The following is a 141,318-nucleotide window of genomic DNA, read 5'->3' on the forward strand; positions in this document are numbered from 1 at the left end:
ACAACAAGTATTTCACATTCTTTATGAGCACAATCAGCACTAAATGCCTGCTATCAGCGCCCTTGTTCCTCAGTCTGTGATATTCACCAACAGACTCAGATATGGATTTGATGAGCTGGTTGTTGGAACAGCATCCGTTTTTAATGCACCAATGTTTTTCACTTCCATTGGCCTTCATGTTTTATTTTCTCGCTAAATGGGGATTTTTGCCCTTGACATACAGGTATGTAATGATAAATCGATTACTCTTATTTTAAGATATTTCAAAAGCAATGGGTCAACTAATTTATTAGTGTATTTCAGGGGACTGAAATCCACAAGATCCTTAACTGATTCATGTTTATTCAGTGTCCCTTGTGTGAAATAGTTACTCCAAATGGAACAGAACATTTTAACAGGGGATACAAAACTCTTTGAAAGTATTTATACGAAATATGAAGAAAAAAAGTTTAATCAAATGTATTTATATATACTTCATATTTATTTCATAATCCTTATTATCCATCTGTAAAAACATTTTTACTATATTTGTCAAATAAATAGCATGCCAAATATTAATCCATTGACACCACAGCAAAATGTCTTCCATCCAACCAAATATATCCAGATCATGAATTTCTATGTGCAGGTACCTGTTTGTTTCTGTTGGAGGATGTGTCCTGGCCGTTGTCACAATGGGTGTCTACAGCACAATCCTGTTCACCTCCACCGTTGCCTTCCTTCTGCTGGTGTGCTCTGTGGAGGCCGGCTGTATCCACACCTGGGTGTTTGGCATCCAGATGTTGTGGCAAACCTTCTGGCACCTGCTCATACAGTACAGGGAATACTACCTGCATGAGCCTGTCTGCATCAGGTACTAGTACTAACCCCTAAGGCAGTTTGTCGGTGTGTAAGCCGACACCTTTCCAGTGTCATCTGTGTTTTTCCTTTTGTCAAAAAACGGAAAGAATCAAAAACCAAAACCACAAGTACAATTACAAACCTGCTGATAAGTATCGCAGGTCAAAAACACACGAGTGACCCACATTGTTCCAACAGATGATATTTTACTCTCTTTCAATGAACATGGGCGTTGTACTTTATTTCCATATCACACATCATCCCACTGCTGTAAATACTCACTAATGCATCAAAGAAAATGCACTACTTACTCATGTTTGTGTAACGTTTGCTAAAGACTACAGTGGCCAGGTTGGAAACATTTTGATCATAACATATTGTCCAACATGTCAGACCTGTATTCCTGCTTTGACTGATCTATGTATAATGATGGCAGATTAAAACAGCCTACTGCAAATCCTCAGGCGGATCGAATGGGCTTTGGAGCAAACTGTGTAGGTAAAAGTCTTCAGTGAGATTAGTTGACAATAACAAAGAACAAAATACCACAAGTCTTACCCTCTGAAATGCATAGCTGGAAAAACATCACTCGGAAGAGAAAACAAATGCTCGACTGGAAAGCAGTATTTGGATTTTGACAAAACAATCCAACCCTAAAACAATTAAGCAGTAGGTGACCTGGATCTTTTGACCACCTCACACTGTCCTCATTGGCAGAGTGGGTGTGAATCAATTGTCATAGAACTGTACTGTTTCAAGCTTTCTTCTGGGAATGTCCATCCATGTTGACTTTCTGTCAGAAGTTTCCAAATCCGAAGAATCAACTTCTGACATGATCAGAGCAGAGATTAGTTGAACTTTGAATCTTATTTATTTGATGCTGTTAATCTCTTTGCTCTGGGTAAACAAAAAAAACATAAAATGCATACAGAAAAGACATTAAGGACTACGTTATCTCAACAACCATCTTTTGCACTTCCAGGTTGTTCTTGGCGGTTTCCTCTTTGATGCTGCTCACACAGAGGGTCACCTCAGTGTCCATGGACCTCCAGGAGAAGAGAGTTGCGCTTACGTTTAATTCTTCATCCAAAAGCAAGACTTGTGTGATGCTTCTGCCTCTCGTCAGCTACGTTCTCAACTTCACCACGCTGCTCGGAGGCCCGCTGTGCTCATACAGCCGGTTCCTGTCCCTAATGGAGGGAATCCACCTCAACCCTCCACCTAATCCACTCTGGGTTGTCTCCCTAAAGATGGTGCAGGTCTTAATTCTGGAGTGTGTAAGGCATTGTCTAGTCAGTTTCCTCAAACACAACACCTATGATCCCTCCAAATCTAATCTTCTCTATGGCATCCTGTGGGTTTGGGTTCTGGCCTTGGTTTTGAGGATCCAGTATTATTCTCACTGGAGGGTCAGTGAATGCCTTAATAACGCAGCCGGCTTTGGCTTTTGGGGAAGTTCACCAGGAGATTCCGATTCAGACTGGAGCAGGCTATCCGATGGCGATTTCTGGACCATCGAGGGGTCGAGTCGGATTTCAGAATTCGCCCGTCGATGGAACGCAACAACAGCCTCGTGGCTGCGTCGGCTGGTTTACACAAGGTGCAATCGTTTCCCGTTGCTCATGACATTTAGTTTTTCGCTGTGGTGGCACGGTTTGCATTTAGGTCACTTTGTGGGAATGTTGACCTGGGCCGCGACAGTGAAAGTAGATTATCATATACACAGGCACCTTCACTGGATGCTTTCACCAACATGGAGGAAGATCTACAAAGTTTTAAGGTGGATAAACACGCAAATGATTGTTGCTTTTATTGTCATAGCAGTAGAATTAAGAGATATGTCCGGTTTGAGACTTTTGTCTGCAACGTACATATTTCTGTGTCCATTGTTTAATATAATCCTGCCCTTTATCCTGATAAAACTCACCCCAGTTTACTAAGGTAGACTTGTGAACACACTTCCTTACTGTAGTCTAACCCTTTGTATTTGTGATATACATGTTCCACTCCACTACAATAAGACAGGCTTGTTCTGTTATCAATATAGATTTTAACCATGTGGATGCAATTGTCTAATTTTATTGTATTTTTTGTATTTGCTTTCTTTGTCGTGGTTGTTGGTTGGAGAGCCAAATACTGTGTTGTTGAAATTGAAAAATATATATATTGTGTAACAGTTGCATTATTTACGGCATAGCAATTAATAGTTGTATGCAAATTCTTAGGGAAAGATGAAATTTGAAACAATTTTATTCAATAATCCAGCCGAAACTTCTAAATAAACTGGACCTCTGGGGTAAGGGAAACAACATTTATAGGTTGGTTAAGGGTTGTTCCCTGCAACAATAAACTGATTGCTTTTGAAATTTAAAACCAAGTTTTTTTATATTGGCTTTGAAAACTAGAAAAAAACAGCACTGAACTCTGCATGTCTGTGCATCCTTAGGTTTCTTTCCTCACATTTTGTTGGTGTGTGAAGACAGCATGTATATAACCTATGATTACTCTCACCAAGCCCTCATAAAATAATTGGCAACGGTTTGCTGCAAACAAGCTCTGACACAGCGAGTGTCACTGGCTGCCTCCAATTAAAAGAGATGCAGGCGAATGAACTGAAGTAAACCAGTGAGTCAAAAACTATCATTATCCTTCATTTGTTTATTCTAAAAGACCAGGAAATACTTTGTCAGGTGGCCTTTGGCTTCTCTCTGCCCCCTAGTGGTAACAATTGATCATTGAATCTTAGAGTTGTTGTTCTTAGCAACATTAACATTTCCCCAATTTTTGCATGTGTATTATGACTCAATGTTGCTCATTTTGTGCGTGTATGTGGGGGAAATATATTGGTATGTAGGTATTTTCTTTAGCAATTCAATCTAAACGATCCCCAGCTAAAAGTCAATTTCAAAATCAACAAATATAAATTAAGTTTTCCGAGCAAATACATTTATTCCAATAACTTAATGGAGTGGGTTAAAAATCAGATACCTGCATCATTGTGGTGCTGTACGTTGCTGTCCTGTACATGTAATAAAATGTTTGCTCTCATCTAACTGCTTCCTCATTTTGCAGCAAAGTCTCTCTTCGTTCTTTCCACAAATTGCCGGCAACAATGCCCAAAAATAACAACAGTCCAAGGTTTCTGTTGGAGACAAATTTCTTCCAGCAGTCCCCTGGATTATTAATGTCCAACGTGTAAATCTAAAAAAGAGAGGAGAATATACAATGTTTGGTCGGGATAATAACAACTAATATAACTGTACTCTAATAATGAACCCTTTGACAGTGAGCATTCAGGCTACGCTGTACATCACCATGTTCCTCACCTGATGCGTTAGGTGAATGCCCACTGTGGACAGCACAGCGTAGTAAGGGAGGGTCTGTTCAGCATTCACCCCGGCTGCTACCAGTCCTGACATCATGGCCACCGTGAAGGCACTCAGCCAAGGTTTAGTTTGCTCCTGGAACCTCAGCGCAGTAGATTTGAGACCCAGCTTGGCGTCGTCCACCTTATCCTAATCATCATAGAAAGAACAGAGGACTCAATCAATATCAGCCTTCTTTAAAATGTGGGGCATTTTAAGTGTATGCTCTCTTCTATGAGGGCAACAATAGAAGTTTAACATTTTAAATTAAATAGATGAACTACAGCTCCTCTGGAAAAAAATAAGAAGACCAGTCTGGATTTTTCTTAAATCTTGATCACGTCATTACTTAATGGAAATGCTCTAAATGACAATATGTTTATTGGGAATTTGGTATAAATAGTGTCAGTAGTTTAAAGAATAAAACCAAAATGTTAATTTAACTCAAACAAATACCTATAAATAGTCAAATGAGAGACACTGACCATCTGGAGTGGTCTCTTAAGTTTTTTTAGAGCTGTATGTCTTTAGTAAATTTGAGCTATAAAGTTAAGACAATTTCAAGTCAATCTGTGGAGCTCCCTATTTCACCTGATGAGCATATATCGTGTCATATATCAGCGTCCACATCACTCCAGAGAGATACAGCGGGAGGCACACGGACCAATCACAGTAGCCCTTGACAGCGGACCAGCCGAGCAGCGCTCCCCAGTTGAAAGTGAGGCCTGTGCAGAAGGAATAGACGCAACATGAGACCAATTTAGGCTGCTTTGCTGATGGAAAGATGTTCTGTATTTACTGTGAATGTACAAAACCACAGGCTGTTCGTATGAAGCACGTACCCAACACAAGCTGTGGCCAGTAAGTGATCCTCTTCATCAGTGGGTAGGTGAAGACGAGAGATAATGAAGCAGCACCCAAAGCTATGCTGAGAAGAATACAGAGGGTCCGAAGTAGAAATTATTACAGATTAAATGATAAGAATTTGGCTTTTTATTGAACACATAAGAGATATTTATATGATTTATTTTTTTTTAAGTTAATCAGCAAGATGTTTTAGTGCTTCAAATCAAATCATATCAGTTATTTAAATAGCCAATTATCACACATATTCAGTGTTGAAGGGCTGCTGCAGCTTGTGCAACCCCACCAGATGTCACTGTGCTGCTGATCCTAAAGCCCATTTAATCAATTTTCAGCAAAGAAAAAAAAAATATTAAATCACTTATTAAACCCAAAAAATATGTATTTAAATAAATGACAGTATAATCAATGAAGCCCAAAGAACGACACAATGATGAGTTATTTGTTCCATCTTCTCTGTTGTTGTCTTTAAAGTAATCATGAGGATCACTTGTTACCTGTAGTAGTTGAGACACAAGAGAACACCAAGTGCCAGAGAGAGCTGCCCTCCGAGGAAGACCAGAGCCTGCATCTGAGAGATCTCTCCTGAAGCAATGGGTCTAGTGGACGTCCTGGATACCTACACCAAAACATCATCGCTTTCATTTAGACAGTGCAGAAACCATATAAGAAATGTGAACTTCTTGCTGTAATATAGGTCATAAGAAGAGTGATACTGACTGTATGACTTGTGTGTTCTAGAGGCACAGCAACATAACTTTAACAGCATCTTATATGGTATTATAGCTTTGTAAACACTCTACTTAATGTTATAAACATGTATGGTAAATGGTAAATGGACTTGACTTATATAGCGCCTTCTAGCCGATTTTCTCAGCCCCAAAGCGCTTTACATATCTTACCACATTCACCCATTCATACACACACTCATACACCGATGGCAGTAGCTGCCATGCAAGGCGCTCTCTGAACCATCGGGAGCAATTTGGGGTTCAGTGTCTTGCTCAGGGACACTTCGACATGTGGCGGGGAGACGGGGGATCGAACCTCCGACCCTGCACTCCAGAGGCGATCTCCCTACCCACTTCGCCACTGCCGCCCTGACGTATGGTCATTAGCGATTTCTATCAAATATTAAATTAGCAGAAAAATTAATTTGCTTAGGAAATATCCAGTTGGTATTGCGTGAATGTTCATGCATTAGTTTCACATACTTTTTTGTCAAAGTCTTTATCCCACATGTCATTGATGGTGCAGCCCGCTCCTCTCATCAGCAGAGCCCCCGTACCAAACAGGGTGAGGATGCCCAGGTGAGGGAGGCAGCCGGGGTCGGAAGCTAAAGCAATGCTCCATGTGCATGGGAGGTACAGCAGCCATGTTCCTGCATTACACAAACATAAACACACAGCACAACTCAAGTGAAGAAAACAAGAGATAAGCATCTAAGCAAAGCTATGAAGAAAATAAAACATTTACTATCAGAAACGTCCAACACAGACAGTATTAGGTCGATGTGTGAGTGTGTGTGAAGCCGCTTATTTTTTTGGAAAGGAGGATGTGAGCTCCCCCTGCCTTTCCAAAGACATCTAGGATTAAAACCAATGCCTGAACTTTCCATTTCTTTCACAACCACACACCACTACATAGTGCACTCTTTGAGCTCAAGCTTTTAAAAAATCCATAGGTGCGGCACAGTTCCAATTAGACCTTGAATTGGATATTTATGTGTAAATGTACATTAGAATGTTATGTGTGGTCCAAACTTTTCTGTTTAACGTTAAGATACAGACTTACAGAGGTAGATCTAGTTACATTTAGGTAAGTGTTTGTTTATAAACAAATAATGGCAAATAATTATTTTATATCTGAAACATTATCCCTATAAATATTTTTTTTAAACATACAGAGAAAGATGTGATCACCATTACAAATGAATATACAAACCAATAGGTTTGTCCAGCCTCATCAGTCGGAGATACGGCTGGACAGGCGCTGGTGCTGAATTGACAATCGTAGCAGCCGATAAACTGAACGATCTTCTCCCACAGTGCTGCGATTCATTTAGTCTGAGCGAGGGGCGGATGGCACCCTGGCTGTTAAACACTCTCCTCAACACACTGGAATCTGAGTGGACACCATCTCTACTCCTCTGTCGGTCCGTATGTAGAAGGCAGTTTGACAGAGGGTAAAGACAGGGGGAATAAGTCCCATGGTGAATCCTCTTCAGGACATTCAGAGAGACGTGGTTAAACAGCTTAGCAGGGAGCATGGTCTCTGTGTCTCTGAGCTCACACTGACATGATGTTGTTTTGTGCTCAGGAAACGTCACCCCTGCACACAAGAGGCAGGCACGTGCGCACACACACACACACACACACACACACACACACACACACACACACACACACACACACACACACACACACACACACACACACACACACACACACACACACACACACACACACACACACACGTTTGTCAGTAGCTTTTCACAGAGGAGGACTGGTTTGCTGCAACATACACTTCCCTTTGTGCTGCATTGAATCAGCTGCACAAACATTGTGAGAGATGGAGCTGCCTCCTCTCTATCTGTTCGTGTAGCTGCAGCATTGAGTATTAAAACATTCTGATTAGCTGTTGCTGGTAAACGTGAGTTAGCTTATACGTAGATAGTCATTCTGAAAATGGCACGCACTCATATTTTAGTCATTCAGTAAAAGCTGAATGGACAGTAATGTTAGCCACTCTATCTTAAATTAGCCTAGCTGTTTTATAAAGATAGTATTAACGTATTGTTATGAAGCGAAAACAGTGAGGTGTAGCGGTGAAACTTACACTGTAGGTTACACGGCAGAGGAAATATCACATTCAAAGCAGACTTATCACTTCATAGGTCACTACTGGTGGGTCTTTTCCATGGAACTATTTTCCTGTTATGGTGCGTCCGATATATCGCTCCGGAAGAAAGAGTGTCACTACGCGGAACCAATGACAGCACTGATAGACAGCAGTGATAACTGTGGGGGAGAAAAGTTATTTAGAAAAGCATGTTGAAAACAGAATCCACCTGCAGTACAACCAACTTCTTAAGGAAATTATAATATTAAACGACATTAAGATAGAAAGACTCAAATATTGTAAAGTTTCAGCTATCTTATTAAAGGACTGCATTGGGGGCTATGTTAGGCTATATCAGCTTCAAAACACCATATGAATGCATTCCTACCAATAGGCCCACACTTTCTGTCAAAACTTTAAGTTTATTTTGCATCACTGTGCAATTGCCATAAACAAGTTAACCAAATGTAACAATAAAAACAAATAGGCCTATAACTACACATGCGTCCAACCAATGCAATGTCCAAATCCACTGTTGTTATTTGTGATATTATTATTTGGCAATACACTATAATAATACAGTTTGCCCATTAGATCAAGGAAGATGAGTTATCTTAAAAAATCGGCTGACACTAAATTAAATGATCTCCATTTCTATTTTTTGTGTTATTAAAAGTAGTTCATTTTAATGAATAGTCTGAACAGATAAAGTTTTTGAACTGCAAAATATATTATATTTATAATGTATATTTATATTTTTCTTGAATTTTCTTGGAAGTTGTCTGGGCTGTAAAAGTTTCCCCAAGAAAAATGTGCACATAGGGAGGCTGAAAAACGAGAATAACTGCGAATAGCTCCCTGATAGCTCTGCATGGTAACAAACATGACGCAAAGTAATAGGATTTAAAAATATTTTAAAGTAGGGATGATTATTTATTTACTTATTTTTTGATAGAATTGAGTAAAAGAAAATTACAAAACCAGTCAAATGGTTGAATTTGGGTCGAATTTGCCCCTGATTTCGCAATTAAAGCACGCCTGTTTTGTTTGTTTTCCAAATGCTGATTAGCCACTAATCTTTATTAAAATATGACATGCCTCAATAATGAAATAATAAAATTAAGCATGATATTGATACAATGAAATAATTTTCTGTGTTAATTACAATTCACAATAAGCATTCATTTTAAGTTAAATTCTTTTAGATAGTTACTGTATTGTTTATCAATATGGGATGCCATATGCCTTAGTTTTAACTTTCTCTATTCTACTGGCAAATTATTTAACGAAAAATATATAACTCATTTTCTTATTGTTAGGCCTACAATATTACAAAAATAAATGTTTAAAAAAAAGCTTTGGTAATTTCTAATGTTTGAATTTTAAGGAACAAGTAGCCAACGGTGAATGTAATTTTTTTTTATTACGTCAGTCTTTTTTTCTAGTGAATTAGGTTCAATCTAATTTAGTCTTTTATGATTATTTTAATGCACATAGTGAGCTCTTCCAACCTTTATTATTTTGAAGGTTCACTCACTGGAAGTCGCGGTGTCGCTGAGATCCTTTCATGTTGTTGTTGAAGCGGAAGCAGAAGCCAGAGAGAGAGACGTACTCGCGGGAAAAATGGCGGAAATGTGTGCTCTCTTTAGGTTATCAACAACATCGTTTCATAACATCTCCCCGTGAGTTTCACCCTCTGCCCCACTGCATGGGTGAGTTACTTTATCATGTGTGTGCATTGAGTGTTTTATTACGGTGTATTTGTGACATCGTGTCTTTGTTTGCGTTGTTGAGAGAGTTCGTGGCAATCAGATGGACTGAATTCGCTTTACGCCTCTTTCCTGTTGAATGTACCTGAGACTGAGTGATAGTTAAATCCAGGGCCACACGTTCTTTCTACTGCCATTACGGCTCTCCTGTTCAGTTGCTTTTGCCCCCTTACTTACTTAAGAAGAGGAGTTTATCTGTTGTCAATGTTTTATTTATTAAATCCCCTTTGAAGTCCTAAGTAGTGCACTTAAATTTAACAACAGTAATGCAGTAGTAGCTACTTTTGTAACTTGAGCAATGCCATAATGTTATGCTTTCAATCCTTTAGGTGTTGCACAGTTGGGTCTGCGTGAAACTCTGGTTTTAGAGAGGAATGCAAGATGCAAAAAGGTATTTATGACTGTCAATTATCTGTGCAATGACGATACGGTTGTTTCAATGTAGTGCATCTAGTTGAGTATTCAATATAATCTCTTATTTACTCTCCTCAGAGTCAATGCACTTTTCCACTTCTGGTACCGTGATACAAGATCAAGCTGTTTCTCCAGAATCCTCGATCAAGCCTCTGGAGTGTAGTCACTGTACGCTTGCCTTCAAATCCAAGGTTTGCCTTTTTGAACACCTCAACAAGGAGCACGGCTTTGCTGTAGATGCTGCTCTCAGAGGAGCCGGTTTGAAATGTGCTGAGACTAACAAAGCCGACGCTGACAACAGTAGCAACGGTTTAGGAGGTAGCTTCGAATGCCAGCAATGTAATTTTAAGGCTTGTAGTCTGGATTATTTAAACCAACATGTGAAAATATGCCAGAAGAATCTTTGCCATTCTGAAATCCCAGAGACTAAAAAAGCTGTCATTACGAAGCAGCACAAGGAGGCTGCAGCAGCGAAAGACATTCCCACAGTCCCCTCAGTTATGTCTACCTCAAAAACTAAATGCCCACTAAACTCCTCAAAGGATTTGAAAACATACAAGAGGCCATTGGAAACCATCACCAAGTACTTTAAGCCTTCATCTGCATCAAAAGGAAAACCCCCGGTGCAGTTAGCGGAAAGCCCGTTGCCTTTTGATAGCACCAAGGAAACCCTCATTCTACGAGAATCCCCTTCAAGCTCCAGCCCAAACAGTAGCGGTGTGTTTAAAGTCACTGCTAATTCCACCATTGATTTGTCGAATTATTCTATCCATCCTCACCGGTCTTTGTTAGTTGACCACCTTCAAATTCTGGACCTGAGATCACCAAACAATTCAACAACTGCTGATGATATTGACACGAGGACCAATAATGAAATGCTAAGTGGTCCTCTTGCTAAAAAAGCAAAGCCCGACAAAGCCAACACAAGTAAACCACAATCATTGAGCAGCCGAGAGTTGTCCTTTGAATTCAGCGAAGATGACGAAGAAAAAAATGTTGACCTCGTTAACGGAGACACGGAAAGCTCAAACATTTTTATTTGCAAGCATTGTGACCACAGTAATGAAAGCTTCAAGAAATTGGCTTCCCATTATCAGAATAGTCACCCTTATGTAAGATATAACATTGTCTACATTAAGGATCCAAGTGATCAGAGTGCTACCTTTCGTTGCCTGGATTGTCCAGTGGAGTTTCCAAGTGTAGCTGACCTCAAGAGTCACTACTCTGAAAAGCATCCAGAGGCCCCAGATGTATTCACGATGCCAGCACGAGAACTAAATTTGGTTTTCAAATGTTTTGAATGTCCATTTACGATCGGTACATCGAAGATCTTGGAAAGCCATTACGAAGAAAAGCACCCAGAACATAAAGTGGAAAGCCACTTGATGTATTGCAGGTATTCTGCGTCCACACACCAAGAGGAGCCATTGCAGTTGAATACATGTGAAAAAGAGCCCAATCCAGAAGAACCAGGAGGGATTTCTCCTGAGAGTGCCTGTTCACTATGCGAGGAAGTCAAAAATCCAACCAACCCTCCAACTGGCGAAGGAGCAGACGTGGCGTTATATTATTGTAGGAACTGTGAGTTTAGTCATAAGTCAGTTGTTGTTTTGCATGTACACTACCAAAAAAGCCACCCAGGTGAAGCGGTCACAATAGACAAGATCAAACTGTCGTGCTCTCGTGTCATGTCTCACACACCGTGGACCAATGAGTCTCCAAACCTTCTGACCATGACGGAAAAACCTACACCCCAAATGAACGCCTTAGATTATTCTACAAGGGGCGACGCTGAGCAGTCACCGAAAAAGAAGATTATTCTGACTTTGAGAAAACCTAAGGCCACACAAGAAGCTTCTGAGACTAACTCTGAGTCTGAGAAAGTGGAATCTGCAGAGGACCTAAGTACAGGAAAGAGGACACCTACCAAAAGTAATGGGGAAATGTCTCTTGAAACGCACAGTTTATCCAACAATTCACCAGATAAATTGTATAACTGCCAGTACTGCAGCTACTCGAGTAACAACCTCAGGGGTGTTGTTGCTCATCAAAACAATAAACATGTTGTGCCTGGATTCACAAGTTTTCAAGATGTCATACAATATAATGAGATGCAGAAAAACAAACTTCCAAATGAAGCTAAAGACTCAGCATGTACTACAGCTCCTAATTCCAAAACTAGTATACAGGTTGAGGTATCTAGTGAAAAGGAACTTCAACATGAAGTCGATAACGAATCTGATGCATCACAGATGGGTGTTAATGCTTTTGCACGTGGAGAAAACCTATTCTTCTGCCAAACTTGCAACTATGGAAATCCAACTGTAAAAGGAGTATACACCCATCAAAGCAAATCTCACTCAAAGGTTGGATACACCAAGGAACGTATTATTGACTATACAGCTTTGCTTCGTGATAAAATCAAAAAATTTACAACTCAAGCAAAGGAGCTGTCCTTTTGTACTAATCTACCTCTTCCTCTGATAAATAAGGGAGACGAATATTTGTTTTTCTGCCACTTTTGCAACTACAGACAGAGAACTGCAGAGAAGGTAGTGCAGCATTCTATCAGAAGACATCGTAGATTTACGGTTAACACCCAGCAAGTCTGTCAGTATACTGCTATGGTTCTCAAAGACAAACAAAAATCGCACCCAAAAACAACTGCAAACCAAAAAGTCAGTCATGCATCCGTTTGGGAAAAGGTCAAGAAAAAGAAGAAAACAACAAAGAAGCTCTGCAAAGTTTCAGCGTCACCCCCAATGAGAGACTCACAAACACAGAGGACCCTTCAGTGCCATAGATGCGAATACAACACTCAATATGTGTATCTTTTGAGGAGACATTTTTGGAAAAGCCACAAGTCAAATCGCTGTACCGCTGAGGTTTTAAAAATGTGTTACCAACAAGGATTTGTACAGGCAGGTTATCACTGTGACTTGTGTGTTTTTTCTCACAAAGAAGCATCAGTAGTCCATGAACATTTCCAGAAAAAACATCCCGGACGTAATCCAAGCCTTGAGTACGTGACTAATCGGTTACATGTGTCCCCTGACACATCCTCACCAAAAAAAACTAAGAAACTTAAAATAAAACACACCGATGACAGTGATGACAACTTACCATCCCAAAGATCTGGACAAAATGAAAACAAGACTTATTCGTGCAGGGCATGTTCATTTAAAGGTAGTTCATTTTCCAGTCTTGCCTGTCACTACCGCGCGGTTCATCCTTGGTCTGTGAAAGAAGACGGCTCAGTCCTGGATGTCATCGACACCACAAGGCTCAGTGCAAACAGGGACGTGGAAGAGAACCATGAAACACCTGGGTTATTCGACACCTACCAAGTGCCTCTTGAGGTGGACAGCTCACCAGATTCATCTGATGAGGCAGCAGTGTCTTCTGTATCGTTCAACTGCTCTTACTGCCCTGCAAGGTTCGATACCCAACACGGTGTCAACATTCACATTGGAATGAAACACCATAATGATGAAAATGTGGATGCAAAGGAGCAAGAACAAGTGAAACTCAAAACACGCATGCATGTCTTTAAGTGTCCACATTGTACCTACGTGAATACCAAATTTCAAGGAGTCCTCACTCACTGCCAGAAGAGGCATCCTGCCCTCTCCCCCAGGGCAGACAGTCTTCACATTGATACGTCCCATTTACACAACTCGGAGGACTGTGTGAAAAACAATGGTCCTGGTTTGAGATTTGGTGGATACATGTGTGAAACATGCCCCAGAATCTTTATAACGCAGGAGAAGCTGAACCAGCACTGTGAGATGCAACATAATGAAACGGTGCCAAACACGCTCAAAACAGCCCCTAAAACATCAGCTAAGAGTAAAAAAAACCTATCCAACACCGTCTGCAATCAGGGTTCTATATCAAAAGTTTCCTTTCTAAGTAGGAACATGTATTCATTGGTAAGGTGCCAGCAATGCGCATATAGTTGCACCACAAAAAATGCCCTTGATCGACACATGCGTGTTCGTCACAAGAATGAATCTGTTCGAAAGGTTCGGGGTCCTTCATACAATTGTGCCCTGTGTCCCAGTTCCTATATTTTGAAAAAAGCTCTTGGAAACCATTATATTAAGAAACACGGACAGGAAAGTTTCTCAGAATACTATGCTCCACTATACAAGACTGTCCACAGGATGCCAGCGCAAGGATCTGATGGGAACAAAATATTAGTTTACAAGTGTCCCAATTGTCCCTATGTGAATTCTTCCCCCCATGGCGTTCTCACTCACTGCCAAATGAGCCATCCATCCTTTGTAGCCCGGGCAAATGACCTTCAAACAGATGAAATACTTAAAAGCAACATGGTTGGCTGTACGGTGGGAAAAGGATTTAATGAGAGAGGGTACACGTGTAGAAAATGTCCGCAAATGTATATATCGATGAAGAAACTGAAAATCCATTGCGAGAGGGACCATGGTAAGGTGAAGGCAGCAGCTCCGGAACATTCTTCTAAAATTGAAAGTGAAAAACAACCCGCTTACATCTCGGATATGTCAGTTTTAGAGGCTTTCTCTTTACAGAACAAAACATCAGCATTGACCACCAAAAGAATGCTCCCCGGACACCAGTTGGGCACGCCTGAGATATGTCAATCAAACTCACTATTGGAACAGACCCAGGATTTACCCTACAAGTGCAAAATGTGCGCCTATTCGGGATCGTGTCGAAAATACCTGCATGCGCACTACAGAAAGCTTCACAAACTTGGTGTATTGGCCACATTCAATGTGCTAGGGTCATATAACAAACGCAAAAGTTCTTGGGCCCAGCAGCCTGAAACTGAAACTGAGAACGATGGGCCTGTCAAATGTAAGATTTGCCAAAACTGGTTTCACTCATCTCAGCAGCTCCTTGCCCACTATAGTACGTTCCATTCGTTAGATCGCATATTGGACTTCACTGTCTTGTCAAAAGCATCAAAGAGGAGCACGGGGCTTTACAAATGTGCCCTGTGCCAGAAACAGATGAATGGAATTAAAAAGCTGTGTGCTCATCTGGATCGCCACAGAGAGATGGCGCAAATCATGGCAAAGGTGGCAAAAACGAAGGCTTCGGCTGTCGTTACAACAACGCCAGAGGCCAAAGACATCCAAGTAAGTTTACTCCTTCTAATATTGTCATTTAGACACTTGATCCGTTGATATGGTTTAGCTACACTCATTAGTATGAAGTTTAGTGACTGTTGCTTTGTTTATTTTCAGCCCTGTCAACAAGATGAACTGCCCATATTGGAAAATGTGGAGGATCTGGCCAAGCGGAACGTCGTACCAGTGGAGACCTTTACTTTGCCAAGAAGTCCGTCATCACCTTTAAAACCCACTGATGTAGAGCAGACAGAGCTGGGATCAGGAGAAGACAACCGCACTTGCAAACAGTGTAACCGGACTTTCATGTCATCTAAAGGTCTGCGAACGCATGAGCGCAGCCACGCAACAATGGCGGCCATCGAGAAACTGCCTGCCTCTGTATTAAAGCACAAGTAAGAAAAACCATGGATATTCAAAGTCGTATTGAAAGAAAAAACACAAACCAGATAGTCGTTCAGAAGTTAGAGATGTGAAAAGTTAGGTATTTTGCTTAATACTGTCTTTTAAGATACAAGCCTTTCAAAACAGGTCTCTGATTTGTTCATTACACTTGAATATGTCGCACACATTCAAATAGCTTTACAAACCTTATTAATAGCATGACAGTACCCTTAATAGAGCATTATCAATACTCTGTAAAATAAAGTATTGATGGAAATAAAATTACACAAATTAGATTTCCTTTTATATCAAGAACCCTCAAGATGTATCTGGTTATTGATGAGCAAACTGTGATTGTATCTGACATTATCTCTACAGCATTGACAAACACGTCCAGTTCAAACCTGGGACCTTAAGGCCTTACTTGTGTAGTCTGTGCCCCTTTCGGTCGACTGTCATGGGCTTGTGGAGGAGCCATTTTCTGAAAAAACATGAAGGTGAGTAACCGCTATCCAACGTACTATTATCTCATATTGAATACATTGGCAATGGTATAATGTTATTATAATGTTATTATGATGTGTCATATATTCTCGCTTTCACCTCCTATATATTTGTAGCGAATGTATTGAATTATCAACACATTTCTAGGTTGTCTTGATCAGAATGTGGCACATTCAAGGACATCTCGTACATGATGTTAATATGCACGCCGGGTCAAAATGAACCCACATTAATTAAACCTTTTTAGAGAGTGCTGATTCAACTATGTTCTCCAAAAGGAGCCCCCAGTGGAATCAACACCTCTCATAAAATGATTGAATAGTGTCCTTAATACAGTTAAGAGTTATTACACGGCTTCTGTGTTAAACTTTCTACAGCTCATTGATATTATTTCTGCTAGCTGGTTTGATCAAGATACCACCAACATCCAGCTAAGTATTGTTAAATATTGGCTGTCACTGGGCAGTGGGCACTTTGTTTAGTACCACTGTGAAAGTTTCCCTATACTGTAAAAAGTACCACATTTAAAGAACTAAGGGAGTGGTAAAAACGGTTAACTATACATTTTGGAATTTACCAGATAGTGACGCCTGTCCTTTAAAAAAAAATTGGCTTAGCAACTTTTACTACACAGTTTACACAGCACTTATATTGCAAGTTTCTGCATTTCATTCCATGTACGTACGTCTGCTGAATGCCCAGATGTCCTTATGGATCCTGCTGAGACTGACATCCAAGATGAGGAGAGCGCTCAGAGGGCCGATAAGGAAGATGCATCAGAGGAACTGAACAATTTTCCAGAACTTGATGAAGAACCTGAAATTGCTGAAAGCAAGTCATTCCTATAATGTTTTACTGTCAAAATGTATGTTAAATACACCCGTTCAGTGTCTTTACAGAGACTGTACTTTATTGTTCTTTAACAGGATCGATGTACTTGGAGCCCCCAGATGTGCAGCGGCAGCTGAACCACTATACCTTGATGGCACAGGGTGGTGCTTCTTCTAAAGCAAATGTGCAAGACACTAACGCATCCGAGAAGACTCTGCTTCACTGTGAGTTCTGCAATTTCAACAGTGGCCACATACGAAGTATAAGACGCCACTACCTAAATCGCTACGGAAAACGGATCCTCACGTGTAAGGAGTGCAACTTTTTCACTGGAACAAGGTAAGAAACCATCAAGACTATTTTGACTTTAATTGTGAAATTAGATTTTGGAGACGGAACATTTCCAAAAAGTGTTCCTTTGATGGGTTGAATATCTCAAATGATCTTAAATACTATCAAATATGTAAGACTCTATAGCTGTTTACAGAACATTGCATTTTGTAAATGACTGCCCTTTTATTAGGAAAACCATGGACATGCACATCAAGATGGGTCACTCTACCTGCCAATCAGAACCTACTCATCAGAAAGACCTCCGCTGCCCTTTCTGCCTGTACCAGACCAAGAACAAGAATAACATGATTGATCACATCGACTTGCATCGTGGTAAGTTAAACACTCGACAGCAGTCACTGATACAACTTGTCTGTCATGTTATATTAAAGGTCCAGTGTGTAAGAGGAATTTGAGTTTTTCAGAACAGACTAGTTAGAAATGGAATTAAATAAGTATTTTTTTAATGAGTGTATAAATTGTACAATTGCTTGTAAATAAAAGTTTTTATTACCTTAGAATGAGCGTTTTATATCTACATAGGAGTGGGTCACCCTCCATGGAGGCCGCGATATTGCACCGTCATGTTTCTACAGGAGCACAGAACGGATAAACTTAACGGCCTTACGCGTTGTTTTATATATAGTGGGTGTCTGCCGAGAATTTCAGCTCTTAGAAGAGGACGAATAAATGCTTTAGAATGAATAACTACATACATCTTCACTTCATCATGGAAAGACTTAAAGCTGTGGTGGATGATGCCATTTTTTGTAACTAGCTTCCTTTCCTTGAAGGCCACCGTAGTTCTAATACATTCTCCAAACTGGAGAGGTAGACAACTTTGACCTCTAGATGACAGCTAAATCCAAGTTTATTACAAACTGCACCTCTCAGGCTTTTTGTCTCTTTTTTTTTCAGAGGAACGTGTGGTTCCAATAGAGGTGCGTCGTCCAAAGCTGTCCCGTTATCTTCAAGACATTATCTTCCGCTGTCACAAATGCACTTTCACCAGCGGCAGTGCCGAAAACCTGCGTTTGCACCTGATTAGGCACAATGACATCAAACCCTACAAATGTCGACTGTGCTACTTCGACTGCCCTTGGCTGAGTGACCTGGAGGCACACCTGAGTGATAAGCATCAGGTGAGGATTTGTTACCCAACCCCTCTATGCTTCACAGGAATTCCCTTTTGAGCGAAAGAATGGCAAATGATTCACTTTGAATGTGCTTCTTTGTTTCACATTTTTGAGTATTTATACATACAGAGAGTTGTTAGGATGTGACTCAGCAGCTCTGTTTTCCACCTAAGAGTTCCTGGAACAATTGAGACTCAAGAACTAAACTAGAGACTGAAAAGTGTCCTTCTACAGATTTCTGTCATTAGCATGGAGATAATTGAAATCGGCCAAATAACAAATTCAAAAAATGACGGACAAATTTGGGACGCAATTTTCACACGTTGTCCACTCCTTTGCTGTCACTGGCCCAGTTTAAATATCCCACGCCATGCACTCAAGTGTTGGCCCTTTCTACACACTGAGGGGAAAACCTGCAAAGCACACAGTTGTGATGTTAAAACAACAAGGACTGTGGAATTGAGCATCATTAAAAAATAAACATGGAACCATTCAGTGAGATGACATGGCATTAGTCCAGATACGTTGTCTTGTTTCAACACAACTGTTTCACTTGAACTGCATACAGTCGGGTAGGTCTCTGTCCAGTTAATGTCATTTCCCACAGACGTCCCACTTTAGACTGGGGCCCTATTACTTTACTATAACCAGGCACTTGCAATGATTATTACAGTCTATTACGGCTGCTAACGAGATAACTTTGTTTTTAATTCCAATGAGCCACACAAGAAGTATCCGCCTCTTATACTAATATTGACATTAGTCACCCCAGTTGCTTGTTCACTGTCAGTGAGGCCTGTTAAGACCTGTTCCCTCTTGTTGAGACACCAGAAATCGTTCCTGGGCCCCCTAAGAACGTTTCCTGCAATAGCATTTTCTTCTCTCTTTTGTGCAGGTCTTGAGGAATCATGAGCTGGTGGGTCAGGTCAGCCTTGATCAACTAGAGGAGAGGGTTGATAGGATGGCGGGAGAGGAGGAGGAACCTTTGTGTAACCACAACAATGACAACGAGGAAGTAAACGAACGAGGGTCTGTCAACGACTGCCATGAAGTTCCACATGAGACACAAGCTAAGAACCAAGGGGATAATAGCATCATAGAGAGAATCACACTACACATCAAGGAAGCCAATCGGAAGCAGGGGCAGGACGGCAAGAATATAAATGAAGAAATCGCTGCCAAGAGTTCCGAGTCACATCTTCAGTATGAGAATACAAAACCCAACACTACTGTCCAAGAGAAGCAGGATCCAGTCACTGTGACAGAAGATGTAGTAGAACAAACGGTTGAGGAAGGGAACAATGCAGATATTGAAATGGCGGATTGCAATTTCTCCGAGAAACATAGTCATACTAATGAGGACCAGCCAAAGCGCAGAGAGGACGCTGGTATTACACTCGCACTACAAAAAGAAGGGGCAGCAGAGGGCAGCTCAACGACACATGGCAGAATGGCTGAAAAAGCCCAGACCCACACACTACATTTAAAGGCGCTTCAGCAGAGAATGATAAACATCAAGGTTAGGGCAGAAGATGATAAACTACCTTGTGACCCGCTGGTTGAGGACGATGACATTGGCAAAGACAGAACGGTTCAATTGAAAACGATGTTGAGTGAAGAGGCCCACAACCTAAAGAATAAAGTTAACACAGAGGCAACTTCAAAGAAAAATCATGTACAGCAAATTAACATCAAGCCTCTCAACAGTTTTACAGTTGAAAGGCATTTGCTAAGACTCACGCCCAACAGTGCAATACTTAAGTTGAGCCATAATAAAAGCTTTGGTGTCTCCTTTGCAAAATTTAAAGAGGAACAAGCGAAGAGAAAGGGTGAGAAGGCGAGAGTCACTTGTGGGGGAATGCCAGAACGGGAGAAAGAATGTCTCAGAGAAGAAAGGCCTCCTATCGGTTGTCCCAAGGAAAAAGATCAGAATGATCATGTGGAGCCAAAACAGGTCAAAGACGATGAGAACCAACACGCAAAACACAAGGACGCTGACGGGATAAAGGAAACTGATAATCCACATGTGCCCAAAGGTAAGATACTAGAGACCACAATGTATCTAAATACATTATCCTGAACATATCAATTGTTATATTTATGAAAGTAAATATAATGATATAAAACAGAAAAGGCATCACATATTAGCACAAAATGCAAGAGCTGGAACTTAGTATTCTTTCTTATGAGTAATTTCCATTTTTGTTTGACAAATGACTGAATAGATTAGGGTTTAAGGTAATAGTGTTGCCCACCCCCCTCCCCCCCTCATTGTAGTAAATATATCTTGTTCTTCTTGTGCCCTAGCAATCATAGATGGAGCTGCTGAAGTCCTGTGCCCGTCAGCTACAGAGGAGAAACTCTTTACCTGTGAGTTTTGTGGACGAAACCTCACAAACAGTTCGGAACTGGAGCGGCATGTCATGCGACACGGAATATAATGTTTTTCTTTTACGTTGTTCTGGACGGTAGCGAGAGCTCTAACTCATTTTTGAGTTGAGCAATTTTAATGAACCGTCCTCTACACACTCTATCTCTCTCTCTCTCTCTCTCTCTGTACTGTACTGTGTATTTCAAATACATTTTCCATGTTTTGTTGATTTTAAACCGCTTTTAAGGAATGATATTATGGTACCGCTGTTATGCATAGGATTTACTGTGTAATTAAAACTTCTGAACCAGTATGGTGACTGTGTAAAGTGTGACACATTGTCATTAAGATTTTATTTTGATTTTTTTTATCCATTTTGAGACACCAATGGATATCCATGAATAACTGTAATGTGATTACCACCTTCATTTTTTTTTTACCCCAGCAGTTTACTTGAGGGGAGACATTAAACAGAGGTCATTACTATTAAACATGCAAAAATATAGTTACACTGTGAAATACTGCTACATATGATCTGTTCAATGCCAAGACCTGGACCAACCTCAAATTCACAAATGTCTGTGCTGCATTCAGGTGCTGTTGGGTATTTGAACATTAGGTTACTTACTGTATTGCCTTACTTCCTGGTCAGAAGAGTAAAGTATTTCACCAAGTTAAATAATAACAGTATTTAGCTTGATATACTATATGAATAATAAACATAACTTTTTAACTTTTTTGTCATTGTATTACTTGGTCTACTGTTTTATAAATAAACGGAAAGTGATTACCATATGATGTGATTGTTTTTCTCATTTAACTGGATAGACTTCAGTGGACAAACAGCTATCACAAAGCTGTAATTACTATAGTTAAGCCAATAATATTTCACTATACTATTGTTGCTACAAATAGTTAAAGGGGCAGTTTGTCACCTCAGCAGACTATTATTCACTTGGTGATGTAGCGTTACCTAAACAGTCTGTTTACGTTGGTTTACAGTCATTGAACTCTGTCTAATGAAGCTAGTAGCCTACTTTTAATACATTTTCCTACAGCCTTGCTTGATGGTAGCTCAACTTCATTCATATTGCTTAATGGTTCATGTAGTTAAATAACTTTTTTTGTGTAGTTGACTATAGAAAAAATTATATATATTTTTTTAACAATTGCTTCTCTAATTGAACCCCAATTGACGAGCCACAATTAATAGAAGAAGAAAAAACAGATTTGTAAACAACAAAAATCCCCTATTGCCTAACCTTACCCAGTGCTGCACTGAAGGCTTTGTTGGGGGCACAAAACACCAAACACTATTTTTTGCTGGCATGTGACTTTTATATTTTGTTATTACATAGGCTCATGTATCATGTAAGCCTGAATTGTCAATTTGGTAATTGTTTAAAAGGTAGTTTGAACTACTACTAAGTAGCTTAGTTAACCAAACTAGATTTCTCCCTTGGGTAGCTTTGCTCTTCAACTTCTTCCAATGAGAAGGAATTGGTGGTTTGTAAAGATATGCATTCAAATTAGCATCCCCGGTTGTTTTAAATCCAGGAAAATATAACCAAACAGCCTGCTAAATAAAGACTTGAGGGATCACACAGATATGCCTAATTAAACTGAATCACGGGGCTAAGGTCACACACGGGACAAATAAATCCTCATAAACTTAGACAATTTGTTTATGACATAGGCCTACATAGATTGAAAAGGCGGAAATACGAGCTTACGAGAAGCACCTGAAGGCAGCATTTCTTTCCCGTCTGTGTGCGTGGGTTGGTTACGACACATGCTTGTCATCCAAATGTAAGAGGACACCGCTTCCTGGTGTGGACTTATAATAATAATGGGCTGATGAGAGGGAGAGGAGGTAGATCTGCTCGAGTCTTCTCACCTGCAACCAGCTGCTCTGATTCACCAGTCTGCGGAAACAGTGTGTAAGTATAACAACTATGAAAATGTTTCTGTTCTCATTGGTTTGATAGGATACAGGAGTTATGTCTGGGAAGAGGTGATGCTGACCAACTCTTGGATCGATATCGCGCTCTGCTGTACTCCCCGTAGTGAAATGTGTTTTATTATTAGAGCGAGGCAAACAATTCTAATTCTAGGGCCTATATAAAAACTAATTCTAGTTAAAAATCGTTTGCATGTGTGTCAGTGTGAGTGAGTTCACTTCACCCAGACTGGGATCAACTTTTGAGCTTAGTTTTCTACAGTTGTTTCCTCCTTCCTTGAGTTGCACCTTATCTTTCGTCATGACTTACTGGAAGAAAAAGGCAGGTTGTGGTTGATTTCAAGTGCAACAAAACTGCCATAGGCTACTTGTAAATTTTTCAAACACATTGATTTGTTTGCATTGTGTAGTGGATGCCTTCTGTCACTTTCCCATAGGATACTCTACACTTTACTTTTGTAATGGTAAATTCATTAAGTTCCCTGGAAAATAAAATGTTTCTATTTGGTAGTAGGCTAGTAATTAAAGAAAAAAAAAGTGGAGGCAGTGTTTACTTGACACACCTAAAGTGAAGTTTGTGTAAACACATATTTAATTTCTATTACTTTACTTTATACTTACTTATTAAATTACTTACTGAAACTAATTCCAAATAACATATTAGTTTTGAGGAATGTTTCATGGAAACAATTAGGTGTTGGTATAATGGTGGCACTTTCCCAAGGTTTACTCTGTTCCCAGTCCTTGACATTCTAGTCTTTTTGGCACTTTTAATCTACTTAGTTTTGTAAACTTTACTTTAGTTCTGCTCTTCTAACATGTAGTGTTTTGGTTTTTACTCACAAACAGGAACAGAAGAGACGCCTCGTCCAGTTGAAGGAATGTCAGCCTTAAACAAATCCCCAGAGGATGGCGAGTCCTCCTACTCATCCAAGGTCATAAACATTGTCTTTTTCATCCTGCTGCTGGACCTGCTGGGATTTACTCTGATTCTACCTCTGCTGCCGTCCATCTTAGACCACTATGCACAAACAGGGGTCAGTAACATTTACAGGGTTCTTCTTGTGACAGAAGTAGAATGACTTAAAATGCACTTTTTGCTATAATTATTATCAAAACAGATACATTATGTTATAATCGTTGAGTTGTCATTTAAAAAATAAAACTTTTGTAGAATAAAAATAACTCAGGATCCTTTATATAGCAGAATAATGATCACTTCTGACTATATTTTCATCCGTTTCCAATCAACAGACTGCTTTGGGTAAAAATGAGTCCCAGACATAAAAGGTCCCACTTGTCAAAACAGTTGTACATCAGTTTCACCAGTGGAACTATGTACTGTGTAAACTTGTGTTTTGAAGAGCAGAAACCGATTCAACCGCAGTAGAATGCAGATTTTGAATGAGATGAATTGGACGGACGATGTGCAGAATTTGAACACAGGGGGCTCTTTGTGTAAAGAATCAGCTTCATCAAAACCTCATAAGTGATTAGATTAGCTGTGTGTGTCTGCATGCTGACTCATGCTGAATGTACCTCTCTACTTGTGTTTGTATCGTCCCAGTGTGTGATGTATTTTCTTCTATTGGACAGGATGCAGTGTATCAGTCCCTGCAGAGTGTGGTGGACTGGTTCAGGGACTCTTTGGGGATTCCTATGGAAAAGAAATACAACAGCGTCCTGTTTGGAGGTATATCTGATGGATTGATTAGGAGCTCTTCTTGTAGTGACATTAATGAACAATTAGACGTTTTATTAATAATCGGATAAACTGCTTAAATTTGCATACTTTTTGATTTGCCACTTTTTTATTTAAAAAAAATTATACTTAAACATTATATTCATATTTACCATTCATCTGCTTCCAAATTACAGTTCATCATAAAGAGAAATTATAATGCAGTTTTTAAAATAGAAAAATCTACAACAAATTAATTTACGAATAAAAGACAAGAAGAAACATGAAATAAGATGAATAAATATTACATTTTCCTTTCAGGTCTGATCGGGTCACTGTTTTCTCTGCTGCAGTTCCTGGCCTCGCCTCTAACCGGAGCTCTGTCAGACCGCTACGGCAGACGACCCATGCTCATTCTCACCACAGTGAGCAACATTCCTTTGACTTATTTTCTTATTTTTCATGACCTATGAATTGGTAGCCATGTAAAAAAGAGCAAAAATATTTACTAATATCATTAATTCTGATTCAGTTGCCACACTTTATACTCCAAACCATGCAGCCTTGTCATCAGCGTCGATTTTAATTGGTTGTTCTCATTTTCCAGTTAGGCCTGATGTCCTCCTACGCGGTGTGGGCAGTTTCCCGGAGCTTCAGCATGTTCCTTTTGTTTCGAGTAATTGGGGGCATTTGTAAGGGCAACGTCAGCCTCTGCACTGCCATTGTGGCCGACTTGCCGTGCCCTAAAGCACGGAACAGAGGAATGGTGAGGGCACAGAGATAGTCTATGGCTGTGACGGCAAACATTTGGTTCAAATATGAAACTTAAAGGTGGAGTTAGCTATTCTGTAGAATGCTTGTTGTCAAAATCAGTGAACATCTCCTCACAATGTGCTAGCTGTCCGTACTGTGTGTGCTGAAAAAAAACAAATACAGTGTTGTTAATACACAGCTTAGGCTCTGTAAACGGGCATGTTGCCAGCTATAGTGGTCCCCTTTGTTTACATACCAATTACAGAGCCTAGGCTGTTTTTAGTGTACACACCGCATGAACAAGTAACGGATTGTGAGCAGATATTCAGTGATTTTGACAAAAAGTTATTTGATAAACAAGAACTCTCCATAATGACTGACTCCACCTTTATTACACCACAATGTGACTTGATGCATTCTCCTTGTAGAGGCTGAGCTGTTGCTGAATACTTTGGTTTCCTCCTCACCAGGCTATGATCGGCATTGCCTTCTCCCTGGGCTTCACAGTGGGGCCTCTTATGGGCGCGTACTTCGCCTTAAGCTCCAAAGCAACAGGTGCCGTCTTCTACCAAACTCCAGCCCTGCTCGCCTTGGCCTTCAGTGCTGCTGATGTGCTCTTCATTTGGCTCATGCTGCCAGAGACGCTAACAGAGAATGTCAAGGTTGGCTTGAGTATTTGCACATTCGTAGACTCGTACTTCTAATTTGTAGATGTGATAACAAGGGCATTTAACTTTCTAGTCAAAAGTGACATTTTCGGGGCGCCTTTAGCTCAGTTGGTAAGGCGTCCCCTCCATGGGCCTCGGCCAGCAGCGGACCCGGGTTCAATTCCAGCCCGCGGTCGTTCTCTGCATGTCACTCCCCTCTCTGCCCCATTTCAACTCTGTCTCTACACTATCAATAAAGCATAAAAATGCCAAAAAATATCTTTTAAAAAAAAAGAAAAAAAAAAGTGACATTTTCATATATTCTAGATCCAATTCACAAAGACAAAACAATTTAAGACATTTTTATTTTATTTTGATGATTACGGCTTACAGCTCATGAAAAAGTCAAAATATTTGAATATAAAATAAAAACAATACAAGAAAGGAACTTTCTAATATTTTCTTAGTTCAACAACAGTTTGTTTTCCTTAATGGTTGATTTTTGTTGTGGGTTTCCCATCCTAAGGCTTCTTCTTCAGGGTTTGGAGACTCCCGGGACCTTCTGAGTCCATTATCTTTATTCCATTTTAATGCTGTTACCAGAGCAAAAGAACCCCCTTCCAGAGAAAGTGAGTAGTGCACACACTTTATCACTATTTTACGCCCATTTGACCCATTTCTTAAGCATGGTTGACCTTCGGCACAAGGATAAACAGTAAGGTGGAAATGTCCTTCCAGGAATGCAGAAGCTTCAAGCATTGGGCCTGGTTTATTTCTGCTACCTCTTCCTGTTCTCCGGTCTGGAGTTCACGCTGAGTTTTCTGACTCACCAACGCTTTGGATTTACAAGGTAAGAAGCCAAAGATAAAGCCATGCACTGATATCAGTTACAGTAAACAACTTTGTGTTTTGTTTTGTTTTATGTTTTTTTACAAGCCCTTCTCTCCCACCAGTATGCAGCAGGGGAAAATGTTCTTCTTCATTGGTGTCATCATGGCGTTGATCCAGGGGGGTTACGCTCGTAGAATCAAACCCGGGCAACACATCAAGGCTGTTCGTATGGTAGGAAAGAGAACAGTACCTTCTGTTAACATTAAAAACAGCTGTACAATGGAATGCTTCTTATGCTGCTGAAAATACATGATGCACCACTGCAGACTTGACTTCTTTTAATGAATTGTTTTTCTCTTTTTCAGGCAATCATAACATTAATCCCAGCATTTATTCTCATTGGGCTGTCGTGGAATGTAACCATGCTTTACGCCGGCTTGGCGTTGTATGCATTTGGTGAGCTGTTTTCACACTGAGTATCACGTTAAGATAAGTTAACACCTTTATTGTGCAGGAATGTGCAAAATTAGCATGTGAGGAGAGTCAAAACATGAGATTAAGGATGTAAAATGTGTTTTACGATGGGAGATCATGGTGTAGTGGTTAGAGCCCCCGCCCACAGAGGCTCAGTCCTCAGAAGCAGCAGACCACAGGTTCTAATCCGACCCGTGGTCGTTCTCTGCATGTCATTCCCCTCTCTGCCCCATTTCACATCTGTCTCTCTAAATTGTCTAATAAAGCATAGAAATGCCCAAAAAATAATCTTAAGAAAAAAAAGAAAAAAAAAAAGTGTTGTATCCTATGTTTACATGTCATGTCGTTGCTTTTGTTACAGCTGCTGCAGTCGTAGTTCCGTGCCTGTCGACACTCGTATCTGACCACGGTGAGTCTTTTATTAGTTATGATAAACTACACAAACCATTTTGATTCAACTGTGACTGGCACATTGAGACTAGTTATCTGCTTGGGTTATCCCTCCAGGCTCGGCCAGTCAGAAAGGCACAGTGATGGGGATCCTGCGTAGTTTGGGAGCTCTGGCCCGAGCACTGGGACCGGTGGTGTCATGCTCCGGTAAGGACAACAGATGGCAGAAATGACTTGTGTTTATTTCAATTCATGAAGCTTTAACCAACACACACAAGCGCAATTAACTATTTTTAAACAATGTTATACCTTATTTTCTGAACATGAAATCGCATGTAACTTGTACATTTTTTGACTGTGTATAAATAGGTCCATTATTTTAACCGTTGTGTTTCTCTCCACAGTTTACTGGATAGCTGGAGCTCAGACCTGTTTTCTCCTCTCATCAGCCTCTTTCATTATTCCTCTGGTTCTACTGAGACAAGCTGGGAGGCTAAAGGAGGAGTGAGAGGCATAAAGACTTGGGAACGTTTCATAGTTTCAATGTATGTTATGGTGTTTACATTTGCTTGAAAACAAGCACTGACTTTAGTACTTAGTTCTTCGACACCAACAAAATTAAGATGTTTACTTTCTGCGCTCTTTGCCAACGAACAACCTGTGGAACAAAATGTCATAAGAAGACATTGACCAAACAGAGGGAGTTTATTGAAAAAATGAATAATGAGTGAACCTAATGCCTTTTTATACATGCACATGTGGATCTGTGCATATTGTGAATTGCACCAGTTTGTCAGGGTTACAAATACCATTTATGCTTTCGGTACATATAGTATTTGTTGTATATCTTTTTATAACGCAGTATTTTCTCAATCACTCAGATTTTGTATTTAAAAAAAATAGCATTTTATTTGAGCTCACTTTAAAAATGTGGATTTTCTATTTTCCTGTAATTAAAGAAAAATAAACAGTCAACCAAAATCTGTCCATGTAAGTGTATTATTTAACTTGAAGGTTGTATGAAAAGGTTTTTAAGTGAATTTACTTTGGTAAAACTTTGCGGTACTGCAGGAATAATATTAACACAAAGTATTTGTACTGTATATGAGTATAATGTGCTGATATGTTTCTAATATTTAACTTTTTACTTATAATATTTTTTTAGAAATTCATGGTTTCTTCCATGCTTGTTTAAATCATAGTACCACACATTTTTCTTATTGAGAATAAAAAGAAAAGCATTTACATATAGCTTTATATCTGCACCTCTGGTTATGTTGGTATATTTACGCTGAGCGCCGCCAGATGTCGCTGTCAGCGCTGCTCACAATGTAAACACATGCTAACTGCTGCTATGCTATCTACAGGTTGCTTAGCCTGGACAGACAATTACACGCACACACACTGTGTCAGATAGCTATAAATAAAGCCGGAGAGTTTGACAACACTATGGAAGATGCAGTGAACATGCGGGGATGTGACTGGATGTAGTTAAACCTCAAGATGGACAAGGTAGTGAAAGTCATTTACGGATGTTTTTAATTTTGTTTTAGCTAGCTAGCATAAAATCGCTAACGTACGCTGATGCATACTGAACATAAGCTACAACTTTCAAACAAACTTTTACATATGCTTTATTATTATTAGTTCATTTCAACCACAACAATAAGACGTTTTGTAGCACGTTAGGTTTTGATGGCTCACCCAAAAGATAAGACAGTGGCACGTTAGCGTGCTGTTCATTTTGAGCTAAGAGCAAAGTATCACATCATTAACCACCCTATATATAAAAGTTTAAGCCTAAAACATATGGTGAAAAGTCTTCAACGTGTATACAGTGGTCAGATATTAAGTGTTGTTGATTTAGCTAACTCATGGCGTAACTTTAGCGGCAGCCCAGTAACGATCTTGTCAAAGGTCGTGTTGCAGCACATTGTGGATGTAGATGTCAGCCAGTGTTGTAATTTCCCCCCAGGAGAGCAAAATGTCATCTGCTGTCCAGTCTTTTGACCACAATCAAAACTGGAGGCAGAGGAAGGAGCCTCCAGAGCCACACTCAACCTCATCAGCATCACATATTTTTTTACCAAATCCCCATGTGTCCCAACAACAGAGTTTGAGAGGGTAAGAAGGATCAATCAATTCACCATAATGACCTGGGTCACATGTTCAGAAAGTTTAAATGACACAAGTATTCACTTTTTTAGTTGTCCAGCAGGGTCACTACATTTCCTTAAGGTGTCTTCAAAGCATTAAAACTAATCTCCTAAAATTCTTAAAATGCTCAGACATGGGAACGTTTTTTTTTTTTTTCAACAACAACAAATTCACATTATTGATGGCATCTACCAAGTGTCAATCCACTTATTTGTGTGAATTGTTCATGCCTTTGTTAAGGAACCGGTCAGGTGTGAGCCCTAAGCGAAATCCATCAAAAAGGAATGAAGAGGCAGCAGGGAAAGGAGTAGATGTGCCCAGGCGTCATGGCTACAGCAGCAGCCGTCGGGCTAGAGACAGCGGAGATGGTTTCATGCAGAGAGACAGGTCCGTACGTGACCCACAAGCAAAGGTTGGTTTCATTTCATGTACCAGGAAAGAAAATTGCTTAATCAAACTTTCTTCATGAAATGAATAAAGAGTGATTTTAATCCCTCTCCACAGACATCAAAAAGCAACAATGACTGTTATGCTCAAAGCAGAGTTATGGGCAAAAGCTCAGCGGATGCACAGAGAAAAGGTAGTTGTCACACATGACATGACAGTATTAAAACTCCTTGCTGAACGATACCTGGCACCTTCGACTCAACTCAACATAACTTATTATATTTGGGTTAATACTTTTTTGCCACTAATTTGACCATAGGTTTTAGAGGAGCCAGATCTGCCCCAAACTCTGCCGGGAAGTCTAATCCAGCACAAAGCGACCTGGTTCAGTTTGATATGCAGATGACTGATTTCCCAGAGTTAGCTTGTGGCGTGTCTCTGGACAAAGCAGCAGGCCCGCCGCCTGCACAGAAAGAGGGCTGGGGTCCCGTTCCTCAAACACAAGTGCCATCACCATCATCTTCCTGGAGGGTGAGCTCACTGAAACAACAGGTGTTGATATTGTGCAGTTTGCTGTAAATGCTTCACCAATATAGAGTTATACTCATGAATGTTGTGCTGTTGTGATTTTCTATTGAACAGTCTGGCAGGAGAGGAGCCCCAACACAACCTGAGCCCCATCGTATTAGCTCTAATGCTAAGCCAGATTCTTCTGCTGCACCTCCAGGTAGGGCTCAGACCCGGTAGTCATCCTTCTACTGACTATACAGCAGTGTAAATAACAGCTCAGATATTGATCTTCTTATTTATTTGCTTGTTTGTATGTGAACAGCTCAGCCGGTGGTGTTTTCCTGGGCTAACGTTGCCTCTCAGCCTCCAAAGAAACCTCTCCCGAAAGAGGAGACGATCAGCAGCAATCACACAGAGGTGAGACAGATATCTTTGAGTATTTTTTTCTTGCCCGCTTTTGCCAATAATGGTTTGTGATGGTGGGCTATCAAACTAAATGTGTGACTCAATTGTGCATGCAGGAAGCTGTTTTATTCTTTTAGTGAAGTTTCATTCAGTACCATTTGACCTTTTAAGATGCACATTCACTACTGCTTGCTACAGTAACTTAGAAGGTCATAATGTCAAATTGTGAAATTTAGCAAACCATATTGTAATTTGTTAATCCATTCATTCTTTTTCTGGCATTTATCTGGACCCAGGACTTGTTCATTTGTAAACTATATTATTAGGAATTATTGTTCTATAGAGCTGGGGTGCACTGACAGAAATGTGATATAAATGTCAATAGATGTACGTACTAAATAACTTTAAGTCATAGTGTTCGTACTAGTTTTCCCTCACCATTTAAACAGTATGATGTTGAGAAAGGTTTTGAATTATTTATTTGCCTTTTAATATCATTTTCTATCCCTTCAACTTTTCATTTCGTCAGACAAAGGAAATCTCTGCGCAGCAGGAAGACGGAGCGCCAGGGAAGAAGAAAAGGAGGAAAAAGAAAAAGAAGTCTAAAGGTGCTGATGAAGAGGAAGAAGCTGAGTCAGAAGAGCCGGCCATTTATCAGGAGCCTCCAAAGTTTGAGGTGAGTTCAAATGTTTCTTTATTTTCATCCTCATTACATTTACTAAATAAGCGTCAAATACGTTTTGGATTGAAGAGGACTTGTTTTCTTTTTATCTTTTCAGGATGAAGAGGAGTTTCCAGGCTTGACTCTAGCTTTACCTGGACCTGATAGATTCACAACCAGCAGCTATGCAGCTAAACTATGCAAAGAGGTATGTATTTCACCCTGTGGGGTCAGGACAGAGTCATTGAAATTAATCTGACTGTATGTAATTTGTAAAACCTTTTTTTTTCTTCAGGAAAACCAAAGAGAAGGTATTCAGCATCAGTCTGACCAAAATAAAGAAATATCACCTGCAGGAAAAACTCAGCCCACAGAGACGTCTAAAAAAGCACAGGTTCATATATTTCTCTCACATTCAAATTAATGAAATAATCCTGGAGAAAGCGGTATGGATTGAGCCTTGTTTGAGCCTTTGTTCTTGCTCTCTGGATTTTTCTAGAAAACTGAAAAGGCGCCTGGGAAGAAAAGCAAAGTGCCTGTTCAGCTGGACATCGGAAACCTGTTGGCCGCTCTGGAAAAGAAGCAACAATCTCAAAAAGCCAAACAGGACGCCAAGCCAGTCATGATGTCAGGTGGGTTATAGGATTTGCATCTCAGCCTCCTCATTCCTCTCACTCACTTTTATGAAGATTCTTTTAACATAAGTTTTGGCTTATTGCCCTCGGTTAAAAAAAATGGCATGCTTGCAACTATATTTACTGAGCCAGACATGTTGATGCAGGGGTTTCAAAAATATATCGCCAACTCCTTGTTTTTATGTAGTTGGTGGTGGACTACCTGTTGTCCAGAAGCAACAGTTGGTCCAGAAGAAGCTGCCCTGGCTGCAGGATAAAATTGCACACAATCCCCTGGACTCCACTAGCCCTTTGGTGAAGAAAGGCAAGCAGAGAGAGGTGCCCAAAGCCAAGAAACCCACTCCCCTCAAGAAGGTAAATGCACTCACTTACTCTGGGACAAACACTAATGCACTGCATGTTAAAATAAGAATGTTTTTCAGCGGTGAAGCCATGTTGTTTATTTTCTCACTGATTCTTAGGTTATCTTGAAAGAAAGGGAGGAGAGGAAACTGAGACGCTTGCAGGAGGAGAGAGGGCTGCCGCCAGAGAACGAGCTCAAAGCTGCGAATGATGCCACAGAAGAAGAAGAAGAGGAGCAGGGTGACACAAATATCACAGGTCAGAGTGAGCATGTTAAACAATAGAGTTACGTTCAGTCCTACAGTAAATAGTTAGGAACTTCTTCGATCATAGCTGATATTTGAACTGAATTTTGTGCTTCAGAACCCTCAGATGAGGTCAGTAGTCCTACAGAGGAACTTGAAGATCATTCAGAGTTTAACGGCACAAACCAGATGGTGAAAGAAGGTGACGAAGAGCCCGACAAAGACGAGGCAGCAGAGCAACAACCCACCTCCCCTGTGCCCTGCCCGGTTAACCGACCCAAAATCCACAGCAGAAAGTTCAGAGAGTAAGACATTTAATCTCACACAATTTGATTTAAATTTCTCTCCTTTGTTTGCTTAATTGACGTGTGTGTGTATATATTGTTTTTTTGTACACGTCAGCTATTGCAGCCAGATGCTGAGCAAAGACGTGGACGAGTGTGTGACGGCTCTGCTGAAGGAGCTGGTCCGTTTCCAGGACCGTCTGTACCAGAAGGATCCCATGAAGGCCCGCATGAAGAGACGCATCGTGATGGGGCTCAGAGAGGTCCTCAAACACCTCAAACTCAGGAAGGTCAAGTGTGTCGTCATCTCACCCAACTGTGAACGCATCCAGTCCAAAGGTACGGGGTGACGCTGAGAGCCTCACTGTGTATGATGATGATGATGATGATGATAGGATCTTATTTTATGGATTGTAATCATTATGCACATCGTATGAACCCAGTCTTGTCCTTGTTCTGTGGATAAGGTTTCATTCACACCAAATCAGGCGGTGAACAGGTTTTCTCATTATTTTGAATGAGACCCATCTGTTTTCTCCCAACAAAAACAACAACAACACAGCTGGTAGTGGCGAGAAAGTAGAAGACAGCTCAACTTTTGGAGAACAAAAAAAAACTTTGGGGAAAAAATCAACCCTATGTCGTGCTAACACTGCCTAACAGGAAACAGGATTCAGACATGTGCCTGAAAATGTCTCTCTTTGCAGGCGGCCTGGACGAGGCTCTTTACACCATCATCGACACCTGTCGTGAACAGGGCGTGCCGTTCGTGTTTGGCCTCTCCAGGAAAGCTTTGGGCCGCTGCGTCAACAAGGCCGTGCCTGTCAGCCTGGTGGGCATCTTCAACTACGATGGTGCTCAGGTACGCTGTTTGTTCAGACACAGTCATTGTTGAAAGTATATTTGATGTTATCACAATACGCATATAAAACAAAAGCCTTTCTTCCCCACAGGACCTCTATCACAAGATGATCGAGTTGTCCTCTGAGGCCAGGAGAGCCTATGAGGAGATGGTGTTGAGCCTGGAGCACAGCGGCCCGCTGGAGGAGGAGCAGACGGTGAACACAGAGGAAGAGCTGCAGACCAGCAGCCTGAATGAGGAGGCTGAGCCCAGTCCAGACACCACACAGCCAGAGGAACCAGAATACAGTAAGTTACAGTTCTGACCCAATGTTTTTTCTGAAACCTGCACTTATTATGCGAGGTATCAACAATTTTAAAGTGTAATTTCTTGTCCAATTAATTCCACTGTAGGTGTATACGGGGATACAATAACAGACTAACCAACTATTTACAGTTAAATAAAAATCTAATAATTCCACGGCTCACCGGTAAAGCGCTTACCATTAAGGCAATATTCCTTGTCGCAGAGGACCCACGTTCGACTCTAGTCCGGGCCGTTCATTGCATGTCTTTCCCCCTATCTCTCTTTGATTTCATCTGTGTCCTTACAACTACCCAATGAAGGTGAACACACACACAAAAAAATCTTTTAACTCCCTTTGTGTATTTCTTCTTCTAGTAAAAATCTGGAAGAAAATGTTGGAGAAGGATTGCAACCACACCTTTCTGAACTTTGAGGAGCAGCTAAGCTCCATGCACCTGAACAGTGAATGTACTGAAAACGCTGATGAAGACGAGAAGAGTTGACAGTGGCAAAGCCTTCAGTGCCTACAGAAGAAAAAATGAACCCACTGGTGCTGATCACCAGCTTAGAAAGAAACTACGATGGATTTAACCCCGCAGGAAGAGAGTAATGCAAGGAGCCCTGCTGCGGTGTTTCCCAACCTGGGGTTTTTGTCAGGAAATTAATCATGTTGCCAATTTTTGCAATGAATTATGAATTCCTTTATCTTTTTTTGTTGTGAGTTCAAGATAATTGGGCAAGGATTAATTTAAGAGTGTGTGTGTGTTTCTGACTTAAGTCACTTTCAGGTACACGCACTTCAGACTTAAGACTAATTGATTGGGGACGGTTTGTGCAATTGGTGACAAAGATTGTTTCCCTAATTGGTGAAACTCTATATTTTTGGGTCAGTGGTTAAGGTAGGTGAGTGTTAGGTTTAGGTAAGCAATTGTCCATTTTAAGACCCCAAAATTGATCTAAGACTTTGAATTTGAGTCGTAGGAGCGGAAGAGGTTGACCACTGACTTACTTGGACCAAAGCAGTCACTTCAAAAGATCCCCCAATATGAAGCAACAAACATGTTTCCTGTGAACATCATGTGAACGTGTTTGTGGCAGTTTACCCACTGAATGTGTGCAGAATTTCAACCAGTTATAGAGTTCGAGGAAATTTTCAGTGATGTTTAGACACTGTTTTGGAGCCCTGGGGCCATTATGGTGCTTCTTTTTTTTGTTTGTTATCAATTGGGTTTAGTTTAAAAAAAAAAGTGTTTGGTGAGTAGAAAATAAGTTGAGAAAAATGCAGTGCTCAAAGGGCACACAATTTTGAATTCAACAAAATGTCATGATCCTTATTTTTTGGGTTAAATTGTCTTAATCCTCTTGGCCACCATGACACTTCAGTTTAGACTTAAAAGTGCACTATGCTGCTTATTTTACGTAAGAAATTAGCTTCGAAAAAATTTTATATCCTGATTGCAGGATTGATATGTTATTGATATTGATTTCTTTTTCTTTTTCTGAGACTATCAAATTACTACACATTGTAGTACAACCTATGATGAGGAATAAATTGTGGTATTTGATTTTTCTTAATTCAGGAAAAAAAACAGCAGAATAATGTCAAGGAATGTTACCTGCTGTTAATGTGACTCGTTTAAAAAGAGTTAATGAGTTTACAGTTGGACTACATGGCGAGGAAATTATTATTTAAAATAGGAAAAATGCAGGAATCTAAAATGCAGTGTGACAGTCGGACATGGAAAGAAGCAACAATAATGACATCTAAAATAAATGAGATATAAAGACAAAAAGAAAATTCTGTTGAAGTAGATAGATATTGCTAATATAAAAAAAAATCTGCAACATTATGGAAAAAGGCTGATTATAATGTGAATTTATTGTAATTTGAGGTTTTAATGGAGTTGGGTTGATCTAAAGTGGACCTACAGCAAGCTGATGACTTTGTACAATTCTACATGGAGGTGGGAAGTGGGTTGTTAGGAAGCTAAACTAAAATAGGCAGCTTAATGGATGACATTTTCACTTTAAAACAGGAACAGCACAGGTGCGACTAACTGCATAATGTATTTATGCCTGTTCCAGGTGCGGGATAGTGGGACACTTAAAATGAAAAGGAGCCATCTTTACTGTTACTAGTAACACATGTATTTCCTGCTCAGTCAAAATATCTGCTGTGAAAATAAGTACTGTCGTAAGCTTGATATGGATCTTACAGGAAAAGTAAAAAAATGTAGGAAGCTTGCTCATTTGCTTTTCGGTAGAGTTTGATAAAGTCACCACTCTCGAATCTGTGTGTTAAAGTGAGCGTGTCTATGTTCCCACCGCCCGTTGGTCCCACATTTTAAAGTAATCAAACTATATAATAGAGAATCGTATGTCTGTTTGTTTGATTGGGTGTGTTTTATTCCTTGTCTAACCTCTCTGTTCCCTTACCCTAACCACACAGCTGTGATGCCTGAACCTTATCGCCAATTTTAGGAACATAGGGCTGTGGGACCATAGGGATGACCCCGTGTTAAATATAGGGCTTTAGCCAACAGCTGCTTAGCTAAACATTGAGACTGTCCAGAGGTAACAATCAGTCTACCTGCACCTCTAAAGCTTAACGACTGTTAACAGTTAAACAATGAAGCACATAACTCCCCGTAACAATTTTTTTTTACACTAAACATCTTCCCAGGTGATTCTCCCCCTCTCCAGTCTTTGTGCTAAGCTTGTTAGCCACTGGTTGTAACCTTACATTTACAATATCATACGATGTTATGTTTTAATTTTTCAGGTGGTTCAGTCAATTCTGTGGTAGTGAGACCAAACTGTGAAACAACAGCAATTAAGAACTGCATGGTGAAAGGCCTAATGTTGAAGAGATATATTTTTGATTAAGCTCTTTTATAAATCCTTGAATATAAAATCTAATAATGAGAATAGACACATTTCCCAGTAGAAGGGAGATAATAACATACTTTTTTAATAAATAGTAAGATGTTTCAGTTGCAGCATGTTGAATGGGAAATTAAAATCAGTGTAGTTTGGAGCTTATTCACTTCTCAGAGGTAAATATCAATTTAAAATGTAATTTGCATACATAGGAGAAAATAGTGTTTACTTTCAGTGAGTGACGCGTAGTGGACTCCGTATGCTTCCCTAAGTAATCCCAGCATCACAAAAGAGTGAAAGTAAAAGTCCTTACCTCCTGGGATCTTTACGTAAAGAAAAAAAGGATTTTTAATTTGTTACATTTGTCAATAGATGTTGCAGTAAATAATTTCATTTTGATCTGAATAAAATCATCTTTGAACATGTTTGTTATGTCTGAACAATATCTCCAATCTCTTACCAATAAATCACTGGGGACGTGTATGATTTGTGAGCATTTACATTAGAAGTGGTGCAGGGATAGTTTCTACATATCCGCCATCGATGAGTTCTGTACACGATCCCACTTTATAGGGATGTCCTGGCTTCTGAAGGGCACAGTCTGTGTAGTGATTACCCTTTTCTCTACTACAGGAAGTGTCAACTAACTCATTGTGTTTCTGCACAAAGACCACATTGTCCCCGTGCACCTTGTTAACCCTGCTGTAGTCCTCAGATACTTTCTCCTCTTGGTTCTGAACCTCCATGGATTCAGAGGTGTTCAGCGCTTCCTTTTCTTTCTCCAGGATAAGAATATTGTCACCGTTCACCACTTTCACTCGGCTGTAGTCAACCTCCTGTTTGTTTTCCTCATGTCTCTGAATATCCACATAGCCGCTGTTTGTGAACAGTTTGACGATGTTCTCTTGATTTAGACTCTGTTCAGTTGCTCCTGTGTTAATACAGTTTGTACGTTGCTGTTTATGAGTAGGCTCAATATTAGATAGACCCTCCCCGGAGAGAGACGTATTGGTCAATACAAAGTTATCTATATCATTCTTTCTTTCCTCAGCCTTTTCCCACTCATTGTGGCCGGTGTTTGACTCCTTACATTGGATTTCTTTGTCAAAGAGGAAGCCAGCGGGAACGATAAAGCTTTTCTTCTTTTTCTGAGAATTTGATGGATTGACGTGTAGCCCATCATCATTGTCAGTCACGATTAAGAAGTCCTCCATCTGGTCCTTGCAGGCCACCGTTAGAGGAAAGCCCTGGTTGGTGATCAGGGCATTGATGTCTTCAGATCTCCTGCTCTGAAAGAGTTACATAGGGTTAATTCAGTGAATTGTGACCTCACCATTGGTATCAAGTCCAATATGTTGGAAATACTATACAGATGTAGTTTCACCTTCAGAAGCTTATAATCAACTCCTATTATCTTTGGACCAGGAACAGGGGGCAGAACACACTGCCTCACACTGAGGAAGAAAATAAGTCAAATGAGTCTAATTATAATTATCATATTGAAAGAAAAAAGATATATAGAGAGATACATACTTTTTCCTCTTCTTGACAAGGATGCACATTGCTGCTATAAATGGGAATGCAGGGAGGGTGGATACCATTATCCAAAGAAGTCTCCCACTCTGAAGATCTGAATAAACAAATAAAATCAACCATGTTTCAATGGTTAGTGGAACTTGTAACAGCTGCCACCTTGCTGTATAGCCAAAGCACAAGCAAAGAACGTCTGAGACTTACAGTCAGGGATTCTCACATAGGTAGCGTTGCTCCACTCGCTCCAGGAGCTGTGGTCCAGCCTACAGTGAACCTGAACCGTGTACTCCACCCCCGGACTGACGCTGTACAGGTTGAAATGGGTTTCAGTACCTGACATGTAATCCTAGCCAAGACAAAAAAGAATAATTTCACCGGCTTAAGTTGTAGAAGCGAAGCCTCGCATCCATTGTTTTGTCCAAACAACCGTCCAAAAAGAAAAGATATTCAGTTAACAATCTGGGGACTAAATCCTCAAGTTTACAGCTTTATATTTGACAGTGAATAAACAACTTTGTTTACAGATCCTTGCTGTTTTACTTTTTTTTTGCAACCAACAGCAGTGAAAACCAAGCTACAATTGTTTGTTTTTTGGGGGGAATTCAATTCAATTCAGTTTTTAACTTTTAAAACTCACCTGCCAGTTGTCGCTGTTTCCTTGTTTGACTCTTAGTTCATATTTAATGGTGACCCAGCCAGACTTGGTGTCCGTGTTATGGGGACGCTCCCATCTGATATGGAGGTATAGACTGTGCTCTCTCTCCTCCACCAGCAGTGATGTTACATTTTCAGGAGCATTTGGCTTTACTGTCGAGCAAAGACAGAACGAGACTCAGAGGCCAAAGCAGTGTACCAAACAAAGGACCAGAATTGTCATACATAGAGTTACACTGCATGGCTAAAACTGTCAGTTATACTGTATGTTTTAAACATTAAGTATGTTTAGATCCCTGGGACAAAACCTAACATTCTTACCCACCTGACAGGACACCAAATGTTTTGTAAGTTCAGTACATGAGGATCCAATACACGACTTCCCACACAACTGAAGAAATTTGATCTGAGACTGTACACTGAGTTTTACACTGGGCATAAACCAGTTCTGGCTCATTCTGTTCAGGTTTCCATTTGAGTTTAGTATCTGTCATTCAGTACTTTTCCATTTCTTCTTACTAAGCTCCAGGAGGCTGCACAGCCAATACAAATGTGCTAATCATTAGCTTCATCAATACAGATCATTATCTGCTGTGATAACGCCAATAGTTCTAGATCTAGACATCAATAGTTCAAAATGTTTCACTCCCAGTGCCACACAGAAAGATGAGCTAAGCCGATTAAGATATGCATGACAATAATTAAGAATCATTAAAGGTATTTTTATTAACATTTTAAACCCTTAATATTATAAAATAATGTTGTGGCAAATGTCCTCAGTGTCAGTCGGAAATGCTAATTATATCCACTGTGCTTCAGAGTTGTGTGTTAAACAACAATGCATGAAGGTCACTTCTTTTTATAGACAATGTACAGTAAATAATACAGTGCTGAGCCAAACCCACATGAAACATTTTCTACCTCTCGCCTGGTTCATTTCTACAAATTACCTATTTGCATCAAGTCCATCTTAAGGGTGTCTGAAGATGCATTCCCGAGGGCGTTGGAGGCCAGCACTGTCAGGTGGTAGTCCACCCAGATAGAGGTGTGGTTCTTGTTAAAGAAACAGGAGTTCCTCCCCGCTGACCTGTAGTCCGGACACTCCAACATTCCCTCCAATCTGTACGTTGACAAAACAAGACCTTTACCTTAACAGGATATAAGGGTACACGGCTCAGGGCATTTGTGTTTGTGAGTGGTAACACTCACTAAAAAGCATTACGCAAAGTACAGGTCAAGCTGAGGGAATTTCATTCTGCACTTACTTGGGCATAAACTAAAGTATTAGACAAATCAATGGCCAGGTCAGGGGGATCACCAATGTCATTTGGATTTATCTTCCAGATACCTTGGTTGTCAAAAACTAAATGTAATTGCAATCTAGGCAGTAGTTATTGAGATATTTTGTTCTGGACAAAAGTTGTGGACCAACAGTTTGACTCTGCCCCCCCCTTAAAAAGTCTTAACCAACCAATCAGTGTTAGTGGGGCTAGTGTTGGCATTTTGCCCTCCGGTCAGAGTGATTCAGGGTCACACAGGTGAAACGCTCTGCAGGTTTCCTTCTACAGCAACAAAGGTTTGTACTTGGCTGACTGAGCACCAGGGTGAAAACAACAGAGTTTTCCACTCACCTGTCTGTAACACTGCACTGATGACATCAACTGCTTCTTTTTTTAGCTTTTTTTTCTGATCAAATTTTGAACAATTAAAATACCAATTAACAAGATAAAGTGTGATTTGTTTTTTTTAAGACGTAAATATACTGAATAATACACTACTGTATACATGGGAAAGCAAAGTATTTTAAATAAAGAGATGTGCATAGAAAAAAGAAGACAAGAAATTAAAATTTGAGTAAAGACAGGTTGGGAGAATTATTATTGGATACCAACGCTAATCCAATGAAAACAACAATATATAATACAATAATTACTACAATACACCATACGTACAATAAAAAATACAGTAAACTGTGATTGAAAAACTGGTTTCACTTCCAGAGCTTTGATGTATGTTATGCCCCTCTCTATTCTCCATCACCTCTCCTGTACCTGTACTGTCTGTGACATGTTGAATACATGCAAAGAAAATGTAAACACTAAAGACATTGGACTGACCCCTCTCTAGTGTAGTGTAGGTGGTGTGTGGTGGGCAGCCCTCCATCTGAGCCCGGCTCCCACCAGCAGGTAAACGTCTCCTTCTCTGGAGACCGACAGCCGAGCAGGACTGGTTTCCCCGGTGGAGACATGCCTGGCAACCCGTGTGACAAACAAGCATCAGCTCCCCAATTAAACACTAATACAATTATAAAGAGAATCTGTAGCATAGTAAGACTAGCCAAGTGTTTATCCAAGCTCCATGAAGGTACATTCTGTTTGTTCTAACTACATTGAAGAATGACACTTCACATGAACTTTTTATAATCAATTGTCGAGATGTCTTGGATAATCCACACAAGATGCTGTAAACAGATTTAATCTTATTCAAACTACTTCATTTTAATTGAGCTTAGGAGCTAAAGCTTGTGTGAGAGACTGTATAGTTTTGTAAAGATGTTAGCTGTCTGTAAACTAGCTAGCTAGGGGGGTATGACATACAATAAAGGTGTTTATAAGGGTGTGGCAGTTGTATAGTGCACGGAAACCATGCGGCAACCAAGGAGAATGTCTTGAGTAGAGAGAAATTAAGTTGGTCAATGCAACAAATAACAAATTAGCTTATATTTTAGTGCAGATCCAGAAATAGTAGTTTAGAATCTGAAACATTTCTTAATGTTACATTTCATAAGGCTACATAAACTGTGTTTTTATATGTGTGTTAAAACTATCTGATTGATATCTGGTTAACATGATAGTAGAATTGTTCAAAGTGGTGTCAGACTTTTGGAGCCCACTGTTTCTATTTTCTATTTTAAACTGCCCTTTTAACATCCCAATGTTATAAACCAAAGATAATGTCAATTGTGCCTTTCAACTTACTGTTGCACTTCACCACTGCAGACAGCAACACAAGGAGTGCCAATAACCCAAAACCACTCCTCATCCTGGGTCAAACTGTCACACTGTGTGTCCTGAAAAGGGAAGTGACATCACCAACCTCTGGTTACTGAGGGGACAATAAACCCGTGGCTCGGTCGCGTGGCTTGTTTTGACCTAAAACAAGGAGATATGAAGGGAAAACAAGGAGCACAACCGATCAATGTTTGTACAAGTTGTAGACGACATATGCATCAACGGTCATCACATGCTCAGGAAACATAATATACCATAAACACTGAAGTTATATTTATGATGTTATGGTTACAAGTTTCCAAAACAAAGGTGAGTAATACTACGGGAGCAGCTGGGTTTCAAAACATAACTGGATTTACCAAAATTAACCAGGCAACCTTAGAAACGGATTAAGCTGTTTCCTGTTGGTATGACTGCACCACAAACAGTGAAGCTTTAGTTCGTAGAGTTAAATACTTGTATTAATCGCATATTTATTTTTTAACACATCTGGCTGACAGAAATGTCGCTTTATCAAGTAACCTTAATGGACTTCAGACTTTTTTTTTATGTACTTCCTTATTTCTGGAGCCCATCTTCTTTCATATCCTTATTTAGATACACACACACCATGCAGAGAGGAGAGAGAGAGAGAGAGAGAGAGAGAGAGAGAGAGAGAGAGAGAGAGAGAGAGGCACAGACTTCTGCACACTCTTGAAACACAAAAACCCAGAGACACCAAGCTCATCTTATCTGCATTCAAAGTCAGGTCTGGTTTTCCTGCAGGATTCTGGAACCGTTTGACATTTCCAGGAGGTGAATTCATTGGGCTCAGAGTGAGCACACAGCAGATTTATGCTCCCTAGTTCAAGCTTTCTCTGCCTCCCTGACAATGGTGAAATGCTTTAAGTCAACTGAAAACTAGACTAAATGTCAAAAATAAAACCCCATGCTAGATATTCAGCTTTAGTTTCAGCCCAAGCAGTTTGTGTGGGACTGTTCTTTTTTATGGAATATTATATTATGTATTCATTTAATGTTATTTGCAGACTGCATGTATTTATTCTCATAGAAATCTTAAAGCCGTAGTACTGAAATCCTGTAGGTACTAGCCTATTTCTGTGTTTTGGCATAGGCTACCATGTTAATATGCAATGTAGCTGAGTGCACTATGAATATAGGAGAATATGGGATGGAAATATCATCATCACCATTGTTACCTTTCTAGTGACTCACTTCACTTGTAATGTCCTTTATAATGTTAAAAGTTTCAGTTTCTCTCAATAATACTACCAGCCAGGTAGTTCTCATTTTGAGTGCACATCCTGTAGGCTACACCTACCTGCCTGTAGCCCACAACAAACAAAAACGTTATTACAAGGTGCTAAACCTAAATAGTTTGAAACGCAAATTTATAACCAAAGTTGCACTGATAGTAAAGACAACACACGCACGCGACACAAATAAAGGTTAATAGGCTAGGCTAGCAGTCACGGTGTTCACTCACCTAATTGAGGACGGTTGACGACGTGTTCTTTTTGTAAATAAACTTGCCCACAATAATCCTTCTTCAGTTACCTGTGGACGACCGGCGCGCTTAACGCCAGGTGGGCTTGTTTTAAAAGGTGTGTGCTCGAGGGGAGGGCTTTGTTGTCGTCACCACTTCCCTTCACTAGCCAGAGAGCATCGGCGGAGCAAGATGTTTCACCATGTATCACCGCTGCCTGATGATTTCGTCTTCCTATTACAGCTGATATCGACATCTATTATTTGTCGGATAGAAAAGATAATTAACTAAGAAGGCTAGATAAATAAAACGAATAAATATATAGGCTAAATAAAAAGGTTATTGAAAACATTTATCTTAAATTAAGAAACTTTAAACACACCTGTGAATTGAATTGGCATTATATTTTATTTCGTAGCCTGTTAAAAATAAATCAAAACGTTCATCTTTCTAAAGTGTGCATAAACAATCTTTGGCAGAGCCACCATCGGCCACGACCCAAGAGTATATTATCTTATTTTTAGAGTCTATGGCCACAACAGTGCTCTCCTTCAAAACAAATCTATAAAACTTTTACCTGACAGTGTCAATTTCTAATCTTGATGTAGCCTATAAAGAATCTTTGGCAAAGGCAGTATGCAGCTGCGTGGGGGGAAACGAAGACAGAACGTAGGCGTGTCTGTCTCTCGTTTGCTATTTCTTCCAGGAAGTAGACTTTTTTTCTTATGTAAATTGTTGTCAAGTGTGCTAGAAATGCGTTGATGTTGATGGTAAACTTGGTTTCTTGCTTGCTGCTGCCATGTCGGATACTTTGGAACGGTCCACCAAGGTCAGCTTGTTGAAGGAGCCCGTTGTGAGGAGACTCTGTGACGTGTTGGACAAATCCAGCAGTAGAGGATGGCGAAAACTTGGAGAGATTGTTGGCAATGACAGACGGTTCAAAGTCAGGTAGGCAGCAATGGATTCAGACTGTGTAAATTGTATAAATCACAGTAATATTGTTGTTCAAACAAAAACAAGTGTGTGTGACACTCAACACGAGGCTATTCTTTTCAATGACAATGGTATTATGTTAGAGTAATTACTGTAGGCTACATTAGTGCAAGTCAAGTACTGTCATCTATTGTAAGGCAATATTAAAATAATAGCCTACCCACAGGAGTTGTATAATAAAGGAATAAGAGATAACCTAATTTAGCCAATAAAAGTATATTGTGATATCAATACCTATACACCTATTTAGATGGTTATGTAGAGGTTATAGGTTATTTCAACTATATGTTTGAAAGGTGTATCAAATATTTATTGACAAATTGAGAGTGAGAAAGCTTTCACATAAGAACAAAAACTTAAATTCTAGTTTTTGCATGTATGAAGTCTTTTAATTACCATCAAACCACATTAATAACCTAAGCATGTGTCAACAACACACTTGCCAAAAAAAAAAAAAATCTGAAGTATGACGTGGTGCTGTCTATCTCCAGCTCAGACGACATGGAGATGTGTTCCCTGAAGGTGCTGGAGCTAGAGGGCAGCCCGAGCCGCATGCTGCTGAGGCTGATGGGAGAGCGAGGCTGCTCCACCGGTCACCTCATCGACTACCTCCAAACTCTGGGGAACTCAGAGGCCGTGCAGTGCCTCAAGCCTCCAGGTAAAGTAAAACCACCCCCCCCCCCAGCTTCTAAACCTGTTATTATGATCTCAAGTATTCAAACTATGTGGATCTTTGTTATTTGTGTGTTGTGGTTCTGCTTTAAAAGGGTTGTGTGAACTTGTGACACTCATTTTATGGTGGTGTTGCATGACACTAACAGCAAATTGCGCGGCCAGTTTACAGTCCATACGAGCTTGTCATTGCAATATGATGATGTATTTTCTCCAGAATTGTATCATGGGTAATCTGATACGAAAGGTGAAACTGCAGCTAAACACTTTTGGGGAACTAACATTTTTTTTTTATATATACAGTATTTGTGTGATGTATTATTATTATTATTACATGTCAGCTTTGTAACCCGTCTGAAATCACTGTGGCAATGTACGTCAAACTGAGATTTTAACATAAAAGTCTTATCAATGTACAGCCTTACAGATCCTCATTCAGCCCCAGTCGGTGGCTCTTATGTGTGGACACAATCTGCGCCTCAGCTGCCACGCTGTGGGCAAAACTCCAGTCCAGTACCAGTGGTTCAAGACCAAGGAAGAGGTACCAAATTGCATTCATTAGTTTCCATAATTTTCCCCTAAATTTCGTCGTATTTTTGTCCTTCTGCCAAGTATCTGTTGTTTAACATGTATCCTTGTAAATAACTATCTATCACTATCACAACCGCAGGTGCCAAACAGCTGTTCTCCTGACCTGGTGATAAGTCCGGTCCATCTAAAGGACGCTGGCTTTTACATCTGCAGAGTCAACTGTGGAGAAGCTTTTGAATTCAGCCAGTGGGCTCAGGTGGACGTCCTGAATGTCGCCGTGTCTAGCGGTAAGATATTATAGAAGTTTAAGTCTCAGCTGTTTCCTGTTATGTGTGCCGAACATATAGGACAATTGAATCTCTAACTCGATTGTTTTTCCCACCTCCAGGGCAGAGCTACCATTCCTTAGAGGGTCGGCTGAGGTTGGCCATCCAGCCTCAGCCCCAGCGGCTTCATGTCGGGGAGAACCTGCAGCTGGAGTGTGGAGCGGTGGGCCGGCCCATCCCTCGATACCAGTGGCACAGGAACGGAGTCCCCATCCCCAACGCCACTAAGAGGAGACTCATGGTGAGCAGGGGTTATTAGAGAAGTTTATCAGATGTTTAGAAATGCACTGATCCACAAATGATCAGTTCTGACCCAATACATATAACGGATATTAGCCTATACCGATTCTGTACGATATCATAATAAGTATAAATGTTTTTGATGGTGGTGATAGTATGTGTAAGGTTTTAAAGGCTTAAGCAACACAGTAAATAAAAAAATATAAATAAGATTAAATGTATTCAAACCCATTTATATGAAGTGCTTTGAACGGCTTCAATACAGACGTGGATCAGTACTCCTTAACAAGGTTTTGAAAGTCTAAAGAAAATATTTCATTTGAAAGTGCAAGAATTTAGAACCTGATACCTACTGTATATTGTATTGGACCGGTCCCACCCTAAATAATGTTTTTGTTACGTAGATTCATGTTTTTGTTTCTTCTTTGGAAAGTATTTTCTCTATTTTTATTACAAGGCATGAACTGGTAGCTGTTTGGTTATGAAACAATGACCTTTTGCACGTCACTTACTGTAAGTGTTGATAGCTACTATTGTTCACTTATGGCACAGGTTTTAGGGGACCCAGGCTTAATAACAAAGTGTCTGTGCATTTCAGATCCCTCATGTGATGCAGGATCAGCATGGCAGGTTTCGCTGTGAGATCAGTGGCAGCACAGAGAGGATGTGGACCAATGAAGTTTCAGTTTTGATAGGTATGTTAGACTTTTCTGAGATCGTTAATAACGTTAATTTATTAACAACCCAGTAAAACCAGCTCCGTCGTCATAACGTCTGAGTGATGTTATTTTTGCTCTGTTCCCAACTGAAAGTACCGAGGATATCTGTCGAGATTTCAGGAGCAATGGAGTGCTCTGAAGGTAGAGTTGATAGGACTGGGTGAAAATTAACGGGGCCTAACTGCATGAAAAAGTTCATCATAACTGTTCCTCTTACCGCATGTGGGTCCTGATTATTCTTACACTGATTATTCTTCTCACACTAAGTAGCATGGGGCTCACAGGGTTTGATCTCCAGGTATCACATGCATGATTTCACTATGGATGTATTCTATATTTTCCTTATTGTCAACAAGTCCCATGCAAAAGACCAAAACCAACGATGAACCAATTCTTCCAATCTAATCTAGTAGTGTGTGTGTGTGTGTGTGTGTGTGTGTGTGTGTGTGTGTGTGTGTGTGTGTGTGTGTGTGTGTGTGTGTGTGTGTGTGTGTGTTCTAATTAGTTGATTTGTTTGCATGAAACTAAATACTAAAAGCTAAATACCATTCTTCTTTACATTACTGCAAATCTTCGTATTCCGTTTGACTTACAGTATATTGTTGTTCCTATATCTAAAGAATATTTCTCCAAAATGTTCATGTTATATGATTCTAAAGATTTTGTATTTTTTGATTGCTAGATGATGTTTACGCCATAGGAGGAGGTAAGAGTAATCGTATGTCTATACATTGATATTCAAACATCCATTTTACTAACACAACACCTGCTAAATGATTTTGTTTTTTCTGTGACTTTGCAATTTTAGATTCCAGTGATTTATTCCTAAATAGTATCCCAGAACAACTATATGGTGAGTGTCTTTTCAACTAATTTAAAATGTATTAATGCAAGTATTCACAACATTCTCTACTCTAGGCGTTTTCTACTTGTTTTAGTGATTCATGTGGCTGCTGCAGAGTTCATCTTTATGTCAACTGTGGCTCCTATATGTCTGATATTGTTATCTTTGTCCGGATCTGCCTTCAGTTACCCTCTCAACATAATCCAATATTAAGAAACTTAGCTTTCTTATAACACATGATGTAATAAGCTATGCAGGTGGACAACAATATACCACTTTAGAGCAATATTAAGAAAAGGAACCATTAGAAGCCTCCAATCTTGTTTTATGTTGCAGCGTAGATCGCATACATTGTGTTTTATATTCTCTGAAATATCACCCACTTCCTTCCTGTCTGCATTTCTTTGTACCGTAATTGTGATTTGTAGCACCACTATATAAATGACACCACTGGTGTACAGTATAACCGCTCACATCTATATTGTTCCTAAAGGGGAATTATTTTCTGGATTGAACAGTATTTATTTTATAAAAAAGTAAAACAAAAACGAAAACTTTATGAATTGACAAGAATCCACATTGAGCCAAATAAGATGGATCAGTGTCACTGTTTTTACAGTGTGTTTTTCTCCCTTTCTTTCCCCAGCGACTGACAAAGTGGCCCTGCTGATCGGCAACCTGTCTTACAAGAACCACCCGCAGCTCAAAGCTCCCATGGTGGACGTGTACGACCTCACCAACCTCCTGCGCCAGCTCAACTTCCAGGTGGTTTCACTGCTGGACCTCACAGAGTCTGAGATGAGAAACGCTGTGGATGAGTTCCTGCTGCTGCTACATAAGGGGGTCTATGGTATGTTGAGATTACATTCTTATAGCACTTTTAAAAACAATAGTTCACAACGTGCTTTGACAGAGGAAACAGAAGCACATTAATCAAATACACATACAGTATACAGTATATACATTAAAGGACAAATTCAATAAACAAAATGAAATTAACAGGTGATAGGGCATGTAGACAATGAGAAACAGGATTAAATAGAAAGATGCCTTTACATAAAAGCTAGTCTGTATAGGTTAGTTTTAAAGAAATGATTTAAAAGTCCCGGATTCAGTTGTTCACTCTTGGTGTTTTTAATTAAACTTGCAGATTTAAACACACACTTCCCTTTTAAGGTCTGCTGTACTACGCCGGTCACGGATATGAGAACTATGGCAACAGTTTCATGGTGCCGGTCAACGCACCCAACCCATATCGCTCCGCCAACTGCCTGTGTGTGCAGAGCATCCTCAAACTGATGCAGGAGAAGGAGACGGGCCTCAATGTTTTCCTGCTGGACATGTGCAGGAAGAGGTGAGTCCTGGAGTCAATGGGTTGTTTTCTTTAAGTTGAATTATTATATTCAACTGGGATTTGACTGATACTCTTATATAGAGCTGTTTAAAATACATATAGGTAAAAGTAATCATGAGTAGGGAGCGTTCAGACCCACTCTTCCCCGTAATATTAATATTACATGGGTAAAAACTGAGTAACAACATCTGAGAAGAAACTTCTTAAAGAGAGCTTTACATTGTGTACTTACCATATCATACGATACCACTATTATATAAATTATTCCAGTATATGTCTCATCATTTAAAATCTGGTGTTGGAAATGATTTTCTCTGTAGCATAGAGCTGTTTAGGATTGATCACAATTGTTTTCATACTTTTATTCATTTTCCAGGAATATCCACGATGAGAGCACTCCTAACATCGTCCTGAGGGTAACGGCCAACATTGTCTTTGGATACGCCACGTAAGTTTGAAAAACATCAGCTAATAGTTCAGAACTTAAATTTAGTTTTTCTTTCAAGAATATTAATCCTTAATTCATGGTTTTTGGCGTGTTCAGGTGCCAAGATGCCGAGGCGTTTGAGCTGAGCTCCAGTGGCTTCACCAATGGAGTCTTTGTCAAGTTTCTGAAGAAGCGACTGCTGGACGATGAGAAGATCACCGTGGTGCTGGACAGAGTCGCAGAGGGTGAGAGAGGAACGCAAACACAATATGGAGCAACATCATAACAGTAACAGCCTTCAGGAATATCATATACAGTACTGTATGTATGCACCGATAAGGTTATTTACTGCAGTCTTTACATACCGTCTTTTTTAATCAATAAAATCGATTCAAATGCAACCCAGGCAGCACTTCATACAATTAATGTTTCACTAAGAAGACTATTTGGTTACCACAAAGGGTTATGATTAAAACTTTACAAGACCATTTGTCAGTTCTTAGCTCACCACAGAATGCATTTCAGTTTATTTTATCGATTGAGCGTAGTAAAGTTAATTAAATGAAGCTTGCTCTGCATTATTTATGTATAAATTGTCTTGCTTATGAGCTAATGGAGTTTCATTTTAACTGCAAGTTTAATAAAGGTTTAATGACTTGAGGTTGCTGTAAAATGTACCTAGTATTAAACCATCTTTAGGATATGGGCTGGATATGTTTAAATGTTAGCTCAGAGTAGTAAATTAATAATTCATCCCAGCATCCCTGCAAAGATGCAAATGCTTTTGGTTTCAACTGGAGCGCTGGATAATCTGTGAGGTGTTTCAGTTCAAAATGCTGACATGTTATTTGTCTTGTGTGCAGACATGGGTCAGTTTGATGCCACCAAGGGGAAGCAGGCTCTGGAGATCCGCAGTAGTCTGTCAGAGAGGAGAGCCCTGAGTGATCCTATTCTGCCCGGCGACAGTGCTGACCTCGCTCACGCTCACAGCCGCCAGTGGGCAAAGGCTCACGGTGAGTTTCTATTACTGGCCTCGAAAAAAAAACATTTTCCTACGACAACTCAGTGAGGCTAGCTCAGTAAAATGTTGACTCTGGTTAATGGAGGCCTCGCTCGTCCACCCCGCTGTTGTCGGAAACTCAACTGTGTTGTTGGTGATACCCGATGACATTATCACCTCTTCCATCAGCTAATAAACAAATACATTTGCTTACGGAAACAGAAGCCACTAGCTTTCACTGTGAGGAAAAATGGCCCCTTGGCCTTGGGGATCCAAATCACTGATGTGAAAAAAAATGTTTGTGTCTGTGTTTTGTTTCTTATTCCAGCGCTTCCTGAGAGTATGTGTCTGGACTTTGACTGTGGGGCTCAGATCAAGTTGGGCTTTGCTGCAGAGTTCTCCAATGTGCTCGTCATTTACACTCACATCGTGAAGAAGCCCGAGGACATGTCCTTCTGCCAGGCTCACGTCACAGACTTCTCACTGGTCAGCGAGTTGTCATTAACTTTGGTTATTAAGAAAGAGTAGACCATTTTTATAATTGCCCACCAATCTAACAGGAACCTTGTAGATCTGATAATACTCTCAGATATCTCTCTCAGATATAAGGCCATTTTATTTAGTTTCAAAACAAATGCAAAAAAAAAAAAAGTGTGCTATAAATGCACCTGAACTAATTTTGAGTGACGTACCATATCTGTGCATATGTGTCTGCCAACTGCCCCTTGTCCTGACTGCAGGATCTTGATGTGGATCCTAAAGAGATGAACAGAGAGACTCCAGAGGAGACGGGGATCTACTTTCTGTCCAGCAGCCTGCCGCAGCACTGCCTCTACACCAGAGTCAGCTCACTGCAGAAGCTCAGGGTAAAGCATAACCTCTTTAAAAAACCGAACAACAGCTACTGTATGTGTTATATAAATGTTACATCATACAAAGGAAGCCATCCGTGCTGTGATTAAACAACAAGACTAAGGGTCTGCGGTTGTCCTGGGGGCTCTGTGAGGCTGCACTTAGACACAGCAGTGCTCGCTGAAGAGGTGAATGGAACCGTCAGCATCCTATCACCATCACAGTGCTAACATGTTGATGTTAAGAAGCTTCAATGTTTACCATGTTCATCTCCATAGTTTAGCCATGTTAGCATACACTAGTTAGGACCAAACACAAAGTACAGTGACAGCCAATGCTGGTGGGCATGTAGTTAGTTGCAGTAAATGTAGATATTTCAAGATTCAAGATATTTACGGCATTGTCATATATGTATAGTAAAACAGGCAGTTGCATTTTACAACAAAATTCTTACTTTGTTTGTTCTTCACACTTGGAAAACTTAAAACTAACATTTACTAAGATATGACAAAATAATGCAAAAGTGTGTACATGTAATGTACATGTATTGTAAAGAAACGGAGACAAAATCTGAAGGAAATTGTTTTAATAGCTGTTTAGATACTTTAGTCTGAAAGAGACCAACATTGATAAAACTACTGTGACAAAAAAACTGAAATTGTCAACGTTAAATCATCTACTTTTTATTATTTAATTCATGTTCACCCAACATAGAATATCTATTGTTCTCTGATCATGTGTCCATCCGGAAAGTATTTGGTTAAATTCATCTCAAGGCGGGCGACTCTGGGTGACAAAAACAAAATAAATCCCATTGTGTGCCTCACTACTTAGTCCTCCTCTAACCCTTACATTACACAGGAGGAGCTTGTCTTCACTGTGTGCCTCCAGGGAACCTTCCCGGCCATGGACGACAGCCCCGTCCATTGGACCAAGAGCATCGACATCGGGAAGCCTCTGATCGCCCGGCTGGACCTGCACCGTGCTGTACGGAGGAACAGCTGCCTGCAGACGTGCATGATGCCCCACAGCCCGTCACACAGCCCCTGCCACAGCCCCGGGCCCGAGCACCACCTACACCTCCACCACGGGATGGGGCACCACCAAACCCAGGACTACAGCCGCCTGTCGCCCCAGCAACACTACCTGGATGTGTATGAGCGTCTCCAGGGTGCAGTGGGAGGCTATGGGGATTCTTCATACTATGATAATAACTTTAGCCAGTCTCACTGTGAAGCAGGGTATGACTCGGCTGTGGGGCGTCCGCGCTCACCGGGCCGGCACAGCATCCCCATAGAAACCACCGATGACATCAATGAGCTGACCACTGTGTTCATCAACAGTCTGCAGCTTCAGCAGCAGTGAGAGAAATAAAGAAACGGCTGCTGGATGATGATGGATATTTCTCAGAGGAGAAGCTTTAAAGGTGCAGTGTGTGTAAAGGACATTGGTGTTTTTTAGAACAGACTTGGTATAATTGGGATATAATATTCCTATGTATGTTTAATTAGTGTATAATCTGGCTTGAAAATGAAAGTTGTTTACCTTAGAATGTGCGTTTTAAATCAACATAGGAGTGAGGCCGCTATATTGCCACGCCATGTTTCTACAGTAGCTCAGAACGGTCAAATTTAATGGCCATACGCGTTTTTATATATATTGATGGGTGTCTGCCGGAAATGCACCTGTTGGAACCCGAAGAAGAAGTACTATAGAATAAATGACTAAACACATCTTCACGTCATCACTTTATATTGTGGAAAGACTTGAGGTAGTGGTGGACGATGCCAACTTTAGTAACTAGATTCTTGACCTTAAGGACCACAGTAGCTTCTGTAAATTCTCCGCAAAGGGAGAGTTAGCCAGGGAGCATTGTAATCTAGAGACGGAGCGTTGCAGTCTAGAACTTTAACCACTAGATGATGCCAAAATTCTCCTATATTATACACTGTACCTTTTAAATGTTTTATATGTTATCCAGAATACTGCTGCTCTTTTCTGTTACATGTTGTGACTCAATAAGAGTTTTTAGAATATTATATTTTACAAGGTATTAGCATTATACATTGACTTTTGTACTTGAATTTTAAAGAATGTTGTAAATAAATAGAAGAATACAATTAGGAGAATGAAAAAGTATATTTTGGTAAAATGCAATAATTTCACATCAAAGTCTTAATGCTGCAACCACATTTTGAAGAGGTGTCAATTGAATTGATTTAATTATCTGACTTTTGCCAAAGAGCAAATCAATGATACTGTTTGGCAAATTGTCACGATCAGACCTGTCAAATGTCTTATTTAGCATTATTACAAAAACTTTTTTCTTTTTTTTTTGTCCAAGTTGGAATCGTACTTCATTACAACCCCATAAAAAGTTGCCAAATGTGAACTAATTAAAAGGACATTTCGATTTAGAAGATAAGGGGTGAAGCAATCTGCACACATGGCCGAGCATGGCTGCAACTTTAAGAAATGCAATGGAAAAATGTCTTTATAGCCTATCACTGGTCTAAAAAAAAATTCATAGGAAAGTGAGATTAATTAACCAGAGGAGAGAAAGTGATTATTAAAAACTTTGACCATGGATTGTCTGCTTCTACCCCCTGAGAATATTTCAACAGAGCTATTATGCTATTCAGTGAACTTGACCCTATGGCCTGATAAGCACACACACAAAATGCTGCTCGACACTACTTACTGTTTATTCATTTCTACATGTGACAATTGTGCACGTGCAAAGTTAATCTCCTTATGTGAGAAATCATGAGTCCTTTGCCTGGATGTCCCAAACAGGGACTAAAAACTTTCCAACAAAAAATAATAAGTTGGCATAACTTTAGTCTTAGAATGTAGAACTCAAAACATTTTTACACTGTAATATCTAATGAAAAAATCTAATAGAAACAGAATTTTTGGTCTGGGAATATGCTCTAAAAAGGTAAATTGTGAGAAAACGTGTAGTACCAATAACAGTAGTTGTCGTTAGTTTCCTCTTATGACTGTTTTCATGGGGGCAGGCAGGTCGTGACCTTTAGCTGCAAGTATAGGTCACCTTGTAGGAAGCTCCACTCTAGAAATACAATAACATGATATATTCTATCAAAGTACACACATACACACACACACACACACATAAACAGAGAGAAAGAAAGAGATACATTTGGGTGTGTACTTTCAGCATGTTCTGCCCATGCATAGCCATAGCAATTTGAACTCTAGCCCAATGAATAATGGATGGGGTACGTCACCCACACAAGCTGCAGGGGGGTGTCATAGCTGCGTCACTAGTGCAGCTGAGGAGGAGGGAGGGTGGGGTGGTGGTAGGATGATGCAGCAGGCTGAGAAAGAACAGAGCACAAGGGAGAAACCGGCACGCATATAGCACAGTACGGAGGGATAATAACCATGGCTGCCTCCTGGAAGCAGCTCTCCATTCAGATCCTTCTGCTTTTCGTCTCCTGCAGGCACATCAATACAAGTAAATGATTATGGGGGGGGGGGGGGGGGGGGTAATTGTGACTGTGGGTTAGATGTGATGAAAAATCTGCCTTCTCTCTTCCTCACTGGAGAATGTGCAGCACTGTGAGGAGTAGAAGAAAATGTGTCATAGGATTTCCACACCCCCATGTTTTACTGAATCTAGAATATTATGGTCCAAAGATGCTTGAAGTCAATGTTTATTGTCTCTGACCTTTTGAATGTCCCCCAAATGTGTTCTTGTCTGGGCTGAAAAGAAAATCCTCTGTTAGCAGTTACACCATCACAGGATACCTTCACTCTACATGAATTACTTATGTAAGGATTGAATAATAGATACTAGGGTGCAAAGACGAAAGAAACAAGAGATATGTCATAAAGGCATTTTATTTAGCCATTATATCATATAGATTATCATCTTGGCAAAGTGATAATTCAGTGCATTATATTTTATTCATTCGGCTATAACCAGGTATGTACATTTTATGTACTGTATCTCAAGAATAGTTTTTGCCTTTTTATGGAGTATGATAATGATACTCTACATAGTAATAATAAAAAAATTGTTTTATTTCTACTAGGTAATTTCCACAGGCTCCAAGAAACCAATAGCAGCATTTTTTTATTATTAATTATACCACAGCAAATTGGAACAGTTGAACTTTTTTAAGAACTATCTTGTGCTTTTCTACCTTGTATATATACTGTATTAATGTATATATATTTTTGGGTTTCTTTATTTCTTTTCACCTTCATCATTACAAAAGGTTTGAGCTGCATCTCTCTGTATGAAATGTACTATGCCTTCATGGATATTAGCCGTACATAATGACCATAGCAACCACCTTGTGCGATCTAACAATCTCCCAATAACACCCTTAGAACCACCATGACAAAGAATCACTGGTGTTACATTTCCAGTTCAAGTACGGAAGCCGAGAACGGCCTTGCTAGCATTTTTGTTTATGCTGTTATCTCATGATCTTAAGGAAACAAAGCTTGTTTTTTTAATTTAAATATATCTTGTTATCTCGAGCCAACACAACAATCAACCTGTTATCACCAAATTGTTCCTACTATCACCTATAATAGGCTACTATTGGAGTTCCCCTTGATATCTTGAGAAAACTGCCTTTTGTTTTTCTTTAGGGAACAGGTTAAATAACCCGCTATCACAAGATCAAGGTTTTACAATTTTTTTTGCAAACACTGCTGTTTTTGGCTTCTGTACAAAAAGTAATTTCCTTTTCATTACTTATAATATAATTTGATTTCTCCATAATCATCTTTTTACCTCAACAGAATAAAAACTTTCCTTGTGATCAAATCCCAATGCGGTTATCATACGATAACAGCCTAAAAAAATGATTGCAAGCATGCCAGTTTTTGGCCTCCATACTTCCGTGTTTGAATAAACTTATTTGTTTTCCCTTTAGTTGAAAGTCCTGGCCCGACGCCCCCACCACTAGTCCCCATCAATCTCCTGCCCACGGATGTAAAGAGCGTTGTTCTTAAAGGTAACCTGTTTTCAAATATCACATTATTTCAATTATCACCATATTGTGTTTTCTTTCACAAGTCCACATGGCAGAATGTTTTGTCAGGTCACTTTGAGTGCTTTTTATGATTTATAGTCCTAATCTATCTATCTATCTATCTATCTATCTATCTATCTATCTATCTATCTATCTATCTATCTATCTATCTATCTATCTATCTATCTATCTATCTATCTATCTATCTATCTATCTATCTATCTATCTATCTATCTATCTATCTATCTATCTATCTATCTATCTATCTATCTATCTATCTATCTATCTATCTATCTATCTATCTATCTATCTATCTTCTTTGTTTGAGGACAATCAGGTTTCTAATTTTACATTGTGTCTGTGTTCAGGTGAAAGTCACACTGAGAAGGTTCAGCTGTTGAGCCCGGTGAATCTGACCCTGGAGTGCACCTGGGCTGGAGACAGGAACAAACTACCAAACATTACCAGCTTCTGGAGGAAAGATGGGGAGGAGATTGAGGACAGCCGCCTCACAGTGCCACTGGAGAACGAGCAGTATAATCTAAAACGAGTGTAAGTACTTCATGAGTACATTTGTCCATTGGATAACATCAAAAACAATTTTTCTAGTTTTTATAATGATATAAAATAGGAATGTACACTATATCTAATTAACATTAAAGTGAAGGACAATGAGTTGCTGTTGTTACTATTTTGCTTAATTCTAAATAACACAATTTTAAATACAAATTTTTGTTTTACAGGTTCAGCATCGTCAGGGAAGAAAACCTTGGAAGTTACTCATGTGTGTTTGGAAGTGAAGCAAAAATAGATTTTGTTTTGGCAGGTACGTATCACATCCTTTCATGAGTTTTATGTATAAATGATCACATTTTACATATCCCATTCTACATTTATACTGGTGCTATGTTTCAAGGGTACAAAATTCAGCCTATACAGAGATAGACCCTCTTTATTATTGTCTTTTTCTGTGCTGTCCACCAGCTCCACACGTTGGCGATGTGAGAGATAAGCCGATAGTGAGCTACATCGGGGACACTGCTGTGATTGTTTGTAAAATGGAGGAAGGCAAGCCCAAGCCCAACACCTGGAACTGGTATAAAGGAAATGGAACAGACAAGGTGGGTTTAGTGAGCTGCTCCGATTCCTTCTTCCGTGTGAGATGTCTGTGTGTCACTGTTGAAATGACACCCTTTTAAATCATGTTATAAATAGAGGTCCACCTGTTTGGTTCAAGCCCCCCACACACGCGAGGCAAACACATTTTTTATGTGTCACATGTCAATGAGTCACTAAGACATACTGTAGGTCATCATGGAACATCACAAAAGTCAATCTGGTGAAAAATCTCTTGAAAACATATTGTAGTGGCTAAATCCTACTCGTTTGGTGCGACTGGCTACTAAGAGGGACAGAATTGTTTAGAGGGTTGCTCAGTATGCGAATATCTTATATCATACTGCATGTATTGTCTTACTTTTTTATACTGTATATTCATTGGTGTCTTTGAGTTTCAATAACTTTTCCTTATCAAAGTAAACAAATACAGTAAAGCTGTTGGATGATGGACTGTTTTCCACATTCCACTCAGCAACATCTGTCCATACTTGCGTGAGGTTAAATGATTCTATAAAACTACAAATGCAGACTAAGCTCTTGCGTGTATTAACTTGCTATATCTTATATTCATTAATTGTGTCTGACCTGTTGGACTCTTCTAGGAGCAGCTCTCTGTGACTGCAGAACCTCTCCGTTATGAAATCAAAAATGAGGATAAGAAGACCAAACTGCTGGTGCACAACCTGACAGAGGCCGACTCTGGATGGTATTACTGTGGAGCGGTGTACGCCATCAGTACCACTATGGGCCGCGTGGAACTCAGGGTCAGTGATGGCAAGAAACTTCATCCACAAGACATTTAGTTTGAGTATTTCTACTTTGTTCATTTTATACTAAAATATAGTACCTTTTCAAAATCTTACAGAAGTAATTTATTGTTGTAAGATGTTGTCTTACAATAGAATAAGCTTATAAAAGCTATCATTAATAAAGATATACATAGATCTAAATAGGCAAATAAAACACAATTCAATTCAAACCATTGGTTCCAAACTGTTTTCTCGGATGGTGTTTGAAACACATAGTCATAAAACTCTCCAATATTTCACAAAAAACAAAGTTTAGGGAAAAGCCCGACAAATTAATAAAAATGTGTCTTGAAGAATTTCACTTTGGAGGTAGCCTGAACTTTAGGTTAGGAACCTGACACCACCTAATTATGTTTACACTGTACATGATATATTTGACTTTTTATACGTTCAGTACATTTTGCTGAAAATACCTCTGTGTTTCTGTTTTGGTAAAGTTTTGAAAGCAGGACTTGTGTGTTGTAAGTAAGTGGGGTATTTTTTCATTGTTGTGCTGTAACTGAAATTTGAATACTTCTTCCACCTCTGCTGAAGGTCATCACCTTCCATGAGCCTCTGAAGCCGTTCATCGCCATCGTTGTCGAGGTGCTCATCCTAGTCGCTGTCATCCTGCTCTATGAGAGAAGCCAGTCCAAGAAGAACCACACAGCAGGTACACAGACAGCATGCAGGTGTCAGTGGGTTGTGTTATGTTGTGCATAAGTGTTGTATGCTAATTTTAAATTATCCGCCTTATTTGCAGAAAATGGGACAATTGACCAAAGCAACACACTGTGAGTACAACGGGAATGGTGCCGATTTATTTTTTAAGTTTGATCAGTGGTAGACTCAAGTTAAGTATTTAGTTTCATGCCACCAGTGAGTTTGATGTAAATACTGTATGTATATTTGAAGTTTTCTATCCTTTTTCTGCTCTTATCAGGACGCAGGGAGAAAACGACACATCGGAGGAAAATTCTTCCATGAGACAACGGAAGGTTTAAAGACCGCAGTCACTTCCATTAAAACCCATTCATCTTATTTTCTAATGTCAACAACGGATCTTGAAAGCAATATCTCGTCATCAACTACTTAGTGATGAAAATGTGATCTACTGTCACCAAAATATTCAGTTCACCAGGTAAACAGACTGATATAACAGTCTGTGACATCACAGAAAGAGAAATGTAGGGTTAGACAGTGAGACCATCAAACACTCTTTTTGCCTTTTCTCAGGCTAGGATGATCCGATTTCAATTTTTTTTTGCACATTTATACTTCATAGGATCTCCGAGTTCAATACACCTTCATATTCCAACCGGTGAAGTAGGCGGAAATATCAAAGCATATATCTGATTTGTGTCTCGAACACTGTGCCCCCTCACTTCCTGCCTTTCACGCTTCCTGTTAAACCATGTGCGTTTTCGTCTCCTCTACACTTCTCTTATTTATGCATTTTTTGTGAGCAGTGCCTTACACTCTTCAGAAGCACCTAACCAACCATTATAACTGTGCTTGCACTGACTTTGGGCACTCTTTAGACTTTGTCCTTGCAGTAATACCGTGCCTAAGATACTGCACATTACTTTAATAATAGGTTTAATCAAGATATGTCAACATATATGCAGCTGCTTGTGTAATATGTATGTATCAGAAAATGGTCAGAAATGATGACTGTTAAGTTATCCACCTGCACTTTACTTTTTCCACTCTATATGTAAGTAAGCAAATTACAACCACACTGTCAATGTTTCAGTAACTGTCTGTCTTAACCTACAACTTGTGTAATGTGTTGGCTGATAGACGCCCATGTGGAGACAGAGCTCATGTCTTAAAGGGGAACCTCACCTATGTTACAGTCTTGTGGTTACATATCTTTAAAAGAATTACTGCAGATATGAAGGAAAAAAAAGTTGTGTTACATCCTTTGTTGGGTCAAGAAGGAGCCACATGAAATCTGTTAAGAACAATAAAATGCCTCACCTGAGTCAGCGTGTTTGTTGGTTGGGGCCATAGATAGTATATAAAAAGGTTGGGACAGAAAACTACAAGATTGAAAAAAAACTTGTATGTGTAAAGTAAAGAATTGATTGCAGCAGACCTCCCCCATCTCAGCTTGAGGTTAAGACGCTAAATAACCTTCAAATCTCAGAAAGAAGATTCAGCTTTGCATTGTGGGTAATATAGGCAGCCTATTTTTGTTTTAACGGTCCAGTGTCACAGTAATGCTATGAAAAAAAAACATTTAGAGCATCAAACTGTAAAGCATGATTTTATTTTCGCATAAATACAATCTGCACCACAATAATAATAAGGGATGTGTGCATAATATTTTTTTTTGTTCTTACATTTATACAATCTGACAAACACTTCCTCATGTCCATATCGGGGTCTCTTTAACAGCACCATTCATTCCTTTGAAGAACAAAGACTCAAGAGGCAGGGGCCAGAAACCTGAAGACCCTCCTATGGCTGGTTCATGAGGAACCGGACCAGGAGCTTGATGACGTCATTGTTGAGACCGACCACCTGTCCGTCCTGCACGCTGTCGTACAGGCGCAGGCTCTCGCTGCCCCACAGCACGTTCTTCCTGGGGTTGTCTGTGTCCGTCTCCACAGACAGAGCCACTGTGTTGAGCTGGTAGCAGAAGAAGGAGAAGAACCGGCCGTCTGTGATCACAGCCTGGGACACGAAGGGCCTGGTCACGTCCTGGTGGTTCCAGAAACCTACACGGGCGAGAGGGAAGTTAAGAGACAACTATCATCTCTGAAGTAAAAAATGCAACTTTAAAAGACTGAATATTCAAATGTATAAACATTAAATGTGAGCAAATGTACAGTCATATGAAAAAGTTTGGGAACCCCTCTCAGCCGGCATTATAATTGACTCTGCTTTCACACAAAAAAGATAAAAGTGGTATGTCTTTAATTTACCAGGAACAGCTAAGTACTGGGATGTTTTCCAAACAAAGATTTTTTGAAAAGCAGTATTTAGTTTTATGAAATTAAATAAAATGTGAAAAACTGGCTGTGCAAAAATATGGGAACCCTTGTGGTCTTGCTGATTTTAATGCATGTAACAGCATGTAAAACTGAGGACTTTAAACACAAAATTGGTTGGATTATGTTGTTAAGCCTTGAACCTCATATAAAGGTCTGTTTAATCATGATAAAAGGTATTTTAGGTGCCTAAATGCAAGTTGCACTTCTCTTTGACTCTCTGCAGAAGTGAGACAGAATGCGATCATCAAAACAGCTCCCAAAAGATCTTAAAAACAAAGATTATTCATTGTCATGGTTTAGGGGAAGGCTACAAGAAGCTTTCCCAAAGGTTTCAATTGTCAATTTCTACTGTAAGGAACGTTGTCAGGGAATGGAAGGACACAGGCACAGTTGCAGTTAAACCCAGGTCTAGCAGACCAAGAAAAGTACAAGAGCGGCATATGCGGCGGATTGTGAGAATGGTTGCACACAACCCAAAGATCACCTCCAAAGACCTGCAAGAACATCTGGCTGCAGATTGTGTATCTGTACATGGTTCTACAATTCAGTGCAATTTGCACCAAAACATCTGTATGGCCCGGTGATGAGAAGGAAGCCCTTTCTGCGCCCACGCCACAGATACAGTTGCATGGAGTATGCAAAAGCTCATTTAGACAAGCCAGCTTCATATTGGAAGAAAATGCTTTGGACTGATGAGACAAAAATGAAGTTATTTGGTCTTTATAAAAAGCAGATGTTTTGGTACAAATTGCGCTGAATTGTTGAACGATGTACAGATACACAATCTGCAGCCAGATGTTCTTGCAGGTCTTTGGAGGTGATCTGTGGGTTGTGTGCAACCATTCTCACAATCCTCCACCTATCCCGCTCCTGTTTTTTTCTTGGTCTGCCATGCCTGGGTTTAACTGCCACTATGCCTGTGTCCTTCCATTTCCTGACAACGTTCCCTACAGTCGAAATTGACAATTGAAACCTTTGGGAAAGCTTCTTGTAGCCTTCCCCTAAACCATGACAATGAACAATCTTTGTTTTTAAGATCTTTTGGGAGCTGTTTTGATGATCCCATTCTGTCTCACTTCAGCAGAGAGTCAAAGAGAAGTGCTACTTGCATTTAGGCACCTAAAATACATTTTCTCATGATTAAACAGACATTTCTATGAGGTTCAAGGCTTAACAACATAATCCAACCAACTTTGTGTTTAAAGTCATCAGTTTTACATGCTGTTACAGGCATTAAAATCAACAAAACCACAAGGGTTCCTATATTTTTGCACAGCCAGTTTTTCACATTTTATTTTATTTCATACAACCAAATACTGCTTTTCAAAAAATCTTTGTTTGGAAAACATCCCAGTACTTAGCTGTTCCTGGTAAATTAAAGACATACCACTTTTATCTTTTTTTTGTGAAAGCAGAGTCAATTATAATGCCGGCTGAGAGGGGTTCCCAAACTTTTTCATATGACTATATATGGTGCGATATCAGGAGGATGCTACAATAATGATACAATTAAGTTTAATAACTAAAAATCTTAACTTTCATTTTTCTAGAAAAACCAGGAGATTCAACTAATATTTAACATAAAAGTTGTTGATACAAAAAACTGAAGGCTTAAAGAAAACAAATACACCTCTTATGGAGTTACTCTACTGTAGAATTATAACAGTGTGGGACTGTGAAATAAAGAGCAAAGACATATTTGACGGCAACTCTTCATTAAGCAAGTGTGTCCACATTTGATTTGAATTTTACTGTAGTGAGTTTGTGTGTGTTTCTGGGTGTGTGTATGACTCACCCTGGTACATAGCCTGAGCTCCTGTCCAGGCGAAGAGGCTGGCCAGTCCGTTAGCTCTGAGGAACACCTCCACCTGGTCAGACTGCTGCTGCCGAGCCATCCGGTCTCTGTGGTAACGGTCTGGCACCACGTGGAACTGAGTGTGACCGTAGCACGCCGGGTCTGGTAGCTTGGCACCTGGCAATGAGGCCATATATAGAAATTATATCCTCTTCATCAATTTCATTCTAAATCATAAAAACTATTTTTATGCAACCAACTAGCGTGGACCATCTTTGCCAGACAGATGTTAGATTTGCAAGTGGGAACCAGATGATACATGATTTTATCGTAAATGGCGTTAATAAACACAATATGTTGATAATATAATCATAAAATATGTGTTTCTAAACCAAATGTAAAGGGTTTCATTTGCATGATTATTGGGATTATATTGTGAATCACGATAAATTTGGCCAAGATAATGGTGAAATTACATTTTCATACTGTCCCATTTCTAGCTGCAATTATTAGTGGATGAGAGAAATATTGTAAAAGCTGCATCTTGGCGTCCCTTACTGGCAACAATTGGTAATTTAGAATTAAACTCATACCACAGCATGTACACAGATTTACAACATTTTCAATTGATAGTCTTTGACCCAATAATCATTTGACCACAATGAAGTAATACACAGTAGGTGTCTTCCGTAGCTATGTTACCTGTAAAGATGTTGTTGGTGTACTGTCGTCTGAACATGGGCATCAGGTTGGGAGCTAACGTGACCTCTGGAACTTCTGCTGCATAGGAAGCTTCCATCGGGGCAAACTAAGAGAAAATTCAAATAGCAGGGAGTTTTTCAGTTTCTGATGGGAAAGTGTGAAAAGATCAAGTATTGTAACATTGGTGCGTATCTGTTCAAATGATTTGTGTATTTTTTTTAAGATTTTTTTTTGTTGGCATTTTTAATAGACAGGTCGGAGAGACAGATTAAATGGGGTAGAGAGGGGGATGACATGCAGAAAACCTGACCACGGGCTAGATGTGAACCCATGGTCTGCTGCATCTGAAGACTTGAGCGTCTATGGGCGGGCGCTCTAACCGCTACACCACAAGTTTCCCCAAAATGATTTGTGTCTTTTTAATGGTGTGTAATGGAATGGAAGAAATGTATATATATAAAAAAAACAACACATTAACATGATTTTTTTCTACCTGTGGCAGTTGTTGAGTTATTCTAATCTGACTGTGCGGGTGGTCGTCGATCTGGAACCTGGTTGGCTCCAGGCGGCCTCTCCGGTGCCCCTTTGGGATGAGACGCTGTCCCCTCCTCCAGTAGAAGTTTACCTGGGGATTCATATCTGAGAGAGACACACACACACAAATACACATATGACTTAAAGGTCAAACAGTAAAATGTCTGTAACAACAATACTTAGTCATAGAGCTGAGAAAGCTTGAACTGATAGAATTACTTGTTTTGGTAGTTATTAAAAGAAAGTATGAAGTTCTTAAAGTGGGCACTGGTTGTCTGCCTGCCTGGTCATATTTGCATTTACTTTAATTTAGCTTTTCTGTTCACTTTAGAATTGGAGATCAGAACCTTGTTTACTATACCATATGTGCAAACAGACAGACAGCCTGATTGATTGATGGCATTGAACACATCAAAAATGTTCATCAAATGTTAATTCACAATGTTATTTCAAATGTAGTTTTTAAGACACAACGCCTGACTACAATATGTGTTCCATATGTCAAATGTGATTGGCAATGGTGACCAATCTGATCATTGAACCATACCTAGACTGCAGAGGGGGAACAGCGGGTTGTATCGGGCCAGACTGTATGTGAGTCCAGTCACCAGGTTTTTCAGGAAGGGTTCCACCACCTGCTCCTGCGCCCTGTACAGGTAAGGTTTGCGTCTCTTCACGTGCCAGTGCTCCTGTAAAATCACACGAGTGACCAAGGAGCGGATGTCCGCGAGCGCCTCATCTTCGACCCCCACTACTTCGGAGCTTTCCTCGGGTTTCTCCGGGTCCAGTGTGTATTTCTCCGGCAGGCCCGGGATGTACGCTGTCTTGGTGAAGTGCTGGTACCATGTGTCCGCGTTTCGAGCGAAAGTCTGGGGGTAAACCACAAATTTCTCCCGCTGGATGCGCGTGATGAGGTCGAGCTTCTCGTCCACGCGAGAGGCGCATATCTTATTTACCTGCTCCTCCACTTGTCGCAGACGGGCGGATTTACTTTTAGCCGTGAGAGATGCGACAATTGGCGGATACGCGGGCTCCTTGACCGCAGCCTCTGTGTGGGCGAGCTTTTTATTCCTGAACAAGGGAAGGTTTTTGGGAAACAGCAAGGGCAGTCGGGTGCGGGTCGCCATGACTGCCTAGACTTCTTCTTCTTCAGTGGGGTCTTTACTGCAGAAACCATCCGCTGTGATGCTTTGCTGCCCCCTTCAGGAACTAGTCCATCACTGAGCCGGAGAACATTAGACACACGAAATCAACCAAATGCTCATTAAAAATGTAAAATTATGACTTGCTTGTCTGCTCTGGAAAATAAAGTGTTTAACTTATACCCATGCCATGGAACAAGTATGCGTATACCAAGCCATTTGTGTTTGTATTGTACTCTTTAACATTTGCAATAAAGATTTGTTTAAAAAAAAAACCTTCTGGTTCCTTTACTTTGACATAAAAAAAACATAGATATATGGGATATAGATAGGTCTATGGATATATCCCGAATATATCGACGGCTCCTTCTGGCTTCTCGGACCCATACTCGAACGGACGTGACAACGTGGCCGCCATATTACCCCGGGGATTTCTTTATAGGTCCATAGATCTGACCCATAGATAGTAAACTCTGATCTGAACCTCTGTCTGAAACGTCCATGGTTTGACCCACACTGCATCTAGCCTTCAAAAACAAAAACAATGCCAGATTTCTGTTCGGCGATAGGATGTTCCAATGAGAGGAGCAAAAAAACCAAAGAAAAGGGAATAACATTTCACCTGTGAGTAGTTTAAGAAAAAATAGTCTATATTTATTTTCCTCAATGTTTTTCATTTCATGACCTAAGATAGCATTATTGAAACGGAGTAACTTCCGGTAACTGACGAACGAAGCTAGCAAATATCAAGCGTAAAAGTATATTTAAATCTGTGTAATAGTGTAAAGTAGGCTATGTTATTTGATTTTTTTCTATGAATACGTTTCATGTCACTATCATCAACGTAAATTGAACAACTGACAAACTAAAGATAGCCTATACTATTCAGGATGTGTCGATTGTTTTTGTGAACACATGTACCAACATGAGAGGGGGCTGGCCAACATTGTAAATAGCCTACATAATAATACTGGCCGACCAACAACAACAAAAAAGTCACACACTCAAATATCTTGTTGGACCATCTTTGATTAAGGCAAATATTCGCCGTAACACATTTTGATGAGCTTTATTGGCTGCTTAGAACCTAGTCCTGACCAACTGAAACAATCCCAGATCATACAGTAGGCTACACTGTCACACAGGCTTGTACAGTGGGCACTAGGCATGATAGGAGCATCACTTCATCTGCCTCTCTTCTTACCCTGATTCAGCCATCACTCTGGAACAGGGTCGATCTGGTCTCATCAGACCACACAACCTTTTTCCATTGCTCTAGAGTCCAATCTGTATGCTCCCTGCTAAATTGAAGCATGTTATTATGATAAGTCCCACTGATGAGTAGTTTTCTTAAGGCTACACATCTGCATTGTGCATGTGGAAATGCTCTTACTTTCACTATTAAACATAGCCGGAAGTTCTACTGTCGATATTCAACATTTGATCCCACCATATAATTGTATTGTAATTAATAATTAATTAATAATTAATAATTGTTTTAAGGGATAAATAAAAGTTAAATAAAAATAAATAAGTGATCTCCCATCCGGGTAACATGCTGAGCATGAGCAGAAAGATTTGTTTTGTTGTTTTGTAGGTTTCCAAAAGATGTTTTCAGGAGACAAGAATGGATAACAGCAGTCAGAAGGAGTGGATTCACCCCACATAAAGCGGCACAACTCTGCAGCTGCCACTTCCGCAAAGAGGACTTTGATAGGACGGGACAGACAGTTCGGCTGAGGGAAGGCGTGATCCCGTCAATTTTTTCATGGCCTGGACCTCTGTGCAAAGTAGGCAGAAAAGTAAGTGGCGAGACCATTTCTCATATTATCTTAATCTTTTGCTAATCCACTTCCCACTAAACATAACAATAACACAGAGAGTATTCGAAAAGGTTCCTATTGAATTAACCGTTGTGTAAAAACCTTTCAAAAACTGAAAGGACAAACATGTCAAAAACAGCATAACATCAAATGAATACCAGGTGCACTGTTGCATTCATCCTGATTTAAAATAATAATGTAATATATTTTTAATTTCCACCAGATACCTGCACCAAGTTTGAACCTGACATCACAAAAGTTAGAACCACCACGAACACGGTCGCGTTCAACTGTCAGACAACAGGTGAACGCCCTCAACCTCAGCAAGCAGTCAAAAACAGTGAGTGACTTGTTTTAAACCCCTTTGCAGGATGCTGGGCTTATATTACAGTGACATTGATACAATGAAGACAACACATTTAAGTTATTAATAGCCTAGATTTAATATTTCTCAGGATCATCATTATGCCTTTGATCAAATTCACGGAAGGCAAAAGTTAAAGTGAGGCTTAGGAGAGGTTGAAAGACATGCAGCGCACAATCAGAAATGCCAGGGACAGAGTAAGGAAGGCAGAGAAAAACAGTCAGGTGCCTGTTCGATGATTAAAAAAAATAAAAAAATCAAACGCTAACAGATGAACTGCAGCAAAAGCTTGACTGCTACTCTGGTTTGTTGAACTGCTCAGCCCCTTCGCCTTTAGCAGATGATTGTGTTAAATGCTTCTTCAGTGGTTCAAGGAATAACTAAGCCCTCAAATCAATCTTCTACATTATCACCTCCATACTCCGGCCGCCTAGTCACTTCTAAAGGGTGTGACAGATGGCTTGTCTGTTTCACAAGCTACATATAATAGAGTAGCCTACAGCTCCCTGAATTCTGCTATCTGCTCAAATGTTCTACACACCTCTTAGATGATCTGACAAGCACTTTGTTTTAAGCATGCTATATGTAAATGATTTGACTGCCTTGAAGGTTGAGGTTTTTTGATATTTTTTTTGTTTCTGCAACAAGAGGGCTGAGGAGTCATTATCACTGTAGGCCTACTGTAGGGAATCAGCTTTTGTGAATTATACACAAGATGTATTGATTCAATACTATTATTGCCTTCTTTAAGCCATTGTTTAAAATGAACTAACAAACAAGACACTGTAACTGACTGACTGCCATCAATGAAAGAGTGACTCATTCAGCTTGTTGACAAATATCAAAAGTTTATTTTATTTATAGGCCTACTATAAAGTTATAAGCACATCAGGCAGTGTTATTATTTTACATCACCATACAGACATGACGCTGCCGCCAAGACAGGTCCTGCGAAGGCTTCATCTATGTATATATATATCTATGCATACAACTAACCGTCTCCCACAACAGCGCCCCCTTCTGCACAACAACTCATTCTAAATGTGTGATACGAATCATTGGAAATGCTTCACTTTTCCGAACATCGACCTCCTGTATATCAACAGATCAGTGTACATCTAATTATTTCATAAACAGGCCAAATTATACGATTAACAGCAAACGTTAACATCGGAGAACGTGGACGCTCTTGAAGCGACCCTTGTCCTCGTAAAATAAGAGCAAAAGAAGAAGAAGACGGAGCTCCCTTTGAATGCACTAAATAATGTCGTAATTTTGAAATATTCATAGCTTTATAAATATAACAAAAACAACACTTGGAGAACTGAAATGCGAACTGACGGGTGAAATGTGGACATAGTCAGCAACGAAGACATGTCTAACCAATGATAGAGAAAACAAGTCACGTTTATGACCTTCATATAGCGTTATGCAAGAGTTATGCCTCTTTATTTGTAGACATGATCCCAACACTGGTAATCAAATAGCCCACTAATTAAATCATTTCTGATAAAACAAAAACGTTATACATCTCTTACGGCCTGTCGTTTCTTATTATCCTTCATCTAAAAGGCATAGGTAAAGGAGACAAGATGTTATTCAGGACAGGGAAGTAAACTTTACAAGGGTACGTGAAGGCAACACTAACACAGTGCAGAGTGTTCGACTGTAAACAAGGCTGTGGAATATTGAAGTGTTGTGTGTGTCAAAACCGAGAAAAACCCTGAAATATACTTCGAAGAAACTATATTATCTTTGCTAATTATGTATTTTCGTCAGCTTTTGCGGACGCAGTTCCTCGGGACCAGGACGGCACACCTCAACCTTTTACAGCGTGTTTGTCGAGCCGAGGTAGCTGCTCTAAAAATTAACCGACTTGTTCTTATTCTTATAAATATTTTATTTTACTTAATAGTAACTTCAGGAGAGCAATTTGACAACAGTTGTCCAAGCAGTGGTGGTGTAGGATGTGGGAAACACCAAGAGGTTTGCTTCATTGTGCCTCTCATGAGTTTGTTTTGATATGTTTTCTGTTTGGTTTTTCAGCTCAGTTTTTTTGTTATTATTTCTCCCCAGAGAAAAACCCTGAGACTACTGTGCACCAAAACAAGTGACGAGGTGAAGCTGGCAGAGGAGGCCAGCAAGAAGTATGGCTTCCCAGCTCCAACCATCTTCGCCAAAGTCATTGACAAAAGCCTCCCTGCAGATATCATTTATGAAGACGAGAAGGTAAGCAACCAAACCAAAATCTTCAAAACATGTTTAGGGGTTTTAATATTTCATGTGGCCATTTACACTTGGAGTCCAAAAGATCATTTCACACATGCGTATTGAGTTTTCGAGTCAAGTTGTGCAATTTAATCACTAATATATTGTTTTTGTGTTTTCAATCAGTGTTTAGCATTCAGAGATATCAGCCCTCAGGCCCCAGTTCATTTCCTGGTTATTCCAAGGATCCCAATTCCCAGAATCAGTGAGGCCCAAGATGATGATGCTGAGGTAAGTTGGTCCAACCATCTTTAAACCTATCCATTGGCATTCATCAGTTGCAGATCTGAGAGAGGGTTTTCCAGCAACCACATGCAACCTTTAGCTGCAGGGATTCGCTCCAGTTCAGCCAGAAGAGCAGAAGTTAGGTCGAATGATGTTGGGTGATAATCAAATGAAGTGTTTTATAAGCGAGTTTAAAAAACAACCAGGTTTGACCAAAGTGCTGCTACAAATATAGGCACAAGAAAAGCGAATAAAAGTGAAAACGGAAACTAAAAAGAGGCACAAACAGCATATAGGTGGTAAAAGGATAAAAAAAAAAAAATAAGGCCCAGTAACAAAAGATTAAAAGTGCATGGCATTGATAAAATACTTTAGACTAAGTTCATGTGCAGGTTGGTCAAGTTCTGATTTTCAATTACCGTACTTTGTCGCCACAATGTTCAAATCACACACATTAACTGCAATATAATTGGGAATAGTAATAATTAAAGTGAGGGGCCCTACAATGATGTGCAACACTTTTTCACTTAAAAAAATAAAAAAAAATAAAAAACTACTAAAAGAAATGCAAACTCCTCCCAGGGCTTGGAATTGATTAATTATGAATTAAACCAACTGCAGCTTCGATTGTATTGGAGGGCATATAAATCATAAAATTACAAACATTTTGGAAAATAATTTTTGTATACATAAGTCTCGTTTTATTTGTTATATAAATAGACATCAACATGTACTGTATAATCACTGTTCTCATTCTAATATTAAAGTCAAGCAACAAAGAAAGACAATTTTATTTATGCAGCACAGTTCATTGATGGTTAATTGAACCTGCCTTACATTTAAGAATACATATAGCAAGAATTAATTCCAGTATTTAGCCAGTCACAAGCTTAATTTATGTCTTTTTTTTTGTCCTTTTATCTTTGTTTTACTTTCAGCTCTTAGGACATTTGTTGGTTGTTGCGAAAAAGGTGGCACGGCAGGAATCTCTTAAGGAAGGCTACAGAATGGGTAAGTCACTTGAAGTGCCTACAGTCATTTATGTGAAAAATACAGGCTGTTGTATTCAATAGCACACTGAGTTCTGGGTTTGTTTCTGCCCTGTGCAGTGATCAACGATGGGAAGCATGGAGCTCAGTCTGTTTACCACCTTCACATCCACGTCCTCGGGGGGCGGCAGATGTCCTGGCCACCGGGATAAAGCTCTAATGTGTGTGTTAATGCATCGTTCTGTCTTCTCTCTTTAGTCCAATGAGCGATACAATGTATAAAAGTTTATATTTTTTATTCTGTTTTCTGCCCATCAAAATCTCACGCAAACTATGACATGTACATATGGTGATCTTGAATGTCAAACATTTAAAGAAGACATTTTGTTTGATACGGCTGCAAATAAAGATCCTAATATGGAAGACTCAACTGGGTTCTTTAGTCTGACATGTTTATCAGATTCCTGTCAGCAGATGATACATTGTAATATAATGTACAGTACAACATCAACAAAAGAAATCCTGAAAATGATACAAGCAAGTCAAACAGAATAAAGATGCATCCTTGTCATACATGATCTAGACACTTTAATATATAGAATGTTATGAAATAATTCACAAAGTGGGAGCTCTAAAGAAGGTAGAATATGTGTCGAGATACACTTTTCTTTATCCTGCCTTACTTACCTTACCTTACCTTAGTATTTAAAATGATGCATTCACTCTTAAAAAAATACAATCTATAACTATAAAGAAAAAATGATTCCATGGTTCTCTTTGTAATGAAGAGAACCACAAATATAAAAGAGAAAGCTGGGAACCTTGTTTTAAGCCACTCAATTTAATAGTTATTACATAAAACATATTTTGTGTAGTCTAGTGTTTTACTACCACTTTCGTTTTGTTTGCTTCTTAGCACTTCCGGCACTGCTGCATCTGATCCACAGATGACGTGTGCCCAGATATCAGACAGATTCGTTGGTACAGGGTGGTGTGATATAGTGATCAGGTTACTATGTGTCATATGAGAACAAGGGCTTGAACTTTTCCCTGTATTTACTTAAACAACAACTTTTTTAAGTCCTTCAATGCGGCTGTCTGACAGGGGCGGAAACGTGTAGCTCAGCAGGTACTAAAGGTACGAGGCAATCATTAATGACATATAAAATGACTTCCCATCTGCCATTTCTATTCACAAATAATGAGACATAGATAGAGAAGAGGAGGAATTAAAGCAACTTTTAAAATACTGAGCTCTCTCTCTCTAACACAATACCAGGCCATTAAGGTGCCTTTAAACATGAATTGCCAACATCTTTACCAACTTTCTCAATATGTCAATCTGGTGGAAAAAGTCAGAGTTGCACAAGTTTTGTCCAAACTATTGAATAACTTTTTTTATGGGTCAAAGTCTCACCCCCCTCCCCCCCTTCCCCTCCCATTCACCTCAAGCTTTATCACATGGCCTCTCCTGTGAAATTAAACATTTTTGGACCGTCACTTATGCTTACAGTTGTCAGCTAATTATATAGTTAATATATAAACAGAGCAGGGTTGAGCCCGCAGTGTGTGTGCAGTGTGTGTGTATGTGCTTTGTTTACAGGTCATCTTCACCTTGAAGAGTGCCAGTGTGTTTCTGACTGGTCGACACGGCAGCAGGTGTTCAGGGACATTGCGCAAGTCTGTATTGCTTTGGAGGAAGGAGGCGTGAGTTTGTTTCCCTGTTGGCTGAGATTGTCTCCAGGCCCCATCAGTCGAGCACCTGTGCCAGGGGCAAAGGTAGATCCGGGGTCTGTCCTTCACCTGTCGACGGCTGATCAAGTTGATGACAATCAGCTCTGTCCGCTTGGAGAAGGTACAGTAGCTATCATTTACACAATATCATGCATTTTTTGATGTTTTAGTGTGTGCAGTGGGAAAAGATTTGTAAAGTATGTATAGAAATGATTTTGGTGTGTGCGCATGTACGCTTTTAATACCTAGAAAAATATACCACCATGCATGCACATGTTCAGAGGGTTTTTTCATTGACAGTAGCAAACAGTTCCTCTGGGCATTATGGTAAATAGGTCTAAGATTAACACAGGCCACACTTGATGTGTGCAGGCTTCTAGACCTTAACTGCTTGGTCACAAGATACAGTCTTTTCTTAGGATAAACCCCATCAGTCAACAACAAAAAAAACTCTGCAAGTGCAGAGTTCTTCTCCTGGATTTCATCTCCACACACTGACACTAAACATCTGGATCTTTTCAGTTTTCCTATGAGACGTCTACGCCTCATATTTGACCAGAGGATTCAACCCAACACACAGCTTCTGTCAAAGGTAAGGCCTTTTTTGACACGGATTATGTAGCGTACAAATCCATGTCTCCATGTCTGAGACCTTCTTTTTGTCAATCACAGGGAACTTTAATTTATATATCCAAGTCATGTTGCCACACTGTAGTGTTGTAATACGCTTGAACTTTGGTCCACAGAGATCTTGACCAACCTTATCTTGGAAAGAAAAAAACCCAGAGGTCAGATTGAGACAGGACAGGAAGATACAGTACATGTGTCCCTAATCTTTTGTTTAATCTGCAGTTGTATAGTTATATGAAGGGGTTACACAGGGTAAGATATGAGGTGCCATATACTGTATCAAAAATGCTTGCACATACACCACATATTTCTCACAAGCTTTTAAAGTGACATGTGAATGAAAAAGGTGCTATATGTGTGAGAAAAAAGTAGTCCATGTGCAGGCATTAATGATATATCTCCTTTACAACACCTCATAGAGTAAGACAGTGTTTGAATAGTTCCACTGTTGCAAACAATGCACACTAGATGGCATTATTTCACTGTCTACAGCACCTGCACAAGAGAGGCAGACCTCAAGCCATGCTCTTGTCTATGAGACAACATTGACATTTTCCTTACCACTGAATGTTGATTGTTCTCTTCTTAACTTCTATTAGCGGGCGATGACTGAGATGTTGTGTATAAGTGTTGTCATTTTGCTCAGAGTGGGCTCACAATGCTCCCAGTGCTCCCAGATGTTTCAGTGCTTTCTGACACAATAATCACAGTTTCAACATTAAGACGACTGCCGTGCGTGACGACTGGCCGTGGCGGTCATTGGGCTCTGACCTGTTGCAATGACTCTCAGTCTGGTATAAATGAGGTGTTTCATAATAGATCCTCTTATCTGTGTGTGTGAGGGTCTTCGGTGAAGGAGTGTATAAATGCTAATCGCAGCTCACATCCATTTAAGATAGTGTTTTTTCTTTGTTGTTCCAGCAAATTCAAGATGAGTGTCCAAGATTCGATTATGAGCAATGGAGTTGAAGTCATGGATGGTACCACTGAAAGGTATGTGAAATGATGCATGTCCCAGAGTGGACAACACAAATCTTTTTTTTTAGGTTATGTTTCAAGGTGATCATTATGTAGATTGGATCCAGTTAGAACCATTTGATTTTGAACTCTTACAATGACTTTCTTCCATTTTTGGATATTAGCTCATGTTTGCCTTATCGATTTGCTCCACAGCATCTCTATCAAGAAGACAGCGCCTCTGTCAGACTCCACAAACTTAAAGACCAACACCAGCATCATCATCAAAGGAAAAGCCGCCTCAGACGAGCTCTCACAAGGTATTTTATTCTGACATATTTCTTTTGTTGTGAAATTCTAGATGGTTTCACCTAAAAAAGGAGTCTGAGGAGGCAGCATCACATGCACAAACATTTGTAACATGAGAACAGGGTCATGAATAGACGCCATGGCATGTCGATGTTAGAATACAATGAGTATTACATAAAGCATGGTTGTTAATAGGAACTAAAACTGATTGATTAGCCTCAAGCTCCTCGTGTGCATTTTTGCAGTAAAGAGGCCTCTGAGTAAAAAATCCCATGATTGTACTGTATCAAATGTTGCACCAAGATCTTAACCAAACTAAAGTTGTTTGCAAAACTCCACGAATCAACAGACATGTGTGATCTTTACAGGAGAAGTTCCAGTTCTGGGAAGTTGTTTGAAACCAGAAAGTTTAACTTGACTTTACTTGTAAGTGTTTTGAACTAACAGCCATAATCCTCTTTATAAACAGGCGGATGCAACTGTCAGCTGTTACAATGGGTCAAATGCTTAGAGGCTAAGGTGTGAAAAAAACATGTTTTAGCAATGAAAACAAACTCTCTTTTTCTGCAGAAGAGCAAACAAAACCAGTTGGTAAAAAGAATGAATAAAATAAGACAATATAATCCTAGATTTTAGTTGGACGTGATGATAGGAACAGAAAATAATGTGCAATCAAAAAGTAATAATAAAATGCAAATAAGATGAAGGAATGAAAGAAAGAGCACTTTGTGCATTCATTCAAAACAAACACAGCATTGTTGTGTCTGTGTCCTTTCGTGCCAACAAAATAGTAACTCCAGTTTGCTGTTCTTTAATAAAGACAGATTACTTCCTTGTTATAACCTGATTGGTGGGGAAGGCACTGACATTCCACAGCTTCTCTATTTAGTCTCAGGTAACAGCGTAGCCTGTCACTTCTCACTGCATAACCTGAAAGTCATGTTGAGCTGACGCAGTGTTTGTAAAAATCCCCGGGGGTTAATGCAGAGATGTCTTACATGTGACTCTCCCTCTTGACTTTGCTGTGTCTCTGTGTGGTGTGGCTGTCTTCTGACTTTGACTTGTTATCGATGGCGGCGGGTAAATTCAGCTGTCCCTGTTGTCCCAATGCAGAAGAGCCCAAGGCGGTCCCCTTGTCGACGGCCAATTTGGCGACAACTCTGGCCCCGGCTGACGAGCTATGGACCACCGGCAGAGACAAGGCAGTCAGGGTGAGGATGGAGGGCTCGGGCATGGCATCGCGAACTCCCATCACCGTACACCAGATGTTTTTGGCAACGGTGGAAAAGTACGGGCAAGTTCCAGCCTTGGCTTCCAAACATGAGGAGACCATCTCATGGAGGGGATATTATGAGCAGTGTCGGGCAGCTGCCAAAAGTTTTCTCAAGGTATGTTTGTTTATTTTGACTTTTTCTGCATATGTTTCCCTAAAAAGTATAGGCCAACTCTACTGCAATGCTATCAGGAAATGTTTGGGCACATTCTTTAGTATGCTGGCTCTCCACTCCTGCATATACAGTATGCACATCAGCTATGAGATGAAAGGGCTGTCTTTTTGATTTAATTTGTGAGTGTTTACATCCGTAGTCTTTTTTTTATACAAACTATAGTCACTTATAAGGAACAGAAACTAGGCAAGGCATGTTCATTTATTTAAAAAAAAACACAATTATTACACAGAGACAGTTTCAATTGATTTACAATCACCTTAACTTTAAAAGGAACTAGAATTCTTTATAATAGCACTCAAACTTTTTTATCTTTCACGAAAATGCACTCTCCTAAACTTTAACTGCAGCAATCTTGCTTGCCTCAGGGGCTATTTTGCTTTTAGTCTGGACTTCAGCAAATACAAAACCTGTCTGCCAGTCTATAACATTCCTCTCTGTGGCCATAAAAAGCTCTTAGCTGGCATGATTGCATGTTTGTTAAGGATCATTTTTCAAAAGCATTGTTCTAAAACTAGTCGATAGAAACTTGCTACAAGTTCCACTCCAAATATATTAACAAAGATCCTCAAATACTTGTAAAGCTGGAAGTCAGCCCTTTATAGTCAAAGTCACGGTTTCATTCAAAACCAGTGTGCTGCAGTGATGCCAAAACAGACAATTGCCCTGTTACTGAATGTCACATCCTTCACTTCTTAACTAGTATGGTAGAAGTTTAGATTCAATAAATTCCTGTCCACATGATCTTCATAGTCAGGTCAAGTCAATTTTATTTATTCAGCGCAATATCACAATAGGCCTCAGGGGGCTTTACAATCTGTACAGCATACGACATATACCAATACCGGTGTTCAAAAACACACGCAAGCCTCACAAAAACATCAATACCTGGCACCTGTTTTGTAAACCGTACTCCAGTATTTACTCCCTCTCTCACTGTAAGCTCCCCAGTGTAAGAATGGGCTGCTGAAAACAAACACTTTGGGCGTGTGAAATGAACAGCTTGTGTTACGTCTCCTGTTTCATTAACATGTTTTGTGTCCCGTGAAGTGGAGTGGGCTTTCTGAAACTAAATGTAGGTCGAGAGTAATGGGGGCACAGCACTACCATGTCATTAAAGATGCATGTTCTTTGAAAACAAATATTTAAGAAAACACAACCTGTCTTCTTCTCTTAGCTGGGGCTGGAGCGTTACCATGGCGTGGGTATCCTGGGGTTCAACTCCCCCGAGTGGTTCATCGCAGACGTGGGAAGCATCTTTGCCGGGTGAGGTCACATTTCAAGTGTTTCAGAAAGCACTTTTGTGCCCGAGATCAGCGTGGTTTCAGCTGACCTGACAGTGTGCAGATTTACCTGTCCATGTTTTTATCTCAAGGTCCATCTCTGTGTGTCTGCCCACACCTGTTTGGGCTCTACCAGTTTAAAGTCCCAGAAACCTATTGTGGTTGTTGGCATTCCATGTCTCCTTCACTGCCTCCTATAAAAAACTATTGACATGGAAAATGTAATCATTAATGTAGAAACTTGGCAATGTTTTGTGGGTGCTTTAGATTCTTTATAAGATAAGATAAGACATTCCTTTATTTGTCCCACAGTGGGGGAATTGACATCGATTCAACAACAAAGGGACAGTGCAGGAAGTGAAAGGCGTAATAAAAGAAGTAAACAAATGTAAAGTAAAATGGTAAACAAAGAAAGTAGAAAGGTTGTTTTAAAATGCCATTTGGGTTATTTCAAACTTTAGATATCCTTTTACAAAATACATTATCTTTGCAAACACTGTAAAACGATGCTGTGGATCTTTGCTAAAATACAGTAATACAGTTTTGTTTCTAATTTTTATATTCTCCTACATCTGATTTGTGCATTAGGGGTCTGGCAGCGGGAATTTACACCACCAACTCCCCTGAAGCTTGTCAGTACGTGGCAGAAAACTGTGAGGCCAACGTCCTGGTTGTGGAGAACCATAAACAGCTCGAAAAAATCCTACAGGTCAAGAGCTTAATCAAATCAGTGTGCCTGTAATAACTATTTGCAAAAAGAAGAAAAAAAACAAAACATTTCCTCACATGACTGAGTGTTTTTCCCGACAGGTTAAAGATAAACTTCCTCATCTGAAAGCCATTGTCCAATACAAAGGCGAGCTGCAGCAGAAAGAACCATTCCTTTATACAGTACGTTCACTCAACAAACATTTTGATTGGACAAATAAGTCACATGTTTATAAAACATCTGCTAGTGCTCTAATATGATGCTTACAGTTGCAACCAATAAGCCTTTTAATGCTAAACTACCATCTTTCTTAAGAATTACATTTATAATTGTGACTGTATTAAACACTGCTGCTGTACAGTAGTATAGTACAGTTCAGTCCGGATTGAAGCTAATCTGTGTATTTGTGTAGTGGGCGGAGTTCATGAAGCTGGGAGAGGAAGTGCCTGAGGAGCAGCTCGATGCTGTGATTGACAGCCTACGAGCCAATGAGTGCTGTACGCTCATCTACACCTCTGGAACCACTGGCCAACCTAAAGGAGTCATGTTGAGCCACGACAATGTGAGTTATTCTAGACCCCAGATACTTTCATTCACTTAGAGCTTTTGTTGTTGTGGCATAAATGTAATGCTTTTTCTTAGAGTTATTTGATCTTTTTTTTTTTTTGGTTGATAGTTAAACAATCAATCGATTTTCAAAATAGCTGCAAATCAATCTTTAAGAATGTCAAAGAGAGACTGTGTTTACTTTATTTAAAATTAAAAAATTAAAAACCCTCCTCTCTCACTTTTTAATGTGCAGTTGACATGGACGGCCGGCTCTGCTCCCCTGGGTGATTTGACCTACGGTGAAGAGGTGGTGGTCAGTTACCTGCCGCTCAGCCACGTAGCGGCTCAGATGTTTGACTTGTGGACGTGTATGCAGAATGGTATCACCACCTACTTTGCAGAGCCAGACGCCCTCAAGGTTAGTGCTCCAACTCTTACTCTGTAATAAAAACATGGAATAAATATTGGAGGTATTCTATAATCCGCATTCATTTGTACAGGGCACTTTAGTCACCTCAATGAAGGAAGCTCGTCCAACTTTTTTCATGGGGGTTCCTCGCGTGTGGGAGAAGATGCATGAGAAGATGAGATCTGTTGGTATGAAGGTATCGCCAATGAAGAAGAGAGTGGCAGCCTGGGCCAAGTCCATAGGCCTGCAGTACCAGTACAGTATCATGAACGGGTGAGACAGCACATATTATTCATCTATGAAAGACAACGTTAAACTCACTTTTTTATGTTATCATGACTGGACTATAATGCTGTGTTAAAGTATGAGACAAGATTTCCTCAGACATCATACTTTATCCAAAATACTTTATTTCGATAGGTATGTCTTGCAAAAATGGCTGTTCAACCTCTTGTGTCACAGAATCAATATCTGTGACTTCCAGAGTAAGCTGTCGCATCAGTAATCTTGTCATTTATTAGTAATAATTAAGAGATACTATCTACATTTTTCTTCCTTTGTGTGCTTCCCAAAATACAGCAAAGCATTGGACTATTTGAAACGTTAACCTTAATGTTAAGATAAGATACACTTTATTGTCCTGACAAAACTTTGTCTTGGGAAAAGTGCTGAGAAAAGCTACATACAAATAATACATTAAATATATCAATACATGTGTGCATATCGGTATACAGTACAATACAACACATGACAGTACATGTCTAACAAGACCACCAATGTACTTTAGGACAGGTAAGTAAAGATCAGTTCCCTGGTTGAGAGGAGATTGCACAGGCCCTGAGATAAGATAGTATTGCAGGTGCCCTGTTTTAAAATAAATTACGCACAATAAATGGAATTGCACTAAATGACAACTAAATGACCCCTGATAAACACAATTGTACTAGATAAGAAGAGGATCAAATAAGCTGTACATGATAAGAGAGATGGCACATATGATATAACAAAGTTAAACGTACATTTACATCCAGCATATTACAACATAGACACAGCTAGATGTTAAGTCAGGGAATCAGTGAAGTAGTTACAACTAGAGAACATGCATGTTTATACCGACTTTCAGAGCAATCTATCTAATATTTGTCGAGCCTTTTCACTAAACCAGGTGATCACCAAAGTCAGTCATGATTGTCTTTCGGCAAATGTCCAAAAGTTGTTGGGATATTTCTTTCTGGGCCAAAGTGTTGGACAAACTAACAAGACTGATATTGGTGAAGTTTCACTCTGGGCCCATTTCTCAAATATACTGTATAAAACTTGTGTAAAAAAACAAGTTTATCTTTTGTGTTCCAGGGCGGAGGCGGTGCCATGGGGCTTCATGCTGGCTAATGCTCTGGTCTTTAAGAATGTCCGTGCTGCGCTGGGCTTAGACCGCTGCAAGAACTGCTTCACCGGCGCTGCCCCCATCACCAAAGAAACCCTGGAGTACTTCTACAGCCTCAACATCCCTATGTTGGAGGTGTACGGCATGAGTGAAAGCAGCGGGCCAATTTCCATCTCCATAGGCCAACAGTACCGCGTCACAAGGTCAGCAGCAAAGCATTATGGGACATGACATGTTTTTTCCCTCTCTAGTGAAAATGTCGGAGTCAGAGATTCTGGACAACGCTTGTTGTCAAAATCCCATTTCATCAAAATCAGTAAATATCCCCTCACGATCCGCACCGTGTCCGTGTCTGGTGTTGTTACATGGCCTAGGCTCTGTGAACTGGTATGTAAACAAAGGGGGCCCATCGTAGCTAGCAAAATGCCCGTTTACAGAGTTTTTTTCTTTGAGTGCGCACATAGTATGGACTGGTAGTGGATTGTGACGTGATATTCACTCATTTTGGCAACAGGCATTCTCCAGAATCGCTGAGTCCACCTTTAAAGGGAAACTCCTCTGTTTATGAGTGACGTCACTGAATACTACAAGTTTGAGGTGACCAGACCAAAGAGGCTCCCCGCCCGTGGCTACATTAGCATCTCTACACACCCAAATGACTTACTAAACTAATTGAGTTGAATTGTAGATAATGCTGGAATGAAAATGACACTCCCTTCATTCTAAATCTGATACGTTTAGCTGATCATTACATAGGTATGTAGTTAGCAAGCAATAGGGACAATAGGGACATACTTTTGCTAAGTTAATTCCTCATAACATCGGGCCTTGAACTTGCCTCTTGATTATATATCCTTCGCATCTCTGGTGATTATCCCTTGGAGGCTCTGTCGATGTGACGTAACTTCTGCTTCTGTGGATTGCGGGCCAGAATCTAAAAAAAAAAGCACTAAAAGTTTTGACCGGATGTAGTAGAGCATCCAGCATGCTGTGAACACAAGACGGGCCTTTATTCAGTTGATATGGCAAACTTGCCTACAAACAGCTTCCCATTTACAACATTATGCAGCATTAGCTTTCATTTGGAGTCATGTTTCAGCCAGGCCACCTGATGAATGTGAGTCCAATATTCACTCTCAGTTCTCATTTAGGCTGTCATTGTTTTGGATTAATATTAGGGGAAACGTGTGTAATGCACATAACTAGAATTATTTTTGAAAATGTTGATTTTTCTTACCTAGAAGCTATGAGATGAAAAGGAAAAGCTGCATGTTAAATGGTTTAAATGTATATTTTGGCAATATGTAGCAGCCAAAAGGTTTGATAACCAGTGGTTTGAATAAGCACAAATGAGCCAGTTGTGTACAGTATGTGGAAAGGTTTTTTAAAGTTTACTGATATTATGTCATTTTATTTCTATGTGCTGAATGACAAAGTAGGTGCGTACATCACTACAGGTCTAAATAAAGTGTTTCGTTGGGTTATAATGTGTCTCTCCAGCTGTGGAAAGGTGATGGAAGGCTGCCAGGTGAAGCTGGAGAACCCTGATAGTGACGGGAACGGAGAGATCTGTTTCTGGGGTCGGAATGTCTTCATGGGATACCTGGGAGAACCGGAGAAAACAGCCGAGGCTCTGGACCAGGACGGCTGGCTGCACTCTGGAGACCTGGGACGATTCGACCAGAATGAATACATGTTCATCACAGGGAGAATCAAGGGTAGGATGTGCTCCAAATAAGCTTCTTGACATGATATTAGTTCGCAAAAGAATTCACTACGAAAAGTATTTGATCTATTTTTTAATGCAACTTTATGCTTCAACTCCACCACGTTTCAATATCAATCGTTGTAGTTTTTACACTACTGCATGTACGTGAAAGCAAGAGTTACTATTTACAGTTCAGATTACAATTGATCAATATGTATAATATATGACTACATTCCTATAACAGAACTTTGAAACACATAGCACATTCTTTTCGTTAGCGTAATTAACTCATTTTCTTTTACATTACCTGTTTTGTTTTTTATTATTTTAAGATTAGTTTGTAATGAAAAGATATGCGCTTGGGAGTTAGAAGTGATAACCTGATAACTGAATATTCGTTATTCTTAAAAAGACTATTATAGTACAAAATAGTGTTGTGGATAACAACACAATACAATGCTTTTGTCAAAGGTCATTGAGTTTAATTATTCAATCATTCTGTTTTGCTACAGAGCTCATCATCACGGCGGGTGGAGAGAACATCCCTCCTGTGCCCATCGAGGACGCCCTGAAGGCCGAGGTGCCCATCATCAGTAACGCCATGCTGTTAGGAGACAAGCTCAAGTTCCTCTCCATGCTGCTCACGCTCAAAGTAACCGGGCCTCCCTCCACTCCTACACACAGTAACAGCTGATACATAATTCAAACAAACACAGTAAATGAGCCTTCTTCATGTTTCCACAGTGTGTAGTGAACGACAACAACGAGCCCACGGACGAGCTGACTGCTGAGGCTATAGACTTCTGCAGGAACAACGGCGTCACGGCGACCAAGGTGTCAGAGATCATAGCCAATAAGGAGCCAGCTATCTACAAAGCCATCCAGGAAGGACTGGAGCGTGTCAACGCCAGGGCAGCGTCCAACGCCCAGAGGGTTCAGAAGTGGACCTTACTGATGAGAGACTTCTCTGTCGAAGGAGGAGAACTGGGTGAGTGAATGTTTGCTTCTTCTTACTGTATGCAGTATTGGAAAGTGTGTTTACTTCAGCACTTTAAGTACATGGATGAATGAATGCAGTACTTTTACTTGTTAAAGAGTATTGCTACACTGTGGTATTGCTACTTTGATTTACGTAAAATCACTGGATATTCTCTGAGATTTGAGCTCAATTTTACGAATCATCGGAAAAAAGGTGTTGTGCGTGAACCCAATCAAATTATACTTGCAGTCAGATTTAGCAATGAGGAAATACTTGATTTTAGCCCAGAGGGTCACATATTATTATAAGTGTGGTATAAACCAGTTTTTTGTTTGTGACCGTATTATTGGTTAATTTGTTTAATTTAATTTATCTTTAATATTTTAGGTTTTCTTCCTCTTGGTAATCAAACTTGAGTAATTCAACAATCGTCGGTTTAAACAGATTTTTATCAAGTTCTTTGTCGTAATCGTTTCATTCCAGTAAAATTTGTTTGGTGGCGATTAAATCTCTTCCTCATTTTTAAAGCTACACAGCGTCATTGCGTGGGTGTCGCTTGGCAGAAAAACTGAACTGAATTTAGACTGAATTAACCCACTTTTTTTTCCTTTTTTATTCTGGTCTGTGCAGGACCCACCATGAAACTGAGGAGGGGCATCGTTGTGAAGATGTACCAGGGGAGAATAGATGAAATGTACGCAGCGGCCGGGGACAAATAGACTTCACTGCCCAGAGATAAGATAAAACTAAAGAGAGGCACTAATGAGAAGGTTGTGCATATTTATGAAAATTGTATCGTGCCCAGACGTCAAGTTGAGAAACTTGTTTTCACCTGAATTTTTGCAACCTAACAGTAAAAAAAATGCGTTGTATTTAATGAACTAGAGGTCTGTGCTGCTACGTGTTAATATGTCAAGTTTTGTCTGTTCCAGATCGATATATAAGCTGTTAAATGTACATATTGTTTCATGGGACACTGTCATTGTAAATAAAACATAGAAATCAGAGCCAAATCTTACTGTTTACTGTATGGCATATACAGGTGAAGTCTACACTACATGCACAAATATTTTGTGAACCATAATCCAATTGATCTTGGTCGTAATCACGTATTTTATTTTTGAAGCAGCAGTATGTATTTATAGATTTAACAACATTGATTGCTTGTTTCCTCATCTTGTCTATGTAACACAATCTGCGGCAGACATTGCCTCTAAATATTGCAGGAGATGTTTGAATAAGTATTTTTATAATGTAATAAGAATTTTATGAAGTATCTGCAGTCACAATCATGTGCAAATTGTAAAGCATACCTTTGAATGTGTGCTTCTCATGTTTATTTTGTCAAACATGTCAATAAAAAGTGAGTGATTTGGACAAGTTGAGCAAATCAGGTGTGTCGTGGATGTGTTCAATGTTTAAACGAGTGATTTGAACATTTAAAAATATGTTGCAAAACTGAGAGTGAATACAATTTTGCTCACGTTAAAAGTAATTTCTGACTGGGTAAAAATCATAGACTGTTTGGTAAAAACACAACATAACGTTGCTACCAACCGAAAAACTAACCTTTGTGTTTAAAAAAAAATAATATTAGGGTGTTTTCTGTAATACTCAACATTTTCCTCAATCAGAAATCATCATCCTCATGCAGGCCTAATCAGTCAAGAGTTTCTAGCTAGGATGAGTTCAAAGTTGAGTAAAGAACAGCAAGACATGGGCGCTCTGGTGGTGTAGTGGATAGAGCACGTACCATAACGTACCATATTGGCTCTGGCCTTCGTTGCAGTGCTCGCGGGTTCTAATCCGACCCGTGGACCTTTACTAAAGGTCATCTCTCTGTCTCCCCATTTCACTCTGTACTATCAATGAAAGCTTGAAAATGCAAAAAAAAAAATATATAAAAAAAGAGACATGATCATGCAGTTATCCACCTCACTTAATGCCCACAGAATGGTGTCACACCCTGATGATCAGCCAAGGGGGAATGCACAGTGCTCTCGCCTTTATTTAGGCGCCAGTCTCAACAAACACGCCCATCACAACAGGTGATTAGAGCAGTAACCCTACAATCAACTCAGGAAATGTCACTTGATACTTGGACAATGAAATGCTGAAAGGGAAATAACATCAAGCAGCAGAGATGAGGTGACTGCTGCAAGACATTTTAATAGTGCAACTAAGGCTCAACTTTTAACTGTTAACAGAATTTAATTTGCTTTATTGTATAATATTTTAATGCACAATACATGCTTTCTGCCTATTGAACTTTGTCCCAGAACCTGAGAACTCCAAAGTGTTTTGCTACAAGTTTGTTGTTTAGCCTTGAAGACTGCCTAATAAGATTTTGGCCCATACAGAGGTATGACGCATTCATGTGCACAGTAAGAAAAGACTCCCTAAAATTCCCATATCCTGTTATCTGCCAAATTAAAACATTTCTGCTTTCGCCAGCAAAACGGGCTGGACACACCAAACCTAGTATGTGTTTGCGCAGATTTTGGCCCATACAGAGGTATGACGCATTCATGCACAGTAGTTGAGGAGAAAAGACTCCCTAAATTTCCCATACCCTGTTATCTGCCAAATTAAAACATTTCTGCTTTCGCCAGCAAAACGGGCTGGACACACCAAACCTAGTATGTGTTTGCGCACACACCAACTTCTCTTGCATATAATCTCTGTACACTGTTCATTCGATGTATTCAACCATGTATCAATCCAGGTACATTGTTGTTTGACCCTTGTATGCTGTTTGCAAGTAAATTCACCTGCTTCCAAGAAGGCCTGACTCAGTTTCAATTATTCAAACACTTGGTGAAATAATTCTAGTAACAAATGGTCCTTCGAGCCGGATCCGACATCCTCTTCTCTGGACAAGAAGAGCCTGCACGTGAAGACGGGGGAGTCTGGGACTCTCCACAGAAGACCTCCAGCCCTTTGCTACGGGGAGAGGCCGTCAGCAGACTCGACTTGGACGGAGGGGGGGTGACGGAATCCGGAGCCTGAGCGAATCGGGGCTTTCTTGAAATCAGGTGAATATTAACAGCTGATTTGTTTTGTTTTGTTATGTTTGTCGATAGTCTACATCTGCTGAGTAGACTTATTAGTTTTGTTTAGAATACATCAAATAGAGGGTGTTCTAGTTTGAAATTGGTGAATTTTGTTAATCAATTGGAGGGAATAGGGGTGTTCACCCTGTTAAATTGATTAGATTTTACATTAAAAAAAAATTAAATTACTTGTAAGCAACTGCCCCTCTTACATATGATCAAATATCTGACTTTACATTTGATCCAAGCCCCCATCGAGAACAGTAAAGAGAAAGGTGGTGGCCAAAGAGATGAATAAGAGAATGTTGTTGAAAGTGTAAGAGGAAAAAGATTGTTTGGAACTGATTGTTTATGGATGTTATAAAGAAAGAAAAAGTATGTAGGGGAAGGGAGATAGAAGGTTTTAGTAAAGTGTGCATACAATTGTTATGCTGTTATGAGAGAAAGGACGAAAGAGCAACCTATTTGCCACAAACTGTATGTGATGAATGAAATACATGTGTGTCTAACTGAGACTCAGTCTCTGTGAAAGGAGAAAAGGAGAGAGCACAAGAATGTGTGTGTGTGATTCAGTCCCATTCAGAAAAGGGAGGGCCTGTCTCACTGACTGCCTGTGTGTGCTTGAATGCTGCCCAAACACAGACAACCATGTGGAAGAATGAAATCAAACCTATCCTAAAATGTTGTTGTGCGTTAATTGTGACATCTAAAGCAAGCAAAATGGATAGGATGATATTTTAGAAACAACCCTGGCAGAATGATGAGCATTTCTTTTGAGAACATGTTACTGCTCAAATTCATTCTGTTTCAGATGCAAGGAGAAGACGAAGCTGACCATTCTTCAATAAGGACAATTGGACACTGAGGAACAATCTGAATCGGTTATGGTAATATCCTACATAACCATTCCCCCAGTGACTGTGATATGAAGGACACTTTGCGTCAAAATGCCACAAAAGGACTTGTTGACCATCAAGACGATCTTGGTTCCTGTTCCCTGGCTTCTGCAAAAAACTGTCCTCTCTGAAACTGTACATAGACTGTTGCACCAGTACACACACTTGCATTTTCACAACTGTGATGTTGATGTACTTGATATTATTCTGCTTGAATGAAATATATTTACTCATATGCTTTGCCCTTTTGCTTTGAAGTGTTGCAAAAAGTTGCATTAAATATTATAAAAAGGGTGGAATGTTAACAGAATTTAATTTGCTTTATTGTATAATATTTTAATGCACAATACATGCTTTCTGCCTATTGAACTTTGTCCCAGAACCTGAGAACTCCAAAGTGTTTTGCTACAAGTTTGTTGTTTAGCCTTGAAGACTGCCTAATAAGATTTTGGCCCATACAGAGGTATGACGCATTCATGCACAGTAGTTGAGGAGAAAAGACTCCCTAAATTTCCCATACCCTGTTATCTGCCAAATTAAAACATTTCTGCTTTCGCCAGCAAAACGGGCTGGACACACCAAACCTAGTATGTGTTTGCGCACACACCAACTTCTCTTGCATATAATCTCTGTACACTGTTCATTCGATGTATTCAACCATGTATCAATCCAGGTACATTGTTGTTTGACCCTTGTATGCTGTTTGCAAGTAAATTCACCTGCTTCCAAGAAGGCCTGACTCAGTTTCAATTATTCAAACACTTGGTGAAATAATTCTAGTAACATTAACCCACCTAAGCTTTGCAGGAAACCTATAAAATGTAATGTGTTGAATAACAAGGGTTGTAGTGTTTAAATGATTAAAAAATGTAATATGTTATGTTTCATGACCATTATATGACCTTCATTTTGCACAAAGCTGAGCTACACTACATTTCACTGCACCTAGGCTGAAGAAAAACTAATTGGCAGGCGTCATCGTAACCCTTTAACCATTTAGAACCTTATGATGCAAAAGTTCATGTTGTAGCCTACGGCAGTCAATTCAGAACATGGAAATGTAGAGCCGAAGAAAAGGAAGGGGCCATCAGGCAATGTCAACATAGAGAAAAAAAACACCCAGGGCTTAAATCAATGTGTTTGCCCTTTTTCAAATTCTGATTTTTTTCCCCCGCCAGAGTGCACCACCTTTATTTACATAATCATCACATATCCAGCTGATTTTGTTTGGCAGACATACTGCGCTTGTGTTGTTTTTTTTCTTCAACTAAAATTGCAGAAGAAACATGTAGAAAAACTTCCCTTTAAACACTCTCACACACATCAGATTACAATACATTCCAGGACAACTGGTTTTGTTACTTGAAAACGTTAATTGTATCTTTTGGCATCTTTGAGTTTAACCTGTCTGTGCAGGGGTTGGGATAATGCCTGCACTTCCATTACGCTTTGAAATCTGACTGTTAACACCAGATCTAATCGCTTACATCTCATAAGTCTACTGGCTGGAAGGGTTAGTGGTCATTTTACATGACCTTTAAGCCTAAAATGTAACTTCCTGCGAAAGATTAAATTAAGGATATCTTCAAAGTATTTCATTATGTTGCCCTAGGGGAGCCAAAAGCTGCAACGTTCCCAGGCCCAAAAAATGAAGATTGGTTAGTTTGACAAAGCGTTCACTCTCTGTGTTCACCTCCAATTTGTCATGCCTCAATCCATTAGTTTCCAATTGACTCTAGAATAACCATAGCATGTAACTGCCACTCATTTTGAGCCAGGTTATCATTTATGAAGCAGTCATAACACAGTTATTTCTCACATTTTTGAACAAGGCATCAGTTTTAATCTAAGGTGGTCACGAAATAGACTTTGCATCGTTACCAACTAACTAAAAGTTTCCTGCAAATCATTTATAGGTAAGTTGGGTATTAGACCTAAAAACTGCATATCAGATATATGAATGTGATTCAAATTAATGCAGGTTGGATTTGCTAATAAAACAAATAAAAAAAAGAACAAAACAAATACCTCCGTGGAAGCAGAGATTACAAAGAACAAAGTGAAAACATAATTGCAGCATGTTGCATTGTTGCATTCTCAACCACGCTGGAATCGAAACCAGACGGGTTTTTCTCTTTCGCTTTTTTTTTTTTTATCTTGATAGATTTTATCAAACACCTGCTTTTACATCACAGCTTTGGTCGTGACGCAAAGTGTTGCGTAACACATATTTTGAAGCATGATAAAGTTTAAACCCGCGATCCGGAAACCATTAGTAAAGTATTTAAGATTTAAAGCTGAAAAACAGTATTCGGGGTTTGAGATTCTCTTCTTGAAAGCACAAATAAAAAGTCAAATGGATTGTTGATTTATCAAAAACCTCCAAAATGTTCTGACTTGTAAGATACTTTCTCAAATACCTATTGTGGAGAATTCTCAGTCTCCACTTCCAGCACCAATGATCCTCCATCGGTTTCATTCATATTGTTTGTTTATTTCACATAACTTATACAGAATATACAATGCATATTAATTATATGACGATTTTCATTCATTCTTGAGATATCAACAAGTAGCTGTAAGTAAAACAACAATGGAAATGTTGTCTATGCAGTTGATTTTCTCCTACAGCTACCAGATATGGCACAGCACTGCCCCCATGCGGATGCAATCATGTACTACAATCAGTAGAAACACCATCAAGAATAAATGGTTCTCATATGGATGGAAGGTTTTCAAACATAAAAAAACAAAAATATTTCCAACAAGAACAAAATTCATAGCTTATATGGATTAGGCTGTTTAAGGAAGTTACACCATTATAACCAGTAGAAGTGTTTAATCATAAGGTTTAGTTCGCCAAAACAGCGCTTTTTCTTCCTAAGCTCAATAACAATGAGGATAGTTCGGATTTTGTTTGCCTGGTTTAAGACATATCTTTCTACTCATTCAATACAATAGAGGTGAATTGAATTTAGTGATTATTTTCTCAAGAAAACCCTTTTAAGATTATTTAACTAATTGTTGATATAAAACGTTCATGGCTACAGCTTTAATTTTTGCAATGTGTCTACCAAAACATTCCATGTATCTCTATATCTCTATTGGGGTGGAGGAATCAAATAACTGCATGGCTCTGTACAAGAAGACACTGGTGAGTAAATAAATACAGTTTGGTTTTTAGCACTGTGAACCTGCATTCTCTCTCTTCTTCTTCCTCACTTGGTTGTGATGGCGACTGCCTTCTTGAGCCAGGCATTGCTGTTGAGCAGAGAGAGCATGAAGCGAGCCACGTCTCCTCTGGCCACTGAGCTGCCACTGACATCGGGCACGAAGTATCCCTCATGGGTCATGAACTCCGATGCTGTGGAGGACACAGAGATTGAAATGGTTTAAACCCGTCTTTAAACCGTGATCGGTGTAGAAGAAATCCAATGTTTCTGGAAATGGGTCTGCCTGTATTTGTTTTTTCGTTTTTATTATCTCTTAAATGCAATTTCTAATGTCTAATCTTGATGTATTTTATGCCCCTGTAAAGCACTTTGAATGGCTTTGAGTCTGAATTGTGCTATAGAAATAAACTTGCCGTGCCTGAATGAACCTCCAAACTTGGCCTAAAAAACTGATCGTATATATAAAAACCCTGTATTATGTCATGAGAGCATGTGGTAATGAGCGTGAACTATGTCAAAGTGGATCCTGAGGCAGAACAAATGAAGCTTGTGTGTTCTTGGTGGTGTAAACATTGTGCATTTACCATGTTTGTGCTTGTTAAATAACTGCTCTGTTCTTGAGTCTGTTTATACATTAGTTTTCTCAGTTGGCTGTTGACTGCTTGTCATCTTTCACCTGAGGCCGGCAGGTTCTTGAGGCCAGGCGGGCGAACCACGGTCCAGTTGATGTCCTCAGTCTTCTGTAGGACCTGCTCCATCTCATACATGTTGGTGAGGACGCTTCGGATCATCGGCAGCAAGAGGAACCGGATCACGTAAGGTGACTGCGTGCCAGAGTTGGCTGCCGACAAAAGAGAAAAATCAGGAAATCAATCAATCGTTGAATAGAAATCAAAATTCATCAAGAATCTGTAAAAATAAAAATAAAAAAGTATATTCTGGTAAGAGTTCCTTTATTGTAAAGACCAATGTTCTAATACTGTGAGTAACTATGAATTGTGAAATGAAAAAAATATTATTTCAGGTGCTCATATTCATTGTAATAAGAAGTAACAGCAGATTCAAAAAAATAAAAAAATATAATACATTATTTTGTTCATTTATAAATGGTTTTAATTCTAGCACTTTAAACTTGATGTTCGGAATGTAAGATTATACAAATATGTTCTGCTCTTCCAGTGACAAATCAACCATGTAACAGATTTTACAGACTCCGTTTCGATATATTACTCCAATATCGAATCAGACAAAGAGTGTGCAGTCTGACCAGTGGCTCTGTGCATTTATATCAACAAAAAAACAACTCTTAGAACATGCCATTGATATTAATGTACTAGAAAAAATGTATTTCATGGTCAAATCCCATAAAGCCTCATTGTGTGTTCTGCCCTTACGCTCAGTGTACCAGGAGGTCATGGTGATGAGCCTGTTGACTCTGTTTTCTCTCATGGCACTGAGGACTCCGGTCATGGACAGAGTGTAACCCGTCACCGCAGAGAAGAAGGAGGCCTGGAAACCCAGGCAGGACATCACCACATCCTGGCCTTTCAAATGAGACGTCAGGCTGGGCGCTGAGAAAATATCAGCTTCCACCACCTGAGAGCAGCAAAAACAATGGAAAAACTAATAATGCTGAGGAGTTTTTTTTTCCTTTTTAACTTTTCAGGAGTAGTTCATTATCAGGATTCAGGAACCCCTCTGGTTTAATGTGAAGGATGAATGGTTAAAACAAGACCTTCACAAGTAAAAAAAAATCTATCAAAGGAAAAGGCTGGTGCTATTGTACACTTTTGCTATATCTCATTAGGAGACCAACATTGTCCTTCAGTACCTTTTCAACTCTCTGTGGCCAAAAGCCGATTGGTTTCTTTTGAAGACTAACTACTCTGCTCTTCGCTCTGAGCATAAGAGTTAGTTTTGGAGAGAAAGCCATTGAAGACAATGGACAGCAGCACGCACTACTAGCCAGTGTTTTTATCGGGAGGCTCCTTTAGCTTTGCTGTATTGAGGACCGGTATAGAAAGTCATTCCTGCAAAAGGCAATAACAATGTACACGGTAGAACAAGTTGTAAACAGTGATAAAAATATAGAATAACACCAAGCTTATCGTCGAAGTCCACATTTTTATCACACCCAGAAGTTTAACCTACAAGAACATTTGTGGCTTTGTACTTTTAGCTGAGTCATAACATAACCCTCAATCATGATAATGCCATCAACACACTCCCTGAACTTTGAATCCAACATGCAGGAAGCAGCAGCAGCACAACAACATGCACTAACACAAAGTTACCTTGAGGTTTTCATGGTGCGTGGTGATCTTTGCCGGGTTCCTGACGACAGCAGTGACTGTGTGTCCCTGCTGCAGCGCCTGGTTGACCAGGTGAAGTCCAGTCTGTCCGGTGGCTCCCAACACTACGATCTTCATCCTCAGACTCTGTCACACACAGCACAGACAGCACTGATTAACAGGCCACTGATACGACCTCTCACACTAACCAGACCGCAGGGAGGTTCCCTTACTGTTTCAAGTTCAACTGTAAAACATGATTATAAAAGGGTCAATAAAGAGGCTCTGTGTGTGTGAGGAATCTAGGCTGGTCATCTGACAGATTGTATGTGGAAAATGTTATGTAAATTATAACATGGAAGTCTTAAAATACATTTACGTACTGATTATGAATTGATTCGTTTCTAGTGAGAACTAACAGAAAATAATGAAAAATACTCAGTGTTGAGTTGAAGATGACGTCTTTAAATAACCTTTTTCGTCCAATGAAAACCCAAAGATCAAATATATTAAAAGGTTCCAAACATAAAAAAGGTTGGAACCTGGAAATTAGGTTGGAACTAGAAATAGTTTGACATTTTTTCGCTTAGTAAATAATTTAAACAATTGATTTCCAAAGTTGTTGCAGATCATCAAATCAATAGATTGACTTATTACTTCAGAGCTACAAAGGATTTTATAACCTGCTATAAATCTCAGAAAGAATGACAGGTTCTGCAAACATTACACAAGGATGAGAACAAAGTTGGATTTTTTTAGTAGGCTTGTACCAAATGCTTCTAAATGCAGCGAGGAAAAGTTTTTAAAGATCGTTCCAACCCACACTGATGAAAACTTGCACTTCAGGAGGTAGGAACAAACACTGTGTGTCTTTGTTGTGTCCAATACTGGGTCGAATGGATTATTTGTGCAGCATTGGAGGGTGACTAGCTTGCTGGTCAGATGCTCTACGAGGACACTAAGCAGATACTGTTGCCGGAATCTCAAATTATGTTGGTTTGGAAATTAGTCTGAGCATGTATTTTCTGGAAGTTGACTGTAGTGGCTATGTTTGAGCTAATTATGGAGTAATATGCAGCACTGTAACAGCAAAAAGCCTGCTTAATGTTATATATTTAGCACATCTTTACCTTCTATTTTATTTTATAATTTAGAATTTCCATGTACAATATAAGTTTCTAGGCAGCTCACCTAAACTTTTAGATGACTCAGAGATATTTTCACATAAAGTGATAGTCCTCATGTAAACAAGAAGCCATCTTTTCTTCATTTAAAGTAAGTATTTAGTGCCTAAATGTAGCCTATGCTCATACATCTTTCATAAAGCCTTGAATTTGTTTCACGATTCAAGCCCATTTTAAAATGACTTTCACATAAAAGCTCAAACGTCATACTCCTATAAAAGTTACTAAAGTGTCAACAATAATTGAGCATTATGTGAATCTTTAAACAAGGGTTCAAGCACCCGTAAAAGCACTACAAGTTCTCTAGAACAAACAGTTATATCACAACTATTTCAAAGAATACACCTAAATGAAGATTTTACTGATTCTAAACAATCCCAACTTCTCAAAATCAAAATGGTTCACTTATATTGCCAACTAAAAAATGTGGTTGATCTGTAATTGTAAACCTTAATTTAGGCATATGGTTTTTAAGACTAGATAAATAGCCCACTGCACTGAGCCTTAACCATGGGTCTAAGGTCACGTTAGTCCATGAGCCAGGGGGGTTGATCAGTATCATTTTGGGGACAATTGCTATCATGGTTTTTTGGCAAGGTATAAACCCCTAGTACTAGAAAAATCACGATAGCAGTGACGGGTTGGTAGCGAAATCACTTTTTTCAGCGTATGAAGTTGCTAACCCCCTAAGATAAATTGCGTTTTTGGAATCCAGTGTATATCTGGTTTAGTCTCATGGTAGGGATATTGTTGATATTTCATAATATGATGCTTGGTATCACTGGAAAGGGGACCTTTAAGGCTTTCATTTAAGCCCAGTACTGGGTCTGTCTGACAAACACAGTGGTCACATGACTTCTTTAAACCAGAAATATAACACGTTTTTTCACAAGTTCCGCCGAAACTGTATGCCTTCTTTTATTCCTGTTGAATGAAAGAACACCAGGGACACAAAACTCAACAACTTCAGTACTGAAGGCACTCTGATGATTCAGAAAATGTATAATATACTCATACTATTTATTTGTGAGAGGTGATTATGAGCCTTAAATTAGACTTGTGCAACCAGCACAAGTCTTCAAAATAGAATGGAGTGGATAGAATGGACAAATAGGGAGCCCTATTAGTCCAGCAGATATCTGAATGCATTTTGCTTTTTTTGATACAAACATGAGCTCTGGCACACTGTTAGAGCATGCCCAAAGGAAGATTTTTGGCTATAGGGCCATCACCAATTTCTCCTATGGTTGCTATGGCAATCATTTTAAAAAATGGCCGCCATTTGCTGTTATAGTATCAGTAGCTTGGGTTGTAGAGCACCTAGGATCTTGATTATGGTGTCTAATCCTACATTTTCAAGGATGAAAAAGGCAGTGGTGCTATTTCAAACATGCTAGAAAGTACCCAACTTCATATATCTGGCATTCAGGGAACAACATTATGGTAAAACCTTCAAGTAGTAGCGGAGTTATGCGTATTTTCATGAAATTCCGAATCAGTTCATGAGTTGTGTGCTGACCTTATATGCTTACAAGTAAATATCTATTTCAAAGCCTGACCAATACATCGGTTTAGCCTGTTTGATAGGTGTAATTGCTATGTTATCCGTGTAACCCACTCTGAGTAAGTCAACATTACTCTAGGTTCCGAAGGAGCTAAGTGATATAAACAATTACCACAATGAAAGTACCAGGCAAGGTAAGTTGCAAGCAGTAACTTTTACTCATAAAGTTGTAGGTAACACCCAAAACACATATGCATATTCATCATTTGAACATAAAAATATGGGCAAATCAAAATAAATGAGTGTTGTCAATAGTCCTTTTAGTCGATCTGTTTTGTGATCACTTCCGGTTAATCAATCACTGGCAGTGGTTCTCTGTTAAACTGTCTTTTACTGGTCCTGTGACAGTTATTGGAAAGGATGTGTGTAGCAGTCAAATGGATGTGTGTATCCTGGCGACTGGTACGGCCCTACCACATGTGGAGTATTTCATGGGTCGGTTCCTCGTCCTGGAAGGATCACACTGAGAGGCTCGCCATCAATGGAGAGGGATCTTCACAGTTGATCTCACACTGTCTATATTAGCTGAATGGTTTTGCAAACAGGGGTTTAAAATGGTGTTCTACATGGTATGTCTATGTTATACAACAATCATACTAAAGCACAACAACCATGTTGACATCTCCACAGAACTTGGAAACATGATCTGTAATCATTATGAGGTGGAAAAAGCTGTCTGTCGTCCTCAACTTAAGGGTGGCTTGTTTACAACTGCTGCAGTGGACAATATTGAGCGCAATCGCAGTTCTTATAGTGCACAGGACTCGTTTCATGGAACTGGGATTTCCCTCTTCCAACATCCAAGCAACACTTTCACTGGGATTCAGCGGAATATTGCTGCCAATCCAGACAACACTCAGAGAGGTCCCAAGAGAAAGGCATCTCAACTGCCAGACACTTACACCAATGTGCCCCCTGTTGCTCTGCTCAGAAAGGATCCTCCTATACCAAAGGTTGAGGGTCCCAACAAAGTAGACTGTCAGCTGATGCCTCAAGCCATGCAGAACGAATACAGGTATGTTACATTTTACTAGTATGCCCGTTAAACACAAGGACTACTATCACACTAATGAAACTACTTCAGCCCTAATGAATAAATACAGCATCACCCACTGCACTTGTTTATTTCACAAGTGGCTCGAGCAGATGAAAACTGTGCTGGCCACTGACACCCTCCAAGGGGATGAAACCATCTCATGGGCTGCATACCACGCAAGCCTTCAACTACCATATGCAATACCAAAGAGCAGTGTCACATTCACTTCTCTACTTCCCCTTTTCTATGACCAAGCCAAATCTTGTCGCCATGATTCGCCATTTTTGAATGTGGTGAAGAAGGCAGTGGAGATTCTTAGTCCTGGTCAGGTAACAATCATCACTCTTGATCAACCTCTGTACGCGGTGGCAAAACAAATCCAGTGGACTTGACCAGCAGCTCATGGTGAAGATAACTTTATTTTGATGTTTGGTGGGTTCCACATAAAGATGACACATCTTGGAGGGTAGCGGGTGGACAAGAGCACTTGTGCAAGCTGGAGTTGCTACAACAGGGACAGCTGATTCCTTTCTGAAAGCCTGTCACGTGACACCCACCCGCCTTGCTCATCAGGTCACAGCCAGCAGCCTATATCTTCTCCTGCAGAGGGCTTTCACTGATTACATAAATGACCAGGAGGAGGGAAATAATCCTATGTCCTTGGAAGATTGGTGCAGTGAAAGAGCTTTGTCATGTCCCCCATTCCACTTCTGGTCCATTGTCCTGCAGCTGGAAATAGAGTTAATGATATATATGTTTGATCAATAAGAGAGGCCAACTTCCAGCTCTATATAGATGCCCTGACCAAGATCGTGCCTTGGTTATTTGCTTTGGCATTCAAAGATCCCATCAAAAGGAACAGCCTCCCTTTATTCAGCCGGCCTCCAGTCCGAGAGAAGTCCAGGTCCCAACAGCTCTCATCCCTGAAGAGTGACTGCTCCCAGTTCTCTCAGCTTTTTATTGTATCCCAGATGTGTGATGGAAGTCTGGTTGAGTTTGTTTTGCAAGAAAACCAGGCATGTCCGCCGGCATTGTCACAAATGGGCAAGCTAAGAACTGGAACCAAGACTTGGTGGGCTGTTTGGAGAACCTGATTCGATCACAACAGAACAAATCCAACCCCATAGTACAGGTCAACATACTTGATGGGGCTGCTCTCGTGAACATGCTACGACCTGGTGCTGCTGAGTATTTTCTGAATATGCACAGAAGGTGTTCTCACCATGCATCCTGTCTAAGCTGGAGCATATCAACAGAGTGGATGTTGTGTGGGATCAATAGTTCCCTGACAGTCTACAGGCCTAAAACATGCAGCAAGAGAGGAAGGGGAGTTCGTATAAGAGTTGAGCCGTCGAGTGCCATTCCTGGAAACTGGCCAGAGTTTTTTCGCATTGATGACAACAAGGCTGAACTGTTCTCCTTCCTTGCTACCCTGACAGACGTCAACACTGAAAAACAAGTGATTAACACCCATCATGCTGAAGTCCTCTGCACTCAGTCTCGAGATGTAGAAGGTCTTGCACCATTCACACATGAGAAGGCTGATACCCGCATCCTACTGCACCTTGGAGATGCTGTGAAGGAAGGGTATAACAGTGTATCAATACGCACAGTTGACAAAAATGTGTTAGTGCTGGCAGGAACTGCAGCCCACTCTCTCAACATCAATGAGCTGTGGGTTGCCTTTGGAGCTGGATAGAGTTTTCAGCATTTAGCAGCTCACGAGATGGCAACGGCACTAGGTCCAGAACGATGTATAGCCTTGCCGGTGTTCCATGCCTTTACAAGATGTGACACAAGATGTGTCATCTTTTGGGGGCAGGGGTAAGAAAACTGCATAGGCTACATGGAGGAGCTTTGAAGATGTCACTATAACTTTCTGTGCCTTTGCTGCCACACCTGACTCCATAGACAACTGGATGGAGCCTCTGGAGCGATTTGTTGTATTGCTATATGACCGCAGCAGCAGCCAGGGATCTGTCAATCAGGCACGAAGCAGCTCTTCACCCAGAAAGGAACATCAATTGAGGGACTCCCCCCAACACTAGCAGCACTGATTCAGCACACAAAGACGTCTGCCTATCAAGCTGGTCACTGTTAAGGACAGATGATGGTTGTACAACACTTCCAGAAGGGACCCAGGCCTGTCGCGAACTCCTCTGCTGTGGATGTAAAAAGTGGTGCAGTGGACATTGCTAATGTGGCTCTGTCCTTGGCCCCATCCTATTCATCATCTATCTCCTCCCACTTGGTCAAATATTCCGTAAACATCACATTAATTTTCACTGCTACGCGGACGACACCCAGCTCTATGTCTCCTCCAAACCTTCATCCACCCTCCCACCCCCCTCCCTCTGTGCCTGCCTACAGGAAATCAAATCCTGGTTCTCCTCCCATTTTCTCAAACTTAACAGCAACAAAACAGAGATAGCCATCATTGGCTCCAAATTTACACTCACCAAGCAACCCAGTTTCACCCTCTCCATTGACAACTCCTCAGTTTCCCCCTCCCCTCAGGTTAAGAGTCTGGGTGTCGTCCTCGACAGCACCCTATCATTCCATACCCATATCAACAACTCCATCCGGTCCGCCTACTTTCACATTCGAAATATCAACCGCCTCCGCCCGTCACTCACTCCCAACAGCGCCGCTATCTTGGTCCACTCTCTAGTCACCTCACGCCTGGATTACTGCAACTCTCTTCCGTTTGGTCTCCCCCACAAACTCCTCCATAAACTCCAGCTGGTCCAAAACGCTGCTGCACGTATTATCACCAAAACCCCTGCCATCTGTCACATCACCCCCATCCTGCACCAACTTCACTGGCTCCCTATCAAACACCGTATCGAATATAAGATCCTCCTCAATACATTCAATGCCATACATAACCTCGCCCCCCCATATCTGTCTGACCTCATCCAAATCAATACTCCCACCCGGTCACTTAGATCCGCCTCCTCCATCAACCTACACGTCCCCCCAGCTCGTCTGTCCACTATGGGGGCTCGAGCTTTCAGCCGCTCCGCCCCACGCCTCTGGAACAGCCTTCCCCCGGACATCAGAAATATGGACTCACCTCTCACCTTCAAATCCCACCTCAAAACACATTTATTTAGGCAGGCATACTCACCCATGGACTGAAAATCTGCTGCAAGCTCTGTGCTTTTTAAACTTGTTTTAATTGTGTTTTTGCCTCAATTGTTTTATGCATGTTAGGCGACCTTGAGTGCCTTGAAAGGCGCCATATAAAATGAATGTATTATTATTATTATTAATGTGTCAAGGCAGCACGTCTAGTTCCCTTTGCCACTCTGGTGGACTGTGTTTTCAGAAACAATTATAAATGTGATGATGGTTTTATTGTGATTTAATTCCCTGAATGCCAGATATGTTCGTATGTAGTTTAGCATTCCTCATTCTTGTACAAGTAGAATTAGGCCAATTTTGTATTTTCAAATGATGAATATGCATATGTGTTTTGGGTGTTACCTACAACTTTATGAGTAAAAGTTACTGCTTGCAACTTACCTTGCCTGGTACTTTCATTGTGGTAATTTTTTATTAATTAATTAATTTTTTTCTTCTTCGGAACCTAGAGCAATGTTGAATTACTCAGAGTAGGTTACATGGATAAAATAGCAATTACACCACTCAAACAGGCTAAACCGATGTATTGGTCAGGCTTTGAAATATATATTTACTTGTAAGTATATACAGTCGTGGAAAAAATTAAGAGACCAGTCTGGATTTTTCTTAAATCTTTATCTCTATATCACTTATTGTAAATGCTCTAAATGACAATAGTTTTATTTTGAATTTGGTAGAAATGTTGTCAGTACCGGTAGTTTATATTATAAAATCAAAATGTTCACTTTACTCAAACATATGCCTTTAAAGAGTAAAACAAGAGACACTGAACTTTTGGAGTGGTCTCTCAATTTTTTCCGGAGCTGTAAGGTCAGCACACAACTCATGAACTGATTCTGTATTTCATGAAAATACGCATAATCCGCTACTATTTGAAGGTTTTACCATAATTTTGTTCCCTGAATGCCAGATATATGAAGTTGGGTACTTTCTAGCATGTTTGAAATAGCACCACTGCCTTTTTCATCCTTGAAAATGTAGGATTAGACACCATAATCAAGATCCTAGGTGCTCTACAACCCAAGCTACTGATACTATAACAGCAAATGGCGGCCATTTTTTAAAATGATTGCCATAGCAACCATAGGAGAAATTGGTGATGGCCCTATAGCCAAAAATCTTCCTTAGGGTATTCTCTAACAGTGTGCCAGAGCTCATGTTTGTATCAAAAAAAGCAAAATGCATTCAGATATCTGCTGGACTAATAGGGCTCCCTATTTGTCCATTCTATCCACTCCATTCTATTTTGAAGACTTGTGCTTGTTGCACAGGTCTAATTGAAGGCTCAAAATCACCCCTCACAAATAAATAGTATGGGTATATAATACATTTTCTGAATCATCAGAGTGCCTTGAGTACTGAAGTTGTTGAGTTTTGTGTCCCTGGTGTTGTTTCATGCCACAGGAATAAAAGAAGGCATACAGTTTCGGCGGAACTTGTGAAAAAACGTGTTATATTTCTGGTTTAAAGAAGTCATGTGACCACTGTGTTTGTCAGACAGACCCAGTACTGGGCTTAAATGAAAGCCTTAAAGGTCCCCTTTCCAGTGATACCAAGCATCATATTATGAAATATCAACAATATCCCTATACCATGAGACTAAACCAGATACACACTGTATTCCAAAAACGCAATTTATCTTAGGGGGTTAGTAACTTCATACGCTGAAAAAAGTGATTTCGCTACCAACCCGTCACTGCTATCGTGATTTTTCTAGTACTAGGGGTTTATACCTTCACAAAAATCAGTATGAGCCTTTGTCCCCAAAATGATACCGATGGCCCAAATTTGGGGCCCTGGCTCATGGACTACGTAGGCCTATTCGCTATTCCCCTAGCTAGCACATAAAACACGTCATAAAACCTTCAATTGGTTCACAACACATCAGGAGTCAATAAAACGGAAGTCAAACATTGTGCATTTAATGTTAGTTTGACATCAGTTTAATTGACTCCTTGGCACGAGTAGCATCAGGATCATGGACCTATAAGATCAGGATGCAAGTGGAAAAGCTATGGTTCAGCCCTCTCTGAAGATAGTTCAAACAAGGACATCTGAAATATCACTTTTTCGTCAAAATCAGTGAATATCTCATCAAAATCCCCCATACAAAAAGTGATTTTGGCAACAACGGTTCTCCAGAATCGCTGACTTCACCTGTTACTGGCAATTTTGGCAACTCAGTGTGTAACGTCAAGCAGATTCACCTGTTATTTTGTAATTTCGAGCGACTCGAATACGCCCCTTTCTAAAAAGTATGTAGGCCTATGTAGCATAATAACATTAAGCTGAGAAACAAACATTGCCACATTTCTCCAGAAACATTACAGTTTGGCGTGGAATAGCAAATGTGTAAGAAGAGTGCTCGTTTTCAGCTTGAAAGTCGCCAAGTGACCATGGACCTATAAAGAAAGCAAGTGACAGACGTTAGCTAACTCACCTTCGACATGCGTTGACGTTTACGCGTCCGGAGAGAGAGGCGTTCAAGAGCACTTTATGTTCAGTTGTGTTTTTCATGCAACGGTTTTTAAATTTTATGAGTTTTATAACATAAATGTAGATATAAAAGTAGCCTATGTTTGGTAATAGGCCAGGAGGATTACACGACACTTAAATAAATGTCGTAGGCCTATATAATGAAATACTTACTACCAAAAAGTCTATTTAAACGTGAAATTAGCATATCACCCGGCTAAAAGGCATTCAAGAACACTTTGCTTTACAGATTTGTTACTTACAGCTTCTAAAAACGCACACGTTTGATTGCGTTTCCATCCATATAGCCTATTTAAAATAAAGTTTACATACATTTCTTTATTTTTAATTAAAAAATGGAAGCTGTGAAGACAAAACGTTTGACTCTGGTAATTAGATGTGCAATTATTATGACTTTTGAAAATGAAATTAAACAGTATAGGCTAATTCAAATGGTCTGGGTACTTATAATAGGCCTGTAGTAGGCCTACTTATTTACAAGCCTATAAAGTATTTGGTACTGAGCACTAAGCAAATGAATGAATGAATCATAAATAAGATATAACCTTCCTCAACAAAATCATATTTGGTAGAATAACTTGTTTCTGTGTTGTGTTTTGCTTTTTCAGATCTCAGACCGGTCATTTCAACAGCTCTGAAACATGGAGGCACCCTCGTTCGGCTCATTCAGCTTTCAAAAGTTCCTGTTTAAGTACCTACATTTTAGTCCATAACACACACACACACACACACACACACACACACACACACACACACACACACACACACACACACACACACACACACACACACACACACACACACACACAATGCTGGGCTCCAAATTAGGCTCCTGTAATCAAAACGACTTCCAAAAACACTTAAAAAACAAGCCCCAAAGCATACTCATGGCTTCCCTTTTACACGTTGCCATCTTCCTAAATAAAGACCAGTCTAGTCGCATCAAGTCATTAGCTCAAGTAATCCACTTGTGGCCTAGTGCCTTGATTATGCGATCACGCCGGGGGGGCTAATGCCTAAACCACAGACGGAGGGAGCTACACAGCTACGGGCTGCTACTGTCATTCATTCAACTTCAGTGAACCTGTCTGATTGACAGCTTGTAGTTCTTGACATGATCCTGGTGGATATGCTGGAGGATGAAACAGAGCAAATGGCTTTTTAAATACTCATTCAAAACTGAGAGCTGACAGGCAAACGACTTGGGAACTGGTGACTGGGTACAGGAGGTGACCACGTAAGTAAACTGCTGATTTAAAAATCTCATTGTAGAGTCACTTTTTTTCCTTTTTTTTTAAAGCAGACAGAAAATTAAATCTCAAAGGCTAAGTCACATGTGCCTTGTAGTCCTGATATGTGCTGTAATAAGCAAGGTTTTTTTTTATCAGAAAACCTTTTCTGATTGAACTTGGTTCTCCTGCTAAATATCTTCACAGGTGACGAAGATGCCACCCATCTGTTCCTTTAACTAGGTCAAAATCAGCTATGCAAAAAAGGACAGTTACATGTAAACACAGTCTGTGGAAATCTAAGAAATTAAGATTTAAAAGCCCAGTCCTTATTTTGACTTTGTACAATGTTATCAGTAAATCGGACATCTTTTGTTTACATAAAACAACATGAGGACATTTAGAAAATCCTGGTTTCCTTGTTTTGAATTTTCCATTTAATCATAATAACTTCAGAGGTGTGAAGATAACTCAAGATAGATTTCTTTATTTAAGCCTTCGTGGAAGTCAGACAAACACAGCCCTCGGCTGCAGGATTGAGGCCAAAGAAAGACCTTAGGAGTGAACCAGCAGGTAACGAGATTAGAAAAGTCCCACGGCCCCCGGCTTGAGAACTGCAGAATGAAGCGCTTTCCCAGTGGCCAAGACTGTAGATGAAGAATTACAAAAATGGGTTTGTATATAAGCGACTCTCAGCCTGAAAATGCATGGACAGATTGTCATTTGTGACTCCTAAAAGTCATATATTGTTTTAGAGCTGATGTGATGATTATATGGTGCTCCAAAACAGGATCAGTCATGGGATGTGGCGTCTCCAAATCTAACCATTTCCACAAAACCCATGGGAAAAAAGGTAACTATGATTCAAACCTTCTTTCAGCCAGGAACAGTTTCGACTGTTTGGCTGGTTTCTACCAACTTCAGGTTAAAATAAATACACATCATCACCACTCACTGTGAATCTGATTGTCTTTTCCCTCTTTTTTTGCCATGCTACATCCAGCCGTAACAAGTAAGCCACACCTGTCGTTTAGTGGTCTATTTGTTGTTGTTGTTTGCCACACATATTGTAGCTTTGGTGAGATTGATCTGATGTGGAAAAAGTTAGTGTCCGACTCAAGCAGACTTATATATAACTCGGGTAGAACTAAAGGTGGAGCTAATTTGAATGACTTTCAAACCATGTCATTTCTTAACCTATAATAAAATACATCATAATAAACGTGTTTACATTTTGTTTTAATACACTGAATCGGCAAAGAAACGTAAGTTATCTAATAAATGGCTTAGAGTTAAAAGTACAATACAGTATTTGCCTCAGAATTGTAAAGGAGAAGAGGTACAAAAGCTGCATAAACATGGAAATACTCCAGTAAAGCGCACACTAGAGCAGCCTCAATGTATTTAGTTACTTTCTACCTCTGCCTATGTCCTCTGTGCTGTGTGACATATTTTCCGCTCATCTGTTGTGTCTGTATTTCAGCCTTGAGAGCTGCCGTCCTGATCCAGCGATGGTACCGTCAGTATGTGGCCCGCCTGGAGATGAGGCGCAGATACACCTGGCACATCTTCCAGTCTGTTGAATACTCTGGAGAACAGGCTCAGATAAAGGTAGGGACAACTAATGCCAGACACAATCCAGCGCACTCCTGTGTGTAGGGAAGGGTCCATATGTGAAAAAAAACATTCACCTCATGCTGATCGTGGTGAATTTCCATTATTGGGATCATAATGATTAATTCCATATGACTGTCTTTTTTAACGCTGTCTTGTTTGCTAACATACGATATTATATGATTGATTTTTTTTTCAATTGAGGGGTACTGCATCTTTCCATTCACACCATTGCTGAAGGCTTGGCCCCAACAAAAAAATTGCTTGATTGTTTTTCACCAAAAAAGACATGCCCTATATTTGATGCAATATAAAACTAAATGTAAGGTCAAGTGATCCAATAAGGTTTAAGAAAATGTTGATGATTATTGGGATAATATTGTGAATTGCTTAACTTTAGCAAGAATAATTGTGACATGGAATTTTCCTATTGTCTCATTCCTACGTCTATGTAGTTGTCTGTAATGGCTCAACTCTCATGTCTCCTCCCTGTGCAGCTTCACAACTTCCTCTGCTACCTCATGGACAATTTCACACCAGCAAGCAACGAGCGTAAGATTTTAAACATTTTAAAGCAAAACATTTTCTTTTTCTCTCCTCCCTTTCCTGCGTGATTTTGAAACTGCCTCTTGAAATCTTTTCCTTCCAGGGAATTTGATTTCTCACATCTTCCGAGATAATGAGGTGTGCAGGGACCCGGAGTGGGAGAGATACTTCTGCTACAAGAACATTGAGGTGCCGGAGCTTTACTCTGGACCTCACCTCATCTTCCCCCTGACAATGGACCAGGCCATCGGGCTGGTGGATGCCTTCAGGAACAAGAAAGTAGGCGCACACCACAGCTTTACTGTCCAGTCTCTTTAAAAAAAAAAACGTTAGTTGTTTTCAGATTCAGTGGTTTTTGTGTAGATAAAGATAAAGTAAAGCAGAGAAAATTAGCTGTGTTGTGTGACTGATAAATAGGAACTGGAAGTGCCCTCTAAGGGGAATTCCCCTTCTTGAGGGAATCCTGGCACTATGTCCAACTATAGGCAATGACGTAGGTCAGGACGGCAGGATGACGCACATCATTCAGTGGCATCCTAATGAGATTGAGAATTCAGTTTTTGACCTAGAGAGAATACGCCGACCTTTGTCCATCCATGAAGCCATTAACTATGTTCTGTTAATGTTCCAATACCCCTTTCCCTTAAATCATGCATTATTGAAAGAATATATTCTACTTTTTGTTTGTTTTTCAAACACCAACGCTGCAAAAATGTGGAACTTGTTTTAAAGCTCATTTAGTTTCACAATTTAGTTTTAATGACATTTTCCTAGTTTTTAACATTGGTCTAGTATATTATCAATTGATTTTTCCTTTCACATCCACTTATACCACTCTATTTATAAATTGAGAATTTCATCACCTCCATTTTTGTAACTTCACTACAATGTGACCCCATCATGGTGTATTTGCTTTTGTGCCTGAAACCTTCTCCCTAAACGAGTCTTTCTCCCAGTAGCAGCTGCACTCGCGCTACCTCCTCCAGCTCCTCCTGGAGACCTGGAAACAGATCCGGATGTTGCCAAACATTAACCGCATCTCCACCTGCCACAGCAAAGAAATCACCATCTGTGGTATGCAGAAAAGGAATCGTTTTCTAAATACAATTTAAAAATCAATTCCCGACAGAAATAAACTTTTGATGGATTTCAACTTATATTCTCTTCATTGCAGGTGATTTGCACGGACAACTGGAAGACCTGCTGCTGATCTTCTACAAGGTCTGAACCTCACCTTCAAATTCCACGATTCGTTTGCTGTAACAGGTCATTTATAATCATCGGAGGAAAATTTATTTGTTTCATAAACATTTAAAAGTTCCTCGTGTGAGGTATATAAGGACAACTGACCGATACAAAAAATAGTTGAGTCATTACCTGTATGTGTTGATCAACAGATTGAGTTGTTGGTTGTAACTTGCTTCACTTTTCTAACTTTAGTAGCTTTACAAACCCATTAGTGTAAACCTATTAGTGAATGAGCCCTCATAGTTGTTTCCCTCTCTGTGTCATGGCAGGTATTTTGTTTACAATGAGATTACAGAATAACCCTTTAATGCGGCTTTATTTTTTGCTGTTGTTTACTCTGCAGAATGGCATGCCGTCCTTGGAGAAGCCCTATTTGTTTAACGGAGACTTTGTGGACCGAGGGAAAGACTCAATCGAGATCCTCATCATCATGTTTTCATTCCTGCTGGTCTACCCGGGTGAAGTCTACCTCAACAGAGGAAACCATGAGGACCATATAGTCAATCTGCGGTAAAACCACTTCTGAGCCATACTCTTTTTACTCTACTTGTTGCCCAAGTCCATCGGAAATAATGTGTTTCTCTGGCTGTTGTAGGTACGGCTTCACAAAGGAGGTGTTGACTAAATACAAGGTGAGTTTACCTCATGTGAACCTGAATCCCTACAAGCCTCAACGTCCCTGCTTGTCAAACTAGCCAGCACAACCTCATTGTGTCCTAATCCCGACTATCTTTGGAGCGCCTACACATTCCTTATAAAGCATTTCATTGACCAGCCTCCCTCCCAAAACATCGCCGGTCACTCCATACGCACAGCTAAGAGGATCTGACCTGCTGACTCAGTGTCATCTTAAAGCAGTTAACATAAGTTCATAGTGTGTTGTCCATTAACACATTCATGTCCACAGTGGAATTTTACAATTGCCTTCATAGGACTTGCTGATATAGGAACTAATCCACTGACATTTTTTTTATAAAATAACAAACAATTAGAAAAAAGCCATGGAGTCTTGATCTAGGATGGCAAAAAAAGAGAACAATTTGCCATAAAACTTTAGAAAGAGAAGAAGAGCAAGTAGTGATGAAGAAGGTGCTTTCTCCCCAGATGCACGGCAAACGCATCCTGAAGCTGCTGCAGAAGATCTTCAGCTGGTTGCCGTTAGCGACGACCATCGACCATAAGGTGCTGGTGCTCCACGGAGGTATCTCAGACACCACGGACCTCGGCCTCCTGGCCAGAGTGGACAGACATCATGTGAGTGCTTCACCACACGTCAAGTTACACAGGTTGTTCTGATTCAACACCGTTGTTTGAATTGATTTCTTGTTTCCCCTCAGTATGTTTCGGCGCTGCGGCCTCCAAAGAACAGACCGAAAAGCGTGGCGGAGATGTCCATTGACTCGGACGTGAGCCGCGATTTATTTCACAATAAGCGTCGGAACTCCGTCACGTATCCCAAAAGCCTCGTCAGCAGAGACAGCTTCCAGAACCGCTCGCTGCAGGACTTCAGCAAGATCAAAGGGGAGGACGAGCTGGACACACAGTCCGTATGCAGCCCGAGGAGAGACAGAGCAGAGAAGGGCTGCGCAGATTCTGTGTCACTGGAGTCTATCAACTGCGAGGAGGAGTGGAAACAGGTGAGAGTGTTTGCTCGGGAAAACTTTGAGATAGATTTTCCATCCCAGCCAACTGATCACTGTTTTGTCACTGATTTTAAGTTTGTATCACTCAATCTTTTCCATCATCCTAACAACCTGAATCTGAAATATAAGTGCTTGACATGCACCGTGATGCTTTTAGTTTCCTTCAGTTACATTCTCACCGAAACTTTCTAATTAAACAAGATTACTTTGACAAAACAAGTGACTCAAGGTCCACTTACTATTTTTTTTCTCCCACAGCTGTCATAGCATAGCTGCCACAAAGGGAGACCACGGCTGTTTCTAGAGTAGACTACAATGGATAAGATAAAACTTTATAATTTAAGATTTCTTGTATCACCAGTTTTAAGATATTTAAATTAGAGCACAATCTTTATGCGTCTGCAACTCTTCTACTTATTTTATATGTCCAATAATCAATTGGTCTATAAAACCTCAGGAAATTGTAAAAAAAATAAATAAAAGAGTCCATCAAGATTTTTCTTTTAGTTGCCATAATTCTCACATTTATTGTTTTGTCCAAACCCCAAAGATATTCAATTAAATGGCAAACGACCCTCACATTTGACAAGCATAAATATGCTTTTTGGGGAAAATCTTGCTTTTAGAAATGTCTTTACAGTTGGAAAAAAAAATAATCTAAATAGTTGCAGGTTAATTTTTGGTTGATCAATCAAAATCTTAAAGGTGTCGTACAGTAATTTGCATTAAGTTTTACTCATTAAAACATACATCCTTGAGCTCTAACAAACAAGCATGTATTTCCTTAATAAAATGAAGCATTGATTATGTGCATGTTTACTTGGTATGATTCTTCTTCTTCCCTGCCTTTGCTTGGACACGTCATTAAGCAGTGAGGGTCATCACTTGTCATTGTTACTTCTCTGTGGGCGGGTTTGTTTGTTTGTTTCCAGGCATGAGATATTTCAATTAGTCAATTAGTGACTGTTACGCAGGTAAACAAGTTTATTTTGATCACCTGTTCATGTGGACTAAGTCCGCCCCGAGTCAAAGTCTGATATAGGCCCATGCATCGCTCTCCTCAGATGAGCTGCTGGGGGAGAGCGGCTGAGTGGGCTTTAACACGCTGTAATCCACCACGTCATTAATCCCTCTGCCATGAGTTCCATCTGCTTTTCAAACAGACCGTCGCCACCTTAAGCCCAGGCTGTGCCAGGCCACTCCAGTCAATGGCCTGATTTGGCTCTGGTACCTGTTACTTGTTCGGGTTCAGACACACTCCATAAGATTTAACATGGTAGACAATGTATGAATTCAACCACTGAAAACTGGAGTAAAAGCATAATAACTTACATTGCTAGACATTATTTTATTGATAAAAATGGTTCATTTGAGCTTTAAATTCAGAATTACAGAAATTGAATTCCAGTGTGAAATCAACCACAGAACATACTTTCGTTAGTGCCAGTAACAAATCAGTTTAAAGCAATGCTCGCAGCTCTGTGAGGCACAGTGGTCATTTGAGCTAAATGCTATAATGCATTATGTTTCCAATGGTCATCACCATCATAGCAGGTTAGCATGCTGCTAGTACTTAACACATAAACCAAGTGCAGCTGAGGCTGAAAAGAAATAAGATAGCCTAGGTCAGGGGTGGCCAACCAGTCAGAGACAAAAGAGCCACATTTTTTACTGTGTAACTGCAAAGAGCCACATCGTACACACGGGTACACATGAACATCCCCCCATCCCTTCCTCATACACACACACGCACACGCACACACACACACACACACACACACACACACACACACACACGCGCACACACACACACACACACACACACACACACACACACACACAGACCTCTGCTCAGTCAGATTTACAGTAAATGTCACAACCAAAATGATAATGCAGTAACGGCCTTAACTATGTTTCACCCGTTTCAGTTGAATTTTGTATTATTATTATTTTTTTAAATAAATAATGCTTGTGCATGCTACCAGGCCCAGGGGCACAAGGGCTCAAGGGGGCCCTAAGCTAAGGTACTGATAACTTTACATGTCTTATAGTCAAAGAGCTCAGTCACTCATGTCAATAAAAGGTTCCAAAAAAGGAATAGCCTAAATATAAGGAAATAAATCATCATGGGCCCCTCAACTAGTAGGGGAGAAATACAAAAGCAATTGTAAAGCAACAGAATTATTAGCTCTGTATTAGGGGCTTCATGAGGGGCCTCTAAGGCCCCCACACATACAGGAATAAACTTTCTATGTGTAAATTCTATACTGTTCATAAAAAGTAGCTATCCACCCTTTATCTGTTGAAATGGGTCTCTCCATCATATAACATGGGTCTGCAGACCAATCTACTGTTTTTGCAGTTGCAGAGTAAAGGATGCTGCCTGCTTAAGAAAAATCTGAAAAATAATGTTCCTTCTGCAGCTCAAGATTTGATTTAGCCTCTAAATTTTCCTCTCTAAGTGCATCAGATTGATGCATTTTACTTTAAAACGGTACACATTTTCTTCCAGGGTGCAATGCCCCCTTACCCCCCAACAAGGACCAGGGTCCCTCCCACAGTGTCCCAAAATCATCTGGGAAACACTGACTTCCTTAACAAGTTTTTTGCCAATAATTTTGTTTTAATTTCACTGTCCCGAAAAGCTTTTCAGTTCAATTATTTTCATTGTCATTGTTTTGTATTTCGTCTTCTATAATCCTTAGAGTTTAAATATTTAACGTGTAATCTCTGCTGTCATTCCCCCAGATCCTTGACCTTCTATGGAGTGACCCGATGAGCAAGGATGGCTGTGTTCCCAACGAGGTGCGGGGTGGAGGCTGCTACTGGGGCCCTGACGTCACAGAGGACTTCCTGAACAAACACAATCTCCAGCTCCTGATCCGCTCCCACGAGTGCAAACAGGAGGGCTATGAGTTCTGCCACAACCGTAAAGTGAGCTCAGACTCTGATGGCCCACAGAGGCTGAAGCCAAAACTTAATCTCTGGAGAACGCTTGTTGTCAAACTCGTTTTTTTGTCATAAGCAGCGAATATCTCTTCATGATCCGTTACCTCTACGTCCTGTGTGTGCGCTGCAAAAAAATCCAGCATGGGGCCCCCTTTGTTTACATACCCCTTGTTTACATACCAGTTTACAGAACCTAGGCTGCATTAACATCAGATGTTTTTTAAGTGCACAGACAGTACGGACCTTTAACCAGCTGTAGCATGTAGGTCACTGACATGCTGCAGGTTTGTTGACGAAATGCTGTTAAATCCACTTCAACATGAACCCTTTCTTTGGTTTCCCTCAGGTCCTCACTCTGTTCTCTGCCTCTAACTACTACGATGTGGGAAGCAACAGGGGGGCTTATGTGAAGCTGGGTCCAGACCTTGTGCCTTATGTGATTCAGTACCAGGCCAACAGCATGACCAGAAAGCTCACTGTGAGACAGAGGTACAAGACACCACCAGGAAATGTTCATCCCGATAATGTGATTCGTTCTAACAGTGCGGCAACAACTGGATTATTGGTGCAATTCATTCCAGTTAATTACTGTATTTAGTCTATGAAATGCCTGTTACCCCTGTCTACACCACAGAAACACTAATTTTTTATCTGTGCAGCTGTCTCTACCGGCTCCATGAGGCTCCACTTCAGCTGTGTCACGCGGGCGTGAAAGCGACCTAAAAAAAATTTTATGCTTCAAATAATTTTTTGGGACGATAGACCCGTCATGCCTAAGCAATTCATTGTTTCATACCTTTTTGAAATTTTCACTGCACAGTAAGCTGGGATGCTGCTTTGTTGCTGGATGGTTTGAAATGCGCAGACAAGAGGGAAGCGTTACAGTCACTATAGTGTTGCGCTTCAACCCAAGTGCGACGCTCGTGGTGAAGACCCCAACATTTGCGATGTACAATCACAAAAATCGAGAAAACTCCTGGAATCTTAAGAATAGCTTAAGGCAAAAGTTTAACATTTTCCACTTTCTTACCGAGTTAGATGGAAGATTGTTCTAACTGTCATATCTGTAGGCTAAGCTCTGTAAAAAAAAGTAGCAATACCTAGGCCTAAAAGAACCTTTTAAATCTCATTTATTCAAACACTTTATACCTTGTTAGTTTACCCAGAGCCGGCCAGAGGCATAAGCGAACTAAGCGGTTGCTTGGGGCCCCCGACCGCCAAGGGGGCCCCCTCCAAATCTTTTTATTTTTATTTTCTATTTTTTTAAGTTTGTGGGTTTGATATCGACATCATATTATGCAAATGTAAGTCATCATACAAAAAAGCAATACAATGTTTTGGTCTAGATAATTAATAGCCTAATAATTGAATCAGTTTATCTGGGAGATAATCCGAAATTAACTCATGTTCACGTCCTAGCACAGTGTGTATTGAGTTTATTTAAAAACATTTGGAAATGGGGCTGCCCTCAGTTGCCCATGCACTGTGTATAGTCTATAGCCTATTTCAGCCTCGTCTGTAAAAAAAAGAAAGCTGGACAACAGATTTCTTCTGCTTCGTTCCTCTCACTGCATTTAAATCCATTCATTATTTTACAGAGAAATATGTCCAGTAAAAGAAAAAGAGCTCCAAGCCCATCCCAGTGGACCCTCCATAATATTTTATTTCAAATTAATATTTTTATGGAAAACCCATGTGCCTTTCTTCAATAGCTTCTAATTAATCAGTGTCTCCAAATTATTTGTTCCAACAAAATTTCTCAGATTTAGCCTCTTAATTTTTCTCTCAAAGTGCACCAGATTCATGCATTTCACTTTAAAAACTTAAAAACTTATCTCCCGGGGGGGCAGACCCCCAGACCCCACTAGGAGGGTCGGGATCTCAGCTGTCATATATTTTCACCCATCTGGACATTGGATGCACTAGCAGAAAACACTGGGTGTGGGATAACATTTAACAGTGGGCAATAATTTGGGCAGAGCTACGATTGGAGAGGGGCCCCCTGATCATATTCCGCTTAGGGCCCTGAGTTTACCTTCGGACAGAGCCACTCTTTATGTGGCTAAGCTAACTGCGCTAATGTACACACATGAGAGTGATATCTACTTTCTCATGTAGCACTCCGGAAAAAAGTAATTAAGTTGTCTAATGTGTAACACCATGCTGATCTCCACATTGTTATACCTTTAAAATAGACAATAATCAGTTTTATTTGTTACAGTGTTCGGCAAACAGAGGGCTCGGCCATCAAAGTCCTGCGGGAGCAGCTGTTTTCGCACAAATCTGACCTCATCTGTGCCTTCAAAAAGTTTGACAGCGAGAACACAGGTTTGTGTAGTGTCATTTTCATGAACCAATTCAGTCTGGTGTTGCTTTATTTGACTACAGAAGATCTCTTGTGTAATTCACCTTCATAGCTACCAAAGGTTAACGTCTCCACTAGGGAGAAATGTGAGCTCATGCTTTTGTGTTTTTAATCCCAGTTGAGAAACAAGAACCTGTCAATTCTACAACATTCAAAAGTTTCACAGAAACTTCAGCTGAAACCTTTGTTCTATTTAGATTGAAGATTAACTTTAAATGTGGGAACTCTCCTTGTTTCTCAGTTACATAACAAGTGAATAAGATTTTTTTTCTTCTTCTTACGCTACATAATTAAATTTTACTTTTTGAAAAGTATTGGAGAAAAAAACACAGTGCATATTAAGATCATGTAAAATAAGAAAATTAAACTTCTTCATTTTCTCACAGAGATTTAAAAATCTTATAAATCAGATGTATAATTTTTTTTAATGTACAAATAAGCATCCCTTAATTCTGGTACATATACAGGATCCTGACAAGACTGAGTGGGACATTTTAAGGTTGTAAAAAAAACTTTGCAGCCATTGTGTCTTCGACCCTGTTTTTAAATGAGCTCAAACATATTTTGGGAATATAATATATGTGCTGTTATTTGATGATATTCATAATATGTATTATATTTATCAAGTCAAGATCTTTATTTGTCATATGCAAAGCAATTACAGTAAGGCCGTTGTCTGCTCCTTCCAACAAAGCTCTACAGAAGTAAAAATGACATTAAAGAATGCATAATATTATTATACTGTATAAAGAAAATACTGACCTGTTCATTTGTTACTTAAGATGCGTTTGGAGCTGATTTTTGGAGTCATTCATAAACCTGAAGTGTGTGGGGAAGCCATGTGGTTAAATGTCCTTCTCCGTCCCAGGTTTTGTGTCTGTGAACGACTGGGCCTGTGCGGTGGAGGGGGTGATGTCTCTGGGTCTGCCGTGGAGGGTGATGCGCTCTCAGCTGGTCAAGTGCAAGACCAACGACAGCATGATCGACTACAACGAGTGGTTCCACGAGCTCGCCATCAAAGGATCCAGTGCGGATGTAAGGATTTAAGCTTTCTTTTATGTATCATTTTCTTCATTAAAGCTCTCCGTCAGAACTTGTTTTAACCTGGTTCTACTCATTTCCTCTGTTGCAGCACATTGACCAGAGTCTGCTGGAGACGTTGTACCGCCACCAAGCCACCTTGGAGACCATCTTCAGAATCGTAGACTTAGACAACTCAGGTGAAAACAAACCACATGTTAACTGTGGACATCTGCTCACACATCATAGAGAAAACATATAGCGATAATTAGGCTGAACACATAGTCAACCTCCTTGCCAAATTAAAAATAGAAACACAAGGAATCATCTTTTTTTTTATAGAGACATGAATTAAACAGGGCACACTCAAAGTATCTTGTGGCTCTATTTTGTTGACATATTATGTAATTATCTGAAAATAGGAAAATTGCAGAAGCAAACAACTTCTAACAAGACTTCCAAAACATGAAAGTTTGAGACCAGATATCAATGAAATATCTAAATAGTGATGCACGACTCATGAAGCTTATGAGGTTTAAACAATCAGATACAGAATAAACCATCCATGCAGTTAATAACTTGTTACTTGTTAATACAGTTCAACAAGTTCCTGACTCACAGAGATCATTTAACGAGATACAGTGTGTTATGGCCGGATAAAGAGGTCTCCTGAGCTCATCCCCCGTTAATCCACCTGTCCACAGAAGGGGCTGCGGCAGGTTGCTGGGTTCTGAATCCTCCCGTTAGGACGAGGATTAGCCCACTGACCTATTGCTCTGTCCATCCCACCCAGACACACAGTGACACTCATTAGTACAATTTATTTTTTTACTTTTTTGGCAATTTATGCTTTATTTAATAAAGCATAAATTGGGGAAATTGCACTTTGAATTGTCTGTGTATGACATGTGCTATATAAATAACCTTGCCTTGCCTTTTTACTGCATCTCTAATCTGGCACCGTTGCCCTTTCCCCCAGGCTTCATCACCATGAAGGACTTTGTGCAGACCTGGAGGCTGCTGAGCTCCTTCCTGAAGCTGGAGATCACAGACCAGGCCATCGCCGACCTGGCCATAGACATCGACCAGAATAATGACGGCAGCATCGACATCGAGGAGTTCATGGAGGCCTTCCGCCTCACGGACAAGAAGAGCCGGCTGGAGCGCGGCCGCAGCATGTTCATGGGCACGGCCACTGACCTCACCAAGCTGGAGGGAGACCCCAACATTTAAACACAGAGAGAGAGAGAGAGAGAGAGAGAGAGAGAGAGTGGGAGTGGGAGGGAGCAAGGCCTCAAAAACAGAGCGCGACCTCAGTTCACACTGTCCTCGCCCGGCAGGGCGGAGGGGAGGGAGATACGGCCAACGCAAGCCGCTTTAATGACGCACGTTAAAGACGTGGGATGCTGCTGAGCCACGGCCGTGTGGATCACAGCAGATTAGAAAGAGGTTAGAGTTCAGGGCAGTTGACAGCCATCTTCGTTTCATATTTTGAAGCTGAGGAAGTGCAGGTGAAGCACAAGAGCACCAACAAGAACGTTGTCTCTTTAATGATGTTAGAAGAGTAAAAAAGCTGCAAACAATAAGGGCAACATGTTTAGAAATGTATTTGTACAGAACTTGTCATGACTGACGGAAAGAGTAACACTTGCACACTGACTCCAAATCTATTAATAGGCCGACTAGGTTGCAGTAATACAGTAGAGTAAAGTGCATCAGTTCTAATGGGTGTGAGCACAGAGAGAATACTACATCAGGTAGATCAAGAAATACATCAAGAATATTAATAACTTTCTTAATTAATCATCAATCCAGCGATTGTTCTTAAAGAAAACCGTTAAAAATGACCCCCAAAATCCAGAGGTGATGTCATGAAATTTAAAAATGTATCATGTTAAAGGTCCTACGAGGAACTTTTAAATATTTCTGAAACATGATGATCATAAATAACATGTAACAGCAAACAAGATCATAAGTGTAAATAATGCTATAGGCGTAGTAAAAACACTATACCTTTCCATAAAATGTTCCTAAACTGTTAAAACCAACAGCCCAATTCCTAACGATATTCAGTTTACAATTATGTAAAACAAAGAAAAGCAGCAAATCACACAAATTTTGTCAAATAGGAAACAGGGAATTTTCTTATCTTAACACCAACATCTTTAAATTTTCAGGTTTTATTGCTTTAAAAAATCCATATATCAAATGAGTATCAATATTGTGTCTTTATTTATTCTTCCTGTCCAGTCAGATCAGTTTTCAGGATAACCACCAGGGGGCCTACAAGACAATTTAGCACAACTTGTTCCCAAAAGAAACATGTCTGACAGTCAATCAATTATCCACACGAGTTGGCTTAAAATATTTGTTATAAAGAACAAATGAAAAAAACAAGCTAAGACAAACTGGGACGTCTGGAAACAGGACACCATGAATTTGAGGGAGAAAATTCCTGTGGTTTTCCCTACATTATCTTCCTGTAAGGAGAATAGTTTTCCCTTTGAAATTGATAATCTTTCACGTGGGTGGACATTGAAACGTGCAGCTGCATGCAGCTCCAACAAGGTTGGAATCAAAAGCATTTGCACGGACACAAGTTTACAGTACACTTTGGAAACAAGAAGCTATATCAAAACTTTAAAATCTAATAAGACAAAACATTTTAGTTTTAGTGAGTCTGTGTGCAAGAGCCTCAATAGCCTTGCATCAACACGCTTGAATAACTAGCACTCCTCCTAAGGACTATAGCTACAAGAAAATGAACAAAAAAAAAACATTTGTATGATAAGAAACACTGAATACTTGTGCAGCTCTACAACAGATGCATGAGGTGTTTGCTGGTGCCTTAGGGGTAGAAGCGTTTTAACTTCTAGAGAAGTTAAGCCTCTGATTTTGTTTTGTATCAACTGCCAAGGTTTGAACTTGAGGTACCTCATTGTCTCAGGTTGGAAACAGACCCCCTCACCTTGTCCGCAATGGAAGAATTCATGTTTTTTTTTATTGATTTAGGATGTAAGTCTAACCCCAAATTTGAAACTCAGAACATTCACTGCATCCTAAAAGAATAGTTTGATATTTTGGGAAAGACGCTCATTTGCTTTGAGAGTTAAGTGAGATACATCGATACCACTCTCACGTTCCCCTGTTTCCAGTCTTTATGCTAAGCTAAACTACATCCATCTGGTTGTAGCTTCATATTTAACTGACAAACAGTGATGCAATCCATCAAACTATCGCTCAAGTAAGTGATTCATTGAAATGGTTCCTTTAAGATAACAGGTACAAGGTTTTTCTAATGAGATCTTTTCAGTTTCCATTGATCCATGAAGTTCCAGCATGATTTATTATTGTTTAACTCAAACAAGAGAGACAAGAATAACTCGTGTGCACATGTGTAAAAATGTACATTTTATTGTTTTTGTGTTTTGTAAATCCTTGGCTGTAAAAAATATCTCAGTTGAATTTGTAGCTTTTATTTATTTGTGCATGTTTGAGATGAGTGATGTTTATTAAAGAACCATTACTGATCAAAAAATATAATTTACATAAAAAGATTTATGATTTTCCTAAAAGGTCTTTAGACTCCACATTTATCTCTAACCACCAAAAATGTTACGCAATATCTCCAACAAACATATCTTCAAAGTTACTATCCAAAAGGTATGTTTTTATTAATATTCCTTCCGGCCCTGTCAGGTCAGTTTACAAAAGTACCAGCAGAGGGCCTACAAGACCATTAAGCACAACTTCGGACAGTCAAACCGATTACCCACAAGAATCTGCTCAAAGCACTAGTTAGAGATAATGACAGCACCTTTCAACAGCAAACGTCACAAAGTACTTCACAATGAAGACATACAAGTGACTAAGAATAATAAACGCAGACCAGCTAAAACAAACAAGGCAAAAAAATTGTCAAAACAGGTCCAAACAAATTGGGGCTTAAACTGCTTTTAAAAGCCTCCACAAAATCCAGAGGGAGAGAGTTGCAAGATTTAGGGAGCTACACATTCTTGTAGTCTACCGGCATCATCTCCCATAATCTGGGTATGGGAGAGTAGTTCTGATCTTTATCTTTTAAGTGGGTGGATATTGAAACGTGTCCAGAGCTGCCTGCAGTAGAGCACATCTGAGATTGGTTTGCTGTTACGGTATGTGGAGACAATTATAATATGATTAAATACCAATAAAAAGGGAGAGTTACACAGTGTTTTTCAATAGGCTCATTTTCTTGCTCATGGGGTTATCACCTATAAGCTCTCTTATTTAGCTTATTTCCTTTTTTACTTAGTATTATTTTGGCCGTTAAACTCAGAAGGTGAACCAAACAAAACAAAAACTCTGTGTGCGTCTGCTTTTCCCATCCAACCAACACGGCCACCACCCCCGACGGAGCAGCTCACACACTGGTGCCAAGTGGGACAAAAGAAGGAGGCAGTTTGACCTATTTCCCCCCCCCCCCCCCCCCCCCCATTGTCTATTGTTGGCAGTCTGCAGGTGGTCCTACAGTTGTAAAGCCGCTGGAGCTCTACATCTGAAAGGAAGATGCTGAGTGGACTGGAGCATCTCTGTGCTCTCTCTGTGATAGTTTGGGCATCGGCTGAAGGCCTTACTGCACTTTCAAGTTACATTAAAGTGCCTGACAGGGCTAAAATGGAATGATTAGTCTATCCGACAGTGGCACTGTTAGATTTTATGAATTCGTCACCAGACCATGCTGGTTAAACTTTGTTAAGTAGGCCTACAAGATCATTTCACATTTCCCACAATGCTTTTTTCAAAAATCTCACAGGTATATTTAACAATATTTCCTATAAATATATCCTCAGTTAGCTTTTAAGTTATTTTAAACAAAATATGAGTCCCGTGACTTGATGAAGAGCAAGAACTGTCTTTTTCGATTCAAATTATTTCATGAGAAACAATGAAGAAAAAAAGTGCTATAAGTGATAGTTTTAAACTTAAGAACACCTTCAGCTAATTTCCTATTGCAATTTCGGACAGATATTAATGGTAAAAGACAGTGCTTTGATAGGAATTGGTGGACGTGACTCCATTTGGGAGTAGGTGTTCACTTCCAGAGTAATTTCCTTTAAAGAATGGAAGAAAAGAGTTCAAAAAAAGTGCTTGACAAACAGGAATACAACATTGACCTCTCAGTGAGGCCAATTTCTAAATGTTTAGTCATAGTTCTGGTGAAATGTTTTCTCCGAAATCATGTCCAGACTGTTAGTAATGTGGTTTTAGAAGTATACAGATCCTTCCCGGTATACAAGCAGATAAGTATCATCAGCAAAATATATTTGTAAAATAGTATATTTGTGTAAATGTATATGAATTTTACAATAGTAAAATTCATATATGACATTTTACTATTGTAGCCGAGTCAGGTGGAGCTAGCTTTAACTACACAGTCAGTTCAGTTGGAAAGTTTAGTCCAGTGGTTTCCCATCTACAGGGGCAGGCCTCATCAAAGGGTCACATGGTTAATCTAAGGATCTGTGAGAAGATCCTTTGCAGTGCATGAGCAAATGCATTAGACTTGTCTCCACCTCTGGTAATATTTGGTATGTTCTGTTAAACACACCCAAAAAATGTTTTGCTCAACAAAAAAAAAGAAAATAGTGTATAAGAGAAACTTCCACTCCCAGAAAAGTGAATAATATAAGCGTGTTGGAATCCCTGAAGGCACGACTGATCATTGTTCTCTAAAGACTTCCGGTTGAGTGATCTTAACTTTCCCCCGAGGCCACAAATTGGGATTTTATCTTAGATACAGTATGAGACAAAACACATCTGCATGCAGTTCAGTAAGGTTCAACCATAGGGGTTCAACATGTGCCAACAAAAACTATGTATGGAAAGAGCTTGGTTTCAAACAAGAATCACAGCAACGTTTATGCAAAACATGAGTCCAGAAAGTCTTTGAATAATAAATGTATTCTAAACAAAGTTGGCCTAGCAGTGTCATAGTTAATAAAAAATGTTGTCTCTGAAATCATGTCTTAATCATATCTTCCGATTACTCCTCCAGCAACATTCGGGAAAATCTCTCATAGTGTTGCTCGGCAATGTTGCGCAAGACTACTGAGGCTATGGTGACATCACAGTTTTTTAGGCCCTGACAACCAGATTTCAGCTAGACTTCAAACATCTCACTTCTTGCCCTGTTTTTTTTGGTGGGTTTTTGAATACCCTCTTTACTTCTGTCCCCAGGCTGAACTCCATTGAAATGCCAAGAAAAGTTCAAGTTAACCTTGGGTACTAACAACATTCTCTTTCATTGGACAAAATCTCTGTGACAGTGATGATGCTTGTAAAATTCTTGAATTGTGGACAGAGCCTGGCCATTCATTCAGCTTTGATACGGGATATCAAACAACTTCCATTGTATGTCATCTGAGGGCAGGGCATATAGTTTTACTTCCCGGTTCTTATGGTGTAGAGGAAGCAACATTAAACCAATTGTATATGGTATAATACAAATGTATAAACAAGGAACATAGGTCATATATAACAAAACAAATCCTACTTCCTGAATGATAAAACATGGAGATACACTTCACAATTCAATTATGGGCCACACTTTGGCTTGAATTTAAAATGTGTTAGCTAGACTGAAAAGGTTGATGTGGTGTTGTCTTTCAAAATGTAAAATCCAATTCAGAACATTTGTCTCACATCACAAATGTTATGAACTTTGGGTCTGGCATCATTTACGATTTTAAATCGGGTTTTGCATGGCCCCAATGCAGCTACACGTTGTTGCCAAGATGTATTTGGTTAAACACCAGACCTGTTTTTTTTTTCTATTCATTGGTCTGTGCTGATAAGGGGAAGTGACACAACATCGACCTGTACAGCACAGTTGATTATTTTTTTTGTCAGGCTGACATGTACAACTGCCAAGGCAACAGTCTTTCAAAACTTATCTGATCTAGTTTCAAAGACATTATCTGTCCCATAGATACTGATCAGGGAAGCCAATGTATCACGTCGGTCTCTGCAAATGCTTGGGGCTGTTAGTGTAAAAAATGATCTGTCTAGAATATAAGCCCCTTCATTCACAGGGTTGTTGAGGAATGGATATGCCATAGTTGGTTGTAAATGGTCTTTAGATATCAAGTCAGGTCAATTGTATTTCTATATAGCCCAGTTTCAAAAATAACACTTTGCCTCAGCACCAGACTAAACAATCTGTAGACCCCACGATTTCTGATAAGCCAGGATTTTTCCTTCCATCTGCCTTGATGGGATAAAGCTCTGGAGTAGCAGCTACATACAGTATTTACAGCGATAAGAGCGGTATCATCGCATCTAAATTTCGACCAGAAAGCAAATCCTCAGTGTATTTCCCAAAATGTCACACACTCCCTTTAATTGGATTTGTGATTATTTAAATGAAAATGTTTACTTTGAAAATCATCCTCTGAATTTAGGTACATCAAATCAAATTCGATTTTAAATTCTTAGACGATCATTTTTTTAAACCTCAGAAGTAGAAGTAATCTTGAACTTTGAAAAATTGGAATTTCCAACAATACAATTCATATATAGGTGTTTTTTAAAATGGAATATTTGGATAAACATCTAAATAAATTCAGTTATTAGAAGAGATAAATATCCACAGTAAGGAGTTAATTTGCTAATAATTCACAAATATTTACATTTACTGGTTGAACAGTTTTATATCCACAAACTGATTCATATATTTCTAAAACAAGACATCAGACACTGTTCACTTTGCACTTGACTGCAACTTTTATTTTTTTGCAAATACACTAGAAATGTTTACAAAAGCACTGTAGAAACATCTGTGCAGTGTAAATTATCAAAACTAAAAATGGATATTACTTCGGATTCATTTTGCACCTAACATGACAAGCAGGATTGTCATTTTCAGCAGCAAAACAAGATTAGTATATCTTTAGAGGAAACGTCTGTTAGTGACTTCAGAACATCGAAATGGGGGAGATGCTGTAGTTACACCAAAGAGCAAATTAAGGAAAATAATAAGAAGAAGGATGGTATGGCACAAGTGCTCATCCCTGAAGGAGGGCTTCATTCATCTAGATAAGTTTACACAGCATTAATGTGTCTTTTCCACTCAATCATCAAGATAATCAGCCTTCCAGTACAAAAAAAACATCACTCCAGTTTTGACCAAAAATGGTACATCATTTCCACAAACACAAATGTACTCACACAAGTTCTCATACTCGTCCAACACAAACAACCTTAAACCATTCATTAACACTTTGTACACAGTTTTTACAGGGCTCCCAGTGCGACATACTGGTCCATTTTTCACACTTTTTCTTTGTATTTTCAGTGTGATTTATTTTTAAATGATCAAATAAAATGAAATGTGCTCGAACTCAAGCTTAATCTAAAAAAAAATAAAAAAAAATACGCTTCAGTAAAAAAGGAAATACCTTTTCTATACAAAAGAAACTAAACAAAATAATCACAAATTCAGGATAAAGAAACATAAATATTGTGTTGCCCCTTACAAAACATTTCACATAACTCTGTATTGCTTCATCTTACATAATACTGAGATCTGCTCACAAGGAGCATTGATTACCTTTGTTTGCTCTTGCACTGGGTCACAAAAAAAAGCAATACCCATTGAACTACCAACTTTTTGAAATGTTTTGTTTTGTTGCCTTGATGTAAAAAAGGCACACACACATCCGTTCACGCTTACACAACACTGCTGAAAATACTTGGTGGCAAAACATTTTTTTTTTTGTAAAAAGAAAAAAAGGTAGGCGGTGGTTTTGTGGCACAGACGTTATCTCAGGAGAGTAAACAGGGCGCTGGGGCAGATCTATGTGGGCTATCTTTGGTCGAGCAGGGATGAGCCAGTGGGTTTGAAAGATTGGGACTCAAAGAGGTCAGTGTAGTAGAAGTCAGACCGGCGTATGTGTGTTTGAACAGACGCTGTACAAGCAACACATACACACACACAGACCACTACGACTCTGGGGATTAAGGTCTTTCAGGTTCAAGTTTCAAAAGGTGGACAGCGATGGACTGTGAGTTTAACAAAGAGGCGATGGTATTTTACATGTAGGTGGAATAAAAAAGGCCTTTAGTGAATTGATTAAAAGGAATACTTTCAAACCTTTGATTTAAAACAAAAGGGGCTCTCGCTCTCTCTACTACCCACAATGTTAATAATCCCCGATTCAGCCCAATCTTAGATGGTGCTGAAGCAGCTTGCCCTTTTTGTGCACCGCCAGCGAACCGTCATGTTTACTAATCCTATAATAAACCCCCAACGGTACTACATATACATGCGATATGGTAAGATAACCTGTTAGATAAGAGGAATGAGTGGTTAAGTGTGATAGATTTTTTTTACAAAAAAAGTGTTGCTAGTGATAACTGTAACTGCTAGATTCCAATAAATGGCAGCAAGCTTTGGGCTTTGTATCTTGTGCTCAGGTGGCAAAAAAGGGGGTAGGCGACGCAGATTTAAGGCTCAACCTGATACCTTATAACGAGCACATCATGGTAAATAACCCCTATACAAATACATAAGTCCATTGGTTATGGCATTTTGTTTTGTTTATAGCAGCAATAACAAATACAAAAAAGTATATCAAAAGAAGACACTCCATGTGCTGAAGAGTAAAGTAACAGAGGCATGGATGTCTTTTCACGACTACATCCTTCAATAAACCAACACTAACGAGGAAAAACCCCTTGAAATGTACTGAAGACATGGACCACCGTCATTGAAATGACTAGGACGAAAAAAACAAAAACCAAACATTGAAAATACACAGGGCACAATTTCCAGGCAAAGTGCATGAAGATCTTTCCACGCGGACAGTATTATGGCCTTAGATTCACTTCCCATTAGCGAAGACCAGTGGGTTTCTGTTATTTTTTAAATGTGAGGACACAAGTGTTGCAGACAGGATAAACAAAACAAAAAAAGCAACAACATGAAACATAAGACATACAGTGATTCAAGTGCTGTGTGCTGTGTTATTTTTGCCTGAATGCCTACAGCTCCTTGGCAAACTGAATGACTACACAGCAGGGCCAGTGGTGCACGCAGGCTCCCTCCAAACCCAATGATTCCATGTTCTTTTAATAGTCACGGCACTTGACAGTGTCTTTGACTGATCAGCTGTAAATATATACATAAATATACTTACAGCTGAATATAGGGCCAAAAAACCGACAAAGCTGGTAGCCCTGTGTAAGGACTGGTTTTAGCAATCCAAATTGTGCTTTCTCTAATAGGTAACAGTGTAGACGTGCAGGAGCGGTCGACACCAGAGCAAAGCTAGCGTCTCATTTAGCACACCTAGAGGGACCGTTTGCTGGATTTTGGTCAGAGGTATCTCAACATTTTCCCCTTTTACATATGTACAGAAGAGATTTCCAGCTTATTTGAACAATGTAGGAACAATAAAGAACACACTGAACCGTTGTAAGGCAAAGCAGGTTCAAGTATCCCTTATATAATGCTTTTTGTTTTGTTTCTTTTCTTCCTTTTTGTTTTGAATGTGTAATGAAGATTTCACAGATAAACAAGTCATCACTTCCACCAATGACGACACATTGAAATGTAGAGGAGGCCTCTGAATATTTCTATAACTAGTGTTCTGGGAAAAAAGTAAAGCTGATAAACATGAGGAGGAGGAGGATCAAAAATCACAAGTATTCCAGGTGTCACACTACAATGTGCCTGCATTAAGACAAATGGTTTCCCATTGTCCATCAAAACAGGACACTGAAATGTAAGGTAAAAAAAGGTGCACACACTCTTTCAATAACTGATACTGGAAGTACGATGTGTGTTAGGTGGGGGGATAATCTTGGGGGGAAAAAAGGCAAAATTGCTATAAAATCGTTTGGCTCAGTCTGTTTTTTTTGCGTTTAGTTTTTCTTACAAAAAGGATATGCTGAGTTCATTTGTTACAAAACTGTATTGTCCTTTGAGCACAGGAGCTCTAAGTTTAGTCCTAAGGATTCAGATAAACGGGAATGGGGGTTGCTTTCTTTAAATCTGTTGGCTTGAATGTTTTTCTCCTCACACAACACTGCTGCAGAAGACGGTAACAATGCCCACTGTTGTTCAGGTGAATACTAACGTCAGCAGAGTCTTCTTCGATGATCATTTTTGTGTTCCACGGAGACACCTATGCTACCGCGTTCCCTTACGAGAGATTGCAGGAATAAAAAGGCTTGTCCCGGTCCAGGCCCGACCATGGTCCCTTCACCTTTAGGGGCCGACCAGGACGGTAATGTGGGAGTTTCATTGTGTTGCAGTTCGGCAGGCAGTGAGGGCCATGCTCAGCAGGTAGAGTAGAGGAGCGATGTCTTTGTTGACTAAACATTTACCGGGGCTTGTGTCCCACACCCCACCCCACCCAGAATAAGTGTAAATGAGCACACTGTGTAGCTTAACCCCCACCCGCTAAACACCCATGTGCCACGCACCCCCCAGTCCCCTTCCTGATCTCCACACTTGGAGAGGGGAACCCTCGATCAACACTTCTGCGCCTCCACTGGAGACATGGCAATGTAGGAACCGTTCCTCATGGGCTGGCTGTTTGGCGTTTCTGACGGCTCGTCGGGTTTGTCGCTGACCTGAGTGTACGCCGTGTCGTCTTTCACCGTCTGGACAGGAAGAGTCGGGAGGAGAGAAGACGTCAGCACAAAACCAGAGAAGTAGCAACGTGTACATTAACACTCAACATTCAAAATGGTGATAAATGTTGGACTGAAATGTTCACATTAACACAACAGTGATCTGAATAAGCACCAAACAACCACAGGAAAAACATAATCTTAAAATTAAACGTATATCAATGTGCAGCAAGAACACTTTTGCCTCGTTTCCACCGAGTAGAGCGGGCTTTAAGAATCTCGGTGGCGTTTCCACCGCCGACCCTACCCTTACTGGTAGGGCGGGGTTTCGGCTGGACTGCGATGGTCGCTGCCAGAATATGGGTCAAACTATCGGGCTGTGGAAAAAATGTGGTCAAGCCAGCGGTCTCTTGTTTTTGCTTGGTCAAACCAGCTGGGGGCGACCGTGGCTCAGGTGGTAGAGCGGGTTGGCCAATTATCCAAGGGTTGGCGGTTCGATCCCCGCTCTGCCACCTGTGTCATGGTTGTTGTGTCCTTGGGCAAGACACTTCACCCACCTTGCCTGGTATGACTGCTGTATGTTTGAGGTGGTGGTCGGAGGGGCCGTAGACGCTGAATGGCAGCCACGCTTCCGTCAGTCTGCCCCAGGGCAGCTGTGGTTACTATCGTAGTTTACCGCCACCAGTATGACTGTGTGTGAATGAATGGAACCTGGAACCCTGTAAAGGGTCTTTGAGTGCCTATATAAATCCAATCCATTATTTCTTTATTTATTCCCCCTGTGTTGTGAGTGTATTAGGCAGGTAAATGCACAGAGACGGGTCGGTGCAAGCCGACAGAGACAGTGTGCGAACAGGGCTGGCTGCGGCAGCTATGTGACATCGTAGCAGTGGGACAGTGTAGCTCACTGATTAGTTTAATGACAAGGAAAAACACCACACAATAAATAGTGCTGCGCTCACATTTTTCGCCAATACACAAGACACTCTTCATACTTGTGTGAAATTATTATTTCGACCGATCTATGGACAGCAGTGTGTAGCTCCACCTTTTTCGGCACCCTTTCAGGCGGCTGGTACCCCAATGGAGGAGTACCGAAAATGGGAGCGGCTTAGAGCTGTTAGGCTTGCTAATATCCGTATCCTACCCAACTTTTGGCAAATGGAAAGCCAAAATAACCGAACCGCTCTACTCGGTGGAAACGAGGCATATGTCCCATATGAGAATTAAAAATGATAACAACCAGAGGTGATGGATAACAAATTAAAAAAGGAGAATAGCAAACAAGGCAAAAAAATTAAGACTTACAGTAAAAGAATGAAAAGCTTCAGTAAAATCAATACGTTTTACTTCATTCTAAAACAGAAAAGGGAAAAAAGGGGGGGTTACAGAAAATTTAAATTAGAACATGGTTAATACAACACATCTTCACATTGCAATTACGCAAGTTTTAAACATTATCCCATAGCTAAGATATAGAAAAAGGCCTAAACCATAATTGCATGGTTGTATGTTAAAGGAATAGTTTGACATTTTGGGAAATGCGCTTAATCACTTGAGAAGACTGATGCCACCCCTTCTTATTTCTGTAGGTTTATAAGAAGCTATAGCTGCCATACGTTTAGCCTAGCATATGGAAATAGAAGGAAATAGCTTGCTTGGCTCCATCTTAAAGTAACAAAAGCTAAATACGAGCACATCTAGAACGCCCAGATCTTGTTTGGTTCATTTGTATTAAAACAAAGGGTAAAATCAGCTACTTTTTATGATAGCAGACAGAATTTGTTAGCTTTGGTCAGAGCCAGGCTAGCCGTTTCCCCTTTTCCAGGCTTTGTGCAAAGCTAAGCTAGCCAACCTTGCTGTAGCTTAAGTGGTATCGATCTTATCATGTAACTCAGCAACAAACAAAAAAAACAAGTCAAAGTATCAAACTATTCCTTTCAGGCCACAGTCTCTAGACAGCAGATAACCTGACCTGAGTTTAAATCAACAATCCTGAGTTAGCCTACTACAGATAAAGAGGTGAACCTGTACTGTACATTCCTCTCAGGTCTTTTCTAGTTGAATGCACGTTGCTACTCAGTAGTGCTGTGCTAGCTCAAAGCTAAACTGAACCAGAACATTTCAGCATGAATAAAAAATAAAATAAAATAATGTATGCATCTGTTAGAAACAAAAACAACATTTGATCGAGAATTGTGGGAAAATTGCTCATGCTGGCTTTGCTGCGCAGATATCATGCAATGTGTTAGTTAACATGCGCGTAGTTTGGAGGTCAAACATGCCGAAGCTCGGGAAAATGTTACCCATGAAAAAAACCAAGTCACACTCCCTGCTCAACTACAGCCTTTACTGCTACATACATCACTACATATCAGTTATCAGTCTTGGTCTCATTTACACTGTAATGCTAAAGTCAGTGGGTAGTAGCACACACTTTTCAAACCGGGGGGAAACTGTGTGTATTAATACTACAGTTTAGTCCACAGCCTAGTGGGGTTTAGGGGGGCCGGTCTTACCTTCTTCTGGCGGTTTCGGCAGAACAAAACGACGAGCACCAGCAGCAGGATAATGCCCATGCCCACAATGAGCACCGGGAAGTTTGACACCAGAGTCACGATTAGGAGCATAGTCCTCATCTGAGAGGCCGATGCATCGTCAATAGTGGCCGTCTGTGTGAGTCGGGAGAGATAGATTATTGATTTTGTGCTTTGCGCTGAGAAATGGGGTTTGTCCTCAGATTGCACTGAATGAGATCCTCACCTCATTGACGAACATGATGGGGAAAATGGTCTCGTTGATGAACTTGGTTTTCCTGCAGGGTAGACAGACAGAGAGGGGGGGGGGGATTAGGGAGGACATCTGGCTCAAACATGGGGCCCAAAAAACGGGGACAGAGTGCAATGACAGAAGTGGGTCAGAGTTGAGCAAAGTTGGACTTACGGGAAGCCTTGGACTCTCTTCAGGATGATATTGAGCTGAGCTCGCTTGCAGGCACGAATGGGAACTCCTGTAGTCTAAAATAAAATACAAAGTTTCAATGAATGTTACACAAGCATGAAAACTGACAAAACGGCACTGATTGGAAACTCAATAAATTCATTCAAACATCCATTAATAGTTAGATTAGGAAGATAAGAGTGATAATGGAAAGGGAGAGATGTAATCGATGCATGTTAAACTGATAGCGGAAATGATCATTTAATGTGGACTGCCAATCAATGAGCTCTTGTGACTGTGGCTGCTCTTGTAATTACCTTTCCTGTTTAAATGTTAACTGTTTCATCTTCTTACCATATCTTGAATTCTTTTTAACCCCTTTTCCCCCCCCCCACTCTTTTCACATGAAAAACAATCTACAGATATTGAAAGTATAACTGATCGCAGTACAGTTAAAAGTGGCCTTCGAGTTAACACTGCTGTTGTTCAAAATACCATCGTGAATAGCATTTCTCAGCAAAAAAAAAATAGGCTGATCAAAGAATAACAGAGGGACCTTCAATCCAAACAAAAACAAACAGAGATGTCGCAAACAAATCACAATGAAAACAACTCATTCTCATTTAGATAAGGGCAGATATAAAACCACAAGGTTCAAGGTTCCTGCACATGGCTCTTTATCTGTTGGGATAATAAATATTAGACGTACCGGTTGCAGGTCGAGGTACGTCTCGTGCTCCTCCTTGTTGGGACTGAGCCCGTCCACAGCGTTGATGTACTTTTCGTCGGCTTGATAAAAGTGTGGGAAAGACACCACGATGGGAGCGCCTTGAGGGGGAAAAAGGCAAACACGCGCGATGGTTACTTTTTGTTCCCTGAGGCAACTTAAAAAAACCTAAACAACAATTCCTTAGAACAAGATTAGAATATGACATGTGAGATAAGATAATATCTGGTATTTTTGCAGAGATATACAAGTAGAAAAGCGGGCGTGGCTGTAGCTAATATAGGGCAGCAGGGTGTGTTTCAAGTGTCACTGAATCTGAATAATGATTAGCAGACACCGTTACCTGTCATTTAAATAAAACAAATTACATGTTTTTAAGGCTGATAATTAATACCACTCTTAAAAGACTTAAAAAGGTGTATGTATATATGCTTTATTTCTATACTATATAACCCAGTTTAATACTCCTTTAACTGGGTTATAAACTGTATCGTATTTTTTTCTCCTGCACTCAACTGTCACCGTGTCTGTTTCCTTTTAATCTCAGCAGCCCTGACAATGATTTTTCTGTGGCATAAGCTCTTTTTTTCCTCTCTCTCTCTCGCTCTCTTTTTTTTCCAACCACAGAGATGTCTTCAGAATGACACCACTTTGCACATGACGACCCGGCACGGCTACGATTGGCTCTCCATCATGCATCACAAATGTCTGTCCAATCGGCTGTGCTTGCCTCATACGAGTCAGAGGAGGTGGTGTGGACAGCCAATCAGGTTTGAGCACGGTTAAGACCAGCAATAATATAATTATTTTACAGTTTTACTAAGGGTTTTTCTTCCACCAAAGGCTTTAAATGCTAGTAATATTTTAAAGTATAAAAAGAACCGTTTGTTAATGATAGTAAACAGCCGAGTCCTGGGCTGACAGTAGCAGATCGTTCCAATGATACTACAGTGTATTCATGTGTCAATCCCAGTGGAGATTGCCTTATCAGAGCAATCACACTCCACTCAATGACCACCATAAAAAAACTTCAATAGCGTACACACACAGTCAGCATAGTTAATCATTGAACCGTGTATTGAGCCACAATCCAGCACGCTCAAACAGTGGGAATGTCAGATTCCAGGCAGGGGACGGGGCAGGGGACATGGCAGGGGGGGTTTCTCGCTGAAAGGACATTTTTTGGGCCAGCGGGTAGATAATAGAAGGGTGGGGGTAGGGGGGGTTGTGGACTATGTCATGGGGCTGGTTTGGGGTTATCAAAGAGAAGTGGGGTAATTGGGCCAGGCTCTACGGAAACACAGGGGCAGTCCCCTTACCTTCTCGACAAACGCTGACTTTAAGCACACCGGTGCCGAGGCAGTCTCCAGCTGGCACACAGAAGCCCGCGTTAGCAGGGTTCTGATCAGGGGCCATGAGCACGTCATTTGGGGGTGCGTAGCGGTACGCCTGGATGCCTTTCACTTCTACGTCCTTCACATAGGCTAGATGGATAGACCTGTGGGCAGGAAAAACAAGCTTAATGTGTCTACTCCAGCAGGAAATCATACACTCATCATAAACCATGTGTTGTGAAGAAACTGCTCCTTGTCTTTCCCAAGTGGGTTATGACTTAATTGTCAGCTTTATCAAACTCAGGGGCCTTATCAGCGGATGTGTGAGCACATTGTGAATGACTCAGGCGAGCAATTTGTTTCCCGGCCTAAACTGGGAGTTCTTGCCCTCGCCCTGGCCGGGATGCTTTGACTGTAAACAAATGTGTGACCACACAAGCAACGCACGCATACCTGCAGAGATCGGCAGCGAAGATGTATAGCAACTCGTTCCTGTTTATCAGAGGGTGGAACACCGCGCCGTCCGTGCCGTTGATCATGTTGCTCTGATTGGACGACCACCATGACATCTGCCTGTTGATTCAGACAAAGGGAAAGGAGGTGTTAGTGTTATGCTATTCTAAACTTTGGCTTCACTACAGATCCAAAATGGGAAATAGTGTGCATTTTCACTCTACTACATTGGACTTCATTCCAACCTTTTTGGCTCATGGTTCTGTCTAAGTTTGGACCCATCCTCACATGGCAAACAACTATGGTTTGTTTGAATTCCGACTATAACTTTATCAAAACTTTCCCACAGTCCAATGTCTGACCAACTGTCTCATCTCAGAAAGAGAAACTTTAAATCCTCGCATGAAATCTGTCAAACATTTGGCAATTCTGCTTTAAAAACAAACAACTAACTATTACCGAGTTGTCAAAATACTTGCAGGTTCATTTCCAGTTGCTCGACTAATCAATAACTTTAGTTAGTGGTTTCCAAAGAGCAATTTCTCTTTTACTTAACTTTCTGAAGCTTGAATGGGTACATTTATCCAATATTACACGCAAAGAAAAAAGCAAACATTTAGTCCAATGTCCAAAAAGAAGGAAAAATAATATAGTTTGAGAAGAAGTAGAAGAAGAAGAAGAATTTAATCCTAAAAATTATTATTTCACACAAAGGGGCTTTGATTCTGCAGAGCAATTCCTTTATGTATATTGTGCTTGTAATAGTTCTGTGTTTTGGTGATTTTAGATGCAGCATGTTTCCTCTAACGCAGTAATTTATATACTGTTTAATTGACACTTTTACTACAGAAAGGGGTCAACAGTTCTTCCACTACTGGAATCTACAAACTCATGCAAAGTGCAAAGTCACTTCGGATAACCAGACAGTCATTTTGCAATCCTGTTCGACCTAACACCGGGGAGCAAAGGTTTTGTCTGTGTAAGGAGATTAGATGTAAATATCATGACTGCGAGGAAGTGGAAGCCACATGTTTCCCAGCACTGAAGAAAGCAAGAAAAATGCTGAAAATCTGTGTTATTTTTCTCACACAGACACATGACACTGTCTGACAAAAAGTATTTTACCTCAGGCCATTCCACGTGTCGATCTTGCCATAGTCCATGTAGTTCTCCTCTCCGGTGTGGAACACAAACTCTCCTTCATGGGTGCCATTTTTCTGTGGAAAAACAACACGAGACACGGAGTTCAGACAAGGATATGGCGGACAGCTGAAGAGGATACAGCGAAGAGTCACGAAATGTGTTTATGTCTACTAAAGGAGATACTGCTTTGTATTTGTCATTAGCATGTGCATTCTCAGATGTAAAGAATGACTCACTAATTTAGGATTTTCACCTCAACTGTTTTGACTGTAGAGAAACTACACTGATATTTTACAGTCTGTGTTTTACGCCTAGGGATGCAACCAACCCTTATTTTCATGGTAAATGATTCTCTCTGATAATCTATTCGTCATGTCATCTATAAAAAAAGTGGAAAACGCCCATTTTCCTACTCTTTCTACAAATATCATGTCTTCAAATTGCTCATTTCTGTCCTCAGATATTCAGTTTGAAAGCCTATATGACAAAGGAAAGCTTTCATCCCTCACATTAAAGAGCAGGAAGCAGTACATTTTTTGACATTTCCCTTGAAAAATGACAAAAAAAAGACAACAAAAAGTAAATTTTCTGCTGAAAATAGCTCCAGCTCTATTTTTAAGTCATCATAAATGCTGCACTCGGGATCACGAGGCTGGTGTCGCCAAGAGGCAGACGTTGCTTCACAAACAGGAAGTACAAGCGTCTTCGATCAGCATGTGGCCAATCTCACTTCTCTCTCGTGACGTCACAAGAGGTTTCTGCTTGTCTGTTGTCTAAGTAACCCCTAACAAACAACAAACAACACGCAGGAGCTTTCTTAAGGTTGTTGTACTAAAGTAACGTCCAGCGAGTGACACTTTTACTACTACTTCTTGCCACCAAACTCACCTTCCACATCAGGCCAAAATATTCGTCCACGTCGGGCTTCATGGAGTGGATCTTTGAGAGCAGAGGGTCTTTGAAGCCCCATAGGACCTCGTGGACAGTGCGAGTCATAAACATCTCAACGCCCAGACTGTTCATGTACATGGATACAAAGGTCCTGATGAAGAAGGAGTAGGAGTTCATCTCGTTCATCACCGCCTTAGGAAGGAAGACAATGGAGGAAAAAAAAGCAGTTTAGACAACGCAGATATTGGTTCCCATCACGCACTTTTAAATTCATGTTTTGTGGAAAAGCTCATTGTAAAATTCTGCCCTTTGTGTGGTTTGTCTTGGACCACGTTTGACTGAAGTTTGTATTCTCAAGAGATCAAAATGTCACAACAAGACTACGAGGACAATGTCCCAGACTTTGTAGCAGCAAATCGTAGCACTCAAGACTAGACAGACATTTTTAACTGTCAGTTGAAGGTCATAAGTACACACGCTGTATCCTGTACAAACACCATAACTTACCACAAATGGGATGTTGACCGTCCTGAGGATGTCCACCTCGGGGTCACCAGCTGACTTCTCGGGCACAAACACAAAAGACTTGGGGTTCAGGGCGAAAATCTTGGTGCCGTTCTCCAGGAAAGTGATGTTTTCCCGCGGCCTGTATTCCCTGGTGGGGAAAAAAGCACATGAGTCCGTTAGTCCAGATGTCTTTTGTTTTGAATTCACAGCGCACTGATCAAATGATCCCAGATGAACCAGATGGGCAAGAAGAAGGCTTTCCTTAAACTGGTTGCCACTTGAGCCATGTTTGTAAAAAAAAGTCCTGTTTCCTTTCCCATCCCTACATATGACAAACTCACTCACTCTGTTTCGCTTTTAGATCCTCATAATCAATCTATCTTACCTGTAAGTATAAGGTCCGATCTGTTTGACAGCTGCCTTCCCGCCTGCCAAAAACACCTCTGGATTGGTCACATTGAAGAAGTAATACTCCATATAAACAGGTGGAGGTGGGTTCTTCCAGCCCTCAAACATTTGGCTCTTCTCCGTTAGAGTAATTTCCTATGAACACAAGAGAAAAAAAATACAACTTTAGCTTTCAAAAACAGTAAAAAAGAGAGTGCTTTTGTTGTGCACTTCGGTGACTCAAATTGCACATTTTAAGGGAGAAACCAAACCATGTCTTATTCCCATTTGAGCTGTTTCACAACTGTCTCTGGTTGTTTTCTCTGTTCACACACATGGCACTTATCTGCAAGGAGCTGGGCCAAGTCCCCGAACCCCCTGGAGGGAGGCAGAGAGAAAAGTCCTTCACAGCTGAAAAACAAAAACCGTCAGGACAGGCAGAAAATCTCCTGCACCCAGTCTCTGACCTCAGCAAGCCCAGGCAAGAATCTGACTGTGGGCTACTAAGTCAGCACACACACAATCAGGCAAAGTGTCGAAATAATGAGCCACTGAAGAAGCTCTGCTGTACAGCGTTTATATCAAACAACACGCAGTGCGCCAGGTGAGTTTTTTTCTATACGGACTACGCAGCAAGCCAAAAGCAACCACAACAAGTCAGTGGTGAGTAACAGCGTATGACATCACAAACCTGGCTGCCTCGTCCGAACATGAGCAGTGGTAGCCTTTAAATTACACTGTTCAACAGTGTAGGAACAGAGCAGTGACAGACGGAGGTTGTGACCCGACAAAATAAGCCACACTTTTCCCATTATAGTGGGGGTCAGGGGAGGGTAATGACCCTCTTCCTCTCGTTTCCGTGTCATGCCGAGTTCCTGGAAATTCTCGGCCCCCTGAGGGCTGAGAACTGTACTTGAGAGGGGCCATACATTGTCTTGTGCAGACACTTGCTTTTGAGAAAAACATAGCTTAGGGTGTGGCTGCCACTTCCTGTTTGGGCTGCAACTTCCCATCTTCAAACGTGTGTTCTGCTCTATAGAATTGTTTGCCAGGTTGTTGAATCATCGTCCCTTTGCTATTTTACGAAATAAAACAAGTGTTAGATCTCAGTGGGATGGACCAAAAATATCTACTGTACTTTGATAGCCTGTGAGAGAAAATGTGAGATGCTTCAACTGACTGAAAGGGAAGGTGAGATTCAAACCTCACAATGTCCCAGAGACCAAATTAACATCTTAAAAGTCTTTTTTTTCAACCAACAGGCCAAAAACCTTAATTCACTCAGCATTAATTAGCAGAATACCTTTCAATACATGTTCTTTTGATGGGTGATCTCTGCAGCTCTACGTGGGTCTGCCCTTGTGTTCTGCATCTCTTTGAGCCTGTAGTGTTCTCTGCACATGTTCTTTTATTTCTAATAATCAAGTACAAGTGATGACACATTGCACATCTCTGAGAAGCTGCGTAACAAACTACTTCCAAAAAATGAGAGAGAAGATGCTCTGAAAAAAGGGAACTTGAGGTATTTAAGAAGTGGGATTCTCCAGAGTCTTGATTCTGTCTTTTAATCAAGAGTTGAAGTGAAACCAGGTAACGCAACAGAAGCATATGACCATGAATATGAGCAATACAGGGACTTTATGCCAAACCAGCAGAAATGACATAATTTGTTCCCTTTTAAAAACCCAAAATGCAAAGTGGCAATTTTTGAAGCACGCTCCTGTCTCGTCAGGCCTTTCCCTCGAACAGACCGATGAGTGACCGTGACCTGCGTGAACCCGTGTTTGCAGACCTTGTGCAAAGGTCTTTTTTTCTTTATTTTAAAGGGCCTTCATCAAAAAGTTATACAGACATTATTTATCTTCAGCAAAAAAAAAAACCTTGATCCGTCACCAGCATAAAAACATGTGAGGGCCAAAGTGGAGAGGTTTGTCATTGTATTCACAATGCAGTGTTTTTCATGTGCTCATGAAAAAGGCAGAATGAGTACGAGGGACTCAAACCAAACACTGCAGGCATTGGAACAGGGCCTTGGTCAAACAACTGCAGACACAGCTTAGGTGAGGTGTTGTGACAAGATCCTGTTTGGATCAGCAAGTGTATAGAAAAAAAAAAGAAAGAAAAAAAATCCATCTGTTTTTTAGAGGGCATTTAAGGACGGTGTGCGTCACTGGCACATTTTGAGCTAAAACATTATGCCTTTCACACGCATCTACCTTGTTCTTTCAGTTCATTCACTGTAACTGTACTTTGAAAAGTCTCCACTCCCAAACAAAGATTTGAGGAGTGGCACGAACTGGGCGGTATTGTATTTAGTTTCCTTGTCTGAGCAGGACGGATTGGGATCGGCAGAAGCTGGATTGACAACAAAGCGCTAAGAGTTTAGCTCCTGAGGTAGAAATGATGCCCTCCAGGCACAGAAGTTTGTCAAATTCCTTGGTGTGGCTTCTTTGCTGCCTCCTTCCACATTCACAAAGTTTGTGTCCCCAAGGTGGCTTTAACTTGTTCCAAACAACTAGGCCTACATCATTATTACAAAGAGCCACAGTCACACATCAGATTAGGTGGATTTTTAAGGAGTCAGCTCAGCATGTCCGGGCCCGCTTAATTCAATGGGAAGACTGTGCCGAGAGAGGATTAGCTATGCTGTCATTTCGTGTAATCGCCGGCCACATCAGAATTATGTCCCCCTTGTTGATGAACTTTGGCAAACTCTTTTTAATTTGGATCCCCTCTGGGACACTGCCAGGATTCAGAAGAAGACACAAACGAGCCCCAGAACCTAAATTTAACTACGGGAGGTGGAAAGCGTGTCAGCGAGGGAGCTGTTTGTTTGAGAGTCCCCTACTTGGACAAATAGAGTCCTTGTTTGTTTTTTCTCCTTCTAAAGTAGGTGACTTTGTGAAGAAGCAGAGAGAATTAAAAAATGAACAGATTAGGTGTAGCATGACACATTTAATACAGTGTGGCTTATGTCAGCGAGAGGAATGTGAGGTATTTTAAAAAGGGAGGTGGGTCTGCAGGGCGGTATATGGTGTCAGCTGCCAACAAACACCCCCACACCCCATAAACCCTGCATGCCTCAAAACTAGAGTCAAAAAGCAGTAGCGCGTAATCTAGTTTGATCCACAACTAATGGCCCAAACAGCCCCCCTGATATGTAGGCGCATCACTGCGCAAGTCGACCACATTTTATAAGTAGTGGTCTTTATTAAACTCAGGCCAGAATTAAACGTTTAGCCTGTTTGTGTTTAATGCCAATTTAGTTCATTTGTCAAGATATTACAAAAATATTAGCAATCTCATTGAATGAAGCCCACATGTTTGTTAAATCATTTACAGAATTTATCTCAGGAGGGGAAAGAGGTGATCAAGCCTTGATTGATTTAGGAAGCAGGGAAGACTCAAAATTAACCAATATAAGAGAACAGACCAGTTTTGCAGTTACATGGGCTATAAATCAGGCCTGTTGTGGAGGGGCTTCCTATACAGACTACATCGAAATGACCTACACTCATATAGCTCTTGAAATGACCTTTTTAAGCACCATTGGTGTGTTTTAAAGGCAAAAGAAGGTTCAAATGAATGCAGATTTTGACGATTTCTGAACTAGGAGTTGGAATGCTTGATTTCCAGAAAAGGTGGATGGCATCACGTAAAACTTGCATTTGGATCAACCAACTCGCTGCTTCGCCTGTCCACTCGTCCAGGCTCCCTTCCCCCCCATGTCTTGCGACCTGCACACACCTCCCCCCTGCCCACCCTGTCCCTGCTGGCAGAGATTTCTACTATTACTACTACCGGTAAACCGCCAAGAAGTCAGGATAACACAAGCAGGGGCCAGCGACCAGAAATGTGTCACCGGGCCATGCGCACAGTGCCGATGGACAGGATTATCCAAGGGCTTCAGTATCAGCCGGAAGAATAAACATGATAACCATTCCTCCCCACGCTATTCTCAGTCAATTTCATTCAATACAAAGATAACTGAATCCGGTGACGGGGTTGAAATCGTAAAAACGCTACACACCCGTAAAGGAATGTTATCAGGGATGTAAAAGGACATTTAAAATGCCATTAAACGTGGTGAGGTCACGATAAGCTCACCTCTGAGAGTCACACACACAATCGTTAGTCCCCTTGTGGGAGTTGCAGGGGATTTCTATACAGCTAAGCGTAGCGTGTATGGTATTCCTTGTGTTATGTCAAAATACACACGTTTTATTATTTGTAGTGTCTGTCATGCAAGCTTGAACCAAACGCCCGAAGCTGCACAACCACGTAACGGGACTTACACGCTGCACAACCATCATGAGGATGCGTGAATGGGGCGAAGGCTTTGGCTTCTTCCCATTGGCCTGGAGGTTCAGAATTCAGCAAAAAAAAACAGGCAATTACTGAGTCAACAGCTAAGAACTAAGACAAACACATATGGATGATCTTGTGACCCTGCCACTGCCATGTACGTGCGACCACACGGTGAGATGCTGATTGCGGACGATAGGTTGGCCACTGCAGATGAAACGCTTACACGTTTAAATCCCACCAGTGTGTGACAGATTGGAGAAGTGTGAAAGCAAAGGAAAGTGAACAAGGGTGAAGTATTTGTGTGTGAATGACAATTGAGTGAGAGCACATAAACTCACCTTTTTTAGCCGGCTGTGAATCATTGTTTGGAAGACTTGAGCCACAACCAGGGCGATCCCCACTATCAGGAGGTGAGCGCACACGATCCCGGTGGCGTAAATGGCACAGGATCTCCGAGTCATGATGCTGCCCGGGCGGATGACTTGTCCTCTACTGGGGGTCGATGAAACTTCACTGAAGTCGATGATAACTTAATATCAACCCGCCCCGTTACACACACAAAAATGTAACTGAAGATATAGCGATCTGCCGTCTTGTCGAGCAGCAGCTGGGGTCGAAACTTCTGACTTCTACCCGGCGAGGCTTGGGGAGGGGTTTAAAAAAAACAGAGCGGGGGGGAAACACAAACGAGTATCAAAAAAATGTTGGCACTTCTCGTGAAAAATCCCGACTTAAAAGGACCCTGGCACCTACAGAGAGAGGCAGGACTGGCCAGCTCGGAGGCGGTGGGGAGAATGAAAACGGCGGCTCTCAGCACATCGGGATCGTAGAAGTAGAAGAGCTGCTGTGTCCACCTCCGCCCCTTCCTCTACGCAATAATGAGCTCGGTCAGGCGAAAAGCGTCGCTTGGTGAGGCTGGCTGGCTGCATGGGCGGTGGGTGTGTGCAAAAGCAACGAACATGCAGTAGTGTGATGGATCTCTGTCTGTCTGCTTTCACGCATTATTTGATTATAAAACAAACAAACAAACACATAAGATGACTTTTAACCAAAATATTTGTTTTATTGTATTTGTGCGCCTTCACGAGAGTATTTTGTCTAGTTTAGGTGTTGAAATAACTCTATAAACAATTGCTTTTGGGAGTTTTTATACCGATGCTTTGACTGGTGCGATCATATTTGAAGTTTCTGGTATTTTATGAGCTTGCAAGAGTGCCAGGATTATGAATGAATTAGCAGCAGAGTACTCATATGCAGGGGGGTATTCCTCGTAGTGAGTTTGCCGGGTCTGGTCACGTGTGTTCATGCACAAGCTGATTCGAAATGGTTTATTACATTTTTCACTTTCACGTTAAAAGTGTGACATCCTATTGTTCACTGCACACTCATGCAAATAGCGGACGCAGAGGTAGAACCGTTACCTTTTTCTATGTATTCCGCTAACTCGCCTCCCTCTCCCTCATCGAGTCTCCTTAAATAAGCTCCGCGTGGATATGATGAATAACGTTGCATTCAGGCGACCAACGATCGTCGACGCGAGCCCTTTGTGCAAGCAGCTCCGAGCTCTCATTGGCTACAGCCCTCCCGGACCACCGTCTCAAGACCACCCCTTCTGCGCGCTGATTGGTCAGTCGCTGGCGAGTGTGATGTTGAATTTCATCGACTGATTTCGGGGCGGGGCTCCTATAAAGGGGGAACCGTCGACTGACTGACTGCTGGGCGTGAAGTTCTGAATCTTCACTGACACAAAGTGGGATGCTGCTGCTACGGAGCCCGCTCAAACCACAGATGATGTTGTAGCGGCATAACAGAGAAGACAGTGGATGATTAATGGCCTCCGTTGTGTTTGTCATGAGGTCGAACCACCACATTGATACAGAGAAACATAAA

General features: G+C 40.3%; 14 protein-coding genes across 17 annotated transcripts; 9 read left to right on the forward strand and 5 right to left on the reverse strand.

Annotated features, from left to right (window-relative positions):
* Positions 1–620: 620 nt before the first annotated feature.
* On the forward strand, positions 621–3,167 carry mboat4 (membrane bound O-acyltransferase domain containing 4; the record flags this gene model as incomplete). The annotated part of the gene is made up of 2 exons (XM_080035609.1): positions 621–853; positions 1,823–3,167. 2 exons carry the CDS (start codon positions 621–623, stop codon positions 2,778–2,780), a joined length of 1,191 nt encoding a protein of 396 aa, XP_079891735.1. The 3' UTR covers positions 2,781–3,167.
* A 379-nt stretch (positions 3,168–3,546) lies between these two features.
* coq2 (coenzyme Q2 4-hydroxybenzoate polyprenyltransferase) lies at positions 3,547–7,995 on the reverse strand. Its single transcript, XM_080048485.1, has 8 exons — positions 7,908–7,995; positions 7,014–7,400; positions 6,284–6,450; positions 5,567–5,688; positions 5,048–5,133; positions 4,797–4,930; positions 4,167–4,355; positions 3,547–4,041 (listed from the first exon to the last, which is right to left on the reverse strand). The coding sequence occupies exons 2-8, from the start codon at positions 7,336–7,338 to the stop codon at positions 3,886–3,888; spliced, it is 1,179 nt and encodes a 392-aa protein (XP_079904611.1). The 5' UTR covers positions 7,339–7,400; positions 7,908–7,995; the 3' UTR covers positions 3,547–3,885.
* A 1,516-nt stretch (positions 7,996–9,511) lies between these two features.
* Positions 9,512–21,562, forward strand: LOC307262860 (uncharacterized protein). Its single transcript, XM_080043865.1, has 11 exons — positions 9,512–9,622; positions 10,009–10,070; positions 10,172–15,219; positions 15,328–15,605; positions 15,973–16,091; positions 16,801–16,929; positions 17,025–17,268; positions 17,453–17,595; positions 18,181–18,404; positions 19,294–20,434; positions 20,706–21,562. Exons 2-11 carry the CDS (start codon positions 10,061–10,063, stop codon positions 20,837–20,839), a joined length of 7,470 nt encoding a protein of 2,489 aa, XP_079899991.1. The 5' UTR covers positions 9,512–9,622; positions 10,009–10,060; the 3' UTR covers positions 20,840–21,562.
* A 1,022-nt stretch (positions 21,563–22,584) lies between these two features.
* LOC307259774 (major facilitator superfamily domain-containing protein 10-like) lies at positions 22,585–28,479 on the forward strand. Its single transcript, XM_080039754.1, has 13 exons — positions 22,585–22,709; positions 23,579–23,766; positions 24,326–24,422; positions 24,732–24,835; positions 25,018–25,176; positions 25,634–25,825; positions 26,337–26,439; positions 26,549–26,660; positions 26,764–26,872; positions 27,007–27,097; positions 27,477–27,524; positions 27,623–27,712; positions 27,910–28,479. The coding sequence occupies exons 2-13, from the start codon at positions 23,611–23,613 to the stop codon at positions 28,011–28,013; spliced, it is 1,365 nt and encodes a 454-aa protein (XP_079895880.1). The 5' UTR covers positions 22,585–22,709; positions 23,579–23,610; the 3' UTR covers positions 28,014–28,479.
* A 402-nt stretch (positions 28,480–28,881) lies between these two features.
* Positions 28,882–34,788, forward strand: LOC307259590 (selenocysteine insertion sequence-binding protein 2-like). The gene is made up of 18 exons (XM_080039532.1): positions 28,882–29,017; positions 29,481–29,629; positions 29,903–30,074; positions 30,167–30,242; positions 30,369–30,580; positions 30,692–30,776; positions 30,882–30,976; positions 31,494–31,640; positions 31,744–31,833; positions 31,921–32,019; positions 32,125–32,257; positions 32,448–32,614; positions 32,722–32,860; positions 32,966–33,152; positions 33,250–33,470; positions 33,839–33,993; positions 34,085–34,280; positions 34,654–34,788. The coding sequence occupies exons 1-18, from the start codon at positions 29,009–29,011 to the stop codon at positions 34,779–34,781; spliced, it is 2,460 nt and encodes an 819-aa protein (XP_079895658.1). The 5' UTR covers positions 28,882–29,008; the 3' UTR covers positions 34,782–34,788.
* A 2,855-nt stretch (positions 34,789–37,643) lies between these two features.
* Positions 37,644–43,971, reverse strand: prlrb (prolactin receptor b). Its single transcript, XM_080046077.1, has 9 exons — positions 43,843–43,971; positions 42,324–42,497; positions 41,463–41,595; positions 40,296–40,465; positions 39,329–39,498; positions 38,896–39,037; positions 38,692–38,788; positions 38,543–38,612; positions 37,644–38,447 (listed from the first exon to the last, which is right to left on the reverse strand). The coding sequence occupies exons 2-9, from the start codon at positions 42,385–42,387 to the stop codon at positions 37,656–37,658; spliced, it is 1,638 nt and encodes a 545-aa protein (XP_079902203.1). The 5' UTR covers positions 42,388–42,497; positions 43,843–43,971; the 3' UTR covers positions 37,644–37,655.
* Positions 43,972–44,566: 595 nt separating this feature from the next.
* On the forward strand, positions 44,567–54,082 carry malt1 (MALT paracaspase 1). 2 transcript variants are annotated; one of them, XM_080039667.1, is made up of 17 exons: positions 44,567–44,790; positions 45,327–45,493; positions 45,927–46,048; positions 46,178–46,325; positions 46,427–46,605; positions 47,203–47,299; positions 47,417–47,464; positions 48,006–48,029; positions 48,132–48,176; positions 48,814–49,017; positions 49,344–49,521; positions 49,898–49,969; positions 50,066–50,193; positions 50,812–50,961; positions 51,277–51,434; positions 51,689–51,814; positions 52,662–54,082. In XM_080039667.1, exons 1-17 carry the CDS (start codon positions 44,642–44,644, stop codon positions 53,163–53,165), a joined length of 2,499 nt encoding a protein of 832 aa, XP_079895793.1. In that variant the 5' UTR covers positions 44,567–44,641; the 3' UTR covers positions 53,166–54,082. The 2 variants fall into 2 exon arrangements, with proteins under 2 accessions (XP_079895793.1, XP_079895794.1); XM_080039668.1 differs by lacking the exon at positions 47,417–47,464.
* A 1,126-nt stretch (positions 54,083–55,208) lies between these two features.
* emb (embigin) lies at positions 55,209–59,783 on the forward strand (the record flags this gene model as incomplete). The annotated part of the gene is made up of 9 exons (XM_080035621.1): positions 55,209–55,281; positions 56,717–56,797; positions 57,184–57,367; positions 57,559–57,641; positions 57,800–57,936; positions 58,537–58,698; positions 59,278–59,395; positions 59,486–59,516; positions 59,666–59,783. 9 exons carry the CDS (start codon positions 55,209–55,211, stop codon positions 59,724–59,726), a joined length of 930 nt encoding a protein of 309 aa, XP_079891747.1. The 3' UTR covers positions 59,727–59,783.
* Positions 59,784–61,022: 1,239 nt separating this feature from the next.
* Positions 61,023–65,882, reverse strand: mrps30 (mitochondrial ribosomal protein S30; the record flags this gene model as incomplete). Its single annotated transcript, XM_080037228.1, has 5 exons — positions 61,023–61,448; positions 63,520–63,696; positions 64,222–64,327; positions 64,715–64,860; positions 65,303–65,882. The coding sequence occupies 5 exons, from the start codon at positions 65,880–65,882 to the stop codon at positions 61,189–61,191; spliced, it is 1,269 nt and encodes a 422-aa protein (XP_079893354.1). The 3' UTR covers positions 61,023–61,188.
* A 378-nt stretch (positions 65,883–66,260) lies between these two features.
* On the forward strand, positions 66,261–71,970 carry hint2 (histidine triad nucleotide binding protein 2). Of its 2 annotated transcripts, XM_080044294.1 has the most exons (7): positions 66,261–66,521; positions 67,495–67,699; positions 67,944–68,060; positions 70,161–70,313; positions 70,479–70,583; positions 71,516–71,588; positions 71,687–71,970. In XM_080044294.1, exons 1-7 carry the CDS (start codon positions 66,442–66,444, stop codon positions 71,776–71,778), a joined length of 825 nt encoding a protein of 274 aa, XP_079900420.1. In that variant the 5' UTR covers positions 66,261–66,441; the 3' UTR covers positions 71,779–71,970. The 2 variants fall into 2 exon arrangements, with proteins under 2 accessions (XP_079900420.1, XP_079900421.1); XM_080044295.1 differs by lacking the exons at positions 66,261–66,521; positions 67,495–67,699; positions 67,944–68,060 and adding an exon at positions 69,741–69,935.
* Positions 71,971–76,133: 4,163 nt separating this feature from the next.
* Positions 76,134–84,952, forward strand: LOC307256653 (long-chain-fatty-acid--CoA ligase ACSBG2-like). Its single transcript, XM_080035702.1, has 12 exons — positions 76,134–76,584; positions 77,822–77,910; positions 78,516–78,636; positions 78,738–78,818; positions 79,049–79,198; positions 79,439–79,603; positions 79,686–79,867; positions 80,948–81,181; positions 82,479–82,696; positions 83,199–83,338; positions 83,431–83,674; positions 84,296–84,952. Exons 1-12 carry the CDS (start codon positions 76,267–76,269, stop codon positions 84,382–84,384), a joined length of 2,031 nt encoding a protein of 676 aa, XP_079891828.1. The 5' UTR covers positions 76,134–76,266; the 3' UTR covers positions 84,385–84,952.
* Positions 84,953–90,156: 5,204 nt separating this feature from the next.
* Positions 90,157–102,469, reverse strand: LOC307258211 (flavin reductase (NADPH)-like). Its single transcript, XM_080037665.1, has 5 exons — positions 102,450–102,469; positions 93,082–93,225; positions 92,182–92,383; positions 91,464–91,628; positions 90,157–90,978 (listed from the first exon to the last, which is right to left on the reverse strand). The coding sequence occupies exons 1-5, from the start codon at positions 102,456–102,458 to the stop codon at positions 90,833–90,835; spliced, it is 666 nt and encodes a 221-aa protein (XP_079893791.1). The 5' UTR covers positions 102,459–102,469; the 3' UTR covers positions 90,157–90,832.
* Positions 102,470–104,532: 2,063 nt separating this feature from the next.
* Positions 104,533–116,352, forward strand: ppef2a (protein phosphatase with EF-hand domain 2a; the record flags this gene model as incomplete). The annotated part of the gene is made up of 16 exons (XM_080035632.1): positions 104,533–104,587; positions 105,218–105,345; positions 105,846–105,900; positions 105,998–106,173; positions 106,854–106,968; positions 107,069–107,115; positions 107,486–107,652; positions 107,738–107,774; positions 108,247–108,396; positions 108,480–108,779; positions 111,534–111,719; positions 112,081–112,223; positions 113,956–114,068; positions 114,968–115,134; positions 115,232–115,319; positions 116,099–116,352. The coding sequence occupies 16 exons, from the start codon at positions 104,533–104,535 to the stop codon at positions 116,350–116,352; spliced, it is 2,181 nt and encodes a 726-aa protein (XP_079891758.1).
* A 10,191-nt stretch (positions 116,353–126,543) lies between these two features.
* On the reverse strand, positions 126,544–140,278 carry scarb2a (scavenger receptor class B, member 2a). Of its 2 annotated transcripts, XM_080046848.1 has the most exons (13): positions 139,767–140,278; positions 135,119–135,276; positions 134,734–134,881; positions 134,224–134,418; positions 133,318–133,409; positions 132,193–132,312; positions 131,725–131,903; positions 130,388–130,506; positions 129,682–129,755; positions 129,502–129,553; positions 129,258–129,410; positions 128,047–128,094; positions 126,544–126,768 (listed from the first exon to the last, which is right to left on the reverse strand). In XM_080046848.1, exons 1-13 carry the CDS (start codon positions 139,887–139,889, stop codon positions 126,637–126,639), a joined length of 1,593 nt encoding a protein of 530 aa, XP_079902974.1. In that variant the 5' UTR covers positions 139,890–140,278; the 3' UTR covers positions 126,544–126,636. The 2 variants fall into 2 exon arrangements, with proteins under 2 accessions (XP_079902974.1, XP_079902975.1); XM_080046849.1 differs by lacking the exon at positions 128,047–128,094.
* Between the last annotated feature and the right edge of the window lie 1,040 nt (positions 140,279–141,318).

Source organism: Ammodytes marinus (genome assembly GCF_949987685.1).
Source record: "Ammodytes marinus genome assembly, chromosome: 2".
Taxonomy (NCBI): domain Eukaryota; kingdom Metazoa; phylum Chordata; class Actinopteri; order Uranoscopiformes; family Ammodytidae; genus Ammodytes; species Ammodytes marinus.

Bases quoted from the DNA above. Each gene is read 5' to 3' on its own strand.
- coq2 (XM_080048485.1), bottom strand. From the start codon at position 7,338: ATGCTCCCTGCTAAGCTGTTTAACCACGTCTCTCTGAATGTCCTGAAG. The intron at 5,134-5,566 runs GTAACAAGTGAT...TATTCTTCTCAG, and splicing joins TTGTGTCTCAACTACTACAG to CATAGCTTTGGGTGCTGCTT. The intron at 4,931-5,047 runs GTACGTGCTTCA...CCTTCTGCACAG, and splicing joins CTGGCCACAGCTTGTGTTGG to GCCTCACTTTCAACTGGGGA.
- LOC307262860 (XM_080043865.1), top strand. The intron at 16,930-17,024 runs GCAAGTCATTCC...GTTCTTTAACAG, and splicing joins AGAACCTGAAATTGCTGAAA to GATCGATGTACTTGGAGCCC. The intron at 18,405-19,293 runs GTGAGGATTTGT...TCTTTTGTGCAG, and splicing joins ACCTGAGTGATAAGCATCAG to GTCTTGAGGAATCATGAGCT.
- LOC307259774 (XM_080039754.1), top strand. From the start codon at position 23,611: ATGTCAGCCTTAAACAAATCCCCAGAGGATGGCGAGTCCTCCTACTCA. The intron at 25,826-26,336 runs GTTGGCTTGAGT...TCCCATCCTAAG, and splicing joins CGCTAACAGAGAATGTCAAG to GCTTCTTCTTCAGGGTTTGG. The intron at 27,713-27,909 runs GTAAGGACAACA...TTCTCTCCACAG, and splicing joins ACCGGTGGTGTCATGCTCCG to TTTACTGGATAGCTGGAGCT.
- LOC307259590 (XM_080039532.1), top strand. The intron at 31,834-31,920 runs GTATGTATTTCA...TTTTTTCTTCAG, and splicing joins CAGCTAAACTATGCAAAGAG to GAAAACCAAAGAGAAGGTAT. The intron at 32,020-32,124 runs GTTCATATATTT...GGATTTTTCTAG, and splicing joins AGACGTCTAAAAAAGCACAG to AAAACTGAAAAGGCGCCTGG.
- prlrb (XM_080046077.1), bottom strand. From the start codon at position 42,387: ATGAGGAGTGGTTTTGGGTTATTGGCACTCCTTGTGTTGCTGTCTGCA. The intron at 41,596-42,323 runs GTAAGTTGAAAG...ACGGGTTGCCAG, and splicing joins TGCAGTGGTGAAGTGCAACA to GCATGTCTCCACCGGGGAAA. The intron at 38,789-38,895 runs GTAAGTCTCAGA...TTGTTTATTCAG, and splicing joins CTATGTGAGAATCCCTGACT to ATCTTCAGAGTGGGAGACTT.
- malt1 (XM_080039667.1), top strand. From the start codon at position 44,642: ATGTCGGATACTTTGGAACGGTCCACCAAGGTCAGCTTGTTGAAGGAG. The intron at 46,606-47,202 runs GTGAGCAGGGGT...TGTGCATTTCAG, and splicing joins CCACTAAGAGGAGACTCATG to ATCCCTCATGTGATGCAGGA. The intron at 47,300-47,416 runs GTATGTTAGACT...CCCAACTGAAAG, and splicing joins TGAAGTTTCAGTTTTGATAG to TACCGAGGATATCTGTCGAG.
- hint2 (XM_080044294.1), top strand. From the start codon at position 66,442: ATGCCAGATTTCTGTTCGGCGATAGGATGTTCCAATGAGAGGAGCAAA. The intron at 66,522-67,494 runs GTGAGTAGTTTA...GTTGTTTTGTAG, and splicing joins AAGGGAATAACATTTCACCT to GTTTCCAAAAGATGTTTTCA. The intron at 67,700-67,943 runs GTAAGTGGCGAG...AATTTCCACCAG, and splicing joins TGTGCAAAGTAGGCAGAAAA to ATACCTGCACCAAGTTTGAA.
- LOC307256653 (XM_080035702.1), top strand. From the start codon at position 76,267: ATGGCGGCGGGTAAATTCAGCTGTCCCTGTTGTCCCAATGCAGAAGAG. The intron at 76,585-77,821 runs GTATGTTTGTTT...TTCTTCTCTTAG, and splicing joins CTGCCAAAAGTTTTCTCAAG to CTGGGGCTGGAGCGTTACCA. The intron at 77,911-78,515 runs GTGAGGTCACAT...TTTGTGCATTAG, and splicing joins GTGGGAAGCATCTTTGCCGG to GGGTCTGGCAGCGGGAATTT.
- LOC307258211 (XM_080037665.1), bottom strand. The intron at 91,629-92,181 runs GTAAGGGCAGAA...TTTTGTCGGCAG, and splicing joins GACCTCCTGGTACACTGAGC to CCAACTCTGGCACGCAGTCA. The intron at 90,979-91,463 runs GTGAAAGATGAC...TGTCCTCCACAG, and splicing joins CAAGAACCTGCCGGCCTCAG to CATCGGAGTTCATGACCCAT.
- scarb2a (XM_080046848.1), bottom strand. From the start codon at position 139,889: ATGACTCGGAGATCCTGTGCCATTTACGCCACCGGGATCGTGTGCGCT. The intron at 135,277-139,766 runs GTGAGTTTATGT...TTGTGTTCATAG, and splicing joins TTCACAGCCGGCTAAAAAAG to GAAATTACTCTAACGGAGAA. The intron at 129,411-129,501 runs GTGAGGATCTCA...CGACTCACACAG, and splicing joins CCATCATGTTCGTCAATGAG to ACGGCCACTATTGACGATGC.